This window comes from Silene latifolia, chromosome 11, assembly GCF_048544455.1.
Source record: "Silene latifolia isolate original U9 population chromosome 11, ASM4854445v1, whole genome shotgun sequence".
Lineage (NCBI taxonomy): Eukaryota > Viridiplantae > Streptophyta > Magnoliopsida > Caryophyllales > Caryophyllaceae > Silene > Silene latifolia.
Genome location: NC_133536.1, coordinates 194,927,387 through 195,071,565, shown reverse-complemented (window position 1 = coordinate 195,071,565; position 144,179 = coordinate 194,927,387). Strand labels below are relative to the sequence as shown.

Below are 144,179 nucleotides of genomic sequence, written 5' to 3'. Positions count from 1 at the left end.
ATCAACAATGCAAAACAAAATGTAAACGTGAATGCAAGCAAATGATATGCGACGCAAAACCCTTCTCTAAACCAAATCGCACAATGTCCCCATTGTGCAAAACCATGTAATGAAGAAAGGAGAAACGGGAATTTGCGATGAAATAAAGAAATACGACAAAAAGTGGAACTCGGGAACTCACAAGACTTTAAGCGCAGCAAAAAGAAACCTCCCCAAACCAGCGTGAGCTAGGAGGTTTCAGTAGCCAGCAGTGCTACCAATAAGTACCTGAAAAGACAAAAGAACCACGCATAAGTCCGAGAAAACAATTTTGAAGCGGTAATTATGTGCACAATTTAGAAAATGGAAGAAAGCAGAAATGTGACGGAAAATAAAGTGGAGTAGAAAACTCCCTTAATTCCGCAAATCGACCAAACACAGCAGGGAAGAGGTCATGAACAGGTACAGCAGTGCAGGGCGGTCGATCGACCACACATCCCAGTCGATCGACCAGAGTGAACAGGAACAGAAGCTCCTGGAACTGTGCAGCCAGTCGATCGACCATACAGATCAGTCGATCGACTGAAAATACTGTTGTAACTTCTGATTTCTTCATATTTGCTCAATAACTTAAGCTAATGAGGTCCAAAAACCTGCAAGTGCACAATAATACGCGCCCAAAATTGCGCAAAACCCAAAGTAAAGTCTAAAGTGCTTAAAAAAAACCTAAGCAAAATAATTAAATGCGAAGTCTCGCGCACACAAAAGCACTAAAAAGGTTCAAAAGCAATAAAATGTAATTGTTCGAAGAAGTCTCAATCAACTAATAGTTGATCAAGAACGGCCACGGAATGGCCCACTTGACTGGCTTCTGGCTACAAGAGGTAGCCTCAACGGTGCTCATCTTCTCAGCTGCACGCTTTCTAACATCAACATTCGTAGAGCTCAACGGATCAACAGCTTCATCGTCTCCCCAATCAATGACCTCTTCTAGCTCATCAAAGTCCAGGTCGGACTCTCTCACTTTGACTGGCTCATCTTCAAGCTCCTCATCCGTGCCATAGCTAAGGCAACCTAGACCGCCTTTTAAAACGACTTTCTCCTTCACAGCCGGAGCAACAGGCATCTCTCCCTTCCCCAAACCAGCTCCTGCAATGTCTAAAACAGAAGAATCTTCCTCCACTTTGCTCCCGATCTGGGGTGGAGGTGTTACAACAGGAGTAGGAATAGAGACAGGCATATCAGGAAGTATAAAATAGGATTTCTTTTCAGAAACCGTATTGCAAGTGACAGGCCACATGGGGTCTTTCTTCCTAGCTGTATGGGCAAAGACAATGGAATGCTTGCCTACCTTAAAGGTCAAAGAAATCGAACCAACATCAATAACTGCACCAGCAGTGTGCAGGAATGGTCTACCTAGTATGATAGGTATGTGTGCATCTTCGGGCATATCAAGCACCAGGAAGTCAACAGGGAAGAAAAACTTCCCTATTTGCACGGAAATGTCCTCTAAGACTCCTATTGGCTGGACCGCAGAGCGATCAGCCCATCTCATCTTGTCATATTTGTGACTGTAAACCTATTCAACTTCAGCTTCCTAGCAAGACTCAAGGGCATGACGCTAATACTGGCTCCTAGGTCACATAAGGCTTTATCAATAGAAAAGGTGCCAATATTACAAGGGACTGAAGAGCTTCCCGGGTCCTCTAGCTTAAGGGGTGCAGTATGGGACAGATAACAGCATGTCTCTTCAGTTAATGCGACAGTATGCACAGTTTCAAGAGACTTCTTTTTAGACAGTAATTGCTTCATAAACTTCATATAAGCAGGCACTTGATTGACTAATTCTAGGAAAGGTACTTGTACGTTTAGACTACGAACAACATTTTCAAACTTATTAAAAGATACCTGTTCCTTCGTCGGCACCAATCTCTCCGGATAGGGGGCTGTAAGAAGTAACTTAGCCCTCTCCTCTAAGTCTCTCATGCCGGCGTCGGTGGACTTAGGCTGAAAGTCCACTACCTTCTCTTTGTTGTGGCTTGACCCTTCTTCAGACCGTCTCAAATGTGAACCGTTAATTGACATAGGGTCGTCGTGCTGGAACCGAACAGACCCATCGTCAATGGTCGGCCTCAATATTTTCGGGGCAGTCGTACCCCGAAAAAAATGATCCCTCAAGTTATCGGGCATTGGAGGACGAAAAGGTTCACTATCAGCAACAATCTCAGTCGATCGACCGGTTAGGTCAGTCGATCGACCGACTTGAACAGGACCAGAAGCTACTGTTTGTCGCACTTCAGTCGATCGACCGGGTATGTCAGTCGATCGACTGACATACCTGCTGTTCGTCTTTTTCTTGTTTTTGTTCGTTCCAGCTTTCTTTTGACTTGGTTCGGCCTCATCTTTTGCAGCATCGTCCTTGACCATGACGGGCCCCTCAAGGGTAGACCCACTCCTCAAAGTGATGGCATTAAGGATCTCTTTCTGGTCTGTCTGAGTCGGTAAGTGTCCCGGAGCTCGAGTTGTACTCTTGCTAGCCAATTGAGCAATTTGGCTCTCTAGTAGTTTCATCCAGGCCTCTCTAGCTTGGGACTCCTTTTGCAACATATTCTTCAAGTCAGCAAAGTCAGAATTTTGAGATTGTTGCTGCTGCGGCACATAGGGAGGTTTTTGAAACTGTTGTTGCTTATGAGGGGGCACATAAGTTTGATCTTGCTGTTGCTGTGGAGGTTGAGTAGGATTTAAGACATTTTGACTACTCCACCTCAGATTTGGATGAACATTCGGCTCATAATAGGTATTCGTTTGCCTATAATGTTGAAAGGCAGCACAAGACTCAAAGGGACTAGGACAATTTTCTGAAACATGTCCCTCAGCTCCACATCTTTTGCAAACGAAAGGACCGTCTAACACAGCATTTACATGGTAGATTCCCACTTTTGAAGCTCCTCCCAACTCGTACTTGTCAAATCTTGCCGTGAGAGCTTCTATTGCAGCCACAGAAGGAGATTCAGCGCTCCTCCTTTGATTCCCTCTGGAATTCCCATACTCAGCTTTATGGGTGGCTAAGTCATCAATGATCTTCCACCCTTTGGTCTCTCCAACATTCTCTGCAAATCGACCACTTGCTGCAGCATCCAAGATAGCTCTTTGATCATCATAGAGCCCATTATAGAACTGATTAAATAGGCTCCACTTCTCAAACCCATGGTGCGGTATGGTTCGCACCAATTTCTTGAAACGGACCCAGGCCTCATGAAAGTTTTCATCCGACCCTTGTTTAAAGCTCGTGATCTGAGCTCTAATTGCATTGGTCTTCGAGGTAGAAAAGTATTTCTTGTAAAATGCCAAGGCCAACGAACTCCAGTCGGTGATACCATTAGCAGCTAGATCCAGGTTTCTATACCACTCCCTTGCAGCATCACGAAGGGAGAAAATAAACATGGGGTCCTTTATCTGGTCCGGAGTCACGCTAGTGGGTGCGGGTATAGAACAACAATAATCGATAAAGGTTTCCATGTGCTTGGCTGCATCTTCAGTTGCAGCTCCCCCGAATTGGTTTCTCTCAACCAAATTAATATAGGCAGGCTTTGGCTCGAATTTTCGGTCTTCCCCTGGTAACGCGAATCCTTTGTAAAGATTCGCAGCAGTCGGCTCAGAGTGACTAGCTATGCATGCTTCTTCAGCCATGACTGGAATTTCTGGAGAAGTGACGGTCTCAGCTGAAGAAGTGGAAACAGGAGAAGAAGGTGGATCTTCCTCAAATAGAGCGTTCTCGTACTAACTTGACAGAGTACTCAGCTCTTCCTCTGTTGGCAATATCCTAGATGATCGTCTCAACTCACGCAAGGTCTTCTCAATTTCAGGATTGAAAGGTACTAATTCACCACCCTGTGACCTGCGCATAAGAGGAAACTACAAAAAGAATATGAGAATAGTTTAAGGAACGAATGTCCCTTAAACTAAGAAACAGACTAAAATAAAACAACTAAAAATTAGAACAATTGCCTCCCCGGCAACGGCGCCAAAATTTGATACCCGTCGTTGTGAGTACCAAAAATAATATTTATATTTCCTATTAAAACTAACCTAGGCTAGTGGTAAAAGGGTCGAACCACAAGGAGGCGAATGTAATAAATAATTGTCAAATTCTAGTCTAAGGTAACGAATGTGGGGGTTGAATTGATTTGGTCTAAAGCTAAAGGCAGTAAACTAAATAGACGGATAAAACAGATAAAAGAAGAGGTGCAAGGATGGTCGGTTCACTATAGTTTCGGCGGCAGCATACTAAGTAGGTCTAAATCAAACACATGAGGCGGGAAAATAAGAGGTCCTCTCGGTCCACTCATAACAAGTAACATCTTTCGATCTCGCTACAAGTCCCTAATATCACTGATACTGACTCTCGTCCTGAAAAGTGACTAAAAACCTAAACTTTACCTATCTTTCGATCTCAGCATAGTTTAGTCATTTTAATTGATGGTCAATCAACCTTCCCTATCTTTCGATCTAATGGGTCAGTCAAATCCTAAACATTCAACTAGTCGCGTGCACTCGATTCGTCAAATATAGAAATTAAAACAATTAAAACGAAGGTAACACCTCACGTGGTCAGTCGATCGACCAGGTATGGCAGTCGATCGACTGACACGCGATTTCAGTCTGCTATTCTAATGCCGCCTAATCCTACAGATTCCCTACATCCTAGCACGAAATATTTAGCTACTCATGACTATAGTGGAAACAACAATAATATTAAGGATTAAAACTACGGAATTCATGCTTAAAACGATTAGGCAAATAAATAACATAAAATGATAAAATTGGCTTTTGAAACCTAACTAGCCATTTTTATCCTATCAACGCAATAAAGATGAACTGAAATAGAACAGAAGGAATACCAAAATTGCAGGGGAATTGTAACGGAATGATTAGAAGTACGAACGAAAATCCGATGCAAACCAATATTCCGAACCCTAATTATTTGATATTCTAAAACTGATAAAAACTGAATGTAAAACTTGATTGAAAACTGAATCTCAAACTTGATGTTCTAGGTTACGTTATATAGAAAATATACGTAACACTTATTATCAAAACCTAAACACAATGGGCTTTCTTTTCCTCGATCTTCTTATTCACGTCTGATTAGCGGTGTGGTCGATCGACCATGATGCTCAGTCGATCGATTGCTCTTCAGTGTACAGTGGCTTCTGTAAGTCGTATGATGGTCGATCGACCATAGGCATCGGTCGATCGACTGCTTTAGCTGGTAGTCCGCTTCTAAAACTTCGTGGATTAGTCTTTCGGGCCTCGAAATGCGCACCAAGCTCGTCCCTTGAGTAAGTAACTTCATGTCAAATGCAATGCAAGGTACTCAGGGACGGATTTAGCTCAATATCTACTCATTTCCGCATAAATCTGCAATATTACATAAAAATACGAAAGTAGACGGAATGGGGCAAATAGTAGCCTTAAACCGCATAAATGAGCTCTGAAATGCGTGTAAAATAGGGTGTAAAACATCATATAAAAGACACGCATAAATGGCTATGTTTGATATTCCAGGGACCAAGGCACCTGGTCCTGATGGATACAGTAGCCAGTTCTTTAAAGATAACTGGCATATTGTGGGCTCTGATGTTGTTGCTACTGTTAAAGGGGCTATCCATTCTGGAAAGGTTCTTAAGCAATGCAATGCTACTATCATTACTCTTATCCCTAAAGTGGCACTCCCTGAGACAGTCTTACAGTTCAGGCCCATTGCTTGATGTAATATTATCTATAAGTGTTTGTTTAAGGTGCTGTGTAATAGACTTGGTAAAATACTTCCTGATATCATTAGTCCCAGTCAAGGGGCTTTTATAAAAGGGAGGGATATTGTTGGGAACATTCTCATTTGTCAGGATCTAATCAAGCTTTATAAAAGGAAAAGTTGTTCTCCCAGGGTGTTAATGAAGGTGGATCTTCAGAAAGCCTATGACTCAGTGGCTTGGTCTTTTATCCTGGAGATGCTTCAAGCTACTGGGTTTCCTGATTCTTTCACCAAGATTATTATGCAGTGCATCACAACCCCCATCTATTCTCTTTCTCTTAATGGTGAAACTTTTGGGTTTTTTAAAGGCAGGAGAGGGCTCAGGCAAGGAGACCCCTTATCCCCTCTCCTGTTTACCCTTTGTTTGGATTATTTGAGCAGGATCCTAGGTGTGGTGCATCAGCATCAAAAATTTAAATTCCATCCTCTATGCAACATGGTTCAGTTGTCTCACTTGTGCTTTGCTGATGACATGATTTTGTTCTGTAGAGGTGATAGGGGTTATGTTGGCCTTATGTTGGCTACTTTTGATCATTTCTCAAAAGCATCAGGTTTGGTCATGAATAGTGGAAAGTCTAATTTCTATTATAATGGGATTGATGAAGGCTTGGTGTCTGAAATTGAACAGCAGACTGGTATGAAGAAGGGGTAGATTCCTTTTAAATACCTTGGTGTGAATGTGTCCCCTAAGAGACTCTCAATCCTTGATTGTGATTGCCTGGTGGAAAAAATTATGGACAGAATCAGAGGATTGGGGTCTAGAAAACTATCATATGCAGGTAGGGCTGTGATGATTAAAGCTGTTTTTAGCTCACTGCATTGTTACTGGGCAAGGATATTCATTCTACCTAAGACTGTTATAAGTAAAATTGAAGCAATTTGCAGGTCCTTTCTGTGGTATGGCTCTAATCATAAGGAAAGTCCTGCCTTGGTATCTTAGGCTACCATTTGTCAACCTAAGAAACAAGGGGGCCTGGGATTTAGGGATCTTCATACTTGGAATGTTGCTGCAATAGCTAAATATATGTGGTGGGTTGCAAAGAAGGCAGACCATCTCTGGGTACGTTGGGTTCATGTTGTCTATATCAGAAATGCAGCATGGAAGGATTATGAACCAGGGACAGGCAGTAGTTGGGCTTGGAGAAAGATTTGCCAAGTCAAGAATATTTATAAGCATAAATTATTTTCAGATTCCACTGTAGAGCATTACAGTTTAAAGGAAGGGTATCATTGGCTTAGGCCAGTTGGGAATAAGGTTCAATGGTATCCTTGTATGCTTAATAGGATGATTCTTCCTCGTCATGTGCTCCTCTGCTGGTTAGTGGCCCAGAATAGGCTTCTAACTCAGGACAGGTTGAAAAAATTGCATATTATCCAGACCAATTGCTGCTATCTATGTGGAGAGATGATGGAATGTCATGAACATCTGTTCTTTCATTGTAGATATAGCAGAATGTGTTTGGAGCTGACAGCTTGTTGGTGTTTAGTGGATCTCCCAGAGAAGAATTGCTTTGCTTGGTGGATACGGTGGAGACAGGCTTCTATGTGGTTTAAGCAGGTTGCGGCTATGATCATTGCTTCTTTGCTTGCCCATATCTGGTTTGCTCGAAACCGTTGCAGAATGGAGGGATGCTTGTCCCATCCTCAGGTGGTTGTCAACAGTATTAAACGCGAAGTGAAGATGAGATTCAATCAGTATGAGGTGCTTTGCAGGAATGGTAGGGTTATGGATTGGGTTAATTACATAAGTAGTCATTAGCTATTTGTGTAATAAGTTAAAATTTGTATTGAGATACTCTGTGATGTAAGGGACATTTTATGATATTAATGACAAAGCTTACATTTTCCCAAAAAAAAAAACACCTAAGAGGGGGAGGGGGTGAATTAGGTGTACCTGTTAAAAAATTTATCCTTAACTTAGTTAATTGATTAACTTAAGTAAAGAATATTGAAGTACAAGACTTGAGAAACTTAATTGAATGTAAGTTCACAAGAAGATACAGCAGTTTTATGTCACAGTATAGGTGACTGTGACACAGAACTTGACTAGGTACAAGCGAGAAATAGCGAAGTGAAAGAACGTAAAAGTAAATGAACAAACAAACGACATTTTAAAAATTGGTTCAGTCTCTAATCCGAGGCCTACGTCCAACCGTTATTTTATTAATTGTTTAGAAATTTACTCAAACTTACTAAACCCCTTACAATGAAAATAACTCGCCAACCTACTCCGGTTGCACTCAAACTTAAAGCTACTCCGCTTCAAGAGTTTATGGGTTCTATCTCAAGGTGTTACAGAATCTTGAATCTCAAGAGTTCACTAAATGAACATGGAGATCACAATTAAGATCTAACACGAGAATCATGGAACAAACTCATTATGTCACAGTATAGCGAACTGATACTTGGAGGTTTACAGCTTTTTCGAAAACAAATGAAGACTTAAAAATCTGAAAAACGTTTTGCAAACACTTGAAGAACAAAGCTTTAAATGCACAAATGATTTGCAATGTTTTACAATAAATGCTTTGGAAAGTCTTTAGAAATATATAAGACACTCTATTTATAGTGGATTTGATCTCAAGTAAGTACAACTTAGGGAAATTAAATTCAAAATAAAAATAGTAGCTTTGAGTGATGATAAGTGTTAGACTATAGGCTTGGGCTTAAGTTATTGAAAAAATAAGAAAACTTAAGCTAATACACTCAACATGTGACCTTTTACAAAAATGGCAAAAAACTTTTGTAGCTTTAAAAGTTTGACACGTCCAACTTACCATTTATGTAAAAGGTGTTTGCACAAATCTAGAGGTTTATTCAAGTGGATTTGTGACTCAAAAATTTCAGATTGTTTTCAAGCTTTTAAAGATTCAAATGTATAAGGTTTGAAATTTGCAAAGTTTTAACACTTAAAAGATTTCGTTGAAAACGTCCTCCATACGGTAGTATCAGAAACCACAGTACAACGTACTGTTGCATGGTTTTGCCATAACTTGACTTGAATGATAATGTTACACTTACTCTTACATTTTTCGACTAAGGCTAGGATAATATCATTGTCTTGACTCTCTTGATTATCTTGATCATCTTGAATCATCGTTGAAAGTCCATTTGATTGCTTCAATCACTAATCATTTTCAACTAAAAGCAAACAATCAAATAACAAGGGGACTTGGCATCATCAACTCAATGTGTTCTAACAAATTCCCCCTTTGATGATGACAATTCCAAACATGTGTGATATTCCCCCTTAGCCCAAGGTTAGTCGGTCTTTGGTCATTTCAACATATGCATAATTTATAAACATGATCAAGGTATTCGAAGGGTGCAACATGCTTGGCCAAAGTAAAACATCTAATCATGGTAGCTAAGACATAATTACGGTGAACGTTAGTCTAAGAGTTAAAATATCACACATAAGCATAGTTTGAATTAATTCCCCCTCTTGACATCATTAAGGGAGGATAAAACAAGTTCAAGGATAGCTAAATATGTCAAAACACACGCAAATAAGTTCAAGCATAAAAAAAACATCCAAGAGTTGCAAAATAAGTTCTTAAAGCAAAGAGCCGAAAAGCTTAAGGAGGAAGAGGGTTAGAAAGGCAACTTTAAAGTTACGAGGATGGCTTCTTCTTGTCAAGACGTTCAAAAATATCCTCATTCATGGTAGGAAGATCACCCATCTCATCCCGTAGCTTGGCATTCTCCTTGACCAAGCGATTAACCATCCCCATAAGTTGATCTAACTTACTAATCACAACCCCTAGATCAACAGTAGCGTGGACTGTGGCATCACCTTTTCTCTGATTTTTCTTTGTCAGTTTCCCATTTTAGATCTCCATGTTCATTCGGAAAAGGAGGCCTGGAGTCATCTCATCACTTAGCTTCTCAAAAGCCGGACTCCCTTTCAACACTAAACTTTCCTTTTCAAAAATTAGAGAAAGCCATATCCCATAAGGAACCACTATGTTCTTATCATAGTTCCCGTCTTGAAATTCCGCAGCTATCTCATTAATGCGATGGAACATGAAACGAGGAAGGTTAATGTGAATGTGTTTTGACAATATGGTGGATGAGGAGCATGTCGAGGAGAGAGCATCTCTCTCGACTATTGTTACTAAGGACAAGGTTCCTAAAGACCAAATTGAAGATAAACCGGATTGGGGCAGGGAGTTAAAGGGCATAGATATTTGTAGGACCATGTTCATCACGAGGTCTAAGGACTTTCATAACCTCGGTAGATGTGACTTCCTCAACCTCACCCCAGTCACATTTTGGAAAGGTGGTTAACCCAACATCATTAATCTCCAAATGGGCCACAAGTTGTTCGGTTGTAAGGAAAAAGGGTTTTTGATTGATGTAGGCCGAGAGGGTACCAGATACAACATTAACCTTGACAGTAGCATATAATTGAATAATCTCGGACAAGTACATAGAGCTATACTTGTCCAACAGATTTATCCAACCCTGAGCTTCCATGGCCTCTTTGAAATACTTAATTGCAGGGGAAGAGTCATAACAAGATTTTTTGTAACGCCTGCCACTATGAAAGCAACAGTTCAGAATACCGTGACACAGCTTCAATGTTTCTTCGGAAAGATCAATGGAGTTAAGATGATTTAGGACATCATTTTTGAATTGATCGGTATGAGGTGTAATAATCAGATCCATGCAGGGGTTGAGGGGAACCTTCTCCTCAATAATCTCATCCTCATTGATTTTATCCAAACTCGGAAACTCCCGATGATACCGAGGCCGTTTGAGTGCCTTGGTTCTTGAACTAGATCCCTTTCTTCTTTGGGTAGCTTTGGATTTGGGTGGGGATGGTTCCGGTGTTACATCGTCGTCATCGCCAAAGATTTCGACCATCTTCCTCTTAGATCGTGTCCGAGAGGACGGTTTTGAGAAAAGTGGATCAAACCCATCGTCAACTTCCTTCCCAACATCACAGTCATCAACATTGAACACTTCTTCAACAGTGGATGCTTTTGTTGCATCAGTCTCAACCGGCACATCTTCCTCCATTCTCTCATTCACCAAGTCTTTCAAAATTTCATCAACACCATCATCCTTCTTTTCCTCACTTAATTTTTATTCACTCTTTTCTTTTTTCTTTTTCTCACTTGTTTCATTCTCTTTTTCTGATTTTTCTTCATTCTCCCTTCTTCTTTTTCATTTTTTTTCACCTATTTCTCCCTCTTTTTCTGATTTTTCTCCACTCTCTTTTTATTTCTGTATTTCCTTCTGATTTGCAACATCTTCCATTTTCTTTTCATCAATTTTATTGACATTGTCACCTTCTTCCTCTTGTTTGTTTTTATCATATTCCCCCTCTTTTTCTTTCGAGGTGCCACCTTTTTCTTCTGATTTTACACCTTCACAGACTTGCATGTCGGTGGATTCTTCTTTATCAGACTCAACATCTTCTTCATGATCCAAATGAGGTGAGATGGGAGGTCTCCTTCCACGACCACCTCTGCCACGCCCACCGCCTCGTTTTGCGGTTGTTTTCTTTCGTGTCATAGTAGGCTTGACAGTAGCAGAAGTGGTGTCGTTGGTAGCTTTAGTGGTAATGTGAATCATTTCTTCAGTACTTGCAGCGGTTTTGGGGGACATCTTTTGCTTTGCAATGAACTTTGGATTAAAGGTATTTCTAAGATTTATGAGTTCCTTGGACAATCTAGGTTTTGGAGGCATCTTTGAATATAAAGGGGTTGATTTTGACGGTTTTTGAGAATAAAGAGAAAGTGAAAAAGGATTTCTATTATTTAGTGGATAAAAGGGGATTTTTGTGGATTGGTATGAAGGGTAATGATGTGTACGGTGGAGTTAAAGAGAGAGTTTAATGTGGTTTTGTGAGGGGCACGGTTAATGAGGGTTAGGTGGAGTGTTTAATTGTAGTTGATGGGACATAAAGTGGGTGTGGCTCAATGCAAAAAAAAAAAAAAAAAAAAAAAAAAAAGAGCTCAAGTGCAACTAAGGAATCTTGTTTTAAAATGCTCGGTTCATATTTGCATGCACATGATGTTTATTTTGCTAATTAACACATTAATTCCATCCTCTAATCAATCATTGGAGAAAATAATTTAATTTAGCTACATGTCACCTAGTAAACCAATTTCCGACCGAAATCTTACGAATTGTTCTCTTTCTAACGGTTTTGTAAAAATGTCCGCAACTTGATTTTCTGTTTTACAAAAGCTTAGACATATATTACCTTTTCAACTTGATCACGTAGAAAATGATGTCTTATGTCGATGTGTTTAGTGCGTGAATGTTGTATAGGATTCTTTGATATGTTGATTGCACTAGTATTGTCACAAAATATGGGAGTATTCTCGAAAATAAAGCCATAATCATGCAATTGTTGACGTACCCAAAGAATTTGTGCACAACAAAGAGCGGCACTCATATATTCACTTCCGGTCGTGGATAATGCAACGGTGTTTTGCTTCTTAGAAGCCCATGAGATGAGACACTGTCTTAGGAATGTAGCAATGCCCGAAGTGCTTTTCCTATCCAATGTGTCACCGGCATAATCCGCTTCCGAAAATCCTAAAAGATCAAGTTCGTAGTGAGTTGGGTACCAAAGATATAGCCCTGTGTTCCAATCAAATACCTAAAAATCCATTTGACGGCTTTGAAATGTGATTCTTTAGGATTTGCTTGGAAACGGGCACAAACACACACACTAAATTGTATGCCGGGTCGACTAGCGGTTAAGTAAAGTAAGGAACCGATCATACCTCGATATACCTTTTCACTAATGCTCTTACCATTTTCGTCCTTATCAAGCTTGATTTTAGGCACCATTGGTGTAGGCATAGGATTAGAATTAGTCAACCCAAACTTACTTAGCATTTCTTTTAAGTACTTTTGTTGATGAATCATTGCTCCGCTCTCATTTTGTTTGATTTGAAGACCAAGAAAAAATTCAAGTTCTCCCATCATACTCATTTCAAATTCGGAAGTCATTAAATCAGAAAAGTACTTATAAAGAATATTGTTAGTTGCTCCAAAAATAATGTCATCGACGTATACTTGCACAAGCAACAGTTCGTCTCCTTGTGACTTGATAAACAACGTTTTATCCACGGATCCACTTAAGAAACTATTTTCCAATAGAAACTTTGAAAGCCTATCATACCAGGCCCTAGGGGCCTGTTTTAAACCATAGAGTGCTTTATCAAGTTTAAAAACGTGGTTGGGAAACTCGTTGTTTACAACGCCCGGAGGTTGTTCAACAAACACTTCTTCATCAAGGTATTCATTTAAAAATGCGGTTTTGACATCCATTTGAAAAAGCTTTATACCTTGATAAGATGCAAAAGCTACAAGCATTCGTATGGCTTCAAGCCTAGCTACCGGTGCAAAGGTTTCATCATAATCGATTCCTTCTTGCTGGTTAAAACCTTGCACCACTAGTCTAGCTTTATTCCTTACGACTTCTCCAACATCATCTAGCTTGTTGCGAAAGACCCACCGAGTACCAATTACAGTACGTTGGGATGGCCTAAGGACAAGATGGCGTACCTTGTTCCTTTCGAATTGCTCCAATTCCTCTTGCATTGCTATCACCCAGCACTCATCAGTCAGGGCTACTGTGACATGGTCTGGTTCAATTTGTGAGAGAAAAGCGTTGTGTGCACAGAAATTTTGGAGCGATGATCTGGTTTTTATTTTAGAGGTTAGGTCACTGGTTAGGTTTGATAGAGGATGTGAGCTTTGGTGCTTCCATTTTTTGGGAATAAGTGAGTTAGAGGATTCGGTTTGTTCGTCTGTAACAATGGAGGGGACTGTTGCATGAGGATTGTTTGAAGAAGGTGATTGTGGTTCGTTTATAGTTTGATTTGGCTGTTCTTCACCATCCTTGTTCCCCCTGGATGAGCTAGCATCATCTTGGTTGAGGACGATTAGTTCCCACTGAATTTTGGACATCCTCCTCAGGCAACAGTGGCTCCAACTGTTGCTCAGCCTCTTCCACCACTTGATCCATATCATGTCGTGTCATACCAATCTCAAAATCATCATCATATTCATCATCCTCATCATCAACTTGTGTGTTTGACACAAAAAGACTAGATTCGTCAAATATTAGATGAACACTTTCTTCCATTTTCATAGTCCTTTTGTTATAGACTTTATAGGCTTTACTATGATCGGAATAACCAACAAAAACTCCTTCATCACTACGAGCATCAAATTTGCCAAGGTTGTCTTTTCCATTATTGTACACAAAGCATTTACTACCAAAGCATTTTAAATGTGAGAGATTAGGTTTTCTTCCTCGTAGTAGTTCATAGGGAGTTTTCTCAATGATTTTTCTAATCATGACACGGTTGTAAATATAACAAGATGTGTTTACGGCTTCGGCCCAAAAAATTTTAGGAACTTTAGAGCTAATGAGCATGGTCCTAGCCATATTTTCAAGAGTTCGATTCATTCGTTCCATAACCCCATTTTGTTGTGGGGTTCTTGCGGCCGAAAAGTTATGGCTAACACCTTTCTCATTACAATAGGACTCAAATGACAAGTTCTCAAATTCGGTTCCATGGTCGGATCTCAATGAGACAAGTTTATAACCAAATTTGTTTTGAACCTTTTTGACCCAAATTAAAAACTCATCAAATGTTTGGTCCTTAGAACTTAAAAAGAGAAGCCAAACAAATCTTGTGAAGTCATCTACAATGACACAAATATAACGACTTCCACCTCTACTCATAATACGCATGGGACTACATAGATCAATATGAATGAGTTCAAGAGGTAAGGAAGTGCTAACAACCTTTTTGGATTTAAAAGTGCATTTAACTTGTTTTACTTTAACACAATCATCACAAAGTGATTTAAATTCAAACTTAATGTTAGGAATGCCGTCAACTAGATCAAGTCTCTTGAGGGTGTTAAGTGTCTTAGCATTTACATGGCCAAGTCATTTGTGCCAAAGCCAAGGGTCGTTCTTTTGAACACTCATGCATGATAGGGATTGACCCGACAATGAGTATAAATTAGTCATGTAGACATCTTTGACACGTTTACCTTCAAGTATGAGTTCTCTAGTTTTTCCATTGATGATTCTACATTCACTAACAAGAAATTCAACAATATTACCTCGATCACATAGTTGTGAAATGCTCAAGAGATTGTGTTTCAAACCTTTGACAAGCAACACTTTGTCCACGCACAATGACTTTAACTTACCAACCTTTCCAATGCCAATGATTTCACCTTTTTTGTTGTCGCCAAAAGTCACCATGCCACCATCGTAGGCTTCTAGTGAGAGGAACTGGTTTTTATCTCCCGTCATGTGACGAGAGCATCCACTGTCTAAAGACCAATTGCTGGCTTGCTGTGCCCCTCACTAATGCTTATAACAAATCAAACATTTAGTTTAGGAACCCAAACTCTTGACAACAACTTTCTTAACTTCCTCTTTCTTGATCCAAACTTGTTTAGCAATTTTAGTGCTTCTTTCTAAGTCACGGACTCATTTTTCACAACCATTAAACTCATGACCTGTTTTGCCACAGTAGTTACAAATGATGTATTCAGGAAGACCGGAATACTAAACCCCTTACAATGAAAATAACTCGCCAACCTACTCCGGTTGCACTCAAACTTAAAGCTACTCCGCTTCAAGAGTTTATGGGTTCTATCTCAAGGTGTTACAGAATCTTGAATCTCAAGAGTTCACTAAATGAACATGGAGATCACAATTAAGATCTAACACGAGAATCATGGAACAAACTCATTATGTCACAGTATAGCGAACTGATACTTGGAGGTTTACAGCTTTTTCGAAAACAAATGAAGACTTTAAAAATCTGAAAAACGTTTTGCAAACACTTGAAGAACAAAGCTTTAAATGCACAAATGATTTGCAATGTTTTACAATAAATGCTTTGGAAAGTCTTTAGAAATAAATGAGACTAAAACACTCTATTTATAGTGGATTTGATCTCAAGTAAGTACAACTTAGGGAAATTAAATCTAATATAAAAATAGTAGCTTTGAGTGATGATAAGTGTTAGACTATAGGCTTGGGGCTTAAGTTATTGAAAAAATCATAAAACTTAAGCTAATACACTCAACATGTGACTTTTTACAAAAATGGCAAAAAACTTTTCTAGCTTTAAAAGTTTGACAAGTCCAACTTACCATTTATGTAAAAGGTGTTTGCACAAATCTAGAGGTTTATTCAAGTGGATTTGTGACTCAAAAATTTCAGATTGTTTTCAAGCTTTTTAAAGATTTAAATGTTTAAGGTTTGAAATTTGCAAAGTTTTAACACTTAAAACATTTCGTTAAAAACGTCCTCCATACGGTAGTATCAGAAACCACAGTACAACGTACTGTTGCATGGTTTTGCCATAACTTGACTTGAATGATAATGTTACACTTACTCTTACATTTTTCGACTAAGGCTAGGATAATATCATTGTCTTGACTCTCTTGATTATCTTGATCATCTTGAATCATCGTTGAAAGTCCATTTGATTGCTTCAATCACTAATCATTTTCAACTAAAAGCAAACAATCAAATAACAAGGGGACTTGGCATCATCAACTCAATGTGTTCTAACAATTTTGATATGCATAAATGATTCAAATGAGTGTCTCTTACAATGCATTACATTTACTTAAAGAAAAACATTTTGAGAACGTTATAATACTTAGACCAAGAAAAATATATTTGGAAGAGTCATTATACTTATTAAAAACATAACTGAAAGACAACTACTAACTACTAAGAGCTAAGTTTTTATGCTGTATTAATGAAAAACTTATATTGGACAAATTAAATACATTTGAGATTTAAGAAATTTTAAATAATGCGATAACGTTTGGAGATTTGTACTTAAATGATGGTTTTTCGGACTTTTTCGAGTAGGTTAAGATGGGGTTTTCAGACGACTTGATTCCTATCGTAGACAAAAGTGAACATTTTGGTACTGAATACTAATTATTTATTATGTTGATACTGATTATGAAAAAGGGTCTTCTTATTGGTATTGTTTATCAATTAACCATATTTTATGTGTAGTTGTTTCAAAAAATAAAAGGTGCAAATTTCTTATAAATATATTATTTTGACCCTATATGTTTGATACATAAGCATCACACGTTATACATTAAAAATTAAAAAATGCATCAAATTATATTCACATCGTTCTGAACAAATATTAATTGATTTAGAACATAACATATCGAGAAATGACCTAACTGAAAAACTTAATGTTGATTGTTGCATTATTCGAATACATTTATTTTAATTAATATGATATTTGATAAATCACATAATTATTTATATAATAACGTTTATCATGAATAGCTAACTATCACTTATTAGTTATAATTAAAACTGTATTTATTTTATTTTAGAACATGGAAGTTAAACCTAAGAAAATAAGAGTTGAGAAAGTTAATTTATTTTTATTTATAAGTAAAGATATTAAATGTCATATACGAATTATATTTTTTTCAATTATAATAATAAAATTTTCAAAAAGGTCGCGCGAAACGCGGGATACTACATAGTCTCAAAAATACTTTGCTTCAAACACGTACTTAAAAAAACGTTCCGTGATTAAAATAAAAGACAATTTAGGACACCTGAGACTAGCACAACTCAACTAACAATTAAAAAAATCTTGCCCAGCCAACACAACTTACATCCGACCAAAAACTTACATCTATCACTATCCACAAGGATCAAAAATTTTAGGAACAGGGTAATGAAACCCAAATAAACAAAAAAAACAAAAAAACAAAAAAAGAGTAATTGTGATGAAGGATAGTAAATATATTAGGAAAAATAGAGGACAACAAATGATATAGTAGTAAATACTACCAACAGTCAAGTATTATACCATTCATGAGGTAGACAATACCCATCACTTTGATCAACTACAATTTTAACATACCCATCACTTTGATCAACTACACTTTTAACATAAATACCAATTATATTATCTCATTACAAGTCACTCTAAATAATAATAAGAAGACAAAAACAAAAGCACCAAAGTATAATCAATCAATCTAGAATAAAGAATCACGTTAAAAAAGTTATTATCAGGTGGTTCAGTTGACAACTATGATAATACGAGTTCTCCAATGACTCCCAACAAAATAAGTACAATACATAACACAACAATAGAACTTTTATTTGACCATCAAACATGTAAACTAAATCAACCAATATCACGTTCTAAGCTAAAGTGCTACTGCACATCATCAAATATTCACTCACAATGGACGTAAACCATCGCCCATACCCATTCTACATAATCCTATCTCTATAAACAATTGTGTCAAAGAAAAGTGAGGTTAAACAATGCAAATAGATCAGATATTGGAATACAAGACATAATTCATGTCTCTTAGGTGCTCCCTCATCAAACATACACCGCCAGACTAAACATGTTTCCGCATCATGACAAATAAAAAACTCAACTCATATGCAACCAAAACTACTAAAATCTGCAAAAAATATTACACAATCATATCATCTACCCAGGCTTAGATTTGGAATAATCATAAGAAGATCATGTTATGTCACATACACAAGATATTTTATATGCTCGAGCACCCATCAGGATTCACTAATACTTCCAACATAAGGAACAATACATTACTATAACCGTAGGTAACTATTACCGCATTCATCGATCCATCCACCAACACAACTACCACACACTTTCCTCTATTTTAATCATCCGTAAAATAAGGTGTTTATGGAAATTCAACGCCCCGATCTTAATAGTACAAAATCACATCTCTAAAGAACAGAACAAGTGAGGTTAAACAATGCAAACAGATCGGAGATTAGAATACAAGACATACTTCATATCTCTTAGGTGCTCCCTCATCAAACATACACCACCAGACTAAACATAATTCCGCATCACGACAAATAAAAAACTCAACTCACATCCCATCAAAACTACTAAAATCTGCAAAAATATTACACGATCATATCATCTACCCAGGCTTAGATTTGGAATAATTGTAAGAAGATCATGTCATGTCACATACACAAGATATTTAATATGCTCGAGCACCCATCGGGATTCACTATATTGTCATAATATATCATCAAAATATATTTATTGTTAGGCATAATTGCATATGGCCATAAGTTACTAAACTTTTGTCACGAATATTGCTACATTTGTTAGTGTTTTGCAGCGATTATTGTAATTATTATTTTCTATTTTTTTTCTTTTTTTTATTATTATGCGGGCCCCCTCCGTCTCGGTTATTTTCCTACCTTTTATTGTTATTTCATTAAAAACAATCGATCTATGTAACTAATTCAACCTAAAAGAAATTTTTCAAAATAGAAATTTCTATATTTTTGTTTGTGAACTTAATTCAAGGTAGATTGAATGGTTAACATTATTTTGAAAAAATATCGTGATAACTATAAACGCTTGATGATTTTGTTCATAAAATTTATTATAACAAAAAAATCCCAAAATTTAATTAGTATTCGTTTTGATGTTTAATAATTGTTTAATTTACTTTTAGAATGAAAAGCCAAATTTTGATGATTGTGTTTAATGCTATAATATAGTTGAATATCCCGTGAAAATCACAAGAACTCTCTAACTCTTCACTAAGAAATGTTTGCTCACATATTTATTTTTCTATTTTTTTGTAATAGCTTGAAATTCACATCGTTCTTTTGTATTTTTTTTTTTTTTGTTATTTTAACATACTACTATATTATTCTGATTCTCATTTTAGTTTTTTGGCGAATGATATCATTTTTGCTCGACTTCAAAACGATATTTTTGTTAGTCTAACATTATTAAAATGATGATATTTAATTATAAGAATAATAAATTGTATTAACCATAGTTATATACTTCTATTTTTTTTTAGTTTGGAAATAATGGTAATATTCAAGACTTAAAATTTTTTTCTCTCATTTTCTCTTAACTGTTGTAACGTTTAATCAAATGAAAACAATTTAAATTATGTGGGTATATAATAGATAAAAGAATAATCATTCTCACATTAGAGATTCAAAGTTAAAAGATATGATACTCATTAGTAGATAGATGAAAGAAAAATATAGATTTACCCTTTTAGTTAAATTCACTAGTTTTGTTTTTCCCGTGAAAATTACGAGTTTGTTTGAGATAAATTGTGTAAGTTAATACTTAGATTAAAATTATTTGGTGAAAGATATTGACACGTTACTTAACTGTAAAATTGGTGTACATATAAAGTATAATAGTCTATGTATCTTGGTGAGAATTATCAAATATCTTCAATATATTATTTCAAATGAGCTACGTTGTTGTACATATATATTCCCTCAGTCTCAGTCAATTGTTTACATTTACTTTATATTTCCCCTCACAAAATAAACAAAACAAAAACTATTTACTGGGACAGAGGGAGTATAGTCGTATACTATAGTAAATATTGATGTATAAAGTTAAATTGCACTATTTAATTAAACATTATGAATTATGATACAAATTTAATTGTGTCAATTGTAAAATAAAAACTTTATACCTCTTTTTCATCATTGTCGGTTAGTAGTGAGATGCAGGGATATTGGCACTTGATAGGTTATTGATTTGCTTAAAATAGGTGGCGGGGTTGGTGGCAGAGATGTGAGGAGATGATAGTGTTAATGGTTGGGCGGTGCTTCTGTTTTTGTTTTTGTTGCTTGGTAATAATGGTTGGGCGGTACTTCTGTTTTTGTTTTTCTTGGTTGGTGCGTAGTGGGGTCTTGTGTTATTTTTTCCTATAATTTTTTATATTTTACTTTGTTATTCTATTTTTTTTTTTGGCACGTGATGTGTTTTTTCTTTATTTTTACATTTTACATTGTTTTTCTATTTTTCTTTTTATGGGTCATGATGTTTTTGATCTTTTATTTTCATTGCTTATTATTTTTTATTCTTCAGTGCCTTTTTTCAGTTATTTTTCTCTCTTCGCTTTTATTTGTCTTTATCGTATTCCGACAATAAACGTTTAACTATAAAATTTAGTATGTATTTTAATTTTTGATTATTGTTTAATTTATTTTAAAATTAAATAGGCTAAAGTTTAATGTTTATTATGTTATTTATTTGCATTTAATGTTTACAAAATCAATTTTGTTTTCTTTTTTCTTTTCAAAATAAGAAATGATGATGTGGCTTGATAAATTGTTCTTAAATAGTTAAATGGTGAAATGTTATGCTTTTGATTGTTTTTATATTATATTTATAGATAAATTTATTAAACTTTATCACCTTGCTCCTTGAACCAACCCAATTACAAAGCTTTTTTTTTCACTGGTTCACTTCAACTTAGCCGAGTAGCAATTATCCCAATTCAAGCAAGCACTCATTAATAACAGACAGTTAGGAACATGGGATGTAATTGAATGAAATCAATTATTTTAAGCAAAAAATTTGACTTGACAATTAACATGGTCCCCCTATTCAAATACATGAACATTCATCCACTAAACCAGTAGTAATTTTCAATATAACCATACTCCCGATAACCTATCTTATATATATATATATATATATATATATATATATATATATATATATATATATATATATATATATATAGAGAGAGAGAGAGAGAGAGAGATAGAGATAGGTTCAGATGAGTCCCTAATTTTGGTTGAGTCCCTAAGTCCTATTCTTAGCCAATTATTTTTGAGTGTAAATTTACTGATTTATGAGTGTAACTTTAGCCATTTAACGATTTATAAGTGTATCTTACCTTTTAAGCCAACTTACATATACAAATTTGAATTTATAAATTAAAATTTATGTAATTTTAACAAACGTCTATGTAACTTTAGTGTCTTACGAATGTAACTTTAGTCGTTGAGGGTGTAATTTTAGTCGTCGGAGTTATAACTTTAGTAATATGGTGGTTTGTATGTAAAACTTTGAGTTTATATACTTTTATGAGTGTAATTTTAGTCATTGGAGGTGTAACTTTAGCCGTCGAAAATGTTGAAAGGATTCATTAACCCTCAAATTAAACTCTTTAATATTAGATCTAACTACTCATTAATTAAATATTGATCTTATGCATGCATAACATAGTATAAATAGATAACTAAAGAAAATGCTCCTTACATTGATAAAATCGGTTTTAAGGGCACAAGTAAGAACACCTTTCTCACTTGTTCTTGAGCTCAAAATAAATGGATGATCCCCTTTGTCTCAATATTGTGAGAACCTCCTTTCAATTGCACCAAAACTTCCCTTAAAACTACTAATTAATTAACTAGATTATTTTAGTAGTTAACCTTAAAATATGATCTAATATTATTTCTTATTACTACTATAGTAATCTAAATAAATTAGATTTTGAACAATTATTTCTAAAACTTATTTTAGAGAGATAAAGAGAGAAGTGAGGTTAGGAAAAATAAATTGTAAGAATGATAGTTAGAATAAGAACAATTCTTACTCTAAAGAAGGGGAGAAAAATTGGTGGGAAAGGGGGTTTCAAGGGAGCCAATGCATGCCCATTTTCTTTTTGAGTTGTTCTTCTCAAAATGTAATAGAGTGTAGAATAGCTTACAATGATAATCATTGTGTTTTCCATTATATAAAAACAATTTACCATTTCACCCAATTAACCTACCAAAACTGGTCCCCATAAGATAACATGGAGTCCATTTTAAATTTGTCATTTGTCAATTGTCATATAATGTGTAACATGTAACATGTAACATTTAACATGTTATTAATAATATTAATGCATATTTAACAATTAAATATCATTACATATATTAATTTAATTATATATAACAATTGACTAGTAATTCACAATCACAAGTAAATAAAATGGTTCATGTTAATATAATCTACAACATATTGTAATTATAATTAACGGAACATTCTTAATTTAATTGTTTCATAAACAAAGTTTTAGTAACATATATATATATATATATATGATATTTTATTTACTAAAAGGAATCTAATTTAATCGAATTACAATAAGATTCATATTCTCACTCACATATGTCAATTGTTCAATTTTAAGGAATTAATTAATTTGCATCATTATACAATTAATTAATTTATCAATTAAGGGAATTGTCCTTTAGGTGTGACCTTAAGGTATCAACTGATCACAACCGTCAAACGACAGTAATGTCAAACTCTAGTCAGCCAATCATTACTGACTAATGTTGATCAGTTGACGTATAAAAATGAATCATCCCCTTATGTATTCTTATTATGAGTTTTTATAATGTGATCGCACTATTGTTGAGGACACATTCTCCAACAATCTCCCACTTGTCCGAGACAAGTGTGCATCACCAATTCTCTTGTCGTATTACAATCTCCCACTCAATGCAAGATGTCTTGCAGGTCGTTCTTGCAAGTGATCATATCTAGAGTGGTTTCCTCGATCTGACGAGTAACTGTCTGACCGGAATTAACTACCGTAGATACCTTCCGAGCGTGGCCACGCATTTTTAGTTCACTACTCCTCGAGTGGCCTTGAGATTATTAAATAACCCTGACAAGGGGGTGGACAATTCATATATCACTATTCCCTTTGTCTAGCCACAGCTCATCATGACCTAAAAGATGCCCATTAGACCTCTTTTACGAAAATCGTAGAGCATAGTTTAAAGTCACTCAGAAACTGTGCCATCTTAGGCGAACAGTCTCTAGTCAAAGAATTGACTCAAAAGAATACTATAGTAGCTCTCGCCACGACCAGGCTATATAAATTACCAGAACTCTATATGTGGTCATGGCCCGACAGAGTGTCTCTTACAGTCTGTTAATGTGATCGACTAGTCATCTCTTATGACCCTATGGCACTTGAACTTGCCATCAATCGACTCACAATCTAGTCACTTAGAGACATCACCTCATATAAGTAACTAGGGGCAAATTGTTTTACATTGAGTGGGAGAAATTTTAGGATATGAGAATCGGCTATCGCACATACACTTGTGAGGACAAGTGGGAGATTGTTGGAGCTTGTGTCCTCCACAATTAGTGTGATAACATTTATAAATTTCTTATAGGTTCACAAGGGTATACTTAGTATTTTATCAATTGATTAATGATTACCTAATAACGGTTGGCTTGCTGGAAAGATTGACGTTATTATCATACTGATGGCGGTAATCAACTGGTCCCTAAAAGTCACACCTAAAGGATGTGTTTGAGAGATGTGATTATGGAAATGTAATCACATTGATGCCTTATATGACTAAATGGTTAGTCCATGTATTTAATTAAACAGTTAGTCAATGTGATGATGAGACGATTATTTAATACAATTAAATAATATTAGCTGAGACGAATTAACTGTCAAATTCGTAAATTGAATATAAACTGTTATATTTAATTAATGTATATAATGTAAGCTTGAACGAATTAAGATGTTAATTCGTAATTAAACGTAATCATCAATTTGTTACTACTTTTTTACCTAATTCTCTCCTTATTTGAGGAGTCACTCGGTCAAAACAAAAGAGAAGAAAAAAATATCTCCCCTTTTTCTCTCCCTTTTCCGGTTATAATAGGGTAGAAGGGAGATCATTTTGTTACTACTTTTTGACCTAATTCTCTCATCATTCACACACAAAACCCTAAAAATTAATCGTCAATTTTGGGGATCTCATTCTAGCAAATTGAGGGGTATTTCTCTTAGCATCTTGGGTGCAACAATTAGAAGAATATCAATTTGATATTTGTTCTTAGACAATATTTGCTAGGACCAAAGGTTATTTCTTAATCTCTTCTCTTTTTGTTTATGTAAATTCGTTTATGACTAGTTTTCATAATTATAATTTCGTTATAATCCGTAATTTCTTAGAGGAAGTATATCGATATTTCCTACAAGTGGTATCAGAGTCAAGGCTACGAAATTATTTTATATGATTTTCATAAATGTATTCAAACAAAAATTTCGAGAAAGAAAAAAAAAAACCTTCGGCCGAATTTTTAAAAAAAATTTTGCCGAGAGAAAATTTTTTTTGCCGAGTTGTTTTTGTTCTTGTTTTGATATTTTTATTCCATTTCATTTATTGATATTGTTGTTTTAATAGGTTAAAATGATAATATGATAAATTTGTAGATGTTTTGATTTAATAAAAATTAAATTGAAATGTAAATGGAATTGTTTTGTTTTTATGATGATAATTTGTTTTTGCTATATAGTTTTTGGCATACATGAGATTAAATTGTTGTTTAAGAATCATGTTTCATTAATTTATATGTTGATAATTATGCCAATCTTGTTCAAATAGCAACTTTAAACAAATATGTTCATCTGATTGTTGTTTTTTGATAAAAAAAAAAACTTGTTTTTCGGTTTTAGGGTTTTGCCGAGAGCTCAAAAGAAAAAAAAAACTGTTTTTTTGTTTTTGCAGAAAACCGTGAGCAATAAAAAAAAATTATGTTTTTATTTGGCACAATGTCGTGAGCAGAAAAAAATAACAAGGGGCTGTTTTTATTTTTTTTGGCCGAGAGCTATTTATAAAAATTTTTATTTTTGGCCTACAATCTTTATACATTATTTATAATGTATGATGTTTGTTGTGAAAAGGTTCACAAATCAAAGATACCTAATTATTTTAAAGAGGTTTAAAATAATGTTGGATTAATTCATATTACAAGATTAATATGTATTTAGATTGAATTTATTGTGAGTAATTGAGGAATTGTCACATAATTTAATCATTTAAATAGGTGGTTTGGATAAATTACTCTACATAATTAAGGAATTATGTCTTGAATAATTAATTTATAGTTGATGCATTTTTATTTAGTTGAATGTTTCGTTGAATGGTTTAATTTACGTATTTTTGTAATCGGTTGTAATTTGTAATACCTAGTGTGGCCTTAGTTAAATTATGTTTTCGTAATGATGGAAACATAATTTTTATGTAATTTTGAGATCTCGAATCTCCTTTAATTTTCTTTAAGTATTATGGTTTTGAAATTAGAATGTAAATAGGTTTATTGTGTAATTTTTAAATTGTAATTTTTGAGAAGACTAAAGATGGAGATTGGATTGCTCACTCCCGCTACATGGACCAAGATGGAACATCAAGACAAGCTTCTCGGGTCCAAGGATGGATTCCAAAGTTGTATTTATGTTCATTTTGGTAGATAGGCCACACTAGGACTTTATTTTGTTTTACGTTTTTTTCATTCTTATTGCTTTTCATTTGCATGATAGTTGGTGCATCATTTTCCGCCTAAACCAAACCACCTACTAATATGCATGAAAATTGACTCTTATAGATTGAATGTTAGTTTTCATAGACATACAGATGTCACACATTTTAAGCCATCATCTTAGTTTATTCATTCACGCATGCTAGATATTTTTGCAAAAAAGTTATCATTTCATTTCTTAATAAGAAAAGAAATTACAATTTGCAAAACTATCCACTAAAGAATTACAATTCTAAAGGAAAAAATCCTCTAAACAGCTTGAACACTATCCATAAAAAGCTCAGAATGGCGCATATGCATACGAACAGCTATCTGGAACTTAAGCTTGTTGAGCAGAGTAGAGTGGGAAAGCTTCTCCTGAGCAAAAATCCTGCGGTTCCGTTCAGTCCATACAGAATGTACCACAGCAGCTATGGAAATGAGATACCAATGCTTTCTCCAAGTAGGTAGAGATACCGGATGAGAAAGTTCATGATGCAAGGGTAAAACAGGCCTATTTATGTGCATCCACTGAAGGATAGAAGACCAAAGATGAGTAGAAAAAGGACAGGAGAAGAAGAGATGAGCATGGTCCTCCTCATGGCATTCACACAGACAGCATCTATTAGCAAGGGAGAAACCTCTTCTTTGAAGATTATCCACAGTAGCAAGCTGCCCTTGAACTGCCATAGATGCAATGATTTTATGACTAGGTATAATCCCTGAATAAGTGAGAGTGGTTGCCCAGTTCCCAACAGGCGTAAGCTGTCTAAAGAACAAGTAAGGAAGATGAGCAGGGAAAAGAGATCCAGCACACCAAGCATTAATCTGAAGCTGAGCTTGCTGGACAGACCCAGTGAGAGAGATAAAGAGGTCCCTAATTTTGAGAACATCTCTGAAACAAGAAGGGAATTGATCTTTACTGATGACTGTCCATAAAGAATCCTGTTTCAGGACATTGGTCTTGATCCAGAGAGCCCACAAGCCAGTGTCAGGAAAGGAAAGCTTCCATACCCACTTCAGTAACAGGGCTTGATTCCAGGAGAGAAGATCCTTAATATTGAAGCCACCATAGGTCCAAGGAGTACAAATAGCATACCAGCTTTTGAACACTAGTCTTCTAGTACCCGTAGGAATATTCCAAAAGAAGTCCTTACTGATTTTATTAATATGATGAATGACCTCCTTAGGAAGAAGGAGACTGGAACACCAGTAATTATCCAACCCAAAAAGTACAGAATTCAAGAGCTGAACCCTACCAGCATAGGAAAGAACATGAGAAGACCAGTGGTGAATGCAATTCTGGATTTTAGTAATTAAAGAATCATTCATAGACAGTTTAAGCTTGGAGGTAGCTAGGGGAAGTCCAAGATATCTGAAAGGAAATTATCCAAGGGAAAATCCTGTAGCTTCCATAATCTCATTCATTATAGAAGGTTCAACCCCACCAAAGTAAATATTGGTTTTATCAATATTAGCATGCAAACCAGAGAGAAAGGCAAACTCAGAGAGAGCTGTTTTAACAGCTTTAACAGAAGGCACATCTCCCCTTACAAAAATCATCAAATCATCTGCAAAGATTAAATGAGTGAGATTGAGTCTACTACATTTTGGATGGTAGGAGACCTGAGGTTTTGAACAAATCCTTCTGAGAGACCTTGAAAGAATTTCCATGCTAAGGACAAAAAGGTAAGGAGAAAGAGGATCTCCCTGCCTTATACCACTTTTACCAGGAAAAAATCCAGAGATATTGCCATTTATTTTAAAAGAGTACCAGGTATTAGATATGCAACCCATAATCCACTTGGAAAACAAAGGACGGAAACCTAAGACCTGAAGCATTTGAGAGATAAAATCCCATTGGAGGGTGTCAAAAGCTTTTCGAATATCCACCTTAATTAAGCATCTGGGAGAGATATTCCTCCTATTGTAGCCTTGAACAAGAGCCTGAGAAAGCATGATGTTTTCAAAAATACTTCTCCCTTTCACAAAAGCAGCCTGCTCATTACCAACAATAGAGGGTAAGACATGTTGGATTCTATTAGCCAAAATTTTACTAACAGTTTTATAGAAAACTGTGCAACAAGAAATAGGCATGTAGTCCAAAACTGATTCAGGAACTTGCTTCTTAGGAATTAAAGAAAGAAGAGTAGCATTAGCTTGCTTGGCCATATTTCCAGTGCTGAAAAAACTAAGGATAGCAGCACAAAATCCTTTGCAATAATAGACCAGGCAGACTTAAAAAAGCCTGAAGAAAACCCATCAACCCCTGGACTGCTGTTAGAATCAATACTGAAAACTGCTTCCTTAATTTCCAGCTGAGTAATGTCCCTAAGAAGATTGATATGGTCAGAAGGCATAACATAACCATCCTGTCTTAACAACTCAGCATCCAAGACAGAGACTGGTTGATTGGAACCAAGGAGATCAGAGTAATAGTCTTGAAAGGCATGGGTAACTCCTTCCTGGCCAGAGTAGATAACCCCATTTTTGTCCTTAATGGACCCAATAAATTGTTGATGTCTTCTTTCAGCAATTTTGGCAAAGAAATACTTCGAATTAGTATCAGTCTGTTGTAGGTGAGCAATCTTGGCTCTTTGTTGAAGGATAGAGAGCTCAATAGATTTGAGACGAGTAAATTCTTTGACAGCAAGTTTCTCCTCAAGAATGAGAGAAGAGGAGAAAGGATCAGTAAGCAAGTTAGACTGGACATCCTTGAGTTTTTGCCTAGCATTTTTAACTTTTTCAGAGATTCCACTGAAATGAGACTGGTGCAATTTTCTGAGAGCTGCTTTAACATTCTTAAGCTTCTCAAAAAAACAAAAAATGGGACTACCTGCCTTAGAAGTTTTCCAAGCACTTTTGACAGTTGCCTCATAGTCAGGATGCTCTATCCAACTGTTAAGAAAGCTAAATCTCTTAGGGATTTTTCTTTCAGTAAACACTGTAACCACCACTGGGGAGTGATCAGAGAGCCCAGATTCATGAAAATGAGCACTAGAAGAAGAAAAAGAAGTTGCCCAACTAGAATTGATAAGGACCCTGTCCAATTTAGACCAGACTCTAGTCTGCTGTTCCTGCTTATTAGTCCAGGTCAGATCAGTACCTGAACTAGAAATATCATCAAGAGAGCAGGAAGCCAAACAGGAGTTGAAAGTCAGCATATCTTGCAAAACAGGAGGATTAGAACTCAATTTAGTTCACTTAAAATGAATTAAAATAAAGTTGATGGGATCTTCCTCTAAATCTGAAATTGAGACTAATCTTTATAAGGGCAAACAACTATGAATCCCTTCTTCGTTGGTAGGCATATAGCACCTTACTCTCCATATGACCCCTTCTACGTTGGGTAAGTAGTTTGTGTTGACTTAGTTTACCTCAACATTATAATCCAAAGAGTTTCTCGTGATTATGATGGACTAAAGATAGAATTTACAGAAATTTATCGACCGAGAATTCTATAAGTAGAATTAGCCAAGAGGTTGGCTTATCAATTTACAGATAATTGAGTCTTGGGATCATTTATATAATTCTTGAGGGAGGTCAATTGTATAAATGCTTGAGTCTTCGCGTTACAACAGTATTACATAAGACTTAAATCATAAACGATGAGTATGCTTATTATATTTAATTCTTCTTTTCGCAGTGTAGAATATGTTTTATTTTGATAATACTGTTACAACAAATGGCTGGAAATAACGAAATCCCTATGCCAAGTGCCACACTTGGACGCGAGTCCTGGCTAAAAGCTTTCATGGACCACATGAATCAGTTCACATGTCTGAAAAATGACGGGTCCAACTTTGCGGACTGGGAAGCATCATTGCGGAATGCTGCCATTGCTGACGTTAAGCTCAAGTACTTAACTGAGCCAATACCGGTAAACCCAGGCCCTAATGCAGGAGTTAACGAGTCACTTGCTTATAGTGACTTCGTCATGGAAGCGGGTGCGATAAAGAACGTACCCATTTTTGCAATGGAAACCAATTTGCAAAGACGCTTCATTGCCCAAGGTGCAAACAAGATTTTCACCACGCTCACTAATGAGTTCTCAAAAGCACCGAGAATCGTTACTTATGAGCATACTTGTCGCTTCTTTGATGCGAAACTCCAGAAGGGCCAACCGGTTAGCCCACACATTCTTAACATGATTGAGAATGTCGAGAAATTGGAGGCACTTGATTGCAAAATCAGTGAGAGCATAGTTATTGACCGTATGCTTCATTCACTTCAAGATGGTTTTGCCCTCTTTAGGGCAAATTACTATATGAATGACATGAAGAAAAGTCCCCATGAGCTACACTCACTTCTCGTACAGACCGAGAAGGATATGAAATTGAGTGGGAGCATGAAGCAAGATGTTCTCATGATTTCCAACAAGAATAAGGGTAAGGGCAAGGCTCATGGCGACCTAACTGTAGGAAAGCCAAAGTTTAAGAAGCCAGGAAACGGTAAGAGTGGGCCTGGTGAGACTAGTGGTTCACAAGGCAAGACAAAGAGCAAGGGCGGTGATATTGAGTGCCACCATTGTCACAAGACTGGATATTGGAGGAGGAACTGTCCCGTGTACCGTGAGGACATAAAAGCAGGCCGCGTCACTCCTGTTGGTATGTCATCTTATATTCATATGATTGAGATTAACCATGCAAGTTTCGGAACTTGGGTACTTGATACTGGTTGTGGTTCTCATCTGTGTAATCATTTGCAGGGCCTAAAAAACATCACACCTCTCGGAAAGGGTGATGTGGACCTGCGAGTCGGGAATGGAGCTAGAGTTGCTGCAGTCTCAAAGGGAACATACGTAATCCAACTCCCAAGTGGTTTTGAGTTATATTTATATAACTGTTACTATGTACCCAGTTTATCTAAGAACATTATTTCTGTTTTCGTACTTGATAAAGACGGTTTTACATTTTCAATAAAGGATAATAGCTGTATTTTCTCTTTCAATGAAATAGGTTATGGCAAAGCAGTTTCCATGAATGGAATTTACATCTTAGATCAAACCACAGATATATTACATGTGAATAATAAGAAATTAAAGGTTGGTGACAAAGATCAAACTTATCTATGGCATTGTCGAATGGGACACATAAATGAAAAACGTGTAAAGAAACTCGTCGAGAATGGGACTATTCCCGCATTCGATTTTTCTACATTTGGCACGTGTGAATCATGTCTCATCGGCAAAATGACTCGAATTTCCTTCAAAGGTGTTGGAATGCGCGCTAGTGACCTATTAAGACTCATACATACTGATGTATGTGGACCTATGTCAATTACCGCTAGAGATGGCTATAGATATTTTATCACTTTCACGGACGATTTGAGTAGATACGGATATGTCTACTTAATGAAGCATAAAAGTGAGTCCTTTGAAAAATTCAAGGAATACCAGAATAAGGTTGAGAACCAACTGGGAAGAAAGGTTAAAGCACTCCGTTCAGATCGGGGTGGCGAATATCTTTCAAATGAGTTTGATCAACACCTTAAAGACTGTGGAATCGTTTTACAGTTAACTCCACCTAGAACACCTCAATTAAATGGTGTGTCCGAACGGAGAAATCGAACACTACTTGATATGGTTCGATCCATGATGAGTCACACGGTAGTACCTGATTCATTATGGGGTTTTGCTCTTTTGTCAGCTGCTCTTATACTTAACCGAAGTCCGACTAAAGCTGTCGACAAGACTCCATATGAAATGTGGAAGGGAACGGTCCCTAACTTGTCCTTCATTCAGGTTTGGGGCTGCGAGGCTTATGTCAAGTGAAGACACGAGGATAAGCTCGACCCGCGATCGGTCAAGACATACTTTATTGGTTATCCAAAAGGAATGTTTGGTCATTACTTCTATTCGCCTACCGAACATCGAGTTTTTGTTGCGGCTAGTGCAAAGTTCTTAGAGAAAGAATTTCTCGAGAACAAGTCAAGTAATAGAACCTTCGAGCTGTCGGAGATTCCAGAACCAACAACCGAGGAATGGATGGAGGAAGTTGTTCCTTCAACTGATGATACGGTTAATATTCCTCAGGAACCCAGGAGGTCGGGTAGAGTCTCTAATCCTCCGGACAGATACATAGGTATGGTCGAGGAAAATGACGTTTTGCTCCTAGAGAGTAATGAACCCGTTACCTATAAAGGTGCCATGGCTTGTTCCGACTCAAAGCTATGGCTTGAAACCATGTAATTCGAGATGGACTCCATGTATGAGAATGACGTATGGGATCTTGTTGACTTACCTAATAAGCTAAAACCTCTACAGTGCAAATGGCTTTACAAAATAAAGCACTTTGTAGACACGCAACCAGATACCTATAAGGCACGACTAGTGGCAAAAGGTTTCACTCAAGTGCACGGATTGCATTATGATAAAATTTTTGCACCCGTATTTATGCTACGTTCCATTCGGATTATCTTAGCGATTGCCGCTTTTCATAACTATGAAATTTGGCAAATGGATGTGAAAACCGCCTTCTTAAACGGTTATTTGGAAGAAGAGTTGTACATGGTACAACCCGAAAGTTTCATTGATCCTGAAAATCCTAAGAAAGTGTGCAAGCTTAAGCGTTCCATTTATGGACTTAAGCAAGCTTCTCGGAGTTGGAATCATCGTTTCGACCAGGTGATAAAAGAGTATGGTTTCACTCGATCGGTCGAGGAACCATGCTTATATATCAAGTCGAGTGGGAGGAAGATTGTTTTCTTGATATTGTATGTCGATGACATACTCTTGATTGGGAATGACATTCCTCTCTTATCTTCGGTTAAAGGATGGTTGAAGAACCATTTCCAGATGAAAGATCTGGGTGAGGCACAACGCACATTGGGAATCCGTATCTATCGAGATAGATCACGACGGACGTTATCACTAAGTTAGGATTCTTATTTGGATAAGATTCTTGAGAGGTTCAGCATGACCAACTCCAAGAAGGGGAACCTTCCAATGACGTCTGGGATGCATTTGAGCAAGTCTCAGTCACCCACGACACCTGAAGGAGTTGAATGCATGAGTCGTGTTCCTTATGCATCTGCAATAGGATCAATCATGTATGTCATGATATGCACACGTCCAGACGTGGCATATGCATTGAGTATGATGAGTCGATACCAAAAGAATCCAGGTGAAACACACTGGATAGTTGTGAAAAACATCCTTAAGTACCTACGGAGGACTAAGGATTGGGTATTGACTTATGGAGGAGATACTAAGCTATGCGTAATAGGTTACGCAGATGCTAGCTTCCAAACGGATCGAGATGATTCAAAATCTCAGTCTGGATTCGTCTTTACTCTTAATGGTACTGCGGTCAGCTGGAAGAGTTCCAAACAGGATGTTGTAGCAGATTCTACTACTAAATCCGAGTACTATGCCACTTTGGAAGCAGCAAAGGAAGCTATATGGATGCGTCAATTCTTACAAGGACTCACGATAGTTCCTAGTTCGAATGACCCGATCACCATCTATTGTGACAATAAAGGTGCCATCTTTCAGGCTAAGGAGCCTAAGTCTAGCAACAAGTCTAGACATGTACATCGGAAGGCTCACCTGATCAGTGATTACGTGGAGCAAGAGGAGATAGTGATTGACAAGATAGCTTCGGATGATAACATCGCGGATCCTCTCACTAAACCGTTGGATTATGATAAGCATGAAGGGCACGTTATTTCCATGGGAATTAAACGTGTTCCTGAGTTGTAGTAGTTGATTATGGATTCGATATATTATCTTTTTCATATACTATTTATAACTTCATCGTTTTATTATTTTGTTTTTCATGTGGATTGTATGACAACATGGAACGCCACAAAGTGAACTGAATTACATTATATTTGCTTTGGTCCGTAATCGCCTACATGAGCTGATAACTCTGGCTATTATATTGTGCAGTCGATTGATGGTGGGTTCAACGAGCCATAAATCAAACGGTTGGCTGATCGATCACAGATACGAGTTATAATGATACCTCGTAGGACAATTTTTGTGACAACGTAATGGAGACCTAAATGTTTAAAACATTCGGTACCAGGTTGTGGATTGGACGTCCAATGAGTTCCTAGAGTCGATTCTTTTGACTATCGACTGTCTCTTGAGATTAAGGCAGTTTTTGGGTGACTTTGGTTTCTTTCTCATGGTCTGCCGTAACAGGAGGCTAAGCAGATTTTTTCTGGGTCATTTCATACTGTGCTTATATCTGCAGGATTCGAGTTGAAGAAAATATCCAACCTTTATCAGGTTTAGTTATTTCTCAGGGCCACTCGAGGAGTTGTAACTGAAATGCATGGCCATGCTCGAATGATGATTCGTTTATCAGTTAAGTTACTCTCTAGTCGGGGAAACCACTCTTGATATTGATCACTTGTAAAATACGACCTTTGTGAATACGGATTTTGCAAATTGTTTTACATTGAGTGGGAGAAATTTTAGGATATGAGAATCGGCTATCGCACATACACTTGTGAGGACAAGTGGGAGATTGTTGGAGCTTGTGTCCTCCACAATTAGTGTGATAACATTTATAAATTTCTTATAGGTTCACAAGGGTATACTTAGTATTTTATCAGTTGATTAATGATTATCTAATAACGGTTGGCTTGCTGGAGAGATTGACGTTATTATCATATTGATGGCGGTAATCAACTGGTCCCTAAAAGTCACACCTAAAGGATGTGTTTAAGAGATGTGATTATGGAAATGTAATCACATTGATGCCTTATATGACTAAATGGTTAGTCCATGTATTTAATTAAACAGTTAGTCAATGTGATGATGAGACGATTATTTAATACAATTAAATAATAATAGCTGAGATGAATTAACTGTCAAATTCGTAAATTGAATATAAACTGTTATATTTAATTAATGTATATAATGTTAGCTTGAACGAATTAAGATGTTAATTCGTAATTAAACGTAATCGGTTATATTTAATTAGCTAATTGTAAATATACGATATTTATAATTAAAGTATATATTATACGATATTGTCATAATAAATTATTACAGACCGGCATTAATAAATCGACTGCAAGCTGTTGTGTGTAGACTTATTAATACGGAATAAAATAAATGACAATTTATAATTAATACACATTATATACATTAGAATAACTACCAAAAATAAGGAGATTTTTCTCTCCTTATTTGAGGAGTCACTCGGTCAAAACAAAAGAGAAGAAAAAAAATATCTCCTCTTTTTCTCTCCCTTTTTCGGTTATAATAAGGTAGAAGGGAGATCATTTTGTTACTACTTTTTGACCTAATTCTCTCATCATTCACACACAAAACCCTAAAAATTAATCATCAATTTTGGTGATCTCATTCTAGCAAATTGAGGGGCATTTCTCTTAGCATCTTGGGTGCAACAATTAGGATAATATCAATTCGATATTTGTTCTTAGGCCATATTTGCTAGGACCAAAGGTTATTTCTTAATCTCTTCTCTTTTTGTTTATGTAAATTCGTTTATGACTAGGTTTCATAATTATAATTTCGTTATAATCCGTAATTTCTTAGAGGAAGTATACCGATATTTCCTACAAATTAGGCATACGCTTAAGACCCATGGAAGCTACATGTCGGTCATGCGTAGCCTAAGGTAGAATCTTGGTTAGAGGATCAGCAATATTATCATCTGTCCCAACCTTACAAATCTCTATTTCCTTCCTTTCAATGTAATCCCTAATCATATGGAATTTTCTGGGTACATGTCTAGACTTGTTACTAGACTTGGGTTCTTTAGCTTGAAAGATGGCCGCTCTATTATTACAATAAACTGTGATGGGATCTTTGGTGGAAGGGACTACCCATAGTCCTTCTAAGAATTGCCTAATCCATACAGCTTCCTTGGCAGCTTCAGATGTTGCAATGTATCAGCCTCCATTGTAGAATCCGCAACAACTGGTTCTTTGAAACTTCTCCAACTAACGGCACCACCATTGATCATAAAAACAAAGCCAGTCTGAGACTTCAGATCATCCTTGTCAGTTTGGAAGCTCGAGTCGGTGTAACCCTTCACACTTAGCTCGGTATCACCTCCAAACACAAAGAATAATCCTTAGTCCTTCTCATGTACTTAAGGATATTCTTGACGGCTATCCAGTGACTCTAACCTGGTTTGGCTTGATATCTACTTGTCATGCTTAAAGCATATGAAACATCGGGACGAGTGCATATCATGGCATACATGATTGATCCAACAGCGGAAGCATAAGGGATCAATTTCATGCGTTCAACATCTTCAGGCTCAGTGGGTGACTGAGACTTGCTCAAAGTAATTCCACTGCTCATTGGAATCAAACCCCTTTTGGAATTTTTCATGTTGAAACGTCAAAGAATCTTATCAACATAAGATTCTTGACTCAATGCCAATATCCGTTTTGATCTATTTCTATAAATTCGGATATCTAATATGCATTGTGCTTCTCCTAAATCTTTTATCTGGAAATGATTTCCCAACCGCCCCTTGACAGAGGTAAGCATAGGTACATCATTTCCAATGAGTAGTATGTCATCCACATACAAGATAAGGAAGACGACATTGCTCCCACTGATTTTCATGTATAAACATGGTTCCTCGACACTTTGGGTGAAACCATTATATTTTATCACATGACTGAAACGATGATTCCAACTTCTTGATGCTTGCTTAAGACCATAAATGGATCGCTTAAGCTTGCATACCTTGTTAGGATTTTTCGAATTCACAAAACCCTCCGGTTGCAACATGTACAATTCCTCCTCTAAATACCCATTTAGGAAGGCGGTTTTGACATCCATTTGCCATATTTCATAATCATGAAATGCGGCAATCTCTAACATAATCCGAATAGATCTAAGCATGGCCACGGGGGAAAAAGTTTCATCATAGTGTAAACCATGAATTTGGGTGAAACCTTTTGCCACTAACCTTGCTTTGTAGACATCATCATGTCCTTCTATGCCATTCTTTATCTTAAAGATCCATTTACATTGGAGAGGTTTTACACCTTGAGGCAAATGAACCAAGTCCCAAACTTGATTTTCATGCATAGAATTTATTTCGGATTGCATGGCTTATTGCCATAAAGTTGAATTTGGACTAGAGATTGCGGCTTTCTAGGTTGCATATTCGTCACTTTCTAAAAGTAACACGTCTAAGTTGTCATCTTCCTTGATAAAACCTATGTATCTATTAGGTTAGCGACTGGCTCTCCCTGACCTCCTAGGTTTGGAAGGAACAACGTTCGGGTTAGACGAGGAAGGAACATCATCTTGCGTCCTCTCTTCCATTTGTGGCTCTTGAACTTCATCAAGTTCAAATTTTCTCCCACTCTGTCTTCTAGAAATAAACTCATTTTCTAAGAAGACAACCTCACGAGCCACAAACACTTTTCTCTCGTGACGGATGTAGAAGTAAAAGTCATATGTTTTCTTTGGATAACCTATAAATATACACTTTTGGTATCTTGGGGCTAGCTTATTGTCAGTCTTAACTTTGTCATGAGCATCACAACCCCAAATCTTAAGGTAAGACAAATTAGGGACCTTCCCTTTCCACATCTCATATGGAGTCTTCTCGGTTGCTTTAGTTGGGCTACGGTTGAGTGAGTGAACGCTGATTGAAGAGCAAATCCCCAAAAGGAATCAAGTAAACCAAAATGACTCATCATTGATCGAACCATATAAAGTAAGGTTCAATTTCTCCTCTCGGCAACACCATTTAGTTGTGGCGTACCAGGTGTAGTGAGTTGTGACACAATGCCACATCCCTTCAAGTGTGAATCAAATTCATTACTAAGATATTCACCACCACGGATCGGATCGAAGTGCTTTAATCTTTTTGTTCAATTGGTTCTCTACTTCGTTTTGAAATTCCTTGAATTTAACGAAAACTTAACTTTTAATCTTGATTAAGTAGACATACCCATATCTACTTAAGTCATCGGTAAAAGTGACGAAGTAGTCATAATTTCCTCTAGCGGTGATAGGCATTGGTCCACATACATCAGTATGTATTAGACCCAATATATCACTTGCTCGTGTGCCTTTACTACTAAAAGGATTACGAGTCATTTTCCCTAGAAGACATGATTCGCATATACCAAATGATTGGAAATCAAATGATTTAACTACACCGTCGACACTAGTCTTTTAATGCGTTTTTCATTTATGTGACCTAATCGACAATGCCAAATGTAAGATTCATTTGGGTCACTTGTTTTAAGTCTTTTCTATTGCATGTTATAGATATCTTTGCTTGAGCTAGAAGTTTCGAGAACATAAATGCCATTAATTGAAGTGGCTTGGCCTATGGCCAAGTCATTTCTAGAAATTACATAACAACTGATCTTAATAGCAAAAGAAAAACCCTCCATGTCTAACATGGCAACGGAAATGACGTTCTCGGATAAAGAAGGTACAACATAACAATTATGTAAGTACAACTCAAAGTCATTAGCTAAAACAAGTACATAAGTCCCTCTTGAAGTGGCGGCTACCCTAGCTCCATTTCCAAGTCGGAGATCCACATCACCCTTGTTTAGCTTTTCCACTTCTCTAAGCCCCTGTAAATGATTACAAAGGTGAGAACCACATCCGGTATCCAATACCCATGTTGAGGTGGAAGTAAGATTTATATCGATAACAAAGATTTCGGAAGAAATATTACCATTGCTAACTCCCAAAAAGATGGGGCAATCTTTCACCCAATGGCCCTTGCCATGACAATAAAGGCATATATTATTGATAGTCCCACTAACCATTATATTCTTATGGTTCGATTTTGACCTTTTCTTTTTCTTCCTTCTTTCGTACATTCTCATCTTAACGGCAAGCATTTTGCCAAAACTCCCACTAGCTTTATGATTTTCCTTGCTTCCAAAGACAAGGATCCCATGGTATTAGTGAGGTTGTCTTCACAAGACTTCTTCACTAAGTTGCTAGGTTTGATGGGAGGTGAGGAAGTGGTAATAAAGTTAAGGCTTCCATCGAAACCAACGCCAAAGTGAATTTCTCTAGTCTTATCAAAGTTGTGAAGTGAGCATATATCGTCGAAGGATTCGTGACAAGATTCAATGGTGATCAGTGTTAAAGAACTAGATGCATTCATAGCAGTATATCAAGATAACTACAAAACGGAGATGAAGGAAATAATTAACATTTATCGTTTTACTTGCAAACATTTTAACAAGGATTTTAATAATATATACATTTATATAATGACCTTGCACCTAAATTATATAATGATTTCGAGATCCATCTTTACACAAACATGGGCACGGGAAACCGATACATCCCATACTTGCATAAATTTGGTGAATTAACTCTTTAATTGATTCTGCTATAGAATTCTCGGTCGATGTATTTCAGAAATTCCATCTCTAGCCCGGAACATAAGACTAGTCTTTATATCCCATTTAGTCCAACCAAATTTTGCGTGTAATAACATTTTATTACCCCATTTACCCAATGAAAAATGAAAGTACCACGGGGAACCGAATCTACCCCATATGTAAAAGGGATTCATGAGTCCTACTATTTGGTAAGGCTAATCTCAATTTTAAATATGTGTGAGGTCTTGTCGATTTATTATCTATCATCTTTAAGTGAACTAAGTTGATGAATACTCGATAATTATAATTGACAATAGTCGATAAGACGATTAAATATGCATCTGAAGTTATGGCGATTTGGCAATGCACGCAAACATATAAAGCGAGCAAATAAAGAAAAGAATGTCCTTGTATGGCCTTTCCTAAAATAGAAAATTTTATATTCTATTACATATTCGGAAACAAACTCCTTGGGTCCCTTATATCTTAATCTGACACGCCTCCCAAGGACAAACACCGTCTTGATCGGAACTCCTTTCCGAATGGCACCGTCTTTAGGAAACTCCGGGATTACAAATAATTAAATAATAAAATGTACATTGTACTTCCTATTATACATTTGCAAAATAAAATCTAATGAAATAAAATAAAAGTGATACGAGATCACAATAAATTACAACCGAATCAATATTCCCATACATATGCTAGCATCAACTAAATCTTCATCACACACATTTCGAACATAACCATTACACACATTAGGCACATACTTTCCGACTTGACATTCCCATACCCGGTGACTGGCTTAAGTATAATGGGGCCATGATTTTGAAATGAGGGCTCCTACTCACCCAAAATCTAGCATCAGCTGGGGCTCCCAATATACATACACCAGGTTCATTTTATTAGACTCACTATGTTCATTAGGTTCATTTGTTACAGGTTCCAAAATCGTCGCTCGGATACCACTTTGTAACACCCCCCTATACCAAGGAGCCTTAACAAGACCTTCTCTAGCATATAAGGGCGTTACCATCTCGGTTGTCCGAGAACAGTAATTATCAAGTGTCGATAAAAGAACAATTAAAGTTTATTACAAGTGATTAACCAAAACTAAAGGTATACAAAAGGTACAACTCAAACCACTATCAACTATGTGAACTACACTCCTGTCATGACTCGTGAAAGACTCATCCCGCCAAGCACCCAGCTACCATCCAGATCACAACCTGCTAAGACTGACTGCTCACCATAAGGTATAACGGAAGACACAACAGAAACAAACAAGAAGAGAAAACCACACAAGGTCAGTAACTGAGGAAAAACACACCAGCAACTGCCGACACAATACAGATACAACAAAACACACGCAAGCCATATCACTTCCAATCAATCACCATCACCGATTGTCCACTGGACCAGCCCCGACAGTGGGGGACCGCAGCCGTTCCCACCTAAGCCCCGCTCCTCATATTGAGCGATAAACCCATGTCCATTAATGTGCACATCCCTTCTGTGGCGGGTTCCACAGAAGGCGAATCAAGGGCGCGAAGCCACTCCCGCAAGTGACTCCACTCAGCCAGGGACGCACCCCGAAGATCACAGACAGTTATACGATAATCACAATCAGCTGCACCACAACCATGTTAAACGAAACAACACAACACCAACAAATTACCACAATCTATCAATCACACCGACACTACATCAACCGAACCATATCAACAAACATACTAGACATCCAACAGTACTGAGTAGGCGAACCTACCTTTAGCCAACCCTAGCGATTCCACGTCCGACCACATGATACCAATCAACCAAGCAATACACCTATACAAACAGTACAATCCACTATTATTATTACTACAACCCTAACTGAAAGCAACAACGACAATGATGATGATGACATACCTACGCATAGCAATCCGGCGTCAAGACCGCTACCCGACTCAAGCAACCCATCCCCAAGACACAAGCATCCTCAAAGGCTCCCATGGGAGCGACTATGGTGAAGGGAAGAAGGAGAGACGACATTTAGGTTTAAGGAATAGAGGCGGAAATTATTTGCGGTTTCTCAAAACACGACTTATAAAACCTCGATGTAAACACGTTACTCGATCGAGTAACTAACTTACTCGATCGAGTGACCCCTACTCGATCGAGCTCCCAAGCTACTCGATCGAGTAGCCTTGACAAGATCGAGTACCACACGCACAAAGCTTATCACGTCACAAGACATCTCCTTGAGGTGTCCCAAGGCCTAGATCGGTGTCTAAGGTCAGTCAACGTCGGTCAACGGGTCCCTAAAAGGACGGGTATTACAGTCTTCCCCCCTTAAAAAGAACTTCGTCCCCAAAGTTCGACTCATCCTCTCCCGAATCACATAACAAGGAAACCAAGGTCATCACCACCGTTTACCCGACACAGGTCAACATAGCTGTTTAGAAATACCATCCCACTACGTATGTCCATCAAACATCATCATCATCCACCTTAGCACACAATACACAACACGACTCTCTGTTAATCGCAAACTTTCCTTTGAACCACTGAAAACACACCAATCTCATGAACGACTAACTCGACTACCACTTGTACTTACTTCATATTATTATTCAAACGTACGTCAAAACGACTATCAGACTATACTTTCATCCATTACTTGTCACTGATTACTAATTACGAAACACACAAAGCAACGGTCCTACCACCGTTTCATCCCCACATGCTACTGATTCCTACAACACATATTTCATTCCACTCTATTATTTTAACCACGCAGCACAATTCTACTAAGGACAACTTCACTGTTTGCTAATAACATCTAATTCTCAAGCCAACATAGTGAATAATTACTGAAAATAAAGTACACAACATGTTATTTTATTCAACAAGTACAAACTCTTTCTCAATTGCACAATAACCACTAAGAAACTATTCAACCCATCGTATAAAATTATTCAAACGAACATACACATACTTTAAAATACCACCAAAAATACTGTAAAATTGTTATGATTACATCATTTTCTTTTGCGACATTACTCTTCCCCTCTTAAAAGGAACTTCGTCCCCGAAGTTCACCATTAAACAACTTCCATGTTTCTCAAACCGATACATATTATATCATTATGACATTACTCATAAACCACAAAACAACCTTGATTCACATTGACATAACCTACTCTTTGACATTGCACAATTTAACTCATATAAACTTAAAACCACTGAAAGTATGTAGCACACCGCAAGATATATTATTACAAAATTGCAGTCAAATCACCAATTATGTATACATATTCTATTTTTATACGATCTTACCAAATATGCAACAACATCATAAACATTGTACTCTATTTATCCGATGCGACTTGATATAGATTACAAAGTTATACAAATACCACTGAGAATTTTGCAAAATGACCATTATGTATATTCGACTCATGACAGCAACGACACTTTCTTGACATTACGTACGCATGACCCACAAGATACATACATATATGCAATCATTATCAACTTTGAACAACACCACCGCACATTATATTACCTGCATCAAATCGATTATCGTTCCGTCTAATATACATAGCCTGACCATTATATATATAGCACGACCACACGCAATTATATAACCATCGGTGAAGCTAAACAATGATTCTAAACACCCCCAACAAGAATTAATACAATAGCATCCAAAGATACGATGATTTAACCAAATTTCAAATCGAAATGTTCCTGTAACAGTGACACTCGATCGAGTTGGTCAGGCACTCGATCGAGCTGGCCTTACTCGATCGAGCTCATCAGCTACTCGATCGAGTAAGCCGAAATCAAAATACTCCCTCCAACGTAACACCTGCAGCTACTCGATCGAGTTGCCACAGGTCGAAAATCCTCTAAAAGCCAATCATAAGCCAAACAATCATATAAACACGAGTCGGGACGCCCTCCCGACCCTAAAATCCTGCATAACAAGTCTAAAGATACTCAAGATATGGCCTTATGGCCAACATACAAACCAAAGATCCCAAAGAAAAAAAAGTACCAATCCAAAACAATTATTATCCACTACAAACCATGAAACAAAAGAAGGAAAAGGAGTATCATCACTCCCCATGTTGCTCATCCATGACCTCATCACCACCACCACCACCACCAGACGTGCCCGCTCCTGCCGCGTCATGACCTGCCACCCCACCAACACCAGTATCTGCTCCCATATGCCAAGGAGCCAAGCAACCGTAGGGATATGACTGGGGCTCTCCCCAAGTAGACCTCTCCACGCCGAAGGAGTGGAAGACTCCACTGTCATCCCCAACACCTCTCCACCAAACCGGCTGCGCTGCCTCTGTCCCAATGCCCTGCACATATGCCATCTCATGGAGGTTCTGGAGTGTCAAGATCGCTGACACCCTCTCCGTGAGCTCGCTCACTCTCATCTCGGGGCTATAGAAAAGAGAGTAACCGGGATACTGGTACTCTGGCGGCACTGGCTGCTCTGGCTGAGTCTCAGCCACCCTCTCCCTCACTCGTCGTGGTCCCCTCCCCATCCTAGGCTGGGCATCCTCAGGTCTCACCTGGTCCTCCTTCCTCGGCTCGGGCATCACCTGAAGGATATCTAAGTCAATGAGGTATGACTGCCACGTAGGACGCTCCTCCCCCTCCTCGTCAGAATCGGCAGACACCACTACCGCTGGTAAAGACTTTGTAGCGGCAAGATGCTCGGGAGCTAGTATACGCATCTAACTCATACCCCACACCCTCCACGCCAACCCACCACCCTCCAAAGTTCTCAACCATTTCTAGTCGAGGAAGTACACTCGGTCCAAGGTAGGTACCGCAGGGGTCAAAAGAGTATAGGTCGAGGAGGCCTCAAAGGTGGTCAGCTTCTCTGTCAACCGAGTGGCAATGGCACCACAACTCAGAAAACGGGTGTCGGAAGAAGCCATCAGGGCCAAGCTGGCACACACCATGGCAGGGGCACTAAAGGTTACTCTCTGAGATCGGGTGGGGTTAAGGTACGCCATCAGCAACATCAACTCGTGTGAGTTTAGCTTACTCACATCCTTCCTCTCATAGAGCAAACATGTCAAGGCACGGAGGAAAATCTTCAAAGTGACATGCTGGACATCGTTAATCAACATGTTACTCGAAGTAGGAGCGGGTTTGCCGGTAAGACAAGGCATAAGGCTACTAACCCCGCACTCAGACGGAATGTCTCTGAGAGCTCCCTTGGCAGGTTTAGCCAAGCCAAGGTGTGTCGCAAACATATCCATGGTAAGAAGAAAACTTGTGTTCATAAGGCGGAACTCCACAGTTTGTTCCACCGCATCGTACTTAAAGGAACTTATAAACTCAAGGGTCAAGAATGCATAAGAATGTTTCCGGAGACGGTACAACCTAGTCATCCCCAAGGTCTCAAAGATATGTCTAACATCAGTCTCAATCCCCAAGTCAGTCAAGAGAGTTGTGTCTATACAACGGGTAGGTCTCATCTTCCGTTTCTGCAAGGCCACAAAATTACCCCTTTGTGTAAAGTCCACAAAGACTATAGATGGGTACTCGGGTACTGTCGGGACCGTAGGTCCACTCCCCTCTCCTACCTCGGGCTCAAAACCCTCCCCCTCTTACTCTGGCGGGTTCCCACAGTTGGTCTCGGCATCTGTTTCAACACATGACTTAAATATACAAACCACATATACTTGAAAACATGTAAAACATTCATGTATGATCATGGAAAAGGGCTACTAAGTACACACTTTCACCAACAGTCCAAAAATTAGAAGTATAAACTCACAAACTTACCATCAGACGGTCTCACAGCTGTAAAAATTTTGACATGTATGACATCAATTAACCTTACTACTACCACTTCTGAAAATTATTCCTTCAAAATGACATCATAATTAGACAAATTTCACAATAATGTAAAACGAATTTCAATTTAGGGCACTTTTAAGACGGAGTTTTAGGGCAAACTTTTGAGTGAAAATCATCAAAATCAACTCTAAACATGATATACACAACATACATTACTTAATTTTCTCCCTTTTTCATACAAAAGACGACCAAAATTCAATTTAAAATCTCAAACCCTAGAAATTTCGAGTCACATAAACCCCCAATTTGATTCGATTTTTGCATAACTAACATCAATAATCAACAAATTGAAGCAATTAGATCATATTACAACAATTATAAACATGTTTTGGCCCATATAAATCGATTTTTCAGCAATTACCAACGTCCTACATGCCTCTAATTAATCAAAAAAATCAAAATAAGATAAGCATTCATACCTTGATTGATTGGCAAGCACAGAGAACGAATTTAGCAACTAAAACACCAAGATTCAAGCACAAAATCACGAAGTTTGTGAGCACAAGAGAGATATAGAAATTTAGGGTTTTGGTTTAATGAAGAGAGTAAGTAGGTTACTCGATCGAGTGGCCTCTACTCGATCGAGTTGGAGCTACTCGGTCGAGTTTCTGCTGGCAGATCCAACTTTTCCGACGTTATAACATCCTAACTAGATCGAGTGAGGCCTACTTGATGGAGTGAACACTCCTACTCAGCCGGGCAAGATTAAGAACGAGGTCAAAAGCTACGGAATTAAATAAAGGTTCCTGCAAAACAACAACTCGTGTCGATTCCAAAATAAATTCGGAAATCGTCACAGATTAGTATACTCATTCACGACATGTTACTACTACACAATTACAATGTATCAAACTAACAAACATATTACTTCATTCAACTCTGTTTACTTCATTCTAGCTATAACAACCACTACGCAACCAGATGACTAAACTTTTAGCTTTCTCATGCATACTTTCAACACGTTTCCTTTACTTCTAATCATACAATTGTGACTACAACAAATAACTTCTAATCATATCACTCTAACATACATCTAACATTTAACCTTTCTTTATCATCCAAACTTGCTAATAATTTAACCATGTCACACAATAATTAAATAACTTACTCAACTTAATTATGTCATATCGCGGAAGCATTCAACCATTCATCTATCACATTTACCATTTTCTATTTTGATAACCCTTTCAACAAAATCAAAACTTACTAATTATCATTATTATCACACACAAGACTCACAAGTCCTTTGGATCAACTACTAATACCAACTATTTGGGAAAACATTACTATCACAACATCATACCCACTATCACGTACTATAAATGCTTCACCACTTCCACAACTTTCATACCCCCTTTTATTCAACCACAGACTTTCACAATTTCTCATCACAACCACATATGCTAGCATCAACTAAATCTTCATCACACACATTTCGAACATAACCATTACACACATTAGGCACATACTTTCCGACTTGACATTCCCAACCCGGTGACTGGCTTAAGCATAATGGGGCCATGATTTTGAAATGAGGGCGCCTACTAACCCAAAATCTAGCATCAGCTGGGGCTCCCAATATACATACACCAGGTTCATTTTATTAGACTCACTACGTTTATTAGGCTCATTTGTTACAGGTTCCAAAATCGTCGCTCTGATACCACTTTGTAGCACCCCCCATATACCAAGGAGCCTTAACAAGACCTTCCCTAGCATATAAGGGCGTTACCATCTCGGTTGCCCGAGGACAGTAATTATCAAGTATCGATAAAAGAACAATTAAAGTTTATTACAAGTGATTAACCAAAACTAAAGGCACAAAATGTACAACTCAAACCACTATCAACTATGTGCACTACACTCCTGTCATGACTCGTGAAAGACTCATCGCGCCAAGCACCCAGCTACCATCCAGATCACAACCTTCTAAGACTGACTGCTCACCATAAGGGATCACGGCAGACACAACAGAAACAAACAAGAAGACAAAACCACACAAGGTCAGTAACTGAGGAAAAACACACCAACAACTGCCGACACAATACAGATACAACAAAACACACGCAAGCCACATCACTTCCATTCAATCACCATCACCGACTGTCCACTAGACCAGTCCCGCCAGTGGGGCACTGCAGCCGTTCCCACCTAAGCCTCGCTCCTCATATTGAGCGATAAACCCATGTCCATTAATGTGCACATCCCTTCTGTGGCGGGTTCCACAGAAGGCGAATCAAGGGCGTGAAGTCACTCCCGCAAGTGACTCCACTCAGCCAGGGACGCACCCCGAAGATCACAGACAGTTATACGATAATCACAATCAGCTGCACCACAACCATGTTAAATGAAACAACACAACACCAACCAATTACCACAATATATCAATCACACCGACACTACATCAACCGAACCATATCAACAGACATACTAGACATCCAACAGTATTGAGTAGACGAACCTATCTTTAGCCAACCGCAGCGATTCTACGTCCGATTACATGATACCAATCAACCAAGCAATACACCTATACAAACAGTACAATCCTCTATTACTATTACTACAACCCTAACTGAAAGCAACAACGACAATGATGATGATGATGACTTACCTACGGATAGCAATCCGGCGTCAAGACCGCTACCCGACTCAGGCAACCCATCCCCAAGACATAAGCATCCTCAAAGGCTCCCATGGGAGGGATTATGGTGAAGGGAAGAAGGAGAGACAACATTTAGGTTTAGGGAATTTGCGGTTTCTCAAAACACGACTTATAAAACCTCGCTGTAAACACGTTACTCGATTGAGTAAGTAACTTACTCGATCGAGTGACCCCTACTCGATCGAGCTCCCAAGCTACTCGATCGAGTAGTCTCGACTAGATCGAGTAGTCTCGACTAGATCGAGTACCACACACACACAAAGCTTATCACGTCACAAGACATCCCCTTGGGGTGTCCCAAGTTCTAGATTGGTGTCTAAGGTCAGTCAACATCGGTCAACGGGTCCCTAAAAGGACGGGTATTACAATTGGTCCACATACATAGGTATGTATTAGACCCAATATATCACTTGCTCGTGTGCCTTTACTACTAAAAGGATTACGAGTCATTTTCCCTAGAAGACATTATTCGCATATACCAAATGATTGGAAATCAAATGATTTAATTACACCAGTCGACATTAGTCTTTTAATGCATTTTTCATTTATGTGACCTAATAGACAATGCCAAATGTAAGATTCATTTGGGTCACTTATTTTGAGTCTTTTCTATTGCATGTTATAGATATCTTTGCTTGAGCTAGAAGTTTCAAGAACATAAATGCCATTAATTGAAGTGGCTTGGCCTATGGCCAAGTCATTTCTAGAAAATACACAATAGTTGTTCTTAATAGCAAAAGAAAAACCCTCCATGTCTAACATGGCAACGGAAATGACGTTCTTGGATAAAGAACGTACAAAATAACAATTATGTAAGTACAACTCAAAGCCATTAGCTAAAACAAGTACATAAGTCCCTCTTAAAGTGGAGGCTACCCTAACTCCATTTCCAAGTCGGAGATCCACATCACCCTTGTTTAGCTTTTCCACATCTCTAAGCCCCTATAAATGATTACAAAGGTGAGAACCACATCCGGTATCCAATACCCATGTTGAGGTGGAAGTAAGATTTATATCGATAACAAAGATTTCGGAAGAAATATTACCATTGCTAACTCCCAAAAAGATGGGGCAATCTTTCACCCAATGGCCCTTGCCATGACAATAAAGGCATATATTATTGGTAGTCCCACTAACCATTATATTCTTATGGTTCGATTTTGACCATTTCTTTTTCTTCCTTCTTTTGTACATTCTCATGTTAACGGCAAGCATTTTGCCAAAACTCCCACTAGCTTTATGATTTTTCCTTGCTTCCAAAGACAAGGATCCCATGGTATTAGTGAGGATGTCTTCACAAGACTTCATCACTAAGTTTCTAGGTTTTATAGGAGGTGAGGAAGTGGTAATAAAGTTAAGGCTTCCATCGAAACCAATGTCAAAGTGAATTTCTCTAGTCGTATCAAAGTTGTGAAGTGAGCATATATCGTCGAAGGATTCGTGACAAGATTCAATGGTGATCGGTGTTAAAGAACTAGATGCATTCATAGCGGTATATCAAGATAACTACAAAACGGAGATGAAGGAAATAATTAACATTTATCGTTTTATTTGCAAACATTTTAACAAGGTTTTTAATAATATATACATTTATATAATGACCTCGCACCTAAATTATATAAATGCTTTCGAGATCCATCTTTACACAAACATGGGCACGTGAAACCGATACATCCCATACTTGCATAAATTTGGTGAATTACCTCTTTAATTGATTCTACTATAAAATTCTCGGTCGATGTATTTCATAAATTCCATCTCTAGCCCCAGAACATAAGACTAGTCTTTATATCCCGTTGAGTCCAACCAAATTTCGCGTGTAATAACATTTTATTACCCCATTTACCCAATGAAAAATGAAAGTACCACGGGGAACCGAATCTACCCCAAATGTCAAAGGGATTCATGAGTCCTACTATTTGGTAAGGCTAATCTCAATTTTAAATATGTGTGAGGTCTTGTCGATTTATTATGTATCATCTTTAAGTGAACTAAGTTGATGAATACTCGATAATTATAATTGTCAATAGTCGATAAGACGATTAAATATGCATGTGAAGTTATGGTGATTTGGAAATGCAGGCAAACATATAAAGCAAGCAAATAAAGAAAAGAATGTCCTAGTATGGCCTTTTCTAAAATAGAAAATTTTATATTCTATTACATATTCGGAAACTAACTCCTTTGGTCCCTTATATCTTCATCTGACACGCCTCCCAAGGACAAACACCATCTTGATCGGAACTCTTTTTCGAATGGCACCGTCTTTAGGAAACTCCGGGATTACAAATAATTAAATAATAAAATGTACATCTTACTTTCTATTATACATTTTGTAAAATAAAATCTAATGAAATAAAATAAAAGTGATACGAGATCACAATAAATTACAACCGAATCAATATTCCCATACATTACGGGTAATATCGATTAAACTAAGGCCATACTAAGATAAAATTACATAATTCAAAATTATATAAATAAAATATGACAATCATCAATGAAATATGCAGCATTATAATATGTATCTAACATGCCAAATTATGTACCAAATCGCCCTATTAAACCTATATCGTAAATATAATCCGGTTTTACGGATATTTGCGATCTTTAACTTATTAAAATCACAAAATAATACTAAAATCTCATTTTAGTCCAAGTTTATTATCCTAACCTTTTAGGACTCAAAAATTAGTCATTACTCAATTTTTGACAATAATTCAACTTGATTTATCAATTATGCTCATTTTTTACCTTAATATCATAACCTTTTATGAATATATCCAAATTAAATTACAATAATTTCAAAATTTGAATTTTAAATTTTTGAACATTCTGGAATAATTCCATGACACTCATAATGTCAAAAATCAAGATTAAAATTTTCGAATTTATTTCGAGAAAAATATAGTTGCAATTTATCTGTTTTATCTAATAAAACATCTAAAGCATATGAACATTAATCTAATAAATGTTCCAACTTTAGATCTGATATGTGGGATAAATATTCAACCTAAAATAATTTTCTCATGCCATTTATTTTGTTTTAGCTATTTATGCTAAAATAGTCACCGTTTATGTCATTTTTACACCTAAAAATTCATAAATCATGTAAAATGAATCAAGTTCATCTAAAATTTTACACAACGTGAGTAAAATGTGCGTGTGAAAACATATTAAAATTTCATGGCCTGTTTCAAAATTTAACTAATTTTAACCATTTTACCTCCATTTATGTCATTTTTATCTCATAAAAATCATAAATCATGCAAAATAAATCAAATTTATACGAAATTTTACATACAATGATTAAAATATGCATGTGAGGTCATATAAAAAATTCAAGGTCATAAACAAAGTTTAACTATTTTTAACATTTTAAATACCATTTTATACATGTAATAAAATTACTAAAAATCATTAAAGTGAGCCAAAAATTACCATAAATCATCAAAATGACCTAAATACATTTTAGGACCAGAATATATGACATGCAAAAATTTTCGTGACTTAATCATATAAATCACAAATTACTAGTTTTAATTTAGTCCGAAAAACTAAGCCGATTATGCATGCAACAACCAAAGCTCTGATACCACTTGAAAGGATTGATTAACCTTCAAATTAAACTCTTTAATATTAGATCTAATTACTCATTAATTAAATGTTGATCTTATGCATGCATAATATAGTATAAATAGATAAGTAAAGAAAATGCTCCTTACATTGATAAAATTGGTTTTAAGGGCACAAGTACCAACACCTTTCTCACTTGTTCTTGAGCTCAAAATAAATGGATGATCCCCTTTGTCTCATATTATGAGAACCTCCTTTCAATTGCACCAAGAATTCCCTTAAAACAACTAATTAATTAACTAGATTATTTTAGTAGTTAACCTTAAAATATGATCTAATATTATTTCTTATTACTACTATAGTAATCTAAATAAATTAGATTTTGAACAATTATTTTTCTAAAATCTATTTTAGAGAGATAAAGAGAGAAGTGAGGTTAGGAAAAATAAATTGTAAGAATGATAGTTAGAATAAGAACAATTCTTATTCTAAAGAAGGGGGGAATAATCGGTGGGAAAGGGGGTTGCAAGGGAGCCAATGCATGCCCATTTCCTTTTTGAGTTGTTATTCTCAAAATGTAATAGGGTGTAGAATAGCTTACAATGATAATTATTGTGTTTTCCATTATGTAAAAACAATTTACCATTTCACCCAATTAACCTACCAAAACCGGTCGCCATAAGATAACATGGAGTCCATTTTAATTTTGTCATTTGTCAATTGTCATATAATGTGTAACATGTAACATGTAACATGTAACATGTTATTAATAATATTAATGCATATTTAACAATTAAATATCATTACATATATTATTTTAATTATATATAACAATTGACTAGTAATTCACAATCACAAGTAAATAAAATGGTTCATGTTAATATAATCTACAACAGATTGTAATTATAATTAACGGGTCATTCTTAATTTAATTGTTTCATAAACAAAGTGATGGGGCATATTCTGCACCCGCTGACCGAGTCAACATATTGAGCAAGGTCAAAGATATCCACAGCAAGTCAACGACTTAGACAGCCTAACCGACGCAGCCTGTCGGCCTGTCTCTCGTGCCTCGGCTAGGACAACTAGCCAGCCGGGGCACATATCCGCGTACTCATATCCAAGACCCCTCGGCGGCGAGTCAACAGGGCCCGCCGGCCTGTCATGGGTACCTCGGCCGAGGGTAGATCAGTGTTTCCACCTGCTAGCCACTTGGCATCTTGGCCACTATGTGACAAAAGGTGAAAGTCTATAAATACTCCTCAACTCTCATTGAGGAAAGTATCCACAATTTAACCTAAGAATCACTATTCATCTGGTAATATCTTCCTTATCTCTCTACAAAATATACTTCGCCAAGTAACAACAACTTATCTCTTTAAGTCTACTGACTTGAGCGTCGGAGTGAGTTCGCTCGGTCCAAAGCCGAGCCCTCAGTTTGTTCATTGTTTCAGGAGACCGAAAAGAGGATTCAATCAAGGACGTCATTCTACAAGCACGGGTGGTAACAAGTAACTGCTCTGGAATTACACCCGGAACAATTGGCGCCGTCTGTGGGGAAAGATACTAGAAGCTAGTCACATTCATTCCCAAAAAAAAAAAAAAAAAAAAAACAACACAAAAAAAAACCCACCCTAAAAGCTAAGAAGATGTCGAAACAACAAGAAGTATTCGTGACCGACGAAACCGAATTCTGCCAAAATGATACCGTCCACAATTCTGGGGTTGCGCAGCCCTCCACCGGCCGAGTAATTCAACCGGAGTACGGGATGCCAATAATACCAGACACGCCGCTGCCCGCCGACCAAGTCACCATCATGGGACATGTGGTTGATGCAAACTAAAATCAAGCTACTCCCGGACCTAATAGGTAGCACGCCGGCTCACACTGTCACTCCGACAAGAGCGGCGGCACCGTCCAGGAGACCGGGGCCTAGAATGTGACTCGAGAGACTTGAACGGAGCACTTTGGGAAGAAGCCGGCCCCTGTCAAGACGCCGGGGAGCCAGAGTGCTAGTGGTAGACACGAGTCCTTCCCGCACTCGCGGGAGGACGGCGTCGCCGCAGCACTGACGAGGCATGCCCCAGAGGAGTGAAAGAAGTCCGACTCACCAGAGTCGAAGAAGGAGGCCGACTCACCAGAGTCGGAGAAGAAGCCCGACTCACCGAAGTCGGGGAAGAAGCCCTTCCCGCCACGGGGAGAGGAGCCGGACTAGGGATTCGACACGTGGTCAGACAGCCCCTCAACCCCTACGTCCTAGAGGTCCCGGTGCCGACTAAGCTAAAGTTGTCACCCATATCGTACAAAGGATAAAGCGACCCAACCGACCACGCCGTGGCTTTCGAGTCTTACATGTCGGTATGGGAGCAGCCTGATGAGGTTTGGTGCCGAGTCTTCCCAACGACCCTGCATGGGATGGCACAAAGCTGGTACAAATGGCTGCCCAATGGGTCGATATACTGTTATGGCGACCTAAGGGACATATTTTTGGCCCAGTATTCCTGCAATAAGAGGAGGGCCGTCGAGACATCGGATCTCCTGACTATCAAACAGGAGGGAGGCGAGTCTCTCCGAAGCTATGTAAAGAGGTTCGACGCCAAGGTTCAGCAGATTCGTGAGCTAAACAGCGAGCTAGCGGCCTTCGCACTGATGAAAGGCCTCCCAAGAGGGGACTTAAAAAACGAGCTCATCAAGTGCGGAGGCCTGAACTTAGACTCCGCCAGGAAGATGGCCGACCAAGCCATTAAGGTGGAGGATTACCACAAAACCTGAGTAGGCCCTAGCGAGGCCGGGCACTCAGAGAGTAAGAGCCGCCGGGAGGACAACCCGGATGAAAGACGCCGTGACAACAATAGGTCACGGTCTGACAGGTCCGCCAGGAAACAGAACTCGGCGGACGCCGGGGGGAGTTCGGGACCGTATTACCAAAAACGGTACAATGATCACACCCCCTTGGTGGTATCTGCCGCCGAGGTCTTCGCCCTGAGCAAGAACGAGGGTCAGAAGTGGGAAAGGCCCCCCAGGCCGAGGAGGGACGGTGACACGAGCCAGTACTGTGAGTACCACGGCCACACCGGTCACCTAACCGACAACTGCCGGCATCTTAAGAATGCCATTGAAGAGCTGATCCGGAAGGGGAGCCTCGGCAAATATGTTGTCAAAGGCCAAAAGACTGATGCCGGCGGCTCAAACAAGAAATCCGTCTTTGAACGGATAGGAGTAATCCATGTTGTCATCGGGGGCAACGAGAACGGTGGGTCCGCTCATGGGCACAAACGGCACCTGAACGAGCTGTATCAAGCCATCAACTTTGTGCCCAAAACAGCGATCCCCGCTTCCAACATCCCCGACATGACTATTGGAAAGAAGGACTACGAGGGAGTCATCGCCCCTTACAGCGACCCACTTGTAGTCCACTTGGACATATCCAACCACCTGGTCAAGAGGTGCCTGATCGACACAGGCGCCTACACGAACATCATGTTCAGGGAGTGCTTTCTCAACCTCGGTCTGAAGGTTGAAGACTTGAGCCCCTGCACCAATCCGTTGTACGATTTTTCCGGCCGGCCTGGTACCCCTGGGGTCGATCAGACTGCCAGTGATGTTCGGCGAGGGGGATGCGGCTAAGAATGTCCTAGCTGAGTTCGTGGTCATTGACGGCTCGTCCGCCTACAACGTTCTCATAGGCCGAGTCACTCTGAGCGAGGCCGATGCAGTAATGTCCATCCGAGCCCTGACACTGATGTATGTCTCGGACCGGGGGGAAGCGCATAAGCTCGTCTCAAAGGACGAGAAGGACGAGGTGGTCAACGTCCAGATATCTGCCAGAGGGTGCAACATGCAATCCCTCAAAGTGGCAAAGAAGTACGAGAAGGGGAAGAGCCCATCCTTACAACAGGAGGGCGACCACATGGATACAACTGTCGGCATGGTCGAAGGAGCCGAGACTAAAGAGGTGGAAATTGACCCAGGGCGCACCGTAACTATCGGTGTCAACCTGGAGCCAAAATTCAGGGCCGCTCTCCTAGACCTGCTGAGGAGGAACAAAGACGTCTTCGCCTACTCAGCAGCCGAGATGCCAGGCGTAAGCCGGGAGGTAATTGTTCACAAGCTGAACGTACTCCCCACTGCTCGCCCAGTCAAGCAAAGGATGAGGAACTCCTCAGCCGAGAAGGATGAGGCCATCAAAGCCGAGGTAGACAAATTACTAGCGGCGGGCTTTATCATGCCTTGTACTTATCCTGAGTGGTTAGCTAATGTTGTAATGGTGAGGAAGTCATCGGGGGCGTGGAGGATGTGTGTAGATTTTACCAATCTTAATAAAGCGTGCCCCAAAGATTGCTATCCCTTGCCTCGAATAGATAGTTTAATCGACGCGACGGCAGGCTACACTATGCTGAGCCTGCTGGACGCCTTCTCAGGGTATCATCAGGTATTCATGGCCGAGGAAGACATGCCTAAATGCGCATTCATCACTGCTAACGGCACATACATGTATAAAATGATGCCGTTTGGTTTAAAGAACGCCGGCGCAATTTACACAAGACTAGTGGACAAAGTGTTCCAAAATCAAAAAGGGCGAAACATTGAGGCTTACGTCGACGATGCTATTATAAAAAGCAAGTCTGACAGCGAGCACTTGGCCGATTTACACGAGACATTTTGCTCACTAAGGAAATACAAGATGAAGCTCAACCCAATGAAATGCAACTTCGGTGTCCGGGCAGGTAAGTTCCTCGGCGTACTTGTCAGCGCCAAGGGAATTGATGCCAATCCAGAAAAAGTCCAAGCAATACTGGACCTGCCGGAGCCGAGGAATAGAAAAGAGGTTATGATGTTGACCGGGAGGATGGCGGCTTTAGCCCGTTTTATCTCTCGTTCAGCCGACAAGAGCACCCCATTATTCAAAGTATTGAAGGGGAATAAAGACTTCAGCTGGGGGGAGGAGCAGAGCACAGCTTTCAAGCAACTGAAAGCTCATCTTCAGACTCTCCCAACCCCGTCTGGCCGATCTTTGGGGAAGACGCTATATCTGTCCATAGCGATTACCTCGGCCGCGGTCGTCGTGATCATCGTGAGAAGAAGACAAACAGCAACACCCAATCTACTTTGTCAGCCATACATTGTTGCCCGCCGAAAGAAACTACCCGCTGATTGAAAAAGCAGCCTTTGCTGTCGTCGTTGCCGCAAGGAAACTGAAACCCTACTTCGACGCACATCCCGTGACGGTCTTAACCAACCAACCATCGGAGAAAGCATTGGAAAAATTTGAACAGTCCCGGAGCTCATCAAATGGGCAGAGAGCTATCAAACCCGGCATTCAAGATACAAGCCGAGGCCCTCGATAAAGGGACAGCATCGCGATTTTTCTGGCCGAGTGCACATACCAAGAAGAGCAAACCCCGGAGTATGGGAAGTATACACCGACGGGTCCTCCACGGCGAAACAGCTCGGGAGCTAAGCATACTTATCATCAGCCCAAACGGGGACGAGTTTGAGTACGCTTTGAAATTTACCTTCTCGGCCTCAAACAACGAATCTGAATACGAGGCGGTGATAACCGGAGTCGAGCTAGCTAGGGCTGCCGGGGCGGAGCACATCATTTTGAAAACAGATTCACTTTTAGTGGCTAATAAAATCAGGGGAGAGTACGAGACTCGAGACGACGGAATGGTAAGATACCTGGAAAGGGTAAAAGCTGACACCTCAAAGTTGAAATCTTTTCAGATACAATGCATTCCCAGGTCTGAGAACAACCGAGCCGACGCTCTCTCAAAGCTTGCCAGTTCAACCATCAAGAATGTCAGCCGAACCGTGTCTTTGGTGGACATCGAAATGCCAAGAGCATTGCGAGGCCGTCGGCATGGTGGGTCACATAGAAACCGAGACGACGTGGATGACTCCGATAATGAAATACAAATTGACAAATGAATTACCGGAGGACCGCAGTCTCTCACAGAAGATAAAGAGGATCGCAGCAAGGTACTCGGTGTTTGAAGGAGAATTATACAGGAGGTCCGTGACAAGGCCACTCTTGAAATGTGTCGGCCCAGCCGACGCAGAGCTAATACTGACAGAAATTCACGAAGGCATCTGCGGCCATCACATGGGGGCAAGAACACTAGCCCACAAAGCTCTCCGAGCCGGCTACTTCTGGCCCACCATGCTTGCGGATTCCAGAGCCAAAACCAAAAAGTGCAACAACTTTCAAATGCATGCTCCGGTGATACATGCGCCATCCCGAGACCTGCAGCCGGTACTTAGTCCCCTTCCTTTTGCACAGTGGGGGATGGATCTACTAGGGCCATTTCCAACGGCATCCGGCGGAAGAAAGTTCTTGATTGTCGCCGTTGACTACTTCACCAAATGGGTTGAAGCTGTAGCAGTACCTGCGAAGACGACGGCGGCCGTAAGAAAGGTAATCTGGGAAAATGTCATAACTCGTTTTGGGTTTCCCCAAGTCATGGTATTCGACCACGGCCGAGAGTTTTGGAGTGACACAATAATGAACTGGTTGGAAGAACTTGGTATCAAATTTGCACACTCCTCCGTCTGCCATCCACAGAGCAACGGACAGGCGGAGGCAGCCAATAAAACAATCCTCAACGGTTTGAAGAAGACGGTTGAAGACCTAAAGGGAAGATGGGCCGATGAATTACCCGGCGTCCCGTGGTCCCTGCGAACCACGGAGAAAGAAGCAACGGAGTACAGTCCATTCCACTTAGTCTACGGGTCCGAAGCAGTCCTGCCAGTTGAAGCAACGGTGCCGACGTTCAGAACAGCCACCTTTAACCCGGTTGAAAATTAGGAAGGTTTAAGAACCTCCCTAGACCTGGTCGAAGAAAGCCGAGATACAGCACGCCTCAACTTGGCAGTATACCAAAACCGAATGAGAAGAGCTTACAACCGGAGAGTCCACAAAAGGGATTTGAAAGTAGGGGATCTAGTCCTAAGAAAGTCGGCCGCCACCAACAAAGGAAACATTCATGGTAAACTAACGGCCAACTGGGAGGATCCCTACAAAGTGGTTGAAGAAATGAGGCCGGGTACATACCGGCTGACCGACATGGAGGGTGTGCCATTGATGAGCCATTGGAACACTGACAATCTCAGGAAATACTTTGTGTAGCGGCGGAGGTGTCCAAAACAGTTGTTGGCACCCCAACGCATGTTTATATCTAATGAAGAATCACCCAATTTTTCATCAAAGTGTTTATCCCCACCGTAGTCATATCGAGGTAGACGCCACGGCCCAAGCCGGGCAGTCACCCCAAGAAATAGACGCCACGGCGATCACTACCTATAGCGATTGATACTCGCGAAAGCGACCAACATGCCTTAGGAACGTATAAGTACAGTTGAGACGCAATTCTAGCCGCCTCGGCCAACCGAAGGCCTGGCAGAGGAAGCGATCAATATGTCTACAGATACGAACGCTGTCGAGCCGTAACCTCTAGCCGCCTCGGCCAACCGAAGGCCTGGAAGGGGACACGACGGTCGATACGCTAACATGTTTACAACGGCGGTTGGAAACGCAAATCGGACGCCTCGGCCAGACCGAGAGTGAAAGAGGAAGCGACCAACATGCTAACATGTTTAAAGAAAAAGACGTTAAACACAGTTGAGATACGCACTCTAACTGCCTCGGCCAGGCCGAAGGTAAAAACGAAAAAGCGCTCAATTAATAACGCAAGAAGACAAGTGAGGAATTGTGATCAAAGCCCCGGCCAAAGCCGAAGGCCAAAAAACAAGCTTTATTAAAAAAGATTACAAGTAAGGAGAATACAGACGACGGCCGTCCCCATAGGGATAAGCCAAAACACAACCTACCAAAGTTTTACAAAATACAAGGAAAAGAAAAGCAAAAGGTTACAGACATGTCAGTTGAAGCGCCAAAAGATGGCAGGGAGGAAAGGCTTAATAATTGGCCCCCGAACAGCTGAAGCTATCCGAGATGCCGGGTGAGCCTGGTGACGACCGCCCGTCTCCCTATGCCTGTTGCTGCTTGCCATCAGCAACGTTAGCAGCATCGTCTTTGGTGGGCGACCCTGAGGCTGTCTTTGCAGTCTCAGCTTTCTTGGCAGCCTCAGCCTCAGCTTTCTTGGCAGCCTCAGCCTCAGCAGCCTTAGCTGCCTTCATCCTCTCAGCTTCCTCCTTGGCCGCCTTAGCCTTCTCAGCAAGGGTTGCCTTCTCCGCGGCCTCCTCCTCCTCCTTCTTCACTCTGAACTCCTCCTTGGCCTTATCCTCCGCGGCCTTCTCCTTAGCTTCGAGCTTGTCATCAAACAGCTCGTCAAATTTGTCCCACGGAAAGGAGCCATCAAGAGGAAAGAGCTCCCCAATCACTTCCCTGGCGGCTTCCTCGGCCAGGTCCCGGTATTGGGCGCACATGTTAGGGAGGATCTCGCGTTGCAGAGTCTCAATGTCCAACTCCCTCTAGTCGATGATAGCATCCTTATTCCGGACCACCTTCCCCTGGGCCTGAAACCTGGACCTCCATTCTTCCCTCTACTTAGCATTAAAGTCGGCGACCTTCTGAAGGTGGTCACGCGCCTCCAGCAGCTTAGCAGCTTCAGCCGCCGCAGCCTCAGCCTTGGCTCTCTCAGCGAGGACTGCACGGACTGCCTCTTCAGCCTCAGCCTTGGCCCTCTCAGCCTCCTTGTTCGCTACGTCGAGTTCAAGCCTGAGCCGCTCGAGCTGTGGGGCAGCTTCAGCAATGGCCTTCTCTTGCTCCACAATAAGAGCACCGGCCGTATCAGCCCACTTCGACAGCAACCTGGCCAAACTTAGGCCCTCCGACTTAATCTGTAAGGGGGTAGGCTTCGGGAAGGAGGTGACGACGGTGTCACTATTACCACCTGCCTGCGCAGATTGCTTTTCAGGACGCCGTTCAACATTGTGTCCGGTAGACGGCAGCGGTTGATCTACAAAAAATTCAATTAAAGCATCCGTGTCAACATACATGGACATACCAGAGAGCCTGTCATCAGGAACGCCTAATGAACCGGCTAAGTCTGAGCCACAGGATAGATCTGTACCATGCTTGGCCTTCTTGGGCGGAGGCCGCATTTCTTTGCCGGCAGCAGTAGCAGCAGAAGCATCAGCTTTGAGAGGGGTGGGATCTTTCCTCTTGCGGAGGAGAGGGGTTTCCACTGCCAAGGTGACCACCTCCTCGGCGGTAATATCAACGACCTCCACCATCTCCTTTTCGACTGAAGGGAGTGGAGGTGGAACTGATGTCGACGCCGTCGCCGCTGAAGACTTTGTTTTCCGCGTTCGGCGCGGCATGTTACCAGCAACCTTCGCCTGGGCCGCCGCCACATTTAAGCCCTTCAGCTGTTGATCCAAGAGATCATTCGGCAGCGTTCTGCGATCACGAGCCAGGGCCTTAGGATGCGTATCAACAACTGACTTGTCCTTGGCAAGCCCCATTCTCCTAAGGATATCCTCTGACAGGTCCGGGCCAAAATGGTCTGCAAAGGAAACGAAGCAACAGTCAAGTGAAAGAAATAAATAAAAGTTCAAATAACAGAAACATTAAAAGCATAGATGGGCCTCACACCGACCCCACTCACCCCGTTCGAGGGCCGGTATGAGGCCGACGTGGCAGAGCAGCTCATCCTGGAGAATGATCTGCGTCGGGGGAATCCATCCCTTCGGCATCCCATTCTTCTCCGCCTCAAACAGCCTCATCGCCCGCTTCTCATCCGCATTAAGAAGGACCTTGCTGGCGTCCATCTTAAGCTTACTCCGGGAGACCCATTTGTCATGCTCCGCCTTAGTCTCGCACCGCAAATTAACTTGGTGCTGGAAGGACCGGGGCAATGGGTAATCCTCTGAAACCTCAACGTAAACCCACCGATCTTTCCAGTCCTTGCAGAAAGAAAGCTTATCAACGGAGACGTAACCCGGCTCCGTCTGCACGCTGTACCACCCAACGCGACCAGGGGCCGACGGCCGAAGACAATGAATCCGGCGGAATAAGTTCACCGTCGGGACCTCCCCCTTGAAAAGATAGAGCCACACAAAGCTGACTATAGTCCTAATGGCCAACGGGTGCAGTTGGGCCACGGCGACGTTCATGGCTTTAATTATGGCCATAACGTGTTCATTCGGAGGAAACCGGAGCCCATACTCCGGTGTCCGATGTATACGCCGATGCAGCCGGAGGAGGGCAACAGATCGCCCGACCCTCCTCGGGGATAATAATTTTGTATCCCCGCCGAAGTAGAAATGGCCCTCGAAAAGCGTTTCGCACGGAACAATCGGCGAACTTATGGGTCCAAGCACGGTCGAAACAGGCCTTACAAAGCGCCACCGTGATCCATGATGTCGCCTCCCCTCATTAGGATGAGCCCTTTCAAAGCATCATCACCGTCATCATCATCATCGTCATCATCAACATCATCATCATCCTCCCAATCCTCCAAAGCTTTTGGATCAACTTCGGGAGAAGGAGACCTAGGGCCCCCAGACCTTATCGGGATGGCATCTAGTATCTCCTCCTCATCAAGACGCGACGGGGAACCCCCGGCGCACGGTTACTAAGCATCGTTGAGAAGACATGATTCACAATGAAAACTTAAAGAAGAAAAGATTGAAAATTGGTTTGTTTACCTTGGGAATAGTGTTACGCCGAGTAACTTGGAAACTAGAGAGAGGTTGCTTCGAAGAAAGTTGAAGAAAATTAAGCAAGAGAAATTTTTTTAAAGAAAACGGAATTGGAAAGCCAAAATGAGGGGATAACTATCTTATTTATAGGGCAAAGCCCACTCAATCCGACCAATCAGGGCAAAGCCCATGAAGCATCAGCCAATCAACAACAAGACACTTGTCAAGCATGCAGCCATGGAATGTCAATCGACAAACAGTTACAAAACTTCTTCAACATGCTCCTTGACAGAATGCCAATCGACGTATCTTATTCAACACACCTCTTGGTATCCACTTGCCAAACGGCCCGCTGATTCAACCAAGCTTGGCAGCACCGGCTGGGGGCAATCAAAAGCACACGGCACTCACAACCTCGGTCTCGGCCAGCGCCACTTTCTTTTCCACATCTGATGCCCATTACACATCCATGTGGAGGGGGGATATGGTACGGCCTAAGCAGAACCAAGCCGAGGTAGAAGAAGCCGGGGCAGAAAATTTCAACTTGCGCAGAATACGCTCAACACTCATCGAAGGTCCATACCACGGCATAGACTACGCTGGGGGCAAATTGATGGGGCATATTCTGCACCCGCTGACCGAGTCAACATATTGAGCAAGGTCAAAGATATCCACAGCAAGTCAACGACTTAGACAGCCTAACCGACGCAGCCTGTCGGCCTGTCTCTCGTGCCTCGGCTAGGACAACTAGCCAGCCGGGGCACATATCCGCGTACTCATATCCAAGACCCCTCGGCGGCGAGTCAACAGGGCCCGCCGGCCTGCCATGGGTACCTCGGCCGAGGGTAGATCAGTCTTTCCACCTGCTAGCCACTTGGCCACTTGGCCACTACGTGACAAAAGGTGAAAGTCTATAAATACTCCTCAACTCTCATTGAGGAAAGTATCCACAATTTAACCTAAGAATCACTATTCATCTGGTAATATCTTCCTTATCTCTCTACAAAATATACTTCGCCAAGTAACAACAACTTATCTCTTTAAGTCTACTGACTTGAGCGTCGGAGTGAGTTCGCTCGGTCCAAAGCCGAGCCCTCAGTTTGTTCATTGTTTCAGGAGACCGAAAAGAGGATTCAATCAAGGACGTCATTCTACAAGTACGGGTGGTAACAAGTAACTGCTCTGGAATTACACCCGGAACACAAAGTTTTGATAATATATATATATATATATAATATTTTATTTACTAAAACGAATCTCATTTAATCGAATTACAATAAGATTCATATTCTCACTCACATATGTAAATTGTTCAATTTTAAGGAATTAATTAATTTGCATCGTTATACAATTAATTAATTTATCAATTAAGGGAATTGTCCTTTAGGTGTGACCTTAAGGTATCAACTGATCACCACCGTCAAACGACAGTAATGTCAAACTCAAGTCAACCACGGAGAAAGAAGCAACGGAGTACAGTCCATTCCACTTAGTCTACGGGTCCGAAGCAGTCCTGCCAGTTGAAGCAACGGTGCCGACGTTCAGAACAGCCACCTTTAACCCGGTTGAAAATTAGGAAGGTTTAAGAACCTCCCTAGACCTGGTCGAAGAAAGCCGAGATACAGCACGCCTCAACTTGGCAGTATACCAAAACCGAATGAGAAGAGCTTACAACCGGAGAGTCCACAAAAGGGATTTGAAAGTAGGGGATCTAGTCCTAAGAAAGTCGGCCGCCACCAACAAAGGAAACATTCATGGTAAACTAACGGCCAACTGGGAGGATCCCTACAAAGTGGTTGAAGAAATGAGGCCGGGTACATACCGGCTGACCGACATGGAGGGTGTGCCATTGATGAGCCATTGGAACACTGACAATCTCAGGAAATACTTTGTGTAGCGGCGGAGGTGTCCAAAACAGTTGTTGGCACCCCAACGCATGTTTATATCTAATGAAGAATCACCCAATTTTTCATCAAAGTGTTTATCCCCACCGTAGTCATATCGAGGTAGACGCCACGGCCCAAGCCGGGCAGTCACCCCAAGAAATAGACGCCACGGCGATCACTACCGGCAGCGATTGATACTGCGAAAGCGACCAACATGCCTTAGGAACGTATAAGTACAGTTGAGACGCAATTCTAGCCGCCTCGGCCAACCGAAGGCCCGGAAGAGGAAGCGATCAATATGTCTACAGATACGAACGCTGTCGAGCCGTAACCTCTAGCCGCCTCGGCCAACCGAAGGCCTGGAAGGGGACACGACGGTCGATACGCTAACATGTTTACAACGGCGGTTGGAAACGCAAATCGGACGCCTCGGCCAGACCGAGAGTGAAAGAGGAAGCGACCAACATGCTAACATGTTTAAAGAAAAAGACGTTAAACACAGTTGAGATACGCACTCTAATCGCTCGGCCAGCCGAAGGTAAAAACGAAAAAGCGCTCAATTAATAACGCAAGAAGACAAGTGAGGAATTGTGATCAAAGCCCCGGCCAAAGCCGAAGGCCAAAAAACAAGCTTTATTAAAAAAGATTACAAGTAAGGAGAATACAGACGACGGCCGTCCCCATAGGGATAAGCCAAAACACAACCTACCAAAGTTTTACAAAATACAAGGAAAAGAAAAGCAAAAGGTTACAGACATGTCAGTTGAAGCGCCAAAAGATGGCAGGGAGGAAAGGCTTAATAATTGGCCCCGACAGTGAAGCTATCCGAGATGCCGGGTGAGCCCGGTGACGACCGCCCGTCTCCCTATGCTCGTTCTTGCTTGCCATCGCAACGTTAGCAAAGATCGTCTTTGGTGGGCGACCCGAGGTGTCTTTGCAGTCTCGGCTTTCTTGGCGACCTCGGCCTCGGCTTTCTTGGCGGCCTCGGCCTCGGCGGCCTTAGCTCGCCTTCATCCTCTCGACTTCCTCCTTGGCCGCCTTAGCCTTCTCGGCAAGAAGGGTTGCCTTCTCCGCGCCTCCTCCTCCTCCTTCTTCACTCACGAACTCCTCCTTGGCCTTATCCTCCGCGGCCTTCTCCTTAGCTTCGAGCTTGTCATCAAACAGCTCGTCAAATTTGTCCCACGGAAAGGAGCCATCAAGAGGAAAGAGCTCCCCAATCACTTCCCTGGCGGCTTCCTCGGCCAGGTCCCGGTATTGGGCGCACATGTTAGGGAGGATCTCGCGTTGCAGAGTCTCAATGTCCAACTCCCTCTAGTCGATGATAGCATCCTTATTAGGACCACCTTCCCCGGGCCTGAAACCTGGACCTCCATTCTTCCCTCTACTTAGCATTAAAGTCGGCGACCTTCTGAAGGTGGTCACGCGCCTCCAGCAGCTTAGCAGCTTCAGCCGCCGCAGCCTCAGCCTTGGCTCTCTCAGCGAGGACTGCACGGACTGCCTCTTCAGCCTCAGCCTTGGCCCTCTCAGCCTCCTTGTTCGCTACGTCGAGTTCAAGCCTGAGCCGCTCGAGCGTGGGGGCAAGCAATGGCCTTCTCTTGCTCCACAATAAGAGCACCGGCCGTATCAGCCCACTTCGACAGCAACCTGGCCAAACTTAGGCCCTCCGACTTAATCTGTAAGGGGGTAGGCTTCGGGAAGGAGGTGACGACGGTGTCACTATTACCACCGCCCGCGCCTTGATTGCTTTTCGGGACGCCGTTCAACATTGTGTCCGGTGAGACGGCAGACGGTTGATCTACAAAAATTCAATTAAAGCATCCGTGTCAACATACATGGACATACCAGAGAGCCTGTCATCAGGAACGCCTAATGAACCGGCTAAGTCTGAGCCACGGGATAGATCTGTACCATGCTTGGCCTTCTTGGGCGGAGGCCGCATTTCTTTTGCGGCAGCAGATGGCAGGTGAAGCATCGGCTTTGAGAGGGTGGGATCTTTCCTCTTGCGGAGGAGAGGGGTTTCCACTGCCAAGGTGACCACCTCCTCGGCGGTAATATCAACGACCTCCACCATCTCCTTTTCGATCGAAGGGAGTGGAGGTGGAAGCGATGTCGACGCCGTCGCCGCTGAAGACTTTGTTTTCCGCGTTCGGCGCGGCATGTTACCAGCAACCTTCGCCTGGGCCGCCGCCACATTTAAGCCCTTCAGCTGTTGATCCAAGAGATCATTCGGCAGCGTTCTGCGATCACGAGCCAGGGCCTTAGGATGCGTATCAACAACTGACTTGTCCTTGGCAAGCCCCATTCTCCTAAGGATATCCTCTGACAGGTCCGGGCCAAAATGGTCTGCAAAGGAAACGAAGCAACAGTCAAGTGAAAGAAATAAATAAAAGTTCAAATAACAGAAACATTAAAAGCATAGATGGGCCTCACACCGACCCCACTCACCCCGTTCGAGGGCCGGTATGAGGCCGACGTGCTGAGCGGCTCATCCCGGAGAATGATCGCGTCGGGGGAATCCATCCCTTCGGCATCCCATTCTTCTCCGCCTCAAACAGCCTCATCGCCCGCTTCTCATCCGCATTAAGAAGGACCTTGCTGGCGTCCATCTTAAGCTTACTCCGGGAGACCCATTTGTCATGCTCCGCCTTAGTCTCGCACCGCAAATTAACTTGGTGCTGGAAGGACCGGGGCAATGGGTAATCCTCTGAAACCTCAACGTAAACCCACCGATCTTTCCAGTCCTTGCAGAAAGAAAGCTTATCAACGGAGACGTAACCCGGCTCCGTCTGCACGCTGTACCACCCAACGCGACCAGGGGCCGACGGCCGAAGACAATGAATCCGGCGGAATAAGTTCACCGTCGGGACCTCCCCCTTGAAAAGATAGAGCCACACAAAGCTGACTATAGTCCTAATGGCCAACGGGTGCAGTTGGGCCACGGCGACGTTCATGGCTTTAATTATGGCCATAACGTGTTCATTCAGAGGAAACCGGAGCCCATACTCCAGGTGTCTGATGTATACGCCGATGCAGCCCGGAGGAGGGCAACAGACCGCCTGACCCTCCTCAGGGATAATAATTTTGTATCCCCTGCCGAAGTAGAAATGGCCCTCGAAAAGCGTTTCGCCGGAACAACTGGCGAACTTATGGGTCCAAGCACGGTCAGAACAGGCCTTACAGGCGTCACCGTGATCCATGATGTACTGCCTCCCCTCATTAGGATGAGCCCTTTCAGCATCATCACCGTCATCATCATCGTCATCATCAACATCATCATCATCCTCCCAATCCTCCAAAGCTTTTGGATCAACTTCGGGAGAAGGAGACCTAGGGCCCCCAGACCTTATCGGGATGGCATCTAGTATCTCCTCCTCATCAAGACGCGACGGGGAACCCCCCGGCGCACGGTTACTAAGACCGGCATCAGCAGAAGACATGATTCACAATGAAAACTTAAAGAAGAAAAGATTGAAAATTGGTTTGTTTACCTTGGGAATAGTGTTACGCCGAGTAACTTGGAAACTAGAGAGAGGTTGCTTCGAAGAAAGTTGAAGAAAATTAAGCAAGAGAAATTTTTTTAAAGAAAACGGAATTGGAAAGCCAAAATGAGGGGATAACTATCTTATTTATAGGGCAAAGCCCACTCAATCCGACCAATCAGGGCAAAGCCCATGAAGCATCAGCCAATCAACAACAAGACACTTGTCAAGCATGCAGCCATGGAATGTCAATCGACAAACAGTTACAAAACTTCTTCAACATGCTCCTTGACAGAATGCCAATCGACGTATCTTATTCAACACACCTCTTGGTATCCACTTGCCAAACGGCCCGCTGATTCAACCAAGCTTGGCAAAGACCTACTGGGGCAATCAAAAGCACACGGCACTCACAACCTCGGTCTCGGCCACGCCACTTTCTTTTCCACATCTCGATGCCCATTACACATCCATGTGGAGGGGGATATGGTACGGCCTAAGCAGAACCAAGCCGAGGTAGAAGAAGCCGGGCAGAAAATTTTCAACTTGCGCAGAATACGCTCAACACTCATCGAAGGTCCATACCACGGCATAGACTACGCGGGGGGCAAATTGATGGGGCATATTCTGCACCACGACCGAGTCAACATATTGAGCAAGGTCAAAGATATCCACGGCAAGTCAACGACTTAGACAAACCCTAACCGACGCGGCTGTCGGCTGTCTCTCGTGCCTCGGCTAGGACAACTAGCCGGTAGGGGCACATATCCGCGTACTCATATCCAAGACCCCTCGGCGGCGAGTCACGGGGCCCGCCGGCCTGCCATGGGTACCTCGGCCGAGGGTAGATCAGTCTTTCCACCTGCTAGCCACTTGGCCACTTGGCCACTACGTGACAAAAGGTGAAAGTCTATAAATACTCCTCAACTCTCATTGAGGAAAGTATCCACAATTTAACCTAAGAATCACTATTCATCTGGTAATATCTTCCTTATCTCTCTACAAAATATACTTCGCCAAGTAACAACAACTTATCTCTTTAAGTCTACTGACTTGAGCGTCGGAGTGAGTTCGCTCGGTCCAAAGCCGAGCCCTCAGTTTGTTCATTGTTTCAGGAGACCGAAAAGAGGATTCAATCAAGGACGTCATTCTACAAGTACGGGTGGTAACAAGTAACTGCTCTGGAATTACACCCGGAACACAAAGTTTTGATAATATATATATATATATATAATATTTTATTTACTAAAACGAATCTCATTTAATCGAATTACAATAAGATTCATATTCTCACTCACATATGTAAATTGTTCAATTTTAAGGAATTAATTAATTTGCATCGTTATACAATTAATTAATTTATCAATTAAGGGAATTGTCCTTTAGGTGTGACCTTAAGGTATCAACTGATCACCACCGTCAAACGACAGTAATGTCAAACTCAAGTCAGCCAATCATTACTGATTAATGTGAATCATCCCTTTATGTAGTCTTATTATGAGTTTTAATAATGTGATCGCACAATTGTTAAGGACACATTCTCCAACAAATGTAACTTTAGTCATATGGTGGTTTGTATGTAAAACTTTGAATTTATACTTTTACGAGTGTAATTTTAGTCGTTGGAAGGGTTACTTTAGCCGTCGGAAATGTAACTTTAGTCATATGTTTGTTTGTATGTAAAACTTTGAATTTATATACTTTTACGAGTGTAAGTTTAGTCCTTTCAAGTATAACTTTAGTTTTTTAAATGTGTAACTTTAGTCCTTTCAAGTGTAAATTTATTTTTTAAAGGGTGTAACTGTAGTCCATATCAGTGTAATTTTTACCCCTACAACAATAAAACAATAAACACCTCCACCACCATTAACAACCATCGTTCTTCCTCCTCTCTTATATTCCCCATCGACTGAAATCGCAAAATCACACCACCACTATCGCCTGAAAACCCAAAAAAAAAACAAAGGCTCAACCACTTATTATCTTAGATCTGAAAAAGACAAAAACAAAAAAAACGGGAGGCGGTAGATACAACAAGAACCACCAGCCACATCTCCCACATCCACCGCCACCAAAATGCAACAACCAACAACACCCCCAAACGCTTATGACTTAGATCTGGAAAAAAAAAAAAAAAAAAAAAAAAGAAGGTGGCGACAGTTTGGTGGGCGGCGCAGGATAGGTGGAGAAGAGGTGGCGCATGAGGGAGGCGACATCCTGGTGGGCGGCCCAGGAGAAGGAGGAGAAGAGACGGCGCTGGATTGTTGGCGTGCGGGCGTCGAAGTGGTGGTGGTGATGTGGTTGGCCGGAGTGAGATGGGAGGAAGAGAGAAGATGGGAGGAAGAGAGAGAAATGAGAAGGTTTGTTGTGACAGTGGAATGGATTACAAATGAGGGACCTAGGGTTTTATTATGATTTAATCTCCACCCTTCAATTTGTTCTAATCTTAGCCACACATCTATAATTTCTAAAGGTCCATATGAGGACTTAGGGACTCAACCAAAAAATAAGGACTTAAATCTCAGCAAAACATTAATTATGGACATAACAAATACTACATAAATCTCGGCAAAATATTAATTAAAGTTCAATAAATGTATTATAAAATTACAAATAAAAATTACGGTGATTTATTTTAAATTTTAATATAAAAAAATTTTGAAAAAAATTCTAAAATGTAAATCATTATCTTTATTGCGAAAACTGCTTTAAATTGAGTAAACTTTTCATTATATTTATTGAAATATTTTGATATGTATAGATGCTTAAACTGAGTGTCTCACGATGCAGTACATCTACTTAAACAAAAACATTGTGAGAAACTTATAATACTTAGGCCATTAAATCCATCAAGAAAAATATATTTGGAAGAATCATTGTATTTATTAAAGGGTTATTTCATAACAATAATCCCTCTTATTGGTGGTCTGCAATAATCATTTCATCCTATCAAAAATCTCAATTAAATCCAACATAAGCACCATACCTTCTAATAACGAACCAGCTGATATTTTTTTAAGTTTATGTTGGAATATTTGATAGTTTTTGGACAACCTAGCTGATATATGTGAAGTTTATGTGTAATATTTTCAAGTGATGAATCAAGAACTTGGTTTATTTGATACAAATAAACATCACAAAATATCAGCTGGTTCGTTATTAGAAGGTATGGTATTTGGGTTGGATTTACTTGGGATTATTAATAGGATGGAGTGATTATTGCAGACCACCAATAGGATGGATTATTGTTATGAAATAACCCTTTATTAAAAACAAACTTAAATATAACTACTAAGAGATAATTTTTTATGATGTGATAATGAAAAAATATATTGGACAAGTGATAATGTGATAACGAGTGAGATATTTGAAAAAATTATGAAAAACTTAATGAAAATACATTTGAGATTTAAGAAGTTTTAAATAATGTGATAACGAGTGAAGATTTGTCCTTGAATTATAACCTTTTTGACTTTTTGAGTAGATTAAGATGGGGTTTTAACTTTTAAGGCGGCTATATACCTATCGTAGGAAAAAAAATAATATTTTGGTACTTATTTCTAATTATCGATTATGTTGATACTGATTATGAAAAAGGGTCATTATATTGATACTACTGTTTATCAATTAACCCTATTTTATATATAGTTGTTTCAAAAAAATAAAAAGTGCAAATTTCTTAAAATATGTTGTTTGACACATAGTATATGCAAGCCATATACAACCAAAACATTTAAATAAGTTAGATTTGACCCTATATGTTTGATACATAAAATCCCACGTTATACATTAAAAATTGAAAAATGTATCAAATTATATTCACATCACTTTGAACAAATATTAATTGATTTGGAACATACTTATCGTGAAATGATCTAACTTAAGAACTTATTGTTGATTGTTGCACTATTCGAAAGCATTTATTTTAATTAATATGATATTTGATAAGTCACAAAATTATTTATATAATAATGTTTATCATGAATAGTTAACTATCACTTATTAGTTATATTTAAAACTGTGTATTTATTTTAAAACATTGAAGTTAAACCTAAGAAAATAAGAGTTGAAAAAGTTAATTTATTTTTATAAGTAAAAATATTAAATGTCATATATGATTTATATTATTTTTTCTTCAATTATAATAATAAAATTTTCAAATAGGCCGCGTGAAGCGCGGGATACTACCTAGTATATATATAAAACTGGGTTGAAACGTTGTGGATGCGTCATGTGTCCTATACAACATTAATGGCAAGTATTAATTACGGCTAATCATTTAATATGAGTATAATAAATGTTGTATAAATCTCAGCAAAATATTAATTATAGTTGAATAATTTATTATAAAATTACATAAAAAAGTTACGGTAATTTTATTCTAAATTTAGTAAAAAATTATTTTGATAAAAATTCTAAAATGTAAATAAGTACGTCCATTACGAAAAATGCTTTCAATTGAGTATAAATTTGATTATATTTATTGAAATATTTTGATATGTAGAGATGATTAAAGTTATAAAACCTAGATCATTAAATCTGGTAAGAAAAATATATTTGGGAGTCATTGTATTTATTAAAAATAGAACTTAAAGAAAACTACTAAGAGATAAGTTTTTATAGTGTGAGAATGAAAAATATTATATTGCGAGAAATTGAATACATATTAGATTTTAATAGGTTTAAATAGTGTGATAAAGAGTATGTATGTACACAGTAACACATTGATCGTGAGTGCATTTAAATAATCAAAACAAAAGTAATGATTATTAAGTAATATACTATTACAAACGACATGAAAAAGTAGAAAACATATTAAATATCACTTTAATATCTTCAATTAAATATGTATGCGTCAAATATAAAATATTGATTATGACTAACTAAATATTACTTTTAGTTAAATATTTTCTATGTGATCTTTTAAATACTTTGAAATTAAACCTCAAAAAATAATATTTGAGAAAGTTCAACCTATTTTATTTACACATAATCTATTAAACATCATTGTAGAAAAATAATATAAGTGACAGTTGTTTAAAAAAAACAAAAGGTGCAAATTTCTTATAGATATGTTTGACACATAGCACTTGCAACACACAATCAAAATAATTGAATAAGTTGAGTTTGGACGCTATATGTTTGATAGATAAATATTACAAGTTATACATAAAAATTATAAATTACATAAAATTATATTCACATCATTTTGAACAAATATTAACTAATTCGGGACATAATGTATCGTTAAATAAAATAATTTGAGAACTCAATGTTGATCGTTGCGTTATTCGAATAAATTTTATTTTAATTAATATGATATTTGATAAGTCACAAATTTATTTATAAAACGTTGATCATGCATAACTAATTATCACCTTTAGTTTAATAATTAAAATTGTATGTACTTTATTTTAAAACATTGAAGTTAAACCTAAAAAAAATTGAGAAAAAATAAATTTATTTTTATTTATAAGTAAAAATATTAAAAAGCATATATGAATTATATTATTTTTCTTCAATTATATAATAAAATTTTAAAGCAGGTCGCGCGAAGCGCGGGATATTACTTAGTATATATATACAACTGGGTTGAAGCGCTATGGATGCGCCACGTGTCAACACAACCTTAAATACAAGTATTTATTACAGTAGAACATTAAATATAAACATAATAAATTCTACATAAATCTCGGCAAAATATTAAATAGAGTTTAATAAATGTATTATAAAATTAAAAAAAACAATTATAGTGATTTGATTTTAAATTTATATCAAAAACGTTTTTGATAAAAATTCTAGAATGTAAATCATTACTTTTATTGCGAAAAATGCTTTAAATTGAGTATACTTTCCATTATATTGATTGAAATATTTTGATATGCATAAATGATTAAATGAGTGTCTCTTACAATGCGTTACATTTACTTAAAGAAAAATATTTTGAGAACGTTATAATACTTAGACCAAGAAAAATATATTTGGAAGAGTCATTGTACTTATTAAAAACATAACTTAAAGACAACTACTAAGTACTAAGAGCCAAGTTTTTATGATGTATTAATGAAAAACTTATATAGGACAAATTAAATACATTTGAGATTTAAGAAATTTTAAATAATGTGATAACGTTTGGAGATTTGTACTTAAATGATGGTTTTTCGGACTTTTTCGAGTAGGTTAAGATGGGGTTTTCAAACGACTTGATTCATATCGTAGAAAAAAGTGAACATTTTGGTACTGAATACTAATCCCCTATTTACTAAATGAATAGGTCAATCTACGTTTTTTCCCGCCTAAAATTTTATCTTCTAATTGGGCTTTTATTTTTTGCATTCTACTATGGGCTAAGTATAATGTAAAAAAATGATTCCCAAAAAATATTATGTATAACTTCTATTACTAAGTGCTAAATAACGTAAAAAAAATATTGCCAGAAAATGTTGATCACATATTATATTATATTATTTGATTGCCAGAAAATGTAGATCATATATTATATTATTTGATTGCCCGGATAATGATTTCAACAAAATATAACTTATTATCTTGCCCAAGTATGATTATTTAATTGCATATATTATTCTGCAAATTATAATTGCTGAAATCATTATAAGATATCAGAAAATGTAGATCATATCATTGTAAAATTTGATTGCCAAAAAATAATGTAAAATTTGATTGCCAAAAAACGTAGATAAAATCCTCAATCATTGCAAAAATTTTACGTTAGTTTAGTACTATAAAAATACTTTTTAAAAAAAATACATTTCAGCACATAACTTAATTATCTTCGATTAATTTTCAGTTTTTTTTTTTTTTTTGTTGGCTCCAAACAAGATACGATAACGAGAAAAATGAATAACTAATGAGATACCACTATTATTTTACAGTTCAATTTTACTCTGTTTTTTTTTTTTTTTTTTGAATAATTTTACAATTCAAATTTTTTTTTTCTCATATCAAGAATATAACAACGTGAAATATGAAAATTTAATAAGGTGTTAAGTTAGCATGATTAAGTACAAAAATAAAAACTCTATAAATGCCGCGCATTCATTGCGCGGGATCTAAACTAGTTATTTATTATGTTGATACTGATTATGAAAAAGGGTCTTCTTATTGGTATTGTTTATCAATTAACCATATTTTATGTGTAGTTGTTTCAAAAAACAAAAGGTGCAAATTTCTTAAAAATATATTATTTTGACCCTACATGTTTGATACATAAGCATCACACGTTATACATTAAAAATTGAAAAATGCATCAAATTATATTCACATCGTTCTGAACAAATATTAATTGATTTAGAACATAACATATCGTGAAATGACCTAACTGAAAAACTTAATGTTGATTGTTGCATTATTTGAATACATTTATTTTAATTAATATGATATTTGATAAATCACATAATTATTTATATAATAACGTTTATCATGAATAGCTAACTATCACTTATTAGTTATAATTAAAACTGTATTTATTTTATTTTAGAACATTGAAGTTAAACCTAAGAAAATAAGAGTTGAGAAAGTTAATTTATTTTTATTTATAAGTAAAGATATTAAATGTCATATACGAATTATATTTTTTTCAATTATAATAATAAAATTTTCAAAAAGGTCGCGCGAAACGCGGGATACTACATAGTCTCAAAAATACTTTGCTTCAAACACGTACTTAAAAAAAGGATTATTTCCACTTTGGTGCCCTGAGGTTTGGCTTAATTCCACTTTAGTGACCTAAGGTTTGTATAATTTCACTTTAGTGCCCTGAGCTTTAAACTATTTCCTACTTTGGTGACCTGAGGTTTGCCTTAATTCCACTTTAGTGCTCTGAGGTTTTATTTAAATTACGTAATTATCCTTAACATGTTTAATATATAGACAAAATAAATTGTGATGTGAGTCTAAGGCACTAAAGTGGAAACATTACAAATTTAAGGGCATTTAAGTAAAATTTTACAAACCTTATATGACATTAAAGTGGAATTAAGGCAAACCTCAAGGCATTAAAATGGAATTAAGTCAAAACTCGGGGCACTAAAGTGACATTTCTTAAACCTCAGGGCACTAAAGTGAAATTAAGGCAAACCTCAGGTCACCAAAGTGGGAAATAGTTTAAAGCTCAAGGCACTAAAGTGAAATTATACAAACCTCGGGGCACTAAAGTGGAAGTAAGCCAAACCTCAGGGCACCAAAGTGGAAATAATCCTAAAAAAATATTTCGTGATTAAAATAAAAGACAATTTAGGACACCTGAGACTAGCACAACTCAACTAACAATTAAAAAAATCTTGCCCAGCCAACACAACTTACATCCGACCAAAACTTACATCTATCACTATCCACAAGGAACAAAAAAATTTAGGGACAGGGTAATGAAACCTAAATAAACAAAAAAAATGAGTAATTGTGATGAAGAAATAGAGGACAACAAATGATATAGTAGTAAATATTACCAACAGTCAAGTATAATACCATTCATGAGGTAGATAATACCCATCACTTTGACCAACTACACTTTTAACATACCCATCACTTTGATCAACTACACTTTTAACATAAATACCAATTATATTATCTCATTACAAGCCACTCTTAATAATAATAAGAAGAAGACAAAAACAAAAGCACCAAAGTATAATCAATCAATCTAGAATAAAGAATCAAGTTAGAAAAGTTATTATCAGGTGGTTCAGTCGACAACTATGATAATACGAGTTCTCCAATGACTCCCAACTAGGGATGGCAATGGGTAGGGTCTGGGTAGGGTCCGCCTAGACCCGGATCCGACCCGAGATTTTTCCTTTGGACCCGTACCCGACCCAGACCCGCAAGGGTCTAAAATTTGAGGACCCATACCCGGACCCTATGGGTAAGGGTAGGGTCTGGGTCTACCCATGGGTCCGAGTTTCAGCCACTTTAGTAACAAGATTAACAGCAATGGCTCTATAATATTAAAAAAAAAAAATTCATACTACTTTAACACTATGAGTTTATTAATCTGCCGTTAATGGTGGTTGTCGGTCGCGTATCAGTGCTGTGGTGGTGGTTTTCTTGTGTCAGTGGTGGAGTGGTGGTATTGTCATAAGGGTTTGGTTGAGTTTTATCACTTTATGGGATGAGGGAATAGAAATAGACTTTAGTTGAGTTTCTACAGTCTGTCAGTATGAATTCAGAAAAGTTGTAATTTTGATTTTTTTTATTTAATAAAGGGTCTAAGGGTCGGATATGGGTCTCATAACTTAGACCCGGACCCAGACCCGAAATATTTTCTGAAGACCCATACCCGACCCATACCCATTGGGTCTGAAAAAATGAGACCCATACCCGACCCGTTAGGGTCCGACCCTCAGGGTCTGGGTCGGGTCCCCGACCCATTGCCATCCCTACTCCCAACAAAATAAGTACAATACATAACGTAACAATAGAACTTTTACTTGACTATCAAACATGTAAAATAAATCAACCAATATCACGTTCTAAGCTAAAGTGCTACTACACATCATCAAACATTCACTCACAATGAACGTAAACCATCGCCCATACCCATTCTACATAATCCTATCTCTATAAACAATTGTGTCAACGAAAAGTGAGGTTAAACAATGCAAATAGATCAAATATTGGAATACAAGACATACTTCATGTCTCTTAGGTGCTCCATCATCAAACATACACCACCAGACTAAACATGTTTCCGCATCAAGACAAATAAAAAACTCAACTCATATCCCACCAAAACTACTAAAATCTGCAAAAAACTATTACACGATCATATCATCTACCCAGGCTTAGATTTGGAATAATCATAAGAAGATCATGTTATGTCACATACACAAGATATTTAATATGCTCGAGCACCCATTAGGATTCACTAATACTTCCCACATAAGGAACAATACATTACTGTAACCACAGGTAAGTATTACCGCATTCATCGATCCATCCACCAACACAACTACCACACACTTTCCTCTATTTTAATCATCCTTAAAAACAAGGTGTTTATGGAAGTTCAACGCCCCCGATCATAATAGTACAAAATCTCATCTCTAAAAAACAGAACAAGTGAGGTTAAATAATGCAATCAGATCGGAGATTAGAATACTATTTCGACGACAAACATTTCCTAATACCTAAAAAGAGCGAAGAATTGTTCGCGTAATTTCGGCTAAGACTATTTTAGCCCTTGCGTAGTTTTGACATTCCCTTAATGCCCTAAAACCTTTATGCCATATTTTTTATGTGGATATTTTTTGTTAGGGTGAAAACCCATGTCCCACATCGGTAGAATAAAGATGGAAGATCATCTTTATAAATATCTATAAAATATAATAGTACGAGGCCTTTTGGGAAGGAGCCCAAGAGTAAATCCGTGAGGGCTTCGTCCAAAGCGGACAATATCGTACTATTATGGTCTGTGGACACAGATGTAGCAGAGGCCCAACACGGGATATTCACGCTTCCGCACAACAAGTGGTATCAGAGCCCAAGGTTCGATTTGGGCTAGACACGAGGATTCATCAGCACGCCCAAGACTTGAAGTTGTACATTGTAAGGCATGGAACTCCTAGCTCGGGGTGAGTCCTTCAGCAAGCCCGGTCCAGGGCTAAATGGATGAAAGGCGTCATAGGTCTTGTGGGACAAAAGACCATTTGTGTACTAGAACTGTTGATCAGGTGGACCCTTATCAGATTGGGTGCCACAGGTCTGGTGGGTCCTTTCTAGGTTGGATGCTAGAGACCGTTTGTGTTCTAGGACTTTTGAAGTGACGGACCCGGTCCAGGGTATATTGGATGCAGAGGATGTTCGATATGCATGTGTAGCAAATTCCCAAGAAGGGCACATGGATATACAGGCTCAGGAGCCTGTGGGGGCACTCACTTGACCAGGCGGTGACATATGGTTCAAGACATGGCTCGTGGTAGCATGGTGTGTCGGTTAAGGGGAGGTTATCAAGACTTGTGATGTTTCGGGTGTCTAGAATTTGGGGCTGTTGAAGTGTGGGCGTCCTCCATAGAGGTCAAGGTCCGAATTAAGATGATGGTCCTTGGTTTGAGAGGAGGATTGTTAGGGTGCAAACCCATGTCCCACATCGGTAGAATAAAGATGGAATATCATCTTTATAAGTATCTACTAAATATAATAGTACGAGACCTTTTGGGAAGGAGCACAAGATTAAATCCGTGAGGGCTTGGCCCAAAGCGGACAATATCTTACTATTATGGTCTGTGGAGACAGATATAGCAGAGGCCCAACACGGGATATTCACGCTTCCGCACAAAATTTTTAACCTTCACCGCTTGACTTAGTCTTTACTCAATATTTGAGTTGTATCTTTGAAAGTTGACACCTGTTCACTGCACATTAAAACGGGCTCAGATAGAAATAAAGAATTTGTATGATCTTTGAGGTTGATCTCTTTAAAACAAATGTTCACTTTGTTCTTCAGTATTTGGATCGCCATTACCATGACCTCACATTTCATCTTCTTCCTCTTCTTCATTAAGTACTATTAGTTTCTGAATTTCATTTGGCTTTCGTCATGTAATCATTTCGTACAAATACCTTACATTTGTGAATTGTGATACTTCTGTTGGGAAATTAGCGCCAATCTCTCACGCGCAACGGAAGCAACCAATCGACAAGTTCACCGTAAAAGTAAAGAAATGTAAGCAAGATTAAGATGAGACAATATTTTAGGGTCAAACCCAGGGCAAAACCTTCCAAACCGAAAGTAAAACCCACTAGCCAAATTGACTAGAATCCACTATAATAATATAGTACCAGTAAAACGTAACCGTCCTGAATAAATACAAATTCGAAACCCACAATAATATAAGATAACAACCTCTAGCCCTCCAGTAATATTAGTCAATGCCACTAATATCACCCCTAGAGTAACCTCTTAAATTATTGTATAAAAAAGCCCATTGTACTCCACCTCACCCTCAAACCCCGACTTTTTTTAGTCACTTTGTTTGATTACATTTTGTGAGATAATTTTTCCAAAGGATTTGCCATCCTTTATATAGCCACGTAAAATGACGTTAGATTTTAAAATCATAAAATCATTCTACGTTAAACAAATGAATTTATAATAATTCATTCGTTTCACCAAATGCTAAAGCAATTTCACGTAATGTTTAGCAAATGCATTGTCCATCATTTAAAACTACCTAAATGTTACTTATAGATCATTAATTTATGTACATGTAACACTTAGCAAATTGAATATCTTGTGTTGGATGTTTTAACCCAACAAATCTCCCCCTCCAACACAAGAGACCACCACTGAGGAATCAACCATTGGCCTTATGAAATTACCAGCTGCACACCCGAGTTAGTATCCGGTCCTCACCCTAACTCACTATCACTGGCAACACACCGTGTACAGCCTAAACCCATTCAATGACGTTACTTGACTCCGGAGAGAAACCTCTTGCTCTCCACCTTTCTACCAGCAGGAATTTTACCTTTGCGCCCGTCTGTAACCTGAAAACAATTTACCTTCGTTGTCTCTTCCGCAAACGAAACACGTGCACGATTTTTCCGTTTTCAGTCATCTTGTGAGGTTTTTACTTCATATGCATCCAAACGGTATAAACCACGACGTAGCTCCCCCTTCATGAGGACCATAGAACCCTTAGTCACTTTCATTACTCCCCCATGAGCTTTACACCCATAACCTTCGGAGTCCAGTTGACTAAGTGAAATTAGATTCCGCCGCAACTTTGGAACATAAGCAACCTTGTCCAAAGTGTGCACCACCCCATTTGACATTTTGATTTTCACCACCCTAACACCTATGACATCAACTATTGAGTTATCAGTCAAACTCAATTTCCTAGCCACGCCTTCTTGGAGCTCATCAAAACTATCCTTCCGGGTGCAAATGTGGTTGACACAACCAGAATTTAATATCCATTCTTTCTTGGAAGACATGTCGTTCACATCCGTGACCGCAAATATGTCACTACCATCGGTAAGGAAACAACCACCACTTCCTTCGCCAACAACCAAGTTGGTGTCGCCCTTGTTTTCTTCATTCTCGCATTTCTTAGGACAGAACCGCCTAATATGCCCAAGGTCACCACACTTGAAACACTTCACATCATTATTCCTAGAAGCGTTCCTAGACCAAGACCTGCCAAGTTTCGATCCATCCTCCCTGTTAAACGATCGACCTCTCCCATCTAGAGCAACTGCAACTGTACCCGTACTGTCACTCCGTACCCCAGCCTTGTCCTTCTTCCTCGCATCAAAGGACAATAAAGCTGTTTGTGCTTGCTTGCTCCACCGTGATGGTGTCTTTACCGCACAAAATAGTATCCACATAAGTCTCATATGTGTCCGGGAGAGAATTAAGGAGTAATAACGCCTTATCTTCCTCCTCAAGCTTTACTTCGATCTTCTTTAACTCGTCTAACAGTCCATTGAACAAATTCACATGTCCAATTAAATTATCATCCTCATCCATCCTCAACCGATATAACCGCCGCTTCAAAAGCAATTTGTTGGTCAAACTCTTCGCCATGTAGAGTTTCTCCAACTTTTCCCATATCACTGATGGAGAGTCGTCATCAAGAACACAATTGATGACTGAATCCGAGATGCACAACCTAATAGTACTTGCACACTTGGTACAAACCTCTTCCCAGTTGTCATCACTCATCTTCTCCAGCTTACCATCATCTCCTTTCAAGGCTCTAGCCAACCCAAGATGAACTAGGAGATCCTTCATCCTTCTTTGCCAAAGGGTGAAATTACTTTTACTGTCAAATTTTGGTACTGCAAATTGAGACCCCATATTTGACATCCTTGCCAATTAAATCAGTCACCAGACCGAGCCTAGTGGCTCTGATACCATTGTTAGGAAATTAACGCCAATCTCCCACGCGCAACGGAAGCAACCAATCGACAAGTTCACCGTAAAAGTAAAGAAATGTAAGCAATATTAAGATGAGATAATATTTTAGGGTCAAACCCAGGGCAAAACCTTCCAAACCGGAAGTAAAACCCACTAGCCAAATTGACTAGAATCCACTATAATAATATAGTACCAGTACAACGTAACCGTCCTGAATAAATACCAATTCGAAACCCACAATAATATAAGATAACAACCTCTAGCCCTCCAGTAATATTAGTCAATGCCACTAATATCACCCCTAGAGTAACCTCTTAAATTATTGTATAAAAAAACCCATTGTACTCCACCTCACCCTCAAACCCCGACTTTTTTTAGTCACTTTGTTTGATTACATTTTGTGAGATAATTTTTCCAAAGGATTTGCCATCCTTTATATAGCCATGTAAAATGACGTTAGATTTTAAAATCATAAAATCATTCTATGTTAACGCCAATCTCCCACGCGCAACGGAAGCAACCAATCGACAAGTTCACCGTAAAAGTAAAGAAATGTAAGCAATATTAAGATGAGATAATATTTTAGGGTCAAACCCAGGGCAAAACCTTCCAAACCGGAAGTAAAACCCACTAGCCAAATTGACTAGAATCCACTATAATAATATAGTAGTACCAAAGACAACGTAACCGTCTCCGAATAAATACCAATTAAAACCCACAATAATATAAGATAACAACCTCTAGCCCTCCAGTAATATTAGTCAACGCCGCTAATATCACCACTAGAGTAACCTCTTAAATTATTGTATAAAAAAACCCATTGTACTCCACCTCACCCTCAAACCCCGACTTTTTTTAGTCACTTTGTTTGATTACATTTTGTGAGATAATTTTTCCAAAGGATTTGCCATCCTTTATATAGCCATGTAAAATGACGTTAGATTTTAAAATCATAAAATCATTCTATGTTAAACAAATGAATTAATAATAATTCATTCGTTTCACCAAATGCTAAAGCAATTTCACGTAATGTTTAGCAAATGCATTGTCCATCATTTAACACTACCTAAATGTTACTTATACATCATTAATTTATGTACATGTAACACTTAGCAAATTGAATACCTTGTGTTAGATGTTTTAACCCAACAACTTTCATCATTTACAACATTTCTTTTCATTTTGTCCTTAGGTAAAGCTCTCAGAATTTGGATTTCCTTATCACTCCAGGTATATATTAGTTCATTTTCTATTTCATTATATTTTTAATGGTCAATACTTTATTGAATTGAATTTGTCAGCTTATTCTCGGTAGATTTGCAATATTAACAAGAATTTTGTATTTGTGACTCCTTAAAGGAAAGTAATTTGTTACTGGTTTATTTTTTTTGTAGTTAGACTTTGGTTAAGTACTAGGATGTATTATTCTGAGATCCTAAATTTTGTAAGCTGCTATGTTCAATTGTTTGGTGTGTTTTGTAGGTGGCTGCATCCTGCATGCGAGTATGTATTCATTTGAAGGCAAGTGTTAATGCATATGAAATGTTTGCTGAAATATCTTCTGCTGTAGGATATTTATTTTCTTTTACGCTTATGTGTTGCGTCGGCCATGATAAGTTAAACATGATTTTTATCGAAAATACTGAATATTGATAAGAAATTGGTCGCACATGTAGATACCACTAATCTTGCACTCCTTCCATTTCCTTGGGATAAGCTGATTACTTGGAGCAAGTGAAATAATTCAATGGGCCAAAAAACAAAAGGGAGGGAGTATGAATTTGGTAAGACTTTTTGTTAAAAATTATTTTTACATCTCCGGTTCTCGAAAAGACGATCGATTTGAAAAAAAACCTCGTCACATTTCGATCTCTTAAACACGAGTTATGATCTCTTAAAGTTTTCCGGATCAAAATTTTGGGTATATCGTGCAAAAGGGCAAACCTCAAGGGCACCACGTGCATTTTCCCAAGTTAAAAATATCAATAATAACGTAATTATAGTCTGAGATAGTCTTATATTGCAATTTGTAAGATAGTATACTTGTATAAAAAAATAACTCGTTCACTAATAATAATAAATGAATTGTTTTATACAGAGCTCGTTCCACGGTGTGAGATCGCTTTATTCTCCCAACTTGACTTTATTCGGTGTTCAAGACGCTATTTTGACCGTATTTTTCGTCATGTATTTATAATTTTTTATTGTTGAAAAAATATTTTCGGAAAGAGTGTTTGAGGACAAATCTAAATATTTAAGTTTTATGTATGTCTTAATATTTTTTTATTTTTCAATTTTTCAAGGTCAAAGTTTGATAACATTGACCCTAAAAAGTAAAATGAGAAGAATAAAAATGGATGGAGGGAGTACGTAAATACACTAACGTGTAAGATAAATCGTCTTAACGATGGTATGCTCGTGGGTACTCACTACTCAGTGTATTCATTACACCATAATTTCGAAAAAATCTATTTTAAAATAGAAAATTTCGCTTTTGTGAAATGAAACTTTAAAAAGAAATTCTATAAAAAATTGCACAAAAAAATTCTACAAAAATAGTCGAAAAAAGGACCCCGTAAAATTTTTTTCCTGAATCCGCCACTGTTGATGATATTTTGTTTATCATTGTGTTTTCCGATATGTTTGTGCTGGAATGCATTGACCTTTGTTGCTGTCTGCTACAAGAATCATGGAACCAATTACAAATCGATTAAAACTTGGTGAATTACAGTCGGTGAGATTATATGTTTCTATTTAATTGTTCCTTGATATTTGGTCTTTTAGTAATCTATTAGTCTATAGGCGTTCATACATAATGAGACGGAGATTATATGTTTCTATTTAATTGTTGCTGAAGATTGGCTGAAGTTACTGATATGTTATTAGGTAGTCTACGATCCAAATGAGAGATTGAACAATTAGCAAATCAAGTCGATAGGGAAGCTGGTCCTGCTAGGCTCACTCTTTTCTCTCCGAAGGTATATTCACTCTATTGCTACACTTTGTTGGTTATACCTCCTTTGACTCAAGCATTTGTATATCTTTTTCTATTCTTTGTGACGGGCATTTTAGTCAAAGTTATACAAATGAATGCAACGGAGGGAGTAACAATTAAGTTGGTTTTGATTGCGTTGTTTTCCTGTGTTTACTAGGGAAAAGATTCTATAGTTGTAAAATGCTAATGTTTGTGTGTTCACTACACATCCAAGTTGTCTTTTGTTTTCACATCCATCTTTCTTTACATTGATATTAAGGCTCTCTTTAAATATATATAGGGACCTTGAGGAATGCCTTCAGTAGCTTAACTTTGGGGATTTCTCGAAATCTGAGCTAAACAGCTTCAGTAGCAAGTAATTTGCCGTTTTACAAAAACCAATTGCTGATTTTCTACTATTGTAGACGTAAAATTTGCAGCATTTGTCACATCCATCTTCAGTAAAATGAAGCAAAATGCAGGGTTAGAGGAAGACATCATTTATATTAAGTATAGAAGGGTTTGGATGGTTTTTGACTACAGCACACTCAAAATGTTGGTCGCTTTTAGGCATTCCGTCTGCTCCTTTTATCACTAGGATTTATGTTCCTGATGGTGAAAAAATCCATGTTTGTTTGCCTAATTATGACTCGCTGTAACAATAGTTGGGGTCTTTTCGAAGACAAGATTTCTGTGAAACATAAATCTGTGATCTGAGCAGAGAAATTGCCTTAGTAACCTGATATGAAATCATAGGCTCCAATACTGTAATTATGCCTCACCCGAGACTCCGTGCAACCAACTCATGACTGACGATAATGTAAACATCGGTTGCTGAAATCGCTCAACCTCCAATAACAAGTAGCGAAGTAGTTCAAGCTTATTGTACCATGGTGATTTGCTTAAAATATGTGCACTCAATACTCTCTCAAGTGTGTATCACAATTCACATATATAGTTTGATATCAAGAATTTTATTTAATTTAGTTCACTTCTTCATTTCAGATCAAGTTCTAATTTCAATTGCTGAAACTGAGTCGGAGGTGCACAAATATATAGCAAACATTAGTCTAGAGACAAAAAGAATGAGCTGCCAAGGTGGATGTTATAGAGCAGTCTTCCCTTCCCCTCGTTCTGCTTCCGAAAGTTCTCAGAAATAAGAAAGGCGTATAGATATTACTGTCATCCAGTACAAGATTTTTGTCGCAAAGAACATCATGGGTATCACAGGGTGTCACACATTTGTCTAAAATTTAGAAAAAGCAAAGATGGTGCGCATCCTTAAAAAAATCTCTTTTCCGAAAAACTTATAATACTGAAGCCCGAGCATCGCCGGACCCAAAAACTAGTCTAATCAAAAGACAAACATCAACAATACTTAATAAAATAGTCGTCTGCATTCTTAAAATTACTTAAAACATGTAATCAGCTCATAAAAGCTTCGAATTACAATAAACTCCACCAAATTCATTTAAACCTGAATCGAAAGTTCAAATACTGATCCAACTAAACAAACTTAAAACCATAAAACTAATAGATAATAATAATACCAACGAATCCAACCACAGCAGAAACAGCTTAGAACCCTAGCTTGGTGCGGCGCCAATGTCTACGCTTCGCATTGTACCTGAATTCAAAATCAACAACAATAATCATCACATAAATGTATACAAAACTGCATAATATACGAATTATTAAGAACGAATAAAGTTAATTAAATTGATTAGGAAGTAAACCTGATGGTGTTATCGGTCCTCATACGAATCCAGTGGGGAATAGGACGATTCTGCCTCATCTTCTTCCCGAGCTTCTTCTTGATCATGAACGACTTATGTGACGGCTGTATAAAATCAAAGCAAAGGTTAAAATTAATTTCATTGAAGATTATGATGTATTAAAATTGAAGTTGAGAGGATGTAGAAAAGAGAAATCACCATTGTTGGAGCTTCGAAATGCGCCGCCGATTGACGAAGGATTCGGGAGAGATGTTCAATTGTGGCAAAACCCTAGAAATTTGAGGGTTTTGATGTGTGCAGATGTTTTATAGAGTTGTAGATAGGTTTATTAGAAATGTTTCAATACTTATTGGAACATCTACCCATTATACAACACTGTGAACTCAGCATTGCATTACAGCAGAGACGGGAAAAAAGTTAAAAGTTGCGTAAAAACAAAAAGAGAACTAGGATTCAAAAGGCAAAACAAGTAGAATGTGCAATACGGAATAGAGTATAGACACAGACTACAAATGTTATCAACAATACATCAAGTGATCTATTCCAAGTGCAGGAACAGCAGCAGAACAAGAATAGTTCCGTCTTGCTTGTGACGGTCACACGCTTGTGACCTCTGACAATCCCCTCCCACTTGCCCTCCCTACTTGCTCTCCCACTTGCAAGTTTGTCTCACGTCACAAGCTTAGCACATCACAAATGAGAATTTGTACTTTACGGTATTAGTTTAAGGAGGCGCAAGGCGCAACGAGGCGATGAGGGGTCAAAGCGATGAGGCGCAAGGCGCAAAGCGAATGCGCACGCCTTTTGAACGCGAGGCGCATCTTTTTTTGTATGAGCCTCTAAATTAATTCTACACACTAAGCACAACTAAAAACATAGATTCACATCATAAATGTATTAAAGGGAAGAAAATTACGTTCGATATCACATATCATTCGTTAAATTAAGCGTTAAACACTTGTACCTAATTAACCGTTATATCCAAAACAGCACATAAAGGCAAACTACTCTAGAAGTTAAAAACTGAAAAGATAAGAGAGCAATTAAGATTACAAGCAGCGGCAGCAGGAAAGGAAGTCGGTAGAGGAATTAACAAGTATATAAGCAAGGAGAGAAGAAGAGGAGGAAGTGAAATTATAAGAAAGAAAACATGAAAGGAAACAGTTGCTTAATAACAGCAGTCAAAGCGTGTTTCATAACTTACTTGTCGACATGCAAAGCACAAAAGTTTTTCTAGGGTTTCTCTCCTAGGGTTCGGTCTAGGTCTAGGGTTAGGTCTTGGTTTTCTCCTCGTGTTTTGAGGCTTCTCTCGCGGTTTACGTGAGCGTTGCAGCGTCGTGCCTTGATTGTCGTGTCGGTTGTTGTGTCGTGTTTAGTCTAGTTGTGTCGTTTGCACTGGTCTTTAGGGTTTGCTTGGTTCGATGGCGACATCGAAGGACAAAGGGAAGGGAATTATGACGGCTGAGGATCGAAGGACTGGAAGCACTTTCATATGGGATGAAGGAACGGAGGAGGAAGAGGAAAAGGGACAACTTATGCTAGTTGGTCGTATTTGGGCCCAAAAGTCGATCAATGTGAAGGCGGCTATTGAGACAATGATCAAATTGTGGAATCCATTGAAGCCTATTATTGGAAATGTCATTGATGCCAAGGAGAAATTGTTCGTCTTTCGGTTTGGGACTATGCGGGACAAGGAGAGAGTGCTTGAGAACCAACCATGGCACTTTGATAAATTCGTATGGTGTTTCAATGAACCAACGACGACGGGTAAGTTAACTGACATTCCCCTTTTTCATATACCATTATGGGCAAGGGTTTACGACTTACCAATTTCGGGAAGGAAGAATGAGGGTAATGTAAGAAGGATAGGAGCGATGTTGGGGACATACATAAATATGGAGGTTGGGCCAAATCCAGAGATGGATAGGGCGATTAGAATTAGGATCTTACATGATGTTCGTGTGCCATTGAAGAAAATGATTTCTATTGTGATGCCAAATGGGAATGAGGCGTTCTTTGACGTAAAATATGAGAGGTTGCCGACCTTTTGCTATGGATGTGGGAGACTAGGGCATGGAGAAAAAGACTGTGAGGAGGGGCCTTATGATGAAGAGGATCTACAATTTGGTGAATGGGTAAGGGCATCCCCATGGAAAATTACGAAGACAGTGAAGGAGGGAAATGGGAGAGCTGCTAGGGCTTTAAATCCGGTGTTCGACGAGGTGCGTAGGAGGGATGAAGAAGCTGATGTGGCGAAGATTATAGACAAACTTCAACATATTGCGGTGAGCTTGAAGATGAGTAGGAAGAAAGCTGAAGGGAAGGGGAACTCGGAGGTGGGTGAGGGAGCCCCTGTGACGGGAAAGGGGGGAAATGAAAAGGCTGCTGGGGGACAAGTGCAAGGGAGGGAAGAGGAGGCTGGGATGGACAATGTTGGGGAGAATGGGTTAGGAGATGTGGAGCTAATGGAGGTGGGGAGCACTAGGGATGTTGAGCAGCTTGCTCAAGCTGATCAGAGGGACATGGGGGGACTGCTAGTCGGGGAAGGTACGGGTGTGCAGGGTGTGAAGAGTGGAGGACAGGGAGTTATGAGAACGTGGGTTAGAAAGGTAGGGGAGGAAAGTGGTGGGAGGACAAGGGAGAAGTTGGTCACGGTAGGAGGGAAGAGGGGTAGAGAGAACGAGGAGGCTGAGGTGGAGGGAGGGAAGAAGTCGAAAATTTCAAACGACGGGGCGTCATTATACCCGAGGCGGAGGTTGAGGGAGCTCAACCCCGCCGGCCCAATGAGTATCCTCGTCTTAAGCTCGCCGGGGATTGGGCCACCCCGATGCAGTTGGTGCGCTCCGTCATTTGTTGAGACGGGAGGCCCCGGCCATGGTGTTTCTTTGCGAGACGAAACTCAGTGGTCGTGAGATGCGGACTGTTCGCGCGAAGTTTGATAGTTACTTTGGGATGGAGGTTGATAGTGTGGGCAGGTCCGGAGGGCTCGCATTTTGGTGGAATAAGGAGATTAAATGTGAATTTGTTTCTTCCTCGGTTCACCATATGGATTTCATTATTAGGGAGGAGAATGGGGATTGGCGGGTCACTGGTTTCTATGGATGGCCTATGGTTGCGGATCGTCATCTTTCTTGGGAGCTTTTAAGGGTGTTGGGGAGACAGAGCACGTTACCATGGATGTGTATTGGGGATTACAACGAAATTCTATACGCTAATGAGATGAGAGGGGGGCAACGAGCTCAGTGGCAAATGAACAATTTTAGGGAAGCTGCGGATGAGTGTGGTTTGGTCGATGTTCGTTATGAGGGATATGCTTTCACATGGGATAATGGGCAAGCGGGGGATGATAACAGACAAAGTAGGATTGATCGTGCCATGGGCAATAATGATTGGATGGAGAAGTTTCCTTATGCGCGGCTTAGACATTTAGAGCGGGAGTGGTCGGATCATTCGCCTTTGAAGTTGATCTTAGACAGGCGGGAGAGTGTTGGGCAGCAGTCGAAGAGGTTTAGGTTCGAGCAAATTTGGGTCGGGGCTGAGGGGTGCGAGGATGCGGTGGTGAGGGGTTTTGAGCGTGGGGGAATGGATCTTGTGGAGGCGTTGAACGAGAGTGCTGCGGAGTTACAGGCCTGGAAACGTGTAAGCATCGGCAAAATTGTGAAGTCTATAGCGTCGAAGAGGAGCCAAATTGCGAGACTTAATGAGGGTGGTCGGTCTATTGAGGAGGTGCGTAGGAGGCGGAAATTGGTGAAGGAAGTTGCTGATTTGTGTCGGCAGGAGGAGCAGTTTTGGAGGCAAAGATCACGGGCATTGTGGCTTAAAGATGGGGATAAGAACACGAGTTTCTTCCACAAACAAGCGGGCAAACGAAAGGCGAAGAATTTCATTAGTAAAGCGGTGGATGATGAGGAGTGGTACGAAATGGGGATGAAGTGTCTCAAGAGTTGCGACGAGCTACTTCACCGAGCTCTTTACGGCTTCACCTCGGCGTGATTTTGATGGGATTTTTGAGGGCTTGGAGGGGCGGGTAACGGAGGAAATGAATCTACGGTGTCGCGAAGTTATAGCGAAGAGGACGTGATCGAAGCCCTAAATCGATGCACCCCTCAAGGCTCCGGACCGGATGGTATGAATTGTCTCTTCTATCGACATATTGGCATGTGGTGGGACCGTTAGTTACGAGTACGGTGTTGAGCGTCTTGAATGGAGCACCAATGCCGTCCGCTCTTAACCATACTCATATTGTTTTGATCCCAAAGAAGAAGGCGCCCGACAAAATTCGTGATTTCAGGCCGATTAGTTTATGCAATGTGGTGTATAAGTTGATTGCGAAAATTCTTGCTAACCGGCTCAAATTATTTTTAAATGATATTGTGTCGGAGAATCAAAGTGCTTTTACACCGGGACGGCTTATCACGGATAATGTGATGATCGCTTTTGAGATGTTTCATTTTATGAAGAATTCGAGACATAAGGAGGGGCATATGGCGGTTAAGTTAGACATGGCAAAGGCATATGATCGGGTCGAATGGGATTTCTTGGAGCAGCTGTTTCGGGTTATGGGGTTCCATGAAGGATGGGTGGGGAGAGTAATGACATGTGTTACGACGGTCTCTTCAGCTGTCCTTATAAATGGTAATGTGAAGGAGGTTTTCCAGCCAGCACGCGGGTTGAGACAAGGTGACCCACTATCCCCATATTTATTTATCTTATGTGCGGAGGCCTTGTCTAATTTGATGCGTAGAGCGGTCGTGGCGGGATCACTTCATGGGTTGCGGGTTGCAAAGACGGGCCCGGTTATCTCGCATTTATTATTTTTTCGATGATAGCATTTTCTTCGTTAAAGCGAGTGAGGATGAGGCGGCAAAGAGGTAAGGAATATTTTGGAGCGCTATGAAGTGGCTTCGGGCGGAAGGTCAATTTGGATAAGACGACGTTTCCTTTAGCCGTGGGGTCTCGGAGGAGAGGAAGAATAGCATTGCCGTGAGATTGGGTGTCCGTGTTGTGGAGGAACAAGAACGTTACCTTGGTTTACCAACTGTTGTGGGAAGGTCGAAGAAGCCAATCACGGATATTGTTCGCAATAAGCTCTATAAACGTTTGCAAGGGTGGCGTGGGAAAATATTGTCTAAGGCGGGTAAGGAGGTTCTTATAAAGGCGGTTGCCAATTCACTCCCTACCTATGTGATGAGTGTGTTTAAAATCCCTGCTTCTTTTTGCGATGATCTTAGAGCGATTGTGTCGAGGTTTTGGTGGGGTCAAGAGGAGGGTAAGAAGAAGAAGATCTCATGGGTGTCATGGAAACGCATGTGTACACCGAAATGCATGGGGGTATGGGTTTAGGGATTTCAATGCTTCGAACGGGGCTCGTTGGGGAAGCAAGCTTGGCGGTTGTTGATGGAACCGAGAGGGCTTGTGGGCTCGGGTTATGCGTGGTAAGTATTATGGAGAGGGTGGTTTCTGGTGCGGGGTGTGGCAATAACCCGAGCTATACGTGGCGCGGGATTTTAGGAGCTCGGGATGTGGTGATGCGAGGCTTGCGTCGGTGTATTGGTAATGGGCAAGGTACTATGGTGTGGAGGGATGCGTGGATAGGAGGCACTCGGGATCGGGAAGGTCCTTTCACCGCGGCTTGAAGGAAGGGAGGAGATGAGGGTGGCGGAGGCGATGACGGATGATGGGAGGGCTTGGAATATGGAAAAATTGGAGGAGTGTTTGTTGCCTTTTGAGCAGGAGCGAGTTTCTAACATCCGGTTGGGTCGGCAGGGGTATGAGGATTCGTGGTTTTGGAGCTTGGAAAGGGATGGCGAGTACACGGTTCGTTCGGCTTATAAGCTGCTCGTAGGGGAGGATGTGGAGACTATGGAGACCTCGGACTGGGAGAAGAGCAAATGGCTTTGGAATAATTTGTGGAAGGTCCAAGTGTGGCCCCGGATCAAGCTATTCTTTTGGCAATTGTGCAACGACGCTCTAGCTACAAAGGTAAACTTACATAATCGAGTCGGTCATGATGATGTCTTGTGTCCGTTGTGTCAGTGTCATGTCGAGTCGGGTCTTCATTTGTTTCGGGATTGTGGGGTAACAAGGGGTGTGTGGGAGGAGGTAGAGCTTTGGGTGAAGAGGGACGGGGAGCTAGCACGGTGCGAGATTGGGTGGAGGGGTGTTGGCGTGAGTTAGGGAAGAGGGAGTACGGGTTTATGATGGTAGTCTGTTGGGCGGTATGGGAGGCGAGGAATAGGGTTGTTTTTGAGGGAGGACGGGTTGAGGTGGCTGAGGTGGTGAAAAGAATACATCGAGTCGTGGAGGAGATAGAAGGGGAGTTGATGGTGCGGACTACGAGGAGTGGTGGGCAGCAGCTGGTTGAGGGGATGTCGGGGGGCGGCTGGAAAGGTCCTGATACGGGATGGGTGAAGCTTAATGTCGACGCGGGAGTGAAGGATGGCGTGGGTGTGGGCATTGGAGCTGTATGCCGTGACAGTGAAGGGAAGGTGCTTTAGGGCATGGCGCATAGTCGGAGGGAAGTGTGGGAGGTACATGTGGCGGAAGCTGTTGCAATCTTGGAAGGACTAGAGCTCGCGGTGGAGAAGGGTCATGACCGGATCGTGGTGGAAAGTGACTGCTCGCAAGTGATCGAAGCTTTGAGACAACGCAAGAAGGGCCGTAGTTTGTTTACTTTTATTATTAACGATATTTTACGTTTGTGTATTTCTTTCATTTCTGTTTCTTGGTCTTTTACGAGTAGGCGGAACAATGCGGTGGCTCATGAGTTAGCACATGTAGCGCCGGTAGGGTCTGGTAGAATTGTTTGGGTCGATAAGCTACCTGAGCTTGTTGATCGGCTTATTAATTCGAATTAATGCATGTACCCAGTTGGGTTTCAAAAAAAAAAAAAAATAACAGCAGTCAAAGCAAGAGAATTTTAAAAAAAATGTGAAGAAGAAGAAGAGTAACTTGCAATAGAAAGTTGAAAGAAGTAAACGGCAGATCAGGTTGTACTTCTAAAAAAATAGGGTTAAAAGAGTGTTATTTTGTAATAAAATAAAACTTTATTAAAAAGGAGTTAGGGTCATGTGCTTGACATGTGACTATTTATGAAACAAAGCTTGTTGAGCCTAGGGCATCACCTTGAGGCGCTCGCCTTTTAGGGCCTTTTGAACACAGACTCGCCTAGTTGTTGTAATGCCCTAGCATCATCACCTACCCTCGCCTCGCGCCTAGGCGCGCTTTTTTAAACTAAGGGTATAGAAATGTTAATTCAGTAAGCAAGACTACAATGAAATGATACCCGACAGCCAGTCCATTTTCAGAAATGTTTTTAAGTAGTGCTGGAACATTTTTCCACATACAAACACTTCCAAACTCAAGATGAAAACAGAGAGATACCTAAATTCACTTAACAGTTACCCCTTTCACAAGTGTATTAAAAATTAATTTATTAAACTGTATTACCTCGCTCCTTGCACCAACCCAAATACAAAGCCTTTTTCTTCACTAGTTCACTTCAACATAGCTGAGTAACAATTATCCCAATTCAAGCAAGCACTCACTAATAACACACAGATGGGAACTTGGGATGTAAATATGTAATTGAATGAAATCAATTATTTTAAGCAAAAAAATTGACTTGACAATTAACATGGTCCGCCTATTCAAATAAATGAACATTCATCCACTAAACCAGTAGTAATTTTCAATATAACCATACTCTGAAAACCTATCTCAGAAATACTTTGCTTCAAACACAGTTAAAAAAATGTTCAGTGCTTAAAATAAAAGAGAATTTAGGGCACCTGAGACTAGCACAACTCAATTAACAATTAAAAAAATCTTCTCTCTATAATGTAAAACTAAATCAAACAATAGCAAGTTCTACCCTAAAGTGCTACTACACACAATCAAACATTCATGTCTCGTCACATTCATTAACCGTGGGTAACCTGTAACCGCAATCATCGACCCATCACAACTACCATCTCTAAAGAACGAGTGAGGTCAAACAATGGAAACAGATCAGAGATTAGAATACTATTTCAATGACAAACATTTATAATTAAACGACAAACATCAACAATACACAAATAAAGTAGTCGTTTGCATTATGAAAATTACTTAAAATCATGAGTTCAGCTCATAAAAGCTTCGAATTACAATAAACTCCACCAAAATCATTAAAACCCGAATCGAAAGTTCAAATACTGATCCAACTAAACAAACTTACAACCATAAAACTACTAGATAATAATAATACCATCGAATCCAAACCACAGCAGAAACAGCTTAGAACCCTAGCTTGGTGCGGCGCCAATGTCTACGCTTCGCATTGTACCTGAATTCAAACACAACAATAATCATCACATAAATGTATACAAAACTGCATAATATACGAATTATTAAGAATGAATAAAGTTAATTAAATTGATTATTAGGAAGTAAACCTGATGGTGTTATCGGTCCTCATACGAATCCAGTGGGGAATAGGACGATTCTGCCTCATCTTCTTCGCGAGCTTCTTCTTGATCATGAACGACTTGTGTGACGGCTGTATAAAATCAAAGCATAGGTTAAAATTAATTTCATGAAAGATTATGATGTATTAAAATTGAAGTTGAGAGGATGTAGAAAAGAGAAATCACCATTGTTGGAGCTTGGAAATGCGCCGCCGATTGACGAAGGATTCGGGAGAGATGTTGAATTGTGGCAAAACCCTAGAAATTTGAGGGTTTTGATGTGTGGATATGTTTTATAGAGTTGTGGATAGGTTTTAGTAAGGCCCAAGTAGTTTAAATGTGTGGATTATATATTTTTGGGTTGTGGGAAATTATTAGCCCAATATTTGTTGTGATGACATGAAACCTAGAGGTGGCTAATTGTACCGGTCAGCCTCACCGGCTTCGTGGCTTGATGTTCACCTGACCCGGAACTCGGCCTTAGACCTCGATTAACTAGTTTGATTCTCGGGCTGGTTTAATGTTCTTCATCTCGAACCCTAATCGTAATGATCCATCAATTAATGATTTGTCCATGACATCTGATATGATTTGCCCATGACCTGTGATATAACGATGCCTGTAATGTTTTTTTTGTTTTGTTTATAAACCGAATGTTCACTTGATTATAGAAGAATGTTTTACTTTTCTTTTTTTTTTTTGTGATTAAAGCATAAATAAATAAATCATGTTGAAGGACATTATGTATGATATGAAGCATAAACTAAATTTCTATGACACTAATTTTACAACCAATAGTTCAATATTCTACAAATGTTGTCGTGACACTTGACTCGTTGTTTAGGGTCAAAGCGGGTTCGGATGGAAAACAAGTTACTTAAGTTAGTTTTGAGTTGGTTTTGGAGTTCGGAAGAGTTTTTGACAGCTCTAAAAGTCTAGATATAACTAAAGATAAAAGACAATTAGACACTATTCATTTCTTGTTTCGCTATTAATTTTTGGGAAAGGGAAACAAATTGGACTTGTTATTCACGTATACGGTTTTCGTTCTAATCAATTACTTACTATTAATGGTTTATGGTTATAATACCTCCTACCATCACAAATATTAAAGATTTGCCCAACTTTCTCTCTCTAAAATCAAAATCCTCTCTAAAAACCCCCAAAAGAAAGCCCTCTTTTTTATTGTACCACCGCCGCTGCCACCCTTACATCTTCTACCCTATATCTCACTGTCTATCGCCGGAGAAGAGGCTATCAGGCTTTGACTGCGCTCATCTCCGACGAATCACCATTACCTTATCTGATTAATTCATTATACCAATTTTTCTTTTGTCGATGGGATCGAGTGCTTCCTCTCGTCTTCCTACAAGATTCTGAGCTGCATGTCGTTCTCCGCAATTTGATGTTGTCCTGATTGTGGTCGCTTGTTGTCTATGGTCATCGTCTTTTTTGTCTCATATTTTTCCGCCTGGTATGTCCGGTCTGTCTTGAGTCGTCAATCACTAAGATGGGTGGTTTGTGTTGGTGGTTGTTCTTTATGGTTGGCTTTGCATGCATCTAACCCTTTGTAATACCCGGAAAATATATATTTTACTTGATAGTTTAGAATATTATAATAATGATATTTAGTTAAGATATTTATAATTTTAGATAAGGTTAATTGTTGTCGTATTTATCTAATAGTAGGATTTATGCAAGTTTACATTTCTTAATAATTAAGAAAGAAGAAGCAAAAATGGTCTTGAGCACTAAGTGATTAGCCGACATATATTTGGCTATAAAAGCATGGCATTCAAGGTTGAAAAAAAAAAGAGGGGGCGGGGGGGTGGGGGGCGACGAGAAAATTACATAATCCATATGTTTTCCTTACTTCGTCTATCTCTACTAATCTGTATATCGGTATGATTTCAGGACCCTTCGTCGATATAAGTAATTGTTTACATTTGAATAAGATATTAGAAATAATCGGTTATATTAATTTATTTGTTAATTTCATCTTATGATTTTTATACCGTCCCATGTTATATTTATGTTTTATATGTCATAGTGGTTGTCATGTTTGCACCGTGGTTATATGGCATAATTGGCCAATTATAACATTCGGGATACGATTATTGGTTTGAGATGACATTATTTGGAAAACCGAAACTGTGTACACATTAGAAGTGTTGGCTCCATATAAATTAAAGGGGCAACGTTGGTATCAGAGACGTTAGCTCCAAGAGCATTGACTCCATATAAACTATAAGAGGGCGTTGACTCCATGTTAAAAAGGAGCGTTGGCCCATAAGAAATACGTAATGTCTATTTTCTTCAGTAATGGTATACCGACATTAGTGTCATATGAATATATATCATGTTGGTATGATAGTCATATGATGTTTTTGGGATACCAGATTGATCCCTGACAGGGAATACTATATTTTGGTAGGTTATTTTATTGGGTGATATATAGTAATAAGGTGAATTATGATTGAATAAAGGATATGACATAAGCCGGTGGAGGGAACTGGAGTTATACTCAACCTGTGGTTGGCTGATTCCGTTACTCTCACTCTTTTTCAGGTACAAGTATCCTGGAAGGCCAAGTGTGGGGAATTTCATGTAGAAGATAATACTTATAAGATGTATAGTTTATAATTATAGAGTTTTAATTTTAGTCTTATAAGTGTATTTATTTTATTGTAAAAGCCTTGTATTCTCCGAAGGGGGATACGGCGGTGACGCCCTATATTTCCGCTAATGTCTTTTGTTAATAAAAAGAGCTATTTTGAACTCCCTGCTTGTTTTTTGGGGCGTTACACCCTTTGACTTTCCCGTCCCTCCGTTCCCTTGTCATGTCACCATTGGTCAGAATTCCAACCTAGTGGTGATCCCCGCATTGCCACCACCGCTTGTTTGGCTTCCTTGTTCTTGGTTTGTCTGTATGTGTCGATGAGTACAGCCCATTCTGGTTGCGGTGATGTTATACTATGTGATCGTATTTTGGGTCATATTTGGTGATCCTCTCATTCCCCCCATCAATCGGTCCTTTTTACTTTATTACTAGTGTTTGTCCGTGTCATCTTTTAGCTTGGTCTTGTTGCATGTGAGGCGGTGGTTCTGGGAGGTGTCGTTTGGTGAAACGAGTATTTTTTTCGGTCTTGCATGTCCCCTTGAGTGTTGGTTTGTTTGGGTTCGGTCGAGCTTTGACGATAGGTCCTTTTTCAGTTCATTTGGTTGTTGGGTGCGTCTTTTGTAGCTGTTGTTTTTTTTTCTTGTTATAGTTGTTTGGAAGGCGGTTCTCATCCCTCCTCTGTTCTTCTTGGTTTTTAATTGGTCTTCTGCGTTAATCAGTACGAAGATGGCGTGTCTGGTTGTGTCGATATGAGGTGGTCCGTGGTTTTGGGTGTGTCGGTTGCGGTGATCTCCTCCAATTTCAATGCCTTCGTTTAGCTTTATTTCCGTCATGTTTTTACAAATAATTCCTTTATGGGAGACTCTCCAATAGAATTAGTTATGTTATATGGAATAATGGCCTTTCAATGGTGTTGTTGGTAGTAATTGGTGTAAGGTTGGCCGGGGACCTTTTTTTTGCCTTTCTTATCACCTTACTTGCTTCCTTGGGTTGTTGGTCTTTGGACTATTTGGGCCGATCACCACGGTGTAGGAGATTCTTCTCAATTAAAGACAAGCTGCTTCAACTTGCTCTTCCTCCTTTCTTTATTTCTACACTCTTGTGGCGTAAGTGCACCTAGCTCGTCTCGTTGGCTTATGGAAGTTGATAGTATTGCTGATGATTTGGCCTTCCTACCTCATCTTACCAGCTTTGCATCAGTCGTTTCTTTTGTCATGAGACGGTGTTAGTTTTATTAGATTTATGGTTTACTTTTCTCTTAGATATTGAATGTAATATTATTAGGATTGTTCATGCTATACCTATGTCTAAGACTTAAGCGAGCAACCTTTTTCACTCTCACAAGAAAAAAAAACTCGTACCATGACAAGGCAAGACTAGTGAGAGTAAACAAATGATACAAACTAGTGTAGATCCCGCACACGTGTGGCATATATAGAGATTTTATTTTTAGTTATTATTTGTATTTTGAATTGACTCATGAGTAATTTATCATACGCCTCACTTTTCGATATGAGAAAAAAAATTGAACTATGAACTAATCAAGAAGATTAAAGTTATTAAATGTATATTTACTGGAAAAAAATCTATTTTTTCTTTACCATAAAACTAATGATTACAATTTATAATTTTTCTCAATTTATTTTAATAATCTTTCTTTTTTACGAAACTAATAATATCCGTGTTAGGTCATTCTCTAATACTAATAATAACAACAATAAAAACTTAGAAATTTATAGTTTATAAAATTATAGCAAATTTATCTTAGTTTAATTAAAAGATTGTAATTTAGATTTTAATGAAAATATTATTATTTGATTAAAAGATTATATTTTGATGAAATGATAATAATGTAATGAATAAGTCTTTTCGTTTCCTTATTTAACTTGATGCTTTTGGAGGGAGAATCTTGGAGAATTTTATTCTCTTATATTATATAAGGGGATGAGATAATTTAATTATAGCAATGATTGATGATTCATCCAGTTTACATTATATTTTTTATTTTATTTTTTGAGCCTGCAGATTTGGCCCATAGTGTGCTTGGTAGAATGTAAAATTAAAGGCCCAAATAGAAGATAATATAGTTAGGCGGGAAAAAACGTAGAACGACTTATTCATTTAGTAAATAGGGGATGAAGAATTGGACTTTGGAAATCAAGAGCTATACATTTGCATACCAAAGTTACCTATAATAATCGTTGGGTGTATTGTTGATAATTAAAAGTTAGGACCGTATGGTAGTATGTTGTTGATAGATGGTAAGACTCACATGTCCTCACATGGAAAAGTATGGTGTGCATACCACAAAACGCAACTAATACAAGAATAACAATCATCCAAGGCCAAACAAATGAAAAATTTAATGTTCATAGAACTATACATAAACAAATAAACAATCATATTGTCTTTCACTATAATTATTTAATGCATATTCCAAGATATGGAGGTCATTGAATTAGAAGACCAGTACAAAGTATTTTGGCTTTTATATACTGTATAACAAAGTAGCATCTATGAGACACCAAACTTTTCTTTTTGATTGATGTGTCCAAGCTTCAAATAAAGTATATTTTGATGATATTCGCAACTTATTCCAAGGCGTGCACCCTTAGCTTAGATGGACAATCATGGAGTTTGCTTTGTCATTTGTGTTTGTAGGAAATGTAGAATTAGGGGTGTCAACGACCTGATCTAAGCTCCACGAGCCGACTCGTATATTTATAGCCCTATGCAGAATACATTAACGTCATTCTAAGCATTAGGAAGTGTGGTCTCAATTTTGAAATCTCTCCCATCATTAATTTTCTTATTTGCTCTATACTCCGCGATAAATTATTTCTCTTATATATGTGGAATTCTCGATTTAAGACTTTTTCTTAATTTCTAATATATTATTTTAAATTTGTAAAAATATAAATGTTTTTTTCGAAACTCATACTTGAGCCTTCAACAATAATCTAATGTCACCGGGTTTCATAAACATAAGTTGATGCACTAAAAAATTTCATTCACGACATGCACAATTTATCAAGAAGAAATATATCACGGGTAGACCTGTACTCGGGCCGGGCTAGAGCCGGGTCGGGCTGGCTAGGGAGTGGGCTGGGCTCTCGTGTTCAAACCCGGGCCAGGCCAGGGGAAGGGACGTGCTTGGTCGAGCCGGGCCGGGCTGAGATATGCTTGACCCGGGCCAGGACCAGAGGCGGGCTAAGGGCGGGACGGGTTGGCGGGCCTTACCATTTTATTTTTTTATTTTTTATTTTTGCTAAAATGGCGGGCCAAGGCCGGGCCGAACTGGAATTTCAGGACCCGGACCAGGCCAGGGTTAACGGCGGGCTAAGGCCGAGCCGGACCGGGTTACATAAAATAACGGGCTAGGGCGGGCCGGGCCGAGCCGAGTCGGCCCGTGCTGATGGTCAGCTCTAATCACGGGTAAGAGTCCGTATACATGGATTATTATTGAAAATGTATACCCGTGACCAATAAAACACAAGTTGAAATTGTAACCTTACCTAGAGACAGTTAGGTAACCTTGTGTAATGCTTATCATATGTCATTATGTAAACAAGCCCTTCATTATGTGGCTATCCTTACACTTGTTAAAAAGTATTGAAAAATGCATACATCATTCAAATTGATTTGGCAACACACATGGCCAAATAGCCTGAGACTGTCTTCAGTGATCAACATTTTCACATGAGGAGCTACATTACGTAATCCATGATTGTGTATTATTGGTTTGACCGTCCTCTTTTGTTTGGATCACTTCTGACATTTTTGACTCCTTTGAGATTGCTTTGTTTTCACTTGCTATGATTCCATGGAGATTGTCCTGTCCTGCTCCTACAAATTCAAGGTTTCTTAACCTATACAATCGCAATACGAAGCAACTATTCATGACTTGGTACTCATAACCTGAGTTTAAATTCTGTCAACATTATATTCGCATTAGTGACAACTTTTGCAAAATGTCACTTTTGATAAATAACATACTACTACTATACAATATCACTAGTTTGTTACGCGAAATGTCATAGACAGTAATGTTTTGTAATAGGAAAATGAGATAATAATAACAGAGTCGGTGATCTCCGCAGAACCGTTGCTCTCATATCATCAAAGAGCCGTTGGAAATATGACTGTTGCACAATCTCTGCTCAATATTTCTATACATGGAAAATATAATCATTTTCCATATATTATTTCCTCTGTGTATATTCCTGTCTTAGCTTGATTCTTTTGTATAAATAGGATGATATATCTCTTGTATTTGTACGTTGGTCAATATCAATAAGATCTTTCCTATTCATTCTCAATATCAATTCTATCATGGTATCAGAGCCAGTGTGACCGAAGGTCACAGGTTCAAATCCTGACAACCTCAAAACTCCTCAAAAATTCGAAGTGGAAACCCAGCACTTGGTACGGGGGAGCCGGTGCACAACTAACCACTCTTCAAGCCCAACGGGCATTTGAGTGAGAGTGCGTAATAGGAATAATTATAATAGTTGGGCCTCAACCATCACCTTAAGGTTTTGGTTGAGTTGGTTCATCTATCATGGTTATAGGTTTTAATCGATCCTAAACCTTCGAACACGCCGTCAATCTTAATCGTCTCAAATGGCGACCGATTCTGCAAATTCGATTCCTGAATCCAAGAATACCGCTTCTTTCTCGATTGTTCCGGTCGAAAATCCCGGAGCACGAATCACACAAACATTGCTCAATGGCAAAAACTACGACGAATGGTGCCGTACCCTCCGTCTCGCTCTCCTTGCAAAAGGAAAACTCGATTATGTTGATGGCACCATCTCCAAACCCGATCCCTCTGATTCCGATTACAAGTCTTGGCGCTCTGCTAATGCCTTGGTTTGTATGTGGATTTACAATTCCATAGAACCGGACCTCCGAACATCGATCAGCCTGCCGGAGGAAGCCACGCAGTTGCTACTCCACATCAAGCACCGTTTCATCCTGGTAAATGATGCTCAAATATTTCAATTAGAAAGTGATATTATTGCTTGTAAACAGGGACCAACTGAGACAATTATGTCTTACTTTGGCCGCATCAAAAAATTATGGGACGATCTATTAGAAAGCGATGCCTTGCCGACATGCGACTGCAACCCATGCTCCTGTAATCTGAAAGCACACTTGGACATCCGTCGGGATAAGAAACGGGTACGCTCTTTCCTCATGGGTCTCGATGCTAGGTATGGTGTTCTTCGTTCTCATATTTTAGGCACCGATCCTCTACCGTCTTTGAATCAAATTTATAGTCGTCTTCAACATGAAGAAGGTATGCGTAACACTCTTCAAAATTCGAACCCCATTCCCCAACCCGAACCCATGATCTATGCGGTGACTACCACACCCTATGGCTATCAAAATTCAGGGGGGACTAGTGTAAACAGGGGACAAACGAATGCAGGGGGGTTCCTTGACCCCTGCTCCGAACCCGGTTCCTGTAAAACAGACTTGCCTTACGTGCAAGAGACCCGAGCACTCATTCAAAAGCTGCTTTCAGGTCACAGGAAATTTTCCTGATTGGTGGGGGACGAGACCTCGTGACCGTATCATCCTTCCCCCCGATGCCACTGACCTCTGTCAAGCTATTTATATACCGGACGAAAAACATAAATCCAAAAGACAGGCTGCTCCTCGTGCTCATATGGTTACTCAAACTCCGTCGTCATCCTCGACTGCTCCAACTTTTGATCATATTGATGTCAATAACCTCAATCCAGAGGAACTTGCTATACTATATAAATTACTAAGGTCTCACAAATCAGCCGCTCCCGAACAACTAAACGGTAATGTTCCTATTATTTCTTGGATAATTGACACGGGGGCATCCCACCACATGTCGAGGTGCCTATCACATTTCACTAATTTACGACCTATATCTCCTCTTTCGGTGGGATTACCGAATGGAGATCAAACTCGGGCCACTAATTGCGGGGATATCGTCTTATCCCCCCGTCTTGTTTTAAAAAATGCCTTGTTTGCAGCCAATCTCAATTGCCACTTAATCTCTGTCTCTAGCCTTCTTCTCGATGATAGCCTAATAATTCAATTTTCTCAAAAATTGTGTTTAATACATGACCGTTCCTCGAGGAGGGTGATTGGTGCAGGTAAACAGCGCGAGGGATTATACTACTTGCACGAAGTCCAAAGCCATGAGGCCAAAAGATTTATGGTGAGCTCCGTCGATCAAAACGAACTATGGCATCGGAGGTTGGGGCATCCTTCTTCCGAAATAAATCATTTTCTTTCTATTTCAAATTATGACTCTCGTTCTATTTCTTTATTTCATAGTAAAACATGTGAAATTTGCCTTCGTGCAAAACAAACTCGAACTCCTTTTCCTTTAAGTACTAATAAGGCTTTAGCTATTTTTGATTTAATCCATTGTGACCTTTGGGGTCCCTATTCTGAAAACGGGTCATGTGGGTCTACCTATTTTCTTACCATTGTGGATGACTTTTCCCGATCAACTTGGGTCTATTTATTGCGACATAAAAGCGACACTCGTTAAAAAATATTAAATTTTTTTGCTATGATTGAGCGTCAATTTAACAAAAAAAATTAAATACTTACGCACGGACAACGGCTCCGAATTTTCGTGTTTGTCATCCTTTTTTAATGAAAATGGGGTCCTCTTTCAAACATCCAATGTTGACACCCCACAGCAAAATGGGCGAGTTGAACGGAAACACAGACATATTTTAAATGTGGCTCGCGCTCTTCTTTTTCAAGCTTGCCTACCCGTCTTATTTTGGGGGGAGTGTGTTTTAACAGCCGTTTATCTAATTAATCGAACCCCCTCCAAACTCCTTAGTGGTAAAACCCCATACGAACTCTTATTTAACAAACCTCCTCCCATGGATCAACTTCGCATTTTTAGTTGTCTTTGTTACGTAAAAACTATAAATCGAAGTCGTGACAAATTCGCCCCTCGCAGCCGTAAATGCATATTCATCGGCTATCCTTTTGGAAAAAAAGGTTGGCGCCTCTACGACCTCGACACAGGAACCTATTTTGATTCCCGCGATGTTGTATTTGTGGAGGACAATTTCCCATACCAAAACCTTAACTTTCACGACAATGATACAACCACTCCTTTTCTTGATGATCTTATAAGTGACGACAACGCCATCCTTGTTCCCCATCCCACCACCAAACCCACACCCGACCCCACCACAGCCTCCACTTCCACCCCGGCCACTACCGAGACTACCTCCACGACTCCTCCCGACACTCCACTCAACGAGCAGCCCACAACCGAGTCACAACCTGATCTCGAAGCCATGGGTCGTGGCCATCGCACGAAGTTCCCGAATTCGACCCTTAAAGACTTCGTTGTCAAAACTACGCGTCCCTCGACGCATGCTATTACCGCATAAAGCACCTCCTCAGGTACACATTTCCCTATCTCGGACTATATTAATTGCAATAAGTTTTCTCCAAACCATCAAGTTTTCTTGACGGTCGTGACTAAAAATCACGAGCCTCGTAGTTTTAATGAAGCTATGCAGGACGAACAATGGAAAAAGGCTATGAAACTCGAGATAGAAGCTCTCGAAAGGAACAATACTTGGACTCTCGAGGATTTACCACCCAATAAGAAACCCATTGGCTCTAAATGGGTGTACAAAATCAAATACAATGCTGACGGTAGTATTGAACGTTATAAAGCTCGCTTGGTCGTCATGGGCAACCGACAGGTTGAAGGCATTGATTACAATGAGACTTTTGCACCTACCGTGAAACTAGTCACGGTTCACACCTTACTTGCCATCGTTGCCGCAAAGAAATGGACTTTCCATCAAATGGATGTCCATAACGCCTTTCTTCACGGGGACTTAGACGAGAAAGTATATATGCGCCCTCCTCCGGGCTTCAATACCTCCACCAACGGCAAAGTATGTTGCCTACACAAATCTTTATACGGGCTCAAACAGGCCCCACGGTGCTGGTACGCTAAGTTGGCCGCTGCCCTCACCAACTATGGGTTCAAACATTGCCCGTATTATCACTCGCTATTCTCGTTATCTATCAACCAAACGGAAGTTCATGTCCTCGTTTACGTCGACGACCTCGTCATTTGCGGTAATGACCTTACCACGATTACTAAATTTAAGCATTATTTGTCTACATGTTTCCATATGAAGGACCTTGGGAATCTCAAGTATTTCCTTGGCCTCGAAATAGCCCGAAATTCTACGAGCCTATTTGTCTCCCAACGAAAATACACACTCGACATAATTAGTGACACGGGTCTTCTTGGGTCACGGCCACAGAGCGTCCCTATGGAACCCAACCATCAATTGGGCCTATCCACTGCCCCGCTGCTCAAAGACCCACAACCGTATCGAAGATTGGTTGGCCGTCTCGTTTATCTCACAATCACTCGGCCTGAGCTATCCTATTCGGTCCATACTTTGGCCCAATTTATGCATGCTCCTAACACCGATCATTGGAAAGCCGGACTACAAGTGGTACGGTATCTAAAAAATTCATCGGGTCAAGGTCTCCTGTTTAAATCGGACTCTGATTTATCGCTTAATGCCTATTGCGATTCCGACTATGCCACCTGCCCAACTACTCGACGGTCTCTTACGGGGTACCTAGTTTATCTAGGATTGTCACCTATTTCTTGGAAAACGAAAAAACAGACGACGGTCTCGTATCCTCGACAGAAGCCGAATATAAGGCCATGGCATACACTACTTGCGAACTCAAATGGCTCAAAGGTCTTATCTCCTTCCTCGGCATATCACAAACGAAGCCAATTAGTCTCATGTGCGACAATCAATCCGCCCTCCACATTGCAAAAAATCCCGTCTTTCATGCTCGCACCAAACATATAGAGGTTGACTATCATTTTGTGCGCGACGAAATAAAAAAGGGTGTTCTTCTTACAAGCTATATCCACACCAAAAACCAACGCGCCGATATTCTCACCAAAGCCCTCGGACGTGCCTCTTTTGAAGATCTTTTATCCAAGTTGGGCGTTACCGACCTCCACGCACCAACTTGAGGGGGGGTAATAACAGAGTCGGTGATCTCCGCAGAACCGTTGCTCTCATATCATCAAAGAGCCGTTGGAAATATGACTGTTGCACAATCTCTGCTCAATATTTCTATACATGGAAATATAATCATTTTCCATATATTATTTCCTCTGTGTATATTCCTGTCTTAGCTTGATTCTTTTATATAAATAGGATGATATATCTCTTGTATTTGTACGTTGGTCAATATCAATAAGATCTTTCCTATTCATTCTCAATATCAATTCTATTAGATAATACTAAACCGATTTTAGTAATTTCATCTGTAAAAATTATGCTTCCATTACATAGACCTATAACATAAGCATTGTCTATGTGAGGGGATGATACAAAACTGTGTACCATTACATGTGCACCTTATATTATCGCTAATTTTTGTGAATCACCATCTTTAATTCTGTATGCATCTAATTGCATAAATACAAATATCATTCTTGATGTGTGGCCTAGCATTGTCTTGTTGTATGTAAATATGCTTGCTAAGACCTTCTGGCCAAACACTCTTAATTGCTGGAATTACTTGATGAATTAGACAATCCTTGACTACTTGTTTTGTGATGGACTCAATAGGCTTAGTTTCTAATGTACCCCTTGGCCTATTTCTGCTTGACCTAGCTGCTGGAACTTGATTAGTAAATGGAAACATGCCTATTTTACCATCAAATATGCATTCACCATCTTCACCATAAATAGGTCTGCTGACTGCACACATGAACATCACTTTTGTGATGAATCTCTTTGATTGACAGCTTCTATGAGGCAGCTCCTCCCCCTCAACTACGTAAACTGTTTCATTGTCTTCCGTAATATAGAACCACTTCTCATCCATGTGTATTACGTTGCTCATTTCATTAAACATTATTTCAGTCACTGGAACATTATTAAGATCTAAGAACTCTTCAAGAACTTGTTTAACAACCAATGACTTTAATGAATAAAGTAGCCTTTGATCCTTGTGTAACTCACTGAGTTTAGGATGTAATGGGCTTGAATGACGTTTAAGTAAACCTTCTTTCACCCATGAATGGACCGTTCCAACTGAAACTCCACAATTTTCAGAAACTCTGATCATTGTGTCCCTTAGTGATTTATCAAGTGATTTGATATGCTCAATGTTTGGTAAAATCCTTTTTCTGTTTTTGTTGCCTATTCTACCACTCTTGACATCTAATTTTTCACCTACTAACCTTGGTTTTTTTGCAAGTCTCCATATGTTTGATATGGTCCTTACACTCACATTGAATCTGTTTGCTGCCTCTTTGATTGCACCACGATCAAGCTGCCCGTCATTTGATTTTTGAAGCAAGTAGATGGCGACTTCAGTTCTCGTTTCTTCAGACATGCACTTGAACCCCATTGATGCTCTGAAGATAATTTAGGAAACTTGTGTAATTTAATGGTAGTGGACTGTAATTTATTGGTCTGTAAATAATTTTAGAAAGTTTTTTTTTGTTGTGTTGCTAATGAATGAGGGAATATGTAATTTAATGTGAGGATGATTGTAATTTATGCATAAAACTAACCTAGTTGGTGGGTTCCAACAGCTTGACTGGACAGAAAATGGTGGGAAATTAAGTGTTTGGTGGGGTTTTTGAAGTTTTGTAATTTTGGGGGGAAAATTAGTGTTTGTTTAACACACTAATACTTAGACAAATTCTGATTCCATAAAGTAAATGGAACAACTCCATTTGTACTTATATTCATTTTTTAATTTACCCTTAAAACTTGTGCTTTTTGCCAATAGGTAGAGTGGAGTTGAATGGAGGAAGTATATGCTCTTGTATGAATATTCCTGAATTTTTACTAATACCGATTATGTCACTTAGCTTCATTCATATTTCAAGATTGAAGAAAGAATGATACAAAGTATTATTTTTATTCTGACATTTAATTAAATCCTTCGCTCATAAATGACCCTCCTTTATACGATTATGAATATCATGCTTTCTTCAATAAAAGCTTCCCGTAACAAACGTATTTCCTCCGTCTCAATTATTTGTTTACCTTTACTTAAAATATTTTTATAATAAAATTACAGAGTAAAAGATAAACAGGTAACTGAGACAGAAAGTGTAACCTGTAATCTTGCCAAATTAGTTGTTGCGAGTGTCAATTGAATTAAGTTTCAAAAGCTTGATGATAGTATGTATACTCACTAATTAACATAGTAACATTGCTAACCAAATGTGTTTGGTGTGGTGGTTGCTCACCTCATCCCTTAACCATGAGGTCAGGGGTTCGATCCCTGTTCATTGAAATGGAGCAAACTCTTTGACCAGTCGTTTACCTCTTCATGAGAGCACGCGCGACGAGGGGATTATACACTATTATCGACGGTGGACACCATGGTTTACACCAAAAAAACATAGTAACATTGCTATCATTTGAGGCACTTTGCTTAACAATAAAAGCGAAAGGATAACATAATGAGTCTGATAACTTTAGTTGCTGGTTATAAATGCGGGGAACAAGATTGATTTGATAACAGTGGGGTTACAATGATCAACTTTCATTGGCCAAAACAAATACGAATCGGAGTAGTGTATCTAGTCAATTAGAAGGTGAAATAGTCACTCTGCAGCCGTGGCGTTTTCTAGAATAAATATGAACAACGGGATTGTTAAGTTTTATAATTCACAAAATCTTATGGAAGACGGCACGTATCCGTTATTTTGGAGTGACGGATGCCATTTCTTCTTACAAATGACCCAAATAGAGGAGAGAGGGAAGTACATCGGATTCCCCCACCTTGTCCCCCCTATCCGTTTTGTGAGTGGCATTACCCGTCACTTGCTCCGACCCGTCTTCAGCAAGACTAATTGTTTATAATTAGGTATGGGCTAATGCCTATGCCAAAGAGTTCGAGAATGTCCACTTTGCAAGTTTGAGGAGGTTTAATGCAATGGGAGGAGAGATAACTCCATATTAAACATCTCTCTCCTATTCCTTATTTCAACGTGGGATCTTACATGTGATATTTATCGTGGGTGATCTCTTTGATCTTGACAGGAATGCGGAATTCATCATAACATGGGACATTATGTAAAATGAAGGTTCTACATAGTACTTTTATTTTGTATTCAAACAAACCACGATACTCCCTCTGTCCCGGTCATTTGTTGTCATATTCCATTTTAGGGTGTCTCAGTCAATTGTTACCATTTCTATTTAAAAAAATGAATTTGATGAGCAATTTGATCATTCACACTCAATTTGGTCCACTTGTCATTTAATAATTGACTCCATCTTCTTTCTTTGGTCTTTGTGCTAAAACCAAAGGACAATAATTGACTGGGACGGAGCGAATACATTATAACTATCGGATCTTTTTGTGATATCAGCTTCCTATGACTCGATTTCTAATAATTAAAATATTGTGTTGCTCAAGATTTGATTATTATTATAATTTTCTACTGTATAAGTCCAAACTATGGAAGACATTCTAACCTATTTAATGTAAAATCATTTTACATTTTAAGTCTATTCTTACACACTCCTTGTACAATAGCTAGAGGTGGCCAAACTGGCCATAGCCTAGATTAGGGTGGGTCGGTCCAACCCAAAAGCAGGCTCGACTCTCAAGCTATTATCTTAACCTTGGCTTGTGAAGATGAGTTGGTCAAACAAAAACCTGGGGCGAGCAATAATAGTTTAAGGAAAATTCGTAAGAAGTTGTAAAATTTGGCTAAAAAATTTGAAATTTCTGATCATTAGCGGGGACGAGCGTCCCTAGTAGCTCCCCAATCTCCACCCCTATAAACCTTATACGTATAAAAAATATTTATGTCTTTCAAAGGACATCCTTCTTACATTCAAAGGAGGAGGACCATTCTCCTTAGAGCAACTCCAATGGCAAGCTACAAGACCTTGTAGTTTGCCTTGCCCATATTTTTTTCGAGTAAAGTCCACAACAAGGACCCAAACTATTATCAAATATGGCTTTAAGGACCTAACCTATTATTATGTAGCTTTAAGGACCTCACTATATATATTTGACCAAAACATCCTTATATTTATTACTCCCTCTCATAGTTTCTTCCCAATTTCTTTTGAAATGTTGAAGTGAACAACTTTAATCCTGGATAAACAAAACTAAAATTATGAAAACTAAACTAAAATTATTAATAAATAAATAAAGAACTAAATAATTACATTTATCATGAAAATACAATTCTAAGTTGTTTTTCAATAAAAACAAGTTATATGTACACGTTGAATTTTACGGACAAAGTCCCATCTTGGAGACCCCGTGAAAGGAAGTGCGAAGAAATAATAAATGGAAGACAATATAAATGATAAATATTTTCTTAATTATAATCGAAACATCTCAATATTGATCGATACTCATATTGTATAATGATTAAAGTAACCAACAAATACTAAATTTTAATTAGAATTCCCGCCAATAAATATTAATAATGAGCTTGATTTTGATGAAAACAAATTAAAATAAGATTTTTATAAAAATGTGAACTTGTACATAAAAAAAATTAATGAAAGTACATATGCAACAATTCGCAAAAGATTTTTCTACATTTCCAAAAAACTTATAGATGAAGATAACGTTATTTGGTACCGATGATGTATAGTAACTCGCGAAATATATTAAAACTCTGACTTGAATTTTTTTTACGTCTTTCTCATATTTAAGAAAATATTTATGATTTATAAATAAAGATAAGGGCATTTTTGTCCAAAACACATGATGAGGTCCTTAAAACTACACAATAATAGTTGAGATCCTTAAAGCAACATAAAAGAATAGTTTGGGTCCTTATATTGTGGTTTACTCTATTTTTTTCTAACCAAAAGAAACTTTCAAGCTACAATGCTTTTCAATGGTAAGCTACAATAGATGTAGCTTAAAATGTCTCACTAACAAATAAACATTATAATAAAAATTATTTATTGCTTTTTTAATTATTTATTTTATTATTTTAAAGGCCAAGTTGTAAGGTTTATGAAAGATTGATTATTATTGATGATCAATATAAGCATTACAATGTGTCCTTATATACTACAAATACATTGGAGCACAAGAAACATATCTAGAATATTTACCCTAAATCTAAACTTTGTAAACTAAGGTAATTACATAAGATTGCAAATAACGAAAGAAGGAAAAATAGATACAAGCGAGATTGTACGAGAAAATATGGAAAGATATGATATGGAAATACTCCTAACATGCCCCCCTAAGACGGACGACCCAATGGAGAGACCGATCTTGCACACCAGAGAAGTGAAACGTGGTGATGGAAGTGGCTTAGTGAGAGCGTCAGCTAGCTGGTCATTTCCAGAAATATGTTGAACACGAAGTTGACCTTGTTGGACTTGTTCACGAACAAAATGAAACGCAAGAGCCAAATGCTTCATTCGAGAATGAAACACGGGGTTAGAAGAATAATGAGTAGCACTTAGATTGTCACAATAGATAACCGGTGGAGCAGAAAATGGAACATGAAGTTCAGTTAGAAGCGAGCGAAGCCAAGTCAATTCAGCAGAGGTAGTAGCAACAGCTCGAAATTCGGCCTCAGTGGAAGAACAAGCTATAGCTAGTTGTTTTTTCGAGGCCCAAGAAATAGCATTACGCCCCAAGTAAGTAATGTAACCCGTGGTAGAGATGTAGGAGTCACAGTCCCCAACAAGATCAGCATCACAACAAGCATGAAGGCGAGATGGTGAGGAACGATACAATTGAATACGAACATGATACGTACCATTCAAATAACGAAGAAGGCGTTTGAGGGCACTCCGGTGAAGCTCGGTTGGGTGTTGCATAAACTTGGCAAGTCGGTTGACAACGAATGCGATATCGGGACCAGTAAATGAAAGGTACTGTAGACTTCCCAACGCAGCACGATAAGCAGTAACATTCGAAAGACCAGGACTCTCATCGTTGTGTAAAGAAGGGTGAACAGCTAAAGGTGTGTTAGCAAGTTTCAACTCAAGCATATTGTGATTGTGCAATAAATCATGGATATATTTTGATTGTGTCAAAAGGAGACCTTGGGGGTTGGGGGTGACCTCTATACCTAAGAAGTACGACAAAGTACCCAAATCTTTGAGGGCAAAACGTGTGGCCAGTGAGGTGATGAATAATGACACGTGATGTGGGTCGGAACCGGTGACAATTATGTCATCGACATAGACGAGTAAATACAAGGTGTGCGACTGTGTCGTGTATAAAAATAGTGATGGGTCAGCAAGTGAGGCCTTGAAGCCAAGGCAAAAAAGATGTTGCTTTAGTGTCGTGTACCAAGCTCGTGGTGCCTGTTTAAGTCCGTAAATCACTTTGTTGAGTTTACAGACATGTGTAGGGTGTTCGGGATTAGTGAAACCCGGTGCCTGTGACATATAAACTTCATCCGAGAGCGTACCTTGTAAAAAAGCATTATTAATATCGAGTTGGCGTAAACACCAACCCTTGGTGAGAGCAAGTGATAACAAAGTACGTACCGTGGCAGGTTGACAACCGGACTAAAGGTCTCAGAGTAGTCGACCCCGGCACGTTGTAAGAAACCTTTGGCAACCAGGCGAGCTTTATACTTGTCAATGGTGTTGTCGGGTTTGTATTTGATACGATAAATCCACTTACACCCAATAACATTATAGAATGGTTTATGAGGGACAAGTGTCAAGGTTTTATTGTTGTGAAGAGCATCAAATTCGGCAATCATGGCAGCGCGCCACAAGGGATCCACAAGATCTTGTTTTGTCGTTTTTGGCAAACGGGAAGGTGGGAGAAGAGTGGCAAGTTTGGCGTATTTGGGGTTGGGTTTGCGAATATTGTTAGTTAAACGAGTGATAACGCGAGAAGATGGTGGTGGTGGTGGTAGTGGTGTCGGTGAGGTAGCAGGGGAAGTAGTAGAACTTGGTTCAGTTGAAGGAGAGGGGATGGTCGTGGGAGGCGAGGCAGTGGTATGAGGAACAGAGGAGGAGGGTTGGGTTGTTGAAGTGCGAGGTGAGGAAGGGGGAGTGTGAGGTGGAGAGGTCTGGTGTGGGGAAGACGTGGGAGGAGGTTCCATGGCTTCATGGAACCACGAGGTGGTGGGGATAGGAGTCGTGGAGGGAGAGGAATCAGGTGTAATGAGGTCAGGGTAGGGAAAGAAGTTTTCGACAAACTTAACATGTCTAGAGGTGAAGATTTTATGAGTGGTGGGATCGAGACAGTGAAATGCGCTTTGTGTCGGGGAATAGCCAACAAAAGCGCATGGTTTGGAACGTGGTTCTAATTTGTGAGACGTATATGGCCGAAGCCAAGGGTAGCAAAGGCAACCGAAACTTCGAAGTTTGGCATAGTTGGGTGGTTGGCCAAAAAGACGAGCATACGGGGTGGAATTTTATAAAGTAGCTGTGGGTAAGCGGTTGATAAGGTAGGTGGCGGTTGAGAAAGCATGGGTCCAAAAAGTTGGAGGCAGCCGTGAGTGAGTAAGGAGGGACAACCCGATTTCGACTATGTGACGGTGACGTCGTTCAGCATACCCATTCAATTCGGGGGTGAGAGGTGGAGTAGTAAGATGCCCAATGTCGTTATCACTGAGAGTATGAGCCGTCTTAATATACTCACCTCCGTTGTCAGAAAATATTTTTAATATGGGACGTTTGAAAAATTTCTCAACAAGTTTTCGAAAGCGAATAAAAACAGTCGTAGCATCAGATTTCAACTTGAGCGGATATAACCAAATATACTTAGTAAAGTCATCAACAAAGATAATGTAATACTTAAAATTGTCATACGACACAATAGGAAAAGACCATAAGTCGGTGAAAATTAAATCTAACGGAGCTTTCGATAATAGCGTAGAAGTAGAAAATTCAATTTTGTGGCTCTTGTGTATATGACAAGAGTTACAAAAATCAACTAAACTACTTGGAATTGAAATAGAAAATTTATTAATTAAATAACGTAATATTTTTGCCGAAGGATGTCCAAGACGATGATGCCAACCATAGTCTTTAGAGAGCCGGCTAGTGTAAACGATCGGGTTTGGAGGATGCCATTCATAGACTCCACTATTAGACGTCCCACTTATAAGAATCCGATGAGTGTGAAGTTCCTTTATAGAAAAAGAGGTTTGTGAGAATTCAAAATAGGCGTTATTATCGCGAAAAAATTGAGAGACAAACAATATATTGCGAGAAATCGATGGAACAAATAAAACGTTGTTAAAGAATAATTTGGAAGAAGAATGAGCGGAAGCAGTAAACGAACCTATGCGTGAGATGGGTAAAGCGGAGCCGTCACCATACACTAGTTCATCACTACCATCATAAGGGTTGTGTAAAGCAAGGTTTTCAAGGTCATTGGTGATGTGGTGGGTGTCACCACTATCGACAAGCCACAGACGAAATGGGTCAGAGGTGGAGTGTTGAGTAGTGGTGGTGTGGGCCTGAGGTTGAGAGCGGTTTTGGCGAGCTGAAATGAAGGCATTCGAAGGAGGAAACACATCATCGGGATAATCGTATTTGAACCATGCAATTCACAATTAACACAACATCGAGATAACGACGTCACCATCACATAGTCGAAACCGGGTTGTCCCTCCTTACTCACTCACGGCTGCCTCCAACTTTTTGGACCCATGCTTTCTCAACCGCCACCTACCTTATCAACCGCTTACCCACAGCTACTTTACAAAACTCCACCCCGTATGCTCGTCTTTTTGGCCAACCACCCAACTATGCCAAACTTCGAAGTTTCGGTTGCCTTTGCTACCCTTGGCTTCGGCCATATACGTCTAACAAATTAGAACCACATTCCAAACCATGCGTTTTTGTTAGCTATTACCCTACACAATGCGCATTTCACTGTCTCGATCCCACCACTCATAAAATCTTCACCTCTAGACATGTTAAGTATGTCGAAAACTCTTTTCCCTACCCTGACTTCATTAAACCTGATTCCTCTCCCTCCACGACTCCTATCCCCACCACCTCGTGGTTCCTTGAAGCCATGGAACCTCCTCCCACGTCTCCCCCACACCAGACCTCTCCACCTCACACTCCCCCTTCCTCACCTCGCGCTTCAACAACCCAACCCTCCTCCTCTGTTCCTCATACCACTGCCTCGCCTCTCACGACCATCCCCTCTCCTTCAACTGAACCAAGTTCTACTACTTCCCTTGCTACCTCACCGACACCACTACCACCACCACCACCACCTTCTCGCGTTGTCACTCGTTTAACTAACAACATTCGCAAACCCAACCCCAAAAACGCCAAACTCGCCACTCTTCTCCCACCTTCCCGTTTACCAAACACGACAAAACAAGATCTTGTGGATCCCTTGTGGCGCGCTGCCATGATTGCCGAATTTGATGCTCTTCACAACAATAAAACCTGGACACTTGTCCCTCATAACCCATCCTATAATGTTATTGGGTGTAAGTGCATTTATCGTATCAAATACAAACCCGACAACACCATTGACAAGTATAAAGCTCGCCTGGTTGCCAAAGGTTTCTTACAACGTGTCGGGGTCGACTACTCTGAGACCTTTAGTCCGGTTGTCAAACTTGCCACGGTACGTACTTTGTTATCACTTGCTCTCACCAAGGGTTGGTCTTTACGCCAACTCGATATTAATAATGCTTTTTACAAGGTACTCTCTCGGATGAAGTTTATATGTCACAACCACCGGGTTTCACTAATCCCGAACACCCTACACATGTCTGTAAACTCAACAAAACGATTTACGGACTTAAATAGGGACCACAAGCCTGGTACACGACACTAAAGCAACATCTTTTTGGCCTCGACTTCAAGGCCTCACTTGCTGACCCCTCACTATTTTTATACACGACACAGTCGCACACCTTGTATTTACTCGTCTATGTCGATGACATAATTGTCACCGGTTCCGACCCACATCACATGTCATCATTCATCACCTCACTGGTCACACGTTTTGCCCTCAAAGATTTGGGTACTTTGTCGTACTTCTTAGGTATATAGGTCAGCCCCAACCCCTAAGGTCTCCTTTTGACACAATCAAATTATATCCATGATTTATTGCACAATCACAATATGCTTGAATCGAAACCTGCTAACACACTTTTAGCTGTTCACCCTCCTTTACACAACGCTCTTTCGAATGTTACTGCTTATCGTGCTGCGTTGGGAAGTCTACACTACCTTTCATTTACTCGTCCGGATATCGCATTCGCTGTCAACCGACTTGCCCAGTTTATGCAACACCCAACCGAGCTTCATTGGAGTGCCCTCAAACGTCTTCTTCGTTATTGATTGATACCATGTAAGGTTTATGAAAGATTGATTATTATTGATGGATCAATACAAGCATTACAATGTGTCCTTGTATACTTCAAATACATTGGAGCACAAGAAACATATCTAGAATATTTACCCTAAATCTAAACTTTGTAAACTAAGGTAATTACATAAGATTGCAAATAACGAAAGAAGGAAAAATAGATACAAGCGAGATTGTACGAGAAAATATGGAAAGCTATGATATGGAAATATTCCTAAAACAAGCTACGTAGCTTGACAAAGTTATACCCGCTCGTAAGCAGGACGTTACTTTTTGTACTTCAATGGTAAACATACTGTTGAGTTTATGGATTCAAGTACCTAAGAGGGGGAGGGGGTGAATTAGGTACTCTTTTTAAAATTTTAACTTCAACTTTATTGGATTAAAGTAAGTTAAGTGAATAAAAGAGTTTAGAGGATACTTTGAATAATATTGAAAGATTGAACAAGTATCACGATGAATGTTTGCTGAAGTATGAAAGCAACAATCGTTCTGACTTTATCTATTTGTCTCAGTTTGTGGAGTATTACTGCAGACCAAATACGACAGTATGATGAACTGTTACTTCTAAGTTTAAGCGAAACAAAACAAACAAACAAAGTAAAAAGGCAGCGGAATTAAAGTGATAAACAATGAACACGAGTTTTTGAATTGGTTCGGCAAATACTAAAGTGCCTACGTCCAATCTACCTTTTTATTACTTTCCTTTAGTGATCTACTCCGACAACTAAAAGACCCTTGTAATAAAAGACGCCAACCTACTCCGGTTGCAAAGCTAGTACAAGAACTACTCCGTTCTTATGACAAGCTAACTCGCAATCTACTCCGATTGCCAACTCACAACCTACTCCGGTTGTCAAGAGCAAAAGACTACTCCGTCCTTAAACTCTACTAACACACTTAAAATGTAAAGGATCAAGTTTCCACTAACACATTCTTAACAAAGAATAGAGGTGGACAACTTTTACAAGATCAACACTTTTAAGCAAGAGAGTTTAGTATAGAAAAGCAACAGTGGCCACGACTGTAGAAACTGAAAGACACTTGAAGACTTTTAAAGTATTTTGCAAAGAACACGGTTTTAAGCTTTTAAAAAACAATTTGCAAAACATGAAAGAATTAATTCAGAAAAGTCTTGGGAATTAATGAAGGAGGGACTCGGTATTTATAGAGGAGGTGAGTGAAGGGATTGCTAGGGTTTTGAAGGGTCAAAGACCTTGCATGTGAAGGGCAATAGCAACCACCCAAAACTAGCACCAAAAAAGAGTCTTTTGCAAAGGTAAGAATAGAGAAAGAAGGTTTGAAAGATAGCCTTAAATGCTCATGCAAAATCAGAAAACAAAAGATGTGAGACAAGTCACATGATGACAAGTTAACACAAATATGGCAAAAAGCAACTTTTGTTTTCTTAAAAACCAAGGGTTTGAATTTGCATAAAGAGGAAACATTTTGAATAATTCAAACCACTCTTTAAAGAAAACTACTCCTTAATAAAAATCTGATATTATATCTTTGAAAAATGATAATCACGTGAAAGCTTTTTGAAAGATAAAAAGGGGCTTCAAGTTTCTCGAGTTGTGGCAAAATTCAAACAGCTGTTTGCGTGTGAAAGCAACAGTCGTCTGGACTGTTTCTATTACTCTACTATACTTAACTTTCTCGCTTGTACATTAGATGACACTTGACTAAATACAATGGGATTAATAACAACTTCAACACTTCTTAATCCAAGCTTGATTACATCATTAATCCTGAAAAGGTAAACTAAGAATACACAAATCAAATGGGCATGTTATCATCAACATAAGGAACCCAACAAATTCCCCCTTTGATGATGACAAGCCCCAAACGAATGTATAAGCAATGTAAACACCTTAATTCAAGATTTTTAACAAGCAAGATCAAATGATAGAGAAGGGACAATATTACCTTACCAAGGGCAAAAGCTAGAATCAAACTATCATGACAATTTTACATTGCCCCAAACAAGAATCAAGCTAAGAAGGTTAGGCAAGACATTAGTTTAATCAATAAGCAAGGAGATTTAGAGCATGAGTTTACCTTTTCCCCCTCTTGACATCATCAAAAGGATAGGGATGTCACAAGCATTAGAGTGCAGATATTTCATAGGAAAACACAAAAAGACACATGGAAGTGTGACAAGGTAACAAGGTCAACATAAACAAGGATTAAGCATAAGCTAACCAAAGTTCAACATAGCTAAACAAAGTTTAAAGTACACCACCAAATGTTCAAAATAACGAGCAAAGAAAATAAGTCTTAGAGGGCACAACCAAGGTGGAACAAAATAAGGGGGTACGGATAAGGGTAAATAGGCCGAGAGGAGATGGAAAGGCTAAGGAGAGGAGGCTTGTTCACCATCCGAGCCACTACCCAACGGATCATCATCCACATTAGCATCTTCACCAACCTCTTTTGTTGACACAAGGGTGGAAATAATATCCACCTCACCACGGATGAGGTCCAAAGTAGAAGCAAGGGCCGAGATTGCCAAGTCCTTTTGACGAGCATCTTCCCTAATCCAAGCACCTAACTCAGCCACGGCATTGAGTACATCCCGCATATTACCCGTATTCCCTTGACTAGATGACCCAACTTCCGGGTCCTTCTTAATTTTCACAGAAATTAACTCATCATTCTCAACCTTGATAAGCATCTTCCCCATTTGCCCATCACTCATAACATCACACATATCCAATGAACCCAAGCTAGTATTCACTAAAACCCCGTGTGCCTTGAGCACAACCGATAACCACATTCCATAGGGTAAATGAATCAAGCTAGAAGAAGGTCGACGAAGCTTGGTCGAGATAAGATGAAAACGTTTAAACATTAGCCCAACTAGGTTCACCTTCTTATGGGTAGCAATGTGATAGATTAAATATTGTAAGGCAATGGTGAGTTTTCCTCTATCACCCGAAGGGTAAATTGACCTACAAAGCATATTAAAAATAATTCGAAGAAGAGGTGGGATTTGGGTGTTGCTCACGGGTCCAGGAGAAACGGTTTTGGGACAAACGGTTTGGGCGATATTTAGGGGTGAGGCATAAGGTAAAGCTACCCAAGTTTCGGAGGGAAGTTTGTCATAACCTCCGACTGGAATACCAAGGGCTGTAGCGAAATCAGTTTGAGAAAGTTTAAGTGGCTTACCATTCACCTTTGCCGTAAGGAATTCACCAGATTTATCAACCCGAACAGTTGCGAAGAACTGAAACACCTCGCTCACAAACACCGGCTCACGCATTTCCAACAGCTTCTCCCAACCTTGAGCTAAAACCATATCACGGACAGAGTGAAAAGCAAGCGGCTCGAACCATGTTTGATTGTAAACCCGAGGGGAGTGAATGGCTTTGATGTTCATTAACCTCTCACAGTTTTTGTGAATTGAAGTAGGGAGGTCAATACTCTCAAGGTGAGCCCAAACAATGGCTAGATCCCACTTCGAGGTTAGGGATACCGGGTCGGAGGGAGCAAGATATACAAGCTTTTTCTTCAATGGTTTCGATTTTTTGTGAGGAGGTTCACTGGGATTTTCAATTGGGGTATCAATAATCGGGTTATCAACATTACTTTGCTCGAGAGTTTCTGATATTGGGGGTAATTGAGAGGAGGAGGCTTTTTCTTTTCTTTTGTTGTTCTTTTTCGCCGGAGTCGAGTCAGACTCGCCGGATTTCGACGGATTTTCATTCAAGTCAAATTCAGTTTCATCTTCAACGTCTTCAACCAAAACAGTAACCGGTTCAGAGGAGGAGCTCGGAACAGTGGAGCTTTTCTTCCGACCACCACGAGTGCGTCGTCCTACCATTGTGGAGATGGGTATGTCGTCGGATGATGGAGAGTCAGTGGGTTTTGGTGATGGTTGAGGGCTAGGTGGATCTGGGTTTGTTGATGTCGTGTTTGAGGTTTGTGGAGGAAAGGCGTAAGATGTTTTGACTGGAGTCATGGTTGGGGTTGGTGATGTGGGCGGATTTGATGTGACAGGGGAGGTAACTTTTGTGGGTTTAATGGGTATGGTTGTGTTAAAGGAGGTTTTTACCATTGTGGGTTAAGGGTAGGTTAGCTTTGATGGTGTTAATGGATTTGGGAGATGGAAGGGTAATTGGGTTTAGGCGTTTTGGACGGGTAGTGATAGGTAGTGGGTTGAGGAATTTAATGGCCCATTTAATGAGGTAAGTGAGGTAGTTGGCCCGACTAGACAAAATTTAATCACTCGAAATAAAAACACAAGGTAGCATATAATAAACGTAAATTTAGATATGAGGTTGAGTGATTACCGACTCACAAATACGGTGTCAATTTCGGTCCAAACATGATGTCAATGCACTTAGAACACTTAATAACATATATCCAAATTTTATTTAATCAATTAAGGAATTTTGTAATACTCATACTAAAAATCACAAGCTATTAATTAACCCAATTTCTAATCTAAATTTCTCAAAATGTTCTCTTGCAAGTGGTTTAGTAAAAATATCGGCAATTTGATTTTCGGTCTTGCAAAAGATAAGTTTAATATGTCCTTTTTCCACATGATCACGAATAAAATGGTGACGAATATCAATATGCTTAGTTTTAGAGTGTTGAATAAGATTTTTGGAAATATTTATTGCACTCGTATTATCACACATTAAAGGAATGGAGTCAAAAATAATACCAAAATCCAAGAGTTGTTGTTTTACCCAAAGGAGTTGAGAACAACAATGTGCCGCGCTAACGTACTCACTTTCGGCCGTAGAAAGAGCTACCGTGTTTTGTTTCTTTGAGGCCCAAGAAGTCAAGCAAGGACCCAAGAACGTTGCAATTCCGGAGGTACTCTTTCTATCTACCGTGCATCCCGCATAGTCCGCATCCGAATAGCCTATGAGATCAAAGGGACAATATAAGGGATACCATAAGTAAAGATTTTGTGTTCCAATCAAATACCGAAGAATTCGTTTAACGGCTTTGAAATGTGATTCTTTCGGATTTGCTTGGAACCTAGCACATAAGCATACACTAAAGAGAATGTCGGGACGACTTGCGGTCAAGTAAAGAAGTGAGCCTATCATACCTCTATACACCTTATCACTAACATTCTTACCGAGTTCATCTTTGTCCAATTTGGACCCGGCTACCATAGGTGTATCATGAGGCTTACCATTAGTCATCCCAAATTTCTTAAGCATTTCCTTAATATACTTTTGTTGATGGATCATGATTCCATCCTTTGATTGCTTAATTTGGAGCCCAAGGAAGAATCCTAGCTCACCCATCATGCTCATTTCAAACTCCGATTTCATTAGTTCCGAAAAATATAAGTAAAGGAGTTCATTTGTTGCACCAAATATAATGTCATCAACATATACTTGTACAACCAACAGTTCGTCTGACTGTTGCTTCAAGAACAATGTTTTGTCAACGGAGCCTCTTTTAAAACCATTTTCAATAAGAAATTTAGACAATCTATCATACCAACATCTTGGTGCTTGTTTTAAACCATAAAGAGCTTTGTCTAATTTGAAAACATGGTTAGGCAAGTCATTGTTCTCAAAACCCGGTGGTTGCTCCACAAAGACATCTTCTTCCAATTATCCATTTAAGAAAGCGGTTTTGACATCCATTTGGAAGAGTTTAATGCCTTTGTGAGCCGCAAAAGCTATAAGTAATCGTATGGCCTCAAGTCTAGCTACCGGTGCATAGGTTTCATCGTAATCAATACCCTCTTGTTGGTTATAACCTTGCACCACTAGTCTAGCCTTGTTCCTTACAATTTCTCCCGAGTCATCAAGCTTGTTGCGAAAGACCCACCTAGTACCAATGACGGTACGATTAGGCGGTCTAGGGACTAGGTGCCATACCTCATTTCTTTTGAATTGGTTGAGCTCATCTTGCATGGCAAGCACCCAATCCGCATCAGTCAAGGCGACTGTTACATTTGAAGGCTCAATTTGAGATAGGAAGGCATTATGGGCACAATACTCATTAAGGTGAGCGAGATGGTTGACGGATGATCTTGTTCGAATTCCCGAGTTAAGATCACTTGTGAGATTAGAGAGTGGATGAGAGCTTTGATGTTTCCACTTCTTTGGAACAATAGTTTCTTGTTCCCCCTCAAAGACATCGATCCACGATGGATTACTATTGACTGGAAAGTTCTTCATCCTCACTTGTTTTGGTTTTCTTGATTCGGAGGTAGAAGCAACGATCGTTGGGTTTGTTGCTTTCAGAGAGGAAACGATGAGCGAGAGGTGCTACGTGTTCCCCCGAATTGCTTTGCTCTCCTCTCGAAGGTGACAGTCTCGTGTCCGTTGCAATTCGGTCTTTGGGAGCTTCTTCATCCGTGAACACGAAGTCTTTTCGAACAAGACCAATCTCAAACTCATCATCCTCGTCTTCATCATCATCATCCATGTTTTGTACCTGTCCAAGCACACTAGATTCATCAAAAATGACATGGATGCTTTCTTCAATTAACAAGGTTCGTTTATTGTAAACTTTATAGGCCTTGCTTTGGTCGGAGTATCCAATAAATACTCCTTCATCACTACGTGGATCGAACTTACCCAAGTTGTTTTTACCATTGTTGTGAACAAAACATTTGCTTCCAAAACATCTAAAATATGAAATGTTGGGTTTTCTTCCACGCAATGATTCATAGGGAGTTTTGTTTAAAATACTCCTTATCATGACACGATTATAAATGTAGCAAGCGGTATTTACCGCTTCGGCCCAAAAGTTCTTAGGCAACTTACTAGTTAATAACATTGTTCTAGCCATTCCTTCAAGGGTTCTATTCATCCTTTCAACCACACCATTTTGTTGTGGGGTTCTAGGAGCCGAGAAGTTATGGTCTACACCATTGTCATCACAATAAGCACCAAATGATGAGTTTTCGAATTCGGTTCCATGATCGGTTCTCATTGAAACAAGTTTTAAACCAAGTTTATTTTGAATCTTCTTTAACCAAATTAGAAACTCATCAAATGTCTCATCCTTAGAGCTTAGGAAGAGTGCCCAAACAAACCTAGAGTAATCATCAACAATGACACACACATAACGACTACCACCTCTACTTCTAGTTCTCATTGGTCCACACAAGTCGATATGTAAAAGTTGCAAAGGTTGAGATGTACTCATAATTCTTTTGGATTTGAAGGAACTTTTAACATGTTTACCTCTAGCACATTCATCACATACTTTATCAATTTCAAATTTTATATTAGGAATGCCTTCAACCAAATCAAGTCTTTTAAGGGTATTAAGAGTTTTTGTACTAACATGACCAAACCTTTTATGCCATAACCAAGGATCATTGTTCATTACACTCATGCAAGACATGGTGTGACCGGATAGAGAGTTCAAATTAGTCAAGTAAACATCTTTGACACGTCTTCCTTCGAGTATTAGTTCATTAGTAGTGGCATCAAAAATTCGACACACATTAGCATGAAATTCAACAACATTACCCTTATCACAAAGTTGAGAAATACTAAGGAGATTATGTTTCAAACCTTTGACAAGCCGCACATTGTCGACACAAAGTAAGGATGACTTACCAACTTTTCCAATACCAATTACTTCACCTTTCTTGTTGTCACCAAACCTTACCGTGCCACCATCATACGCTTTAAGTGAGAGGAATTGGATTCTATCACCCGTCATGTGACGAGAGCATCCACTATCCAAGTACCAATTGCGGCCGCCTCTCACCAAGCCCTACACAAGATTAGTTTTTGAGTTTAGGAACCCAAATGAATTTGGGTCCCTTTTTGTGATCAACATAACTTGTGGTGTCTTTCTTAATGTCCATTTCTTTTAATGCTTTGGTGTTCTTATCAATGTCATCAAAACGTTTTGTACAACCATTAAAAACATGACCATTGTCACCACAATAATTGCAAATGATGTATTCGGAAAGACCTACATACTTCCTTCCTCTAAAATCGTTTTTAGGCTTCTGGATGCAACAATCGGTCCGATTGTTCCATTTGAACCCCAAACCAGCAGATTTCTCACATTTTTCGGTTTGATTCGTGAGGAAGTTTAACACGGTTTGACTTCCTTCCCATTTTTCAGTGATGTTCTTAGCATTAACAAGTTCATTGGTCAAGTCATGGACACGTGAGAGAAGATGCAAATTCTTTTCCTTTTCTCTTTTAAGTTCATCATTTTTAGCACTTTCTATGGACAATCTTTTCTCAACAATGAAGTCATGGGTGTGATTGTTGAGTTTAGACACGAGATAAATGATTCTTTCTTTGGAGTCCTCATATTTAGATGTCATCTCGTCAAGTCTCTTGCTTAGATCAACGACTTCATCGGATCTATGGTGAGGAGAAGACCTAGAAGTGCTACATTCGGGCATACCTTTTTGAAAGAAAGTAAGCCTATCATGGAGATCTTCTATTTCATTCTTGAGACAAACAACCTCACTTTTGAGACACTCATTTTCATTTTCCAACCATTCACTTTTTCTTTTAAACTTGTCTAAGTCGTGGTCAGAAGCAACAGTCTTAGAGACTGTTTCTCTTAAGTCTACAACTTCAACTACAAGGTCATAGATCTCATTTTCAAGATCATCTTTGACCTTCAAAAAATCATCACGTTCCTTGGTTAGAGAGGAAACTTGCATCACCAAGGTAGTGTTGACATTTTCAAGGTCAGAGACGTCCGTGGGTGTTGACCTAAGACGCTCTAGTTCTTTAGTCAAATGTTTGTTTAACTTGTTGACTCTTTTAACTTCGTTATATGCTTCAGATGTGACAGTGACGCAGTCTGTTGCTTTTAGTTCATTTTTCAGATTAAAGTTCTCTTGAGCAATTTCCTCAATCTCATTTTGCATTATATCAAGCTTGTTAGTTTGAGACCGACACTTATCAAAAAGTTGGTCAAGAAGCTTACATACTTTCTCTTTGGAGTAAGTTCTAGCCTTGGCCTTTAGATGATTTACCTCGTTGTCGGAATCGGAGTCGGAATCGTCGGGGTTAGCCATGAGGCATCTTAAGTGTTCAAGTTTTGAGGTTTTTGAGACTTTTTCTTTGCCATGATTTGCAAGACACATTTTAGCCTCAAGTTCCTCCTTGATGAGTTCCTCATCTTCCTCGGAGTCGGACATTCCCCATATAGCACTCATGACTCTATGTTTATAGTCTTTTTTAACCTTTTCTCTTCTTTCCTTAGATTTGATTTCCTCCCACTTGGGACATTCTTTAATTTGATGAGTTTTGTCACCACATTTAAAGCATCCCACGGTGGAAGTAGGTCGTCTCTTAGGAAAGCGCTTTTTCGAGTAATTATTAGTGAACTTTTTGTTACCTTGTCCATTTACCAACCCGGCTAAGTTTCTTGTGAACATAGCAAACTCGTCTTCCTCCTCATCTTCTTCATCACTTGGAGAAGATGTGAGGGCGAGACTCTTTCCCTTTGATGACTCACTAGAATGCTTATCGAGATTAAACTCGTGAGCCATTAGTGATCCCATTAGTTCATGAAGAGATAGGGTTGACAAATCTTTAGCTTCCTCTATGGCGGTAACTTTAGGTTGCCATTTAGGGGTTAGACTACGAAGGATTTTTCGAATGATGTCCTCGGACTCGAAATTCCTTCCTAGACTTTGAAGCTCATTAATTATACAAGAAAAACGAGAAGAAAAATTATTTAAAGACTCGTCCTTTGACATTCTAAACATTTCATATTGTTGCATGAGAAGGTCAATACGGTGTTTTCTTACTTGGGACGTCCCTTCATATGCAAGTACAAGGGAATCCCAAATGGATTTTGCCGTAGGACACCCGGAGATTCGACTAACTTCCCCCTCACCAACACAACGTTGAAGAATCGACATTGCTTTGGAATTCTTTTCGGCAAGCTTGAAGTCGTTCTCATTGTAATTTCTTTCCTCTTTAGTCTTGGTGAAACCGTTAAGAATATCGGTTTCCTCAATGGCAAGAGGTCCATTTTGGATGATGTTCCAACATTGATAATCGATACTTTTGATGTAATGTTCCATTTTGAGTTTCCACCATCCAAAATTCGAACCGGTAAAGACCGGGATCTTGGAGTGTTTCTCGGAATCCATTACCCACGAATCAAACTCTAAGGCGGTTAGCCTCGATCAAGAGCACGAGGCTCTGATACCAATTGTTGAGTTTATGGATTCAAGTACCTAAGAGGGGGAGGGGGTGAATTAGGTACTCTTTTTAAAATTTTAACTTCAACTTTATTGGATTAAAGTAAGTTAAGTGAACAAAAGAGTTTAGAGGATACTTTGAATAATATTGAAAGATTGAACAAGTATCACGATGAATGTTTGCTGAAGTATGAAAGCAACAATCGTTCTGACTGTATCTATTTGTCTCAGTTTGTGGAGTATTACTGCAGACCAAATACGACAGTATGATGAACTGTTACTTCTAAGTTTAAGCGAAACAAAACAAACAAACAAAGTAAAAAGGCAGCGGAATTAAAGTGATAAACAATGAACACGAGTTTTTGAATTGGTTCGGCAAATACTAAAGTGCCTACGTACAATCTACCTTTTTATTACTTTCCTTTAGTGATCTACTCCGACAACTAAAAGACCCTTGTAATAAAAGACGCCAACCTACTCCGGTTGCAAAGCTAGTACAAGAACTACTCCGTTCTTATGACAAGCTAACTCGCAATCTACTCCGATTGCCAACTCACAACCTACTCCGGTTGTCAAGAGCAAAAGACTACTCCGTCCTTAAACTCTACTAACACACTTAAAATGTAAAGGATCAAGTTTCCACTAACACATTCTTAACAAAGAATAGAGGTGGACAACTTTTACAAGATCAACACTTTTAAGCAAGAGAGTTTAGTATAGAAAAGCAACGTGGCCACGACTGTAGAAACTGAAAGACACTTGAAGACTTTTAAAGTATTTTGCAAAGAACACGGTTTTAAGCTTTTAAAAAACAATTTGCAAAACATGAAAGAATTAATTCAGAAAAGTCTTGGGAATTAATGAAGGAGGGACTCGGTATTTATAGAGGAGGTGAGTGAAGGGATTGCTAGGGTTTTGAAGGGTCAAAGACCTTGCATGTGAAGGGCAATAGCAACCACCCAAAACTAGCACCAAAAAGGAGTCTTTTGCAAAGGTAAGAATAGAGAAAGAAGGTTTGAAAGATAGCCTTAAATGCTCATGCAAAATCAGAAAACAAAAGATGTGAGACAAGTCACATGATGACAAGTTAACACAAATATGGCAAAAAGCAACTTTTGTTTTCTTAAAAACCAAGGGTTTGAATTTGCATAAAGAGGAAACATTTTGAATAATTCAAACCACTCTTTAAAGAAAACTACTCCTTAATAAAAATCTGATATTATATCTTTGAAAAATGATAATCACGTGAAAGCTTTTTGAAAGATAAAAAGGGGCTTCAAGTTTCTCGAGTTGTGGCAAAATTCAAACAGCTGTTTGCGTGTGAAAGCAACAGTCGTCTGGACTGTTTCTATTACTCTACTATACTTAACTTTCTCGCTTGTACATTAGATGACACTTGACTAAATACAATGGGATTAATAACAACTTCAACACTTCTTAATCCAAGCTTGATTACATCATTAATCCTGAAAAGGTAAACTAAGAATACACAAATCAAATGGGCATGTTATCATCAACATAAGGAACCCAACACATACTGCTTGACAATTTACAATATTTACAAGTAGGTATTTAAATACACCATTGAAATTGCTCTTATTACTCTTTTGGTCCTCCTCCATTGAATATAGGAGAACGTTCTTATAATTCCTGAGTCCCGAAATACATAAGTACGAAGTATTTTCCTATATGTACATATGTATATCATGACTTTTGATCTAGAAATGCTCATCTTTTGAACAGCAAATGTGAAAGAAAGTCAAAAAGTATGTCCCTTTTTTAACGGTTAATGATTCGCTGGTTAAAAGCCACACAATATGCACAAGCACGCTATATTTTTTTGTCCAAACAAGTTTGACTGATCACCAGCTGAGGCTTCTGGCTTCCTTTGACCTTAGAGGTGAGTATTTATACACAAATTCTCATTGAAGACATGACATATCCGTCACAAGCTGAAGACGGATACCATTTTACCTCACAATGTACCCACTTTTTCTCTCTCTGCAACACTATTCATGTGGTCCCCTTTCTCCACTAACCCATTTTATTACCATTTTATCTCACAAAATATCCGTCACAAATGGTAACCCGTCACAAGGGAGACCAATTGGTATTTATATTCTTTTTAGTTTAGCCAAATATTTGATGATTCAAAAGTCAATTTCGTAATTATTTTTTTAAACCATTCAATTAATTAACAATAAGAGTACACCACTCAGTATTTGCAACTAATTTTATACCCATACAAAAAATACACGGGTCATAACAGCAGACGCTATTATTATATACATGAACATAAAATTGAGTGTGATTAATTGTTCAATATTGTGACAATATAAATAGTCCATATTTGGAGATTCGAATATTTGATAAATAATAGATTTGAATATTAGATAATATACAACCGTATTTTATTAGAATTATATTAAAGGTATTTGACATGTTAGACCCGTTGAATGTATGTAAATTGTGACATTTTAACTTATGTTTTAACATAAGTAATTAAAATAGAAATAATAGATATGAATAAGAATTGTATAGAGGAGAGTGGGTAATTAAATAGAATAAGAAAACATGAGGGACTCCACATGCAAAAATTCAACAGTCAATCAGAACCAAGGAAAAAATTAGCTTTTATACTATGTAGATATTAGCTAGCTTTGAATGAAATAAACTGGTCTTGGTAAAATTGAAGTTCAATTTACTTCTGTTGAAAATCGATAACAATTGTATTTACGCTCGGTTTCTTTAATGTGAGTTTTATTAGTTGAGAAGACTTAACAATCATGTCATTAAGATTAAACCTGATAAATGGGCATAGTGTTCGATTTCGGATCGAATTAATCATATAGGTTTTATTATGGTTAACCTTAAATTCAGTTTTAGACCAATTTCGATCGGATTCATTTTGCTTAGTAACTTTAATGGATTTCTATCACTCCGTATTTCGCATTATGTTAGATTGAGAAAGTATATGGCAATTCTTCTGAATTTCGAGTCACTTTCTGTTTGAGCTGGTTGTCCGTAAATTTGATAAATATTCATTATACGAAGTACTTCCAATATCAAATGTAATCATTAAAAGTATCATGACTAAATAAAAAAAATAAAAATAAAATCTTCCAGGTAGGAAGGAGTGCATATAAAGTACACCGGACCGGTAAATCTAATCGACCAGGATAGGGGGCCCGGTCCGGTCTGAACAGAATACAATCCGGTTCTGTCTTCGGGCCACATAAATATTGTGTACGATCTCCGGTCCGGTCCAGTTCAAGAAAAAAAATCACCTCAGATTTCCTTTAAAAATGGAACCGGTCCGATCCAAATCCGGACCTAAAGGTTCCGGTCTGGTCTGGGTTCCCACTTAATCGATTTGGTCTCCGGGTTTGGATATGAGGTTGTCCGGTCCACGGGTCTTTGCGATTTGATCCGGTTCTGGGCCGGTAAACACCCCTACAAGTAGGGGTGTTTTATGAGAAAATAATTGTTTTTAATTGGGTCAATTTGTTAAGTTATTAACGGTATAGATATATTCAAGTTCGCGTATCTTATAAGCTGGTATATCGAAACTAATTCAATTTCGATTCGAACTCACGGTACTGTTTAGGTTACTTATATCAAATTTTCAATCTGCAAATACCTTTTTTTTTATGACGAGGGGGTTGAATCTCTCCGGGCCCATGCATTCCCGCACCACCACATGGACCATGTAAGCCACCCCCTTCGGGCCGCAGCGTGGCAAGTGATCATCGCTTTGATTGGTAGTCGAACCCGGGACCTCTCAACTCCTACATTTCTGCAAGCTTCAAGGTTTAACCCGGCTACCACTGGATTAACACCCCTTGGTTTAATCTGCAAATACTTTTACGGTTATTATGTATTTTGAGTTGAATCTTATTTTATCGAGTGGTTAATTGCTTATCAAACGGCATGTACGTTAGTTCAGGTCATATTTTATTCAATCACGCTGCGATCGTTTACGATGTTCTATATGCATTTCAATTTAGCTAATTCCGGATCAAATCAATTTTTGTTTAAAGCCGTGTTTGAGTTAGATTAATTTTACTGGGCCTAAGCTCAAAGTTGACCATATGTTAAAACAAATTAATTAAAATTTTAGGAAGTTCGCTTACGTTTGATCGAAGGGCGTTTTACACGATTACAAGTAAAATGGCCAAACGGGTCATTTTCTTACAACTCTTAAATGTTCTTTAGCTAAAAGATCGATGATATCTTGTCCCAAAATGTACCTATAATTAAGAGTCATTTTTGTATGATATAGACAACCTTTTATATCAAACTTGGTCCTTTATGCAAGTTGTCCATCAATTATGCATCGTTAATTGGGTAGAATAATAATCAACTTTTATAAGAAATACCCACACTAAACAACTCATTAACAAACCAAAATATTTGTGCTTAAATCACATTATTTATGATATATATAGGCGTAATACTCGAGTATAAATATACATTGACTTGACCAAACTTAAAAGGAAATTGTTTAAATTAGAACTTGCGGAATAAATAGATGATTGAACTAGCTAGCTAGCTAAATGATGAAATACTAAAAAAAATAAGGCCGGTTGGTTGTAAATAGTTCTCCCAACTCAGGACAGTAATAATTAAGGTTGACTAGGCCAACGGAATGTTTTTAATTAGCTTAACTTAGAATTAATAATATTAACCAAGTTAAGCTAATTAAATTGCAATCTCAATTGACCCGTAACCAAGCAATTCTTGAATCATTTGCTCAATGTGATCCTCCTCCAATTGCTCATATTGTGGCGGCGATTCAGATTGACCATTCTCGACCTTAACAACTAGGTCACTATCAGGGCTCGAAAATCCTGGTCCTGTCACTGTTGACCCGTACTCAGGGAACCAAGGTCCCACATCCTCAATTTTTGGGGGACTCATTAATTTTGGGCTAGGACCCTTTTGTTGGGCCTGCATTGTTGGGTTTTTAGTGACTTGCAATGATGCCATATAGCAACGGTGAAGTTTAGCGGTTAATGTAGCTGAAAGTAGTTTAGATGAGGAAGTTTGCGGAATATTTGGGTTGTATGGGAAATTAGTACGGGCCCGAACCCCACACATTAAACGGGCCGCTTCATCATAGGCCTGTGCCGCATCCTCTGCCGTTTCGAACGTCCCTAGCCAAATTCTCGTTTTCCTGCATTAAATTATACGAAACGTTTCATTAGTGTACTACACTACTATGTCAAAAACAAAAACAAATGTAGCTACTTTTTCTTCAAGAAAGCTACATTGGCAATTTTAAATGTTTTTTTCTTAATTATGGGGAGCTCTAAGTCTATAACGTGTAACAATTATATATCTCATTATTAACACAATTGACTCGTAAATAAATTTAACATTATAAAGAAATATAAATTCGTATAAATTTATAGTGACGGTCTACTAAATAAGATAACATTTCATTAATTCGTATAAACGTAATTCTATACCACATTATTAAGATAATTGACTAGGCATTTTTATTAATTTTTTTATATGAATTCTCGTAAATTTGTACTGTTGATCGACCAAAATAACATTTCATAAATTATAATTCATGTGTTTTTCATAGCAAAACTACTAAAAGACTTACAAAATGGGGTGGCGAATTTCGGAGACCCAAGAGCCCCAATGCCTTTGTCGGACACCGCGATACCGTCGTTGTGGTCTTGCCATTGTAGTAAGAGTTTGCTCTTTTTGAAATGCTAGTGAGAAGTGAAGAAATGTGGGGAGGTGAAAGATGGGGGGAAATGAGGGGTTTATGTAGTGTTCTTATAAACAAGACAACAAAAGGAAGAAATTTGGACCTTGTTTTTTTTTTTCTATGCCCATAACTGGCAAGCAACAAAGTGGGTCCAACAACATTGATGTGGGTCCCAAGAGTGGTATTCAAGGGAAATGGATCATCTCCCTTTCTTTTCTCTTTGTTACCTCTCAGGCTCTCACAATCTCTTTAAATAATAATTTCTCATTTCATCCTCATTTTTCTTTATCTTTATGCGTAAATTTAGAACCATTAGATAATGTTTAAATATAATCCATACCATTAATAAAAACTTGTCTCTCCATTTCTTTTTAGGAAATGAAGAAAAAATGGGCTCGTATTGAAGGTACTGTGAATGATGAATATTTTAATCTTCCTTTTTGTATTTTTCTGAAATCTACTATGAGTACACTTAACCAACTGGATTATGATCATAGGTTAATTTTATAAAGTTTGATTAATTTATTTGTTAATTAGATAGATTAAAGTCTTAAGTGTGTCCCAGTTGGACTGATCACATGGCTATCATAATTGGTCATATTCATATATAGTAGTAGTAACTTCCATTACATACATTAATACATACACACCAAATATTCAATCATCATCTTGTTGTTTATTTCCGATCATTTGTTTATCTTTGATTTTGATACAAAAATTAAGAAAATAAGAGAGATCAACTATTGGATGACAAATAAATCAAATTGGATATGGAAGATCAAGTTATTTATCAAAATTATTCCTAAAATAAAAAGGTAAATAGTTAAACTAGACACCCAAAAATGAAATAGATAAACAAATAACAACCACGACTAGAGTAATTTAATGTAATTAAACAATTATTTATAAAAATAGATTTAGTACGCGTTATAAAGATTCTCAAAATGTACTCCGTATGCCAGGTGAAAACATGATTGATTATCATCATAGTCTATCGATATGGAATTGGCCTTTGTGCATTGTGAGTTGAACTCTAGTTATCAATCTTTTAAAATTTGGGGTATAGTGCATGGTTGGTGATCATTTTACGCAAATCCAAATGTGTGTTCAATTTTATTTGTCTTAGGGATATGTTATCATAAACACAAATTCTTATTATAGACGGACACTATCCGTCTATAGCTATAGACGGATAGTGTCCCTCTCACAAATTAAAGTGGGTAGTGCAAGTGGGTGGAAAATGGATACCCCCACTTGCACTACCCACTTTAATTTGTGAGAGGGACACTATCCGTCTATAGCTATAGACGGATAGTGTCCGTCTATAACAAGACGGACTGTATCATAAATTATACATTTGATCATCGACGTCACAAATATTATCCTACAACTAGTTGTATATTAGCATCGTACAATCAACATATATCTAATTGAGCTTATGTGTGTAATTCTTTTGAGCTTTCTTAAAGTTTACCTTTTTTTTATGCCTAAGTTGGTGAGTTCAGAAAATCTAAGATATAACTCAGACTCTTTACAACAAAACTCGGAAACTTTAATATAAAGCTCAGATTCTACAATGTCAGTTATACTACAACTTGTTGTATAGTCTATCAACTGCATCTACGTAGAATACCCTGAATTCTCATCGTCTTATATACATCTACATGAATGTTTTTTAATAAGATTGATAAAGATACTTCCGTATCTTGTTAATATTGTATATATCTTTCCATATCGTCTGCATATCTTAATATTAGGATAGTTTCCTTATCTCGTATATATTAGATTGTATTATAGAATTCTTTACCTCTTGTGTAAGTTACGTAGGATTAGCTATAACTTGTATATATACTCGTATTTCTCATCAATGAAATCTCAAGCTTTACAAGCCATAAACTCTCCTTACATGGTATCAGAGCACCTGATCCTTTTTTTTTTCTCAATCAATATGACCTCGTCTCAATCAATTCCCAACAACGATGAACCCACAAAACCTCTCCTTCTCATCAACACCAATTCTGTCGAGAAATTGACCGGCTCCAATTATCAAGCATGGCGACTTCAGCTCTCCTCGCTGCTCCTCGGCTGTGACCTTTATGGATACGTCGATGGTACGTTTCCCGCTCCCGCCAGGGAACTTACAAGTTCCACCGGCTCCAAATCCACTAACCCTGCATTCAAGACTTGGTTCAAGCAAGACAAGCTCCTCTTTGGATCCGTGGCTAGCACCCTCGCCCCAACTGTGAGCTCCCTCATACTCAAAGCAACCACCACAAAGGAGGCGTGGGACATCCTCGAAACAACCTATGCCCTGCCTTCCCGTGGTCACATTAAACAACTCAAATTCAAACTCTGTAACCTCGCCAAAGGCTCAACCTCTATTTCCGACTTTATGACCAAAATTAAAACCATTACTGATGAACTTGCCCTTCTTGGAAGCCCTATGTCGAATGAAGACATCACCGACCGCATCCTTGACAACATCGATGACCCTCGCTACCAGTCCGTAATCGATGTCGTTCACGCCCGTGATACACCAATTCCATTCGCTGAACTGCACGAAAAACTTATAAACAAAGAACTTACCATCCAAATATCCGAACAATCCCGCACCTCCCCATTTCCTGCCACTGCTAACCCCACTGCCTATCTCCCGTATTACCCCCCACGCTCACCCAACCCATCCACCTATCAACCATGACCCACCACCCAAACTCCCTACCAGCCTCGTTCTCCTGCACCACCAACAAACCCACCCAACCAGACCACCTACCAACCCCGTAACCCCTATAAAGGTCGTTGCCACTGGTGCAACGTTCAAGGCCACTCCCTCACGTTTTGTCCTATTTTCAAGGAACTCTACCCTGACATAAAGGTCCCCCGCCATCCTAAAGCCTCTACCCAACCACCTCAAGCCAACACCACAACCACCCAGTCCTCTGTCTCGGCTGCCTCCGACTCTTGGCTCCTTGACAGTGGAGCTTCGCATCACGTTACAGTTGACCTCAAAAATCTCTCCCTTCACTACCCCTATGACGGCACTGATGAGATTGTTATAGGCGATGGTTCGGGTCTTCCCATCTCTCATACTGGTTCCACTTCACTCTCCTTTAACTCTCGTACTTTTACGCTCTCTAATGTCCTCGTAGTTCCTAATATTCGCAAAAATATTCTTTCAATCTCGCAATTTTGTATCGACAATAATGTCTCTGTTGAATTCTTACCCACTTCGTTTTGTGTTAAGGATCTTAGCATGGAGGAACCCATTCACCGCGGCCCAGTCAAAGACGGTGTCTATCAACTCCTTCACTCACATGTTTCTCCTCAAGTCTCCACGGCTCACACCTCCTCCACGGACTTCCACCATCGTGTTGGCCATCCTTCGTTCCCTATTTTGCACAAATTAGCATCTCGTCTTCACATTTCAAATATTAAACATACTCCATGTAACTCCTGCCTCATTAATAAAAGCACGAAATTACCGTTTACTGCTTCGTCTCTTGTCACTCGTGCCCCCCTTGAAGTTGTTTTTAGTGATCTATGGACATCCCCCATCCACTCCATTGATAACTTTAAATATTATGTTATATTTGTTGATCACTTCACGAAATATGTGTGGTTCTACCCCTTAACACGCAAGTCTGACACATACTTCATCTTCACTCGCTTCAAACCCCTCGTTGAAAAACAGTTTCGCACCACGCACCGCACACTTTACTCCGACAACGGGGGAGAATTTCAAAAACTCGCCCCCTACCTTGCCACGAATGGTATATTCCACCTCACCACATCTCCGTATACTCATGAGCACAATGGATATGCGGAACGCCGACATCGTCACATTGTCGACACCGGCCTTGCATTTCTTACATACTCTTCCCTTCCTCATCAGTATTGGCCCCATGCCTTTCATACAGCCGTGTATCTAAAGATACTCTCTTTATCCTCGTCATTTGTTTACTTATTCTATTTGGGATGTTTTAGTTTACCTTTTTATGTTGGGAATGATTTTGATGCACAATTTGATTCTCTACACTCAATTTGTTCTACTTATCAAATAATTGGTCTTCTCCTCTTTGTTTGGTCTTTATATCAAAATTAAAGATAAACAAATGACTAAGAAGAAGTAAAAAAGAGTAAATAATGCACATGCTATTTTATACCGTGTTCTAAAAAGAGTCCATCCCCTATTTACTAAATGAATAGGCGAAACTCCAATTTTTCCCGCCTAAAACATATTTCCTAGAATAGTGCTTGGTATTTTTAGCATATACTACATATATGGAGATGATAAGTTATAAATGGATATAATCTTTTGTATTTAAATATTTATAACTTTTAATATTTTACATTATGCACAAATTTATCTCCGATCTTTTAAGGATAAGGAATTCTTTTTTTAAAGAACTTATTGATAAAAAATTATTGACTTTTTATGATAAGAAGTTGCGGGTAAAAAATATGGTATTAGTAAATATTTGTTAAAATTCTTTGACTTTTTATGATAAAAATTTGCAGCTAAAAAATATGTTATTAGTAAATATTTGTAAATTAAAATCATTAATTTCTCGGTCAAAAAACAAAAAAATACTCATTTTATTACTTCTTACAATTTAAATTTTTATATATTTCTCTAATCAAAATACATTAAGGAGAAACATGGAAATTAAGTGAATTATCAATTTAAATTCTATAAATAATACACTAAAAAGTATATAGTAACTCTATAAATACTGCGCATTCATTGTGCAGAATCTAAACTAGTTTAAAAACAAATGTTGAGGTACCTCTAACCATTTGAGAAAGTTTTTCAACTTAAATCATTAGGTTAATGGTTCATTAAGGACCAAACAACAGTTTAACATCCTAATACATAGAATATACTTTCCGATTCTCTGATTTATCGAGATTGGTTGATATATACTCCATATTAACTATTTTATTATAAAAGCTTTATAGTGAATTTAGGTTTTGTTTAAACTGTCACGAAGAAAAATTCAAATTGTTTGTAAACATACTTTCTTTTCTCACAGTATTCCACACAACGCTAATAATTCAATTTGTTATTTTTAAAATTTTCATCTAAAAATTTCATTCCATCTCTTCTATTTTACACGTCATTATCATATTTCGATATTCCTAATTTCTCTCTTCCATATACCCTTTTCATGACGAATCTAATTGTATTATAAATTTAGTAACCTTTTCATAGTAACATTTCAAAAAAATTATGTCAAAATCTTAACTTGAAAAAATTGGAAAGTCGGATAAATTAAAACAAAGAGACTAAAAGTAATGTACCTTTAAGACATTGACCGTCTTTTTTCTTTGATGAGGTAAGAAAAAAGACATTAAAGGTCTTAGTTTGCATTTTCATTGTATTGCTTTAGCTTTTTACCTCGGTCTCTTAATAAGGTGGTTTATAAGAGCATCCACAATGATAAGCAACAACCCAACTAGCTTAACTTTCCACATCACCTTTTTGAGTGAGCTATAACACTTTTAAGCTACAAACTCCTCCAATGGTTAAGCTATAAGAGTTGTTGCTTAAATGAATTTACAAACATTTATTTAATTGGCATATATCACTTTGTGGGTCCATTTGAGCTACTAGCTTCATGAAGCTAGTTGCTCAAACTAAGCTAGTTCATGTGGAGCTCCCCAATGGTTGAGCAACTAGCTTGAAACTTTAAGAATTTGCAAGCAAGTCCTTTTACTCAACCATTGGAGATGCTCTAATAAAGCTAAAAGGGTTATGAGCTTGTAATGTTGGTCGTTATTTTACGTTTGCCAAAAAAAAAAAAATGTTAATAGACTACAATTCTACAAAGTACAAGAATTAAGTCAAGTGAATTTGTGGAATTGTAGGGGGTGCATGTGCAAGAGGTTAAAACGTATCATTATTCACTAGTTTTAGTTAGAAAATGACTAGTGTTAGAGCATCTACATTGAAGAGGATACATCATCCTTTTAGCACTCTCTCTCATCTAAGAGGATGTTTTCTTTAATGTGGATACACCCTCTTAGCATTCTCTTTGAAGAGGAAGAGGAAGACATCCTCTATTTATGGAGTATGTCCTTGTCTTGGCCCTTGTGCCATATAAGAGAGAAAAAGTGTAATGATGTCCTACTTCAAAGGTGGAAAGGAAGACATCCTCTTTGATATGGAGAAAAAGAGAGGAAGATGACGAGAAATTGAAAAATGTGACAAAAAATAAGAAAAAATATTGTGTCTAATGAAAAAATTAGAAAAAAATAAAGGAAAGGAAGAAGACCCCCCTCTTCAATGTGGATGCTCTTAAATCATGTTAAGATTAAAGTAAATAAGTGTGTGGCTGCAAAATCAAATGGAGTATTTGGATCTTAATTCACTCAAGTGTTTGTTACTACTTCCGGAGTACTTAGTAACTGTATTAAAAGGTGACCAGTATATTAAAAGTGACCATATTATAATAATTAGTGATCATTTTATATTAAAAGGTGACCAGTATTTAAAGTGTTAGCTTTATAATAATAAAGTTGATCATTTTTTAAAATAAAATGGTCACTTATAAAATAATCGCACTATATAACGACTTTATAATACTCCCTCTGTCTCGGTTATTTGTTGTCCTTTTTCATTTTGGGGTGTCTCGGTCATTTGTTGTCCTTTTTATTTTAAAAATGAATTTAATGAGTATTTTGATCATTCACACTCAATTTATTTTATTTAATAATTGACATCCTTCCCTTTTTTTGGTCTTTGTGCCAAAATCAAAGGATAACAAATGAACGGAAAAAAGGGAGTATAATTTGTGTTTTTCAAAATGCCTAGATACTGAATTGATAGGCTATCACTCGACTCTATGTGGCTACTCCCTCCATTCAACTTTTATTACCCCACTTGAATATAATACCCCTCACATAAATTGGAGAAATGGGGTGATAATTGTTGAATAGAGGGAGTATTTCATAATGTCTAGGTCTATGTTACGGCTTATAATTTGTACCAGTCCGTCTTGCTTAAGATCGCCTTATTTTAGACCGTAATAAGACCTCTTACAAGTGATAAGCACATGGGTGGTGGGACACCCCATGTGCTTTCCCACTCACACCCTAAATGAGTTTTTTGTGAGAGGAAATGGTATCCGTATGACCATTTCAGACGGATATGACGGTCTGAAATAAGAATTTGTGAATTTGTACTAAATATTTTTAACGGGAAGTTTTAGGGCGACACCGGGTGTTACCGAGTTTCGGTAACACCCTAATTAAAAATAAAAAAAATGAAAAGAAGAAAATAATTTTCAGTTTTGCGCCAAATTAGAGCTGATCAAATGGCCCAAGCCCATTGGCCCTACCCGGCCCGGCCCGGTTTTTTGAAGGGCTCGGGCCTTTAGTTTTGGCCCAAAAAAGCCCATGGGCCGGCCTAAAACGGCCCAAAATATTTTGGGGCCGGGTTTGGGCCAAGCGTTTGGCCCAAATTTTGGCCCAGCCCGGCCCATATTTATTAATAATGAATATTTTTCTAATAAAACCTATTAAAGTAGCGTTAAAGTTATACTCAACTCTTTACAAACTCAAGTATATTTTTTTAGATTTATAAAACAAAGTATACATAACATAAATCATATCTAAGAATGCATGATTAAGCATTCTAAAGTGACGATTTTTGTCATTATTTTATTTTAGAGAGCAATTAATATGCATTTCATCATATTTTGTGCAATTTTATACACTATGTATGTTTTATAAGTTGTAACTGAAGGTATTATGCTAATTATTTCTTAGGGTAAGTCGTAAATTTTAGGGCCCGAAAAAGCCCATTTAGGCCCAAAAGCCCGCATTAGCCCATAAGGGCCGGGTTTGGGCTTGCTAAATAAGCCCACGCATTTGGGCCGACCCGGCCCGGCCCACACAAATGGGCCGCTTTTATTAGAAGGGCCCGGCCCAAGCCCGCATTGGCCCGGCCCATGATCACCTCTACGCCAAATGGTAAAGATTATACATGTAATTTACTAAACTTGATACATTTAGGAACTATTCCAACTAAATCTGTCTATGATTTCTGAAGATTGCACAACTAATATCGATGGATAACATGAAAAATAGAGTACCGTGAATCAACGAAGAAAGGTAGATAATGATTGAGGAAAAATTCAATACTGGAATACTAATTGATCAACATGAAAAATAGTTTATGTTTATCTCTAATCAAGTGTCATAAATTTTAGTCGTAATAATGATTATATGCTTATTTGTCTTCTTCCTCAATGTTGTTCACAGATTTATCGGACTAGGATGCAATCTAGGTCTAGGGGTATCATATTAAAGGAGGAACCTAAATTAACTCAATTGTTTAGCTTATTCAACGTCAATTTTTCAAGTTAATTTAATTTATTGTCATCAATTAACTATTTGCAGTGGGCAATTGCCACAAATTCTGGGTTTCAGTTGAATCGTGATTATGATTTTGATTGTATAATGTATTAAGCAATTCCAATCCAAATTCTGGAATTTACCGAAATGATTTTTTTAATTTAATACCTAAAACACCCTTATATGTCTAAAGACTTTAAATTTCAAATAATCATGGAGGGATTTAAAAAATGAGATGAATTTACAAAACTATCTCGGGTGTTACTGAAACTCGGTTATGATTCAACTCAGAACTCTAAATTAAAACACCTGGTGTTACTATCTCATTTTCCATTTTTAAATTTTTGAATCTAAAGTTATGATTCAACCCACATAGACCATGTAAGCCATCCCATTCAGGGACTGCAGTTAGGGGTGTTCATTCGCGGTTCGGTTCACCGAACCTCTAATTTAATTCGGTTCGCACACGGTTCGGTTCGGCAAAACTCCGAACCTAAACCGCACCGTTAGAAACGGTTATAAACGGTTCGGTTAACCACTTTAAATGGTTATTAGCGGTTCGGTTACCGGTTAACCGATCATCGTTTTATATTACTTTTTTTTTTTCAGTTTTCGTTAATTTTCGGGAATTTTTTCTAACAGTTTAATTAAATTTTTATTATATATTATATCCAACAATAAAGTTAATAAGCTAAACTTTAACATTAATCATTTTAAGAAATTTTAAATTTGGATACACTAAGAAAATTAAACGAACGAACGGTTTTTTATATAATATTTAAATTTTTTGCTTACTTTTTTGTGAAACGGTTCGGTTCGCGGTTAACCGGTTATCTAATATTGCGAACCTTAACCGAACCTTTTCAATAATAAAGTTAACGGTTCGGTTCAAAGAACCGCTTTGTCTAAACGGTTCGGTTAATCGAACCTTAAAAATGGACGGTTTTTCGGTTCGGTTAATGCGGTTCGGTTGATTCTGAACACTCCTAGCTGCTGTGGCCAAGTGATTATCACCCCAGCTGGTAGTCGAACCCGAGACCTCTCAAAACCTGCAGTGGCCAAGTGATTATCGCCCCAGCTGGTAGTCGAACTACTAGTTTAACCCAGCTACCACTGAACTAACACCACTTAGTTGATAACTTATTTCTTTATTAAGTTAAATTAAGTAATAACTTATTTCTTGTACTGTGCAAAACTCTTACTCAAAACGAACTGATTTCTAATACACTACCAGAATTCAGGGCTCGAGTGACTGATAAAAATGGCAAATGAAATCAGTCTTTTATAATCTTACTACATCCCACATTCCTAACGAGCTACCGTACGTCTAAGAGACCAAAGGGACCATGGATATAATTAGATCATACTCATAATTACAGTTGTGACATAATCATTTACTCATATCTAACAATGTCATCACTATAGCTCGATTTTAATCAATTTGTTAAAGTAACATTTAATTTAGTCAAGAATATTAATCAGTAAACTTGTTCATCAGTGAGGATTACAGCTGGTAAGTACTAATTATATCTATCTGGTTAATGTTTTCTGTGCTTCCATCATTATGTAGGGTAGTATATTATATATGAAAATTAGAAATTAAAAATATTACTGAAATCGGAATCTTCTTACGTTGCAAAGTAATTAATTGATCAACGTGCTAAGCTATAGCTAACTAAAGGGTGTGTAATTATTTAAAGTTAAAGGTAAAAAATTATCAACTCGAGCAAAGACAAGTTACTTGAAGTAGGTTGAAGGTAAAAATTGTCTGTAGATGGTTGCCCTTAGAAAAGTCATCAAAATTTAACGTGAGAGTAAATGTAAAAAGGTACTAATTTTTACCATTACTCATTTGGTAGGAGCAAAAATTCTTTTTCGTTAAATGTAAATCTTGATTCAGTTACTGGTCAAAGTTCAAATACCATGCATCTTTACTAATTTTCATATGAAACAATTGATTTTTATACTGAATTTTTTCGAATTTGCATTATGACATTACTTGTACGCCTCATAGTGCTTTTCACCCCTAATCGTCAATCCTATCTCCGTCACTAGCTCAACCACAAAGTAAATCAAGTAACAAGAAACAAATTGATTAATTTGTTTATTTGTCCCCTATAAATTAAAATAGAACTTCTCGAGCGTTCCGTTAAAAGAATTTCGTGGGATGGTCAACACTCGATAATAATCTTGACTCATGCATGCATGCTGCATGCATGGCTTTGCATAGTGGTGAAGGAAAGTGTTCCACCAAGAAGATTGACTCAATAAGTGATTGTAAGACATTGTTTGCCAATGTTCACCCATGTGAGGAGGAATGTACTCCCATGCTATTCCATGTTACGTTGCCACTTTCACCCTTTGTTCCCTCATACATTTGTGTGGCATTTGCAATAACCTAGAACTACATTTCTGATCCACATAAAACTATATATGCCTTCCCTCCATTAAATACAAAGATTTTATAGTTATGGGCCTGGCCGTTGTTTGACCGTTCTATACTCCGATTAGCCAAAAAAAAAAAAGGATTCGAGTGGCTCAAATACTTGTCTATAAGAAGCTAAACAATAATTAAATGTAACATCGTTTGGTTTTAAGAAACACAATGTATGTTTTTCGGTAAGTCATTAGTAGACTACTACGCAGTAATTAGTAACCATGTGAGAACTGAGAAATCAAAAGTATGAATATACTTTTCATAACGTTACGTAATAGGATATGGATATGTTATCTTAAAATTAAACGGCTCTTTTTTTAAAGAGTTAATATCAAAAATTCGGAAGTTATGGTAAAACACTTGAATCAAATAATTCCAAAATTGTATTCAATATAAGTAAGTTGCTGGGCAGGTGATCCAATGTTTTAATCAGCTACGATTTTAAGCATCGTTAATAAGATCCTGTGTTTCCTTATCCTACGACGGTATTTGTATTGGTGCGATACCATGTTAGAAGAACATGTATGTTGCATGTGTTAGTGTTTGAGTATAAAGACAAGATAAATAATCAAAGATGGTATGTTCTGCTTCATTCATTGTATGTCTGTGGTCCTTCCACGTGCACTCTCTTATTTTTTATTGTATTTTTTATGTATTTTCGTATATATTCTACCTAATTTTTAAGATTGGCAACTGCTGCCTTGTCTTTTTGCTACTACCTACTTCAGTGTTTACCAAAAAAACATTAAAGACATTTTCTAACTAATTATGGATCCCTTGTTCGATCTTAATGTTTCATTTGGTAGACTAATCTCATGCCAAGTATGAAATTCTGTCTTTTTACACGACTTTTATAAGCTTCAATATCAGATTTGCGATAAAGTGTTTAGATTTTGTTTGATTTTAAATTCGGTTTTAAAATAAATACTCAACTTAAAAGTTACCGATATTGAAATGTGAATGATAAAAGTTAGTAATACCACAAATTGCTTAACAATCAATGATAACCACCTCTTATGAGAGATGTATCTCATTAACATTGATGAGAAATCGTCCCTGTTAAGAATTTGTGTTAAAGTTTCTACAACAATCAAATAACTAAAACATTATTTCAAGATATTAGTGTCTAAGAAAATGTAAA

At 38.8% G+C, this 144,179-nt stretch overlaps 7 protein-coding genes and 1 long non-coding RNA gene across 8 annotated transcripts; 3 read left to right on the top strand and 5 right to left on the bottom strand.

Moving 5' to 3' along the window:
• Positions 1-26,241: 26,241 nt before the first annotated feature.
• LOC141614559 (uncharacterized) lies at positions 26,242-27,303 on the bottom strand. The gene has a single exon (XM_074433303.1). The coding sequence runs from the start codon at positions 27,301-27,303 to the stop codon at positions 26,242-26,244; it is 1,062 nt and encodes a 353-aa protein (XP_074289404.1).
• A 56,564-nt stretch (positions 27,304-83,867) lies between these two features.
• LOC141612240 (uncharacterized) lies at positions 83,868-85,263 on the top strand. Its single transcript, XR_012529029.1, has 3 exons — positions 83,868-83,990; positions 84,143-84,234; positions 85,236-85,263. It is a non-coding gene; the product is annotated as an uncharacterized LOC141612240 (long non-coding RNA).
• Positions 85,264-85,605: 342 nt separating this feature from the next.
• On the bottom strand, positions 85,606-86,577 carry LOC141612239 (large ribosomal subunit protein eL39z/eL39x). Its single transcript, XM_074430974.1, has 3 exons — positions 86,165-86,577; positions 85,967-86,070; positions 85,606-85,857 (listed from the first exon to the last, which is right to left on the bottom strand). The coding sequence occupies exons 1-3, from the start codon at positions 86,165-86,167 to the stop codon at positions 85,809-85,811; spliced, it is 156 nt and encodes a 51-aa protein (XP_074287075.1). The 5' UTR covers positions 86,168-86,577; the 3' UTR covers positions 85,606-85,808.
• Positions 86,578-88,879: 2,302 nt separating this feature from the next.
• On the top strand, positions 88,880-89,959 carry LOC141614558 (uncharacterized). The gene has a single exon (XM_074433302.1). The coding sequence runs from the start codon at positions 88,880-88,882 to the stop codon at positions 89,957-89,959; it is 1,080 nt and encodes a 359-aa protein (XP_074289403.1).
• Positions 89,960-94,037: 4,078 nt separating this feature from the next.
• Positions 94,038-94,708, bottom strand: LOC141612238 (large ribosomal subunit protein eL39z/eL39x-like). Its single transcript, XM_074430973.1, has 3 exons — positions 94,600-94,708; positions 94,402-94,505; positions 94,038-94,292 (listed from the first exon to the last, which is right to left on the bottom strand). Exons 1-3 carry the CDS (start codon positions 94,600-94,602, stop codon positions 94,244-94,246), a joined length of 156 nt encoding a protein of 51 aa, XP_074287074.1. The 5' UTR covers positions 94,603-94,708; the 3' UTR covers positions 94,038-94,243.
• Positions 94,709-101,656: 6,948 nt separating this feature from the next.
• LOC141614556 (uncharacterized) lies at positions 101,657-102,583 on the top strand. The gene has a single exon (XM_074433301.1). It carries the CDS (start codon positions 101,657-101,659, stop codon positions 102,581-102,583), a length of 927 nt encoding a protein of 308 aa, XP_074289402.1.
• A 3,921-nt stretch (positions 102,584-106,504) lies between these two features.
• On the bottom strand, positions 106,505-107,470 carry LOC141614555 (uncharacterized). Its single transcript, XM_074433300.1, has one exon. The coding sequence runs from the start codon at positions 107,468-107,470 to the stop codon at positions 106,505-106,507; it is 966 nt and encodes a 321-aa protein (XP_074289401.1).
• Positions 107,471-130,914: 23,444 nt separating this feature from the next.
• Positions 130,915-132,333, bottom strand: LOC141615272 (ethylene-responsive transcription factor ERF003). The gene is made up of 2 exons (XM_074433698.1): positions 132,133-132,333; positions 130,915-131,694 (listed from the first exon to the last, which is right to left on the bottom strand). Exons 1-2 carry the CDS (start codon positions 132,213-132,215, stop codon positions 131,220-131,222), a joined length of 558 nt encoding a protein of 185 aa, XP_074289799.1. The 5' UTR covers positions 132,216-132,333; the 3' UTR covers positions 130,915-131,219.
• Positions 132,334-144,179: the final 11,846 nt, after the last annotated feature.

Bases quoted from the DNA above. Each gene is read 5' to 3' on its own strand.
- LOC141614559 (XM_074433303.1), bottom strand. From the start codon at position 27,303: ATGAATGATTCTTTAATTACTAAAATCCAGAATTGCATTCACCACTGG.
- LOC141612239 (XM_074430974.1), bottom strand. The intron at 85,858-85,966 runs GTTTACTTCCTA...TTTTGAATTCAG, and splicing joins AGGACCGATAACACCATCAG to GTACAATGCGAAGCGTAGAC.
- LOC141614558 (XM_074433302.1), top strand. From the start codon at position 88,880: ATGCGGACTGTTCGCGCGAAGTTTGATAGTTACTTTGGGATGGAGGTT.
- LOC141612238 (XM_074430973.1), bottom strand. The intron at 94,293-94,401 runs GTTTACTTCCTA...GTTTGAATTCAG, and splicing joins AGGACCGATAACACCATCAG to GTACAATGCGAAGCGTAGAC.
- LOC141614556 (XM_074433301.1), top strand. From the start codon at position 101,657: ATGGCGACCGATTCTGCAAATTCGATTCCTGAATCCAAGAATACCGCT.
- LOC141614555 (XM_074433300.1), bottom strand. From the start codon at position 107,470: ATGGGGTTCAAGTGCATGTCTGAAGAAACGAGAACTGAAGTCGCCATC.
- LOC141615272 (XM_074433698.1), bottom strand. From the start codon at position 132,215: ATGGCAAGACCACAACGACGGTATCGCGGTGTCCGACAAAGGCATTGG. The intron at 131,695-132,132 runs GTAAGTCTTTTA...AATTTAATGCAG, and splicing joins GAAATTCGCCACCCCATTTT to GAAAACGAGAATTTGGCTAG.